Source organism: Dermochelys coriacea, chromosome 24, assembly GCF_009764565.3.
Source record: "Dermochelys coriacea isolate rDerCor1 chromosome 24, rDerCor1.pri.v4, whole genome shotgun sequence".
NCBI lineage: Eukaryota > Metazoa > Chordata > Testudines > Dermochelyidae > Dermochelys > Dermochelys coriacea.
Window position 1 is genome coordinate 12,955,858 of NC_050091.1, and position 120,815 is coordinate 13,076,672.

Here is a 120,815-nt window from a genome sequence, read left to right on the forward strand (position 1 = left end):
CGGTCCAGATGCCACCGATGGAACGAGCGTCACCCTATCATTCTCTAGGGAGACGTCGGCGGCGGTGGCCAAATCAACTCCGGCACTGCCGGAAGTTGCCCCGCGGAGGCCGTCCAAGCAGCCGGCGTATTGTTTGTCCTCACGCCCTGCCGGCTGGAGCTCCGCAGGGCGTTTCCCGGCCCCGACAAAGGGGGTCCCATCTTTTTTAAACCGGGAGTGACACTCAGTAGCTTTATGACCGAATTTTTCACATCGATTACATGTCCCGGGAAATGGGGAGGGAAGTGCATTGTTTTGTGGCTGACCTCTTTTCTTGGGGCAATCCCGTTTTAAATGACCCATCTTTCCACACTGATAACACGCCCCCTCCCTTCCTCTACGCTAATTCGACTTGGAGGTATTCAAGGCTACCGCCAAGGCGCGTGCATGAATCTTTGCCTTATCCTCCTCCTCCACCAAGGGGGCACGAGTGTAGGCTTCAATCATGTCGACTAGAGAGGCCGATTTTGGTAAAGTCACCAAAATCTTCTTACACGTGGGGTTAGCATTTTGAAGGGCTAAATCTACCCCCAATGCTGATCTGGCGTCTGGTGTTAAATTAGGGGCCCTATCCAATGCCGTCCTCAGGCGGTCCAAAAAAAGGGCAAAAGATTCGCCCGCTCCCTGCGTGACCTTTAAATAAGGGGGTGAAGGGGTGCCCAAATCAGGGAGCTCTTTGAATGCCTCCAATGCTAGAAGCTGAGACTGTTGTAATATCTGGGGTATCAACCGTGCCTGTAGCTGAGGCTCTTCAAATCGCCCCTGTCCCAACAACATGTCTATTGATGCTACCTGGAGAGGGTCATCCCGGGGTCTATCTAAATTAAGCACTGCCGCGTGGTCAGCCTTTTTTCTCCATGAATCCTTCCATAATAATCTCTGTGTGGGTGTTAACAACATATCTGCAAATTTCTGGGCGTCAAAGGGGCACATCGCTTGCCCCGAGAATATCTGTTCTAATAACGCTTGTACATACGGATTTTTCAAGCCGTACGCCACAATAGCTTTCTGAGCCTCCCTCATCAATTTCCAGTCTAACGGCACCCAAGATTTAACCCCCTCCCTTGATACCGATACCGGGAAAGTAGCCGGCATGGCATCCAAAAATTCCCCTTCAATTATAGCATCCTTTATCAATCCATGCCAGCACTTAATTGGGTCAGGAGATCCCGCTCCTCCCCCCCATCCCTCCAAATCACCCCCGTCCCCCGTTCTTCTTGCCCTCATCCAATTGAAGAACATGTAGGTGACGGAGGTTTCACTTTTGGTCGAACCGGTTGCGTAGCGGGGTCATAAATTTTGCGATATTCTTCCTCTGCTGTCGGTCGCAACTCTCCCTCGGGAGTGAGGTGCTCCGTACAATCATAATACCCACACAACCTACAAATATGGGGCAAACATGAGGGGTCAGGTATGCCGTGCTCTTGAAGCTGTTGCAGCAAATGCGATCGTGACGATCCTTGCGGTCTGTTTTCCTTTCTATCCAGCTCATCCATCATCTGTTGAGTTGCAATACCTTCCTTATATAACCACCGAATTATCTGGTCCTGCGTCAAGTTATCAAACTCTCCAGTTTTAGGTAAGTCAGTAATCCGAACTTGTCGGGGAGGGGCTGATGGCACAACCGCGGGCGGCAATCCTGACCCCCCTTGTAACGGGTTCTCTGGATTGCCCGATGACAATTCCCCCGACACCAGCTGATCCACGGCCATCGGTTCGCCCCGATCTGAGTCGTCATCCTCCAAGGGCAACGGTACCTCACTGGGGTCCAACGGCGCCAAAGGAATCATAGGCGTTGTTTTACCAAAAAAGTCTTTCGCTCCTACCGTGAAGGCCCCTTTCGCTGATGATTCTAATGCCTCGCGTAATGCAATATGCGCCCCTGCCTGAGCCGCTGCGGTGGTAACGGCTCGATGAACAGTCCGCCAGATAGGGCTCAAGGCAGCAGCTTCTTTATTTCCGACCCCCACAGAGTCCCACATGTCTTCCCCCAATGTTTTCCACACCGAAGAGTCAAACGCATTCTTTGCATTAACCAGGAAACCCCATCGCTTTCCCCACCGAAGCAATTTTTGCAGAGCTTCTGGGGAAAATTTTTCTCCCTGGTTATTAAGCAGATTGCTTAAGACCTTAAACACGGCCTGCTCATCTGCCGATGCTGCCGCTCCCATTATGAGAGATATTCCCCGCCGTTCACCTTTCAGTGGGAGCTCCCCCGCCTCAGTTGGGCGTCCCGGTTCCTCACCCGAACGGAGGACACCGGCAGCGGTGGTCCCTGCTATTTCTTCCTCCGTCCATGGTACCAAATTCACAGAATTCTATCACGTCGGGGTCACCATTTGTTGCTGCTAGCAGGCTGGCTTACAGGACAACTGAAACAGTTGCTGGTAAAAAGCACTTTATTTCCCTTCCCACAGCCATATATATACAGCACTTGTTTATTCCTTTTCTGTTGTTTATCACCCAATGTTCTCATCATTCTTATCTTTGGGTTCCATTATCTTGTGGTGGTAAAGACTCTCAGGTGCTGCTTATCTCATTAGTCCTCAGTTCAGCCAAAATATTCTGGCCTTGTCCTTCAACTTGTTACCCGCAGCCCCGCCTCTTGTTCTGTTCTTTTCCATTACTTGGTACACATTTCTAAAACATCTGATACTCAGCATTTCCCACAACCCCCCAAACCCCACTACGCGGGCTGCGACTGGACGCCCGGAGCCGCTGGGTGACAGGACATGGGGCCTCTCCCCGTGAGCCGGAACCGGCCCAGCCCAGACAGCGCATGGATGGGTCTAATCCTGGCAGGTGCGGGGTGGGCAGCAGGTCGGGAGTGAAGGGCACTGGCAGAGCTGGGGAGGGGGGAGCCCAGGGTTGGGCTAGCAGGGGGCTGTGGGTCGGGAGTGAGGGGCACCGGTTAATATCACCCTCTCCCATCCCCCAACAGCCTCCGTCCTGAGCTCCTGCCTCCAACCGGCACGAACCGGGGACGGACTCTCCATCAGGCGGGAGCCGGCGTCCCTTGATGTGGGGGGGACATGACCCTGGTCGTGCTGGGCGTCCCCGAGACCCTCCTGGTCTGCAGCTGGTACCGAGGGGCAGAAGCCGGCAATGCCACAAACTGGATCCTCAGCTACGCCCCGTCCGCCACCCCCCAGAAGTTCTACAGACCGGTCCTCCCAGGGCGGGAGACGGTGGGGCCCGGCTGCTCCCTGCACATCACAGGGCTCAGGGGCACCGACGCCAGCAGCTACTCTCTGACTGTACAGGGTCCTGGGTACAACCAGGCCTTCTCCATGAGCGTCTCCTTCTCCGGTCAGTGTCATCCGCCTGCGGGCATGAGAGAGGCTGACATGCAGCCATTTCTGGGGTGGGACGTGGGGGCTGGTTATACAGGGACCCCGCACCTGGCAGAGAGATGCAGCAACCTCTGGGGTGGGGCGTGGGCTGGTTATTATATGTTCCCTCTCTCTCCCCAGCCTGACCGTTCCCCGGGTTCCTGGCTGTCACCGTGTGTGTGCCATTGGCAGTTCTGGTGTGTGTGGCCCTGCTGGTGACTTTTACCGTGTGTAAGAGACGTCACAGCTCAGGTACAGCTGGGAGCTTCCCCGTGAGGGCAGCCAGGACTCCTGGGGTCTAGCTCTGGGAGGGGAGTGTGGTGTAGTGGTTAGAGCACGGGGAACTGGGGGACAGGACTCCTGGGTTCTATCCCCAGCACTGGGAACAGAGGTGGGGTCTGCTGGATTAGAGCAGACCTGGGAGTTAGGACCCCAAACCCAGCATCTCTCACATCTACCCAGGTGCCAGCAACTGGAGCGAACCCCCTGGGGAGAGAACAGAGATCGTTCCAAAGTAGAAGAACCTGCCCCTTGGGCAGGGCCGGCTGCGAGTGCCAGGAACTCAACCTGCCTGAGCTCTGCCGGTGCCCCTCACTCCTGACCCACAGCCCCTGGTTTCCCCAGCGCCAGGCTCCCCCTTTCCAGCTCTGCCAGTGCCCCTCACTCCCGACCCGCAGCCCCTGGCTACCCCAGCTCCAGGCTCCCCCTTTCCAGCTTTGCCAGTGCCCCTCACTCCCGGCCTGCAGCCCCTGGCTACCCCAGCGCCAGGCTGCCCCCTCTCAGCTTTGCCGGTGCCCCTCACTCCCGACCCGCAGCCCCTGGCTTCCCCAGTGCCAGGCTCCCCCCTCTCAGCTTTGCCGGTGCCCCTCACTCCTGACCCGCAGCCCCTGGCTACCCCAGAGCCAGGCTCCCCCCTCCCAGCTCTGCCAGTGCCCCTGACTCCCGACCCGCAGCTGTTTCGGAGAGGCGGGAAAAGCCACTTTTCACAAACAATAAATGTCCAGTGCAGATCTCTTTCGTGCCGTCCGAGGTTCACTGGGGCTCCCAAAGGGGAGGTCGGATGGTTTGGCCTTGTGCTGCTAATGTGCGGCTGGATTTCCTCTGCCCCAGCCATGGGGGGAATCATTCAGCATCTGCATCCCAGTTCCCCAGCCCAACGATGAGGCTAATACCATGGGGTTCATGAGCTAAGGAGGGCTCAGGCACCATGGCTGAAGGGGAAGCTCAGGAGGAAGAAACTGAGGCAGAGCCAGGGGTAAGAGTTGCTTCATGGCCCAATGGTCCTTCCTGGAGTGAGGGGAGGGCCAGATGCCGATGCCACTTTGGAGGGAACCCTTCCCCTCTGTTACCTGTGCATGCCATTTCTTTGTCTCAGTTTCCCTGTTCACCGGCTTCCCCGGAAGCATGGGGCCTTTAAAAGCATCTGACTAGAGGAAGAGACTGACCACCACAGAGCCAGGGTGACCATTGGCAGAGGGGCCCAAGGGGGGAGAGCTGCTATACCCCCCGCCCCTGCTCTCCATTCTGTGTAGGGAGTGACTGAGTCCCTCTGACCCACTGGGCACGGGGCCATGGGGTGTCTTTCCTGCCCTATCTCAGACCCAGGTACTTTGAAGCAGTGTAGGCTGAAGCTCTAGAGCATTGGGAGCTCTCTGCCCCCACCTAGTGGTGAATGGCGGGACAAGTCAGGCCTTATTTGCATTTTTATTACCCAGAATCCCCATGTGACCATTTCAGCCAATTTGGTTAAACATCCACGGAAATTGTGAGTGTAGAGGCACTGAAATGTCACTGTTCTTAGCGTGGGACTAAAGGGCAAGAGATCTGCAGAGACTATGCCCTGGGTCGAGGGTCACCCTAAACAGAAAGTTAGTCTTGCACCCTTGACTAGTGGCATATTCATCCCACCACAGCAGGTGAAGGAGGTTGTTTTCATGGCTTGAGGAGAAGACCATACATAGAGGTGACTGTGCTCAAGGGTCCTTTATACCACTGATTTCTCTCTAGTGATAACTTAGCAGGAGCAGTGGGGTGGTAAGAAATGCCCCCCCGGCAGGCTCTTGATTGATGCTGTAGGGGATAGTAATAGACCTGATTGGACTCTGGGCTTCAGCCATTGCCTTGTGCTAAGGGGCTCTGCCATGAAGAGGAGTAATCAAAGTTTAATGACCCTCCTCTGGCTGTGGGCTGGGAGATACTGGACACAGTCCTGACAGCACAGGGCCGATTCCATATCCACATCTACAGAGGCATTCCATGACACTGCGATTTCTCAGCATCACCCAGCTCAGACCAACAGGCCCATCTAGCCCAGTATCCCGCCTTTGCCCCTGCCCTGCTCTAGCCTACTAGATCACGTTTCTCCTTCCTCAAAGATTTCTTTTACCCCTCTGCTGCCATCTGTTTCTGGGTTAAAATTTGGGTTTCTCTTAAAAAGCCACTTTTAGTTGCTGGGAAGAAATTTCGACTGACCCAGACAGCCCCTCAATGGGCTCACCTGCTCCATTCTCCCCTCTTGCGTAGGTAGCACTCCATGTGTAACAGCCTCTAGTATTTACCCACAATACCCTTTGACTAAGGCTGCTAATCTGCGGATTGGAGGTAAGAGAGGACCCAGGGTGCGGGCTAAGCAGCATGGAAAGAGGAACTCTAGGAGCAGCTAGGTCTCAGGAGAAGGTGTGATCTGGACTTTATTAGGTTATCAATGAGTTTGGGGTTAAGAAAACCAATCCAAGGGTATCTTTCGATTCTATTTAGTGCGCGAAGTGTCTCCCATGACTGGCTGGTCCACAGCCGCTCCCACAGCTCCTAGCATGATCCAGCCCTTTAACGTCACTGGGAACTGCTCACGCTTTGAATTCTGAATGAGTGTGAGTGAGTGCATGTTTTATCTCCTGTGCATGGAGCTTTCACGGACGGTGAGAATGTGCCACTGCAAATAAATACGCAAGCAACCAGCAGGTGGGAAAGTTCATTTTGGGCACATGGTGAGAAGAAATGATGAGCGGTGTTGGGGCTGCGGTTACCCGGGATGCCACTAGGGAGATCCAGAGCCCAAGTGACACAGAGGGATGGAGCCTCAGGGGACAGAACTGGGCTCTGCCGGTGTCCCTCACTCCCAACCTGCAGCCCCCTGCTAGCCCAGCCCTGGGCTCCCCCCACTCCCGGGTCTACTGGTGCCCCTCGCTCCCAACCCGCAGCCCCCTGCCAGCCGAGCCCTGAGCTCCCCCAGCCCTGTCGGTGCCCCTCACTCCCAACCCGCAGCCCCCTGCCAGCCCATCCCTGCCCCCCAGCTCTGCCGGTGCCCCTCACTCCCAACCCGCAGCCCCCTGCCAGCCGAGCCCTGAGCTCCCCCAGCTCTGTCGGCGTCCCTCACTCCCGACCTGCAGCCCCCTGCTAGCCCACCCAAGGCACTTGGAGGGGGGAGCCTCACTGGCGGGGGGAGGGGGGCAGTTACAGACAGGGAAGTGTCTTGGTTGCTGTGCCCCCACTCCAGAGCGGCTGGGCTGGGCCACGAGGACTCCGGGGCAGGGAAGCCGGGGAGTGAGGACACGCTGCTCACAGGACATACGTGTGTGTGCGTGTGTGTGGGGCGGTGTCAGGAAAGGGTAGCAGCTCAGACAGACAGATACATGGAGCAAGCAGGGGCAGCACACACACATGCGCGCACACACACACACACACACAGAGCAGTTGTCATCCGCTTCAGCAGGGGGCAGCAGGGACACACACCCACACACTCACCCACACACACACACACACACACACAGTCACACTCAGGCTGTGGGCCTCACTAGGCAGTACAACTTGAAACACAGATTCTCTTGCTCAAACTCACCTGCCATGTGTGCAGCCTCCCCCACCCCCCCAGTAGAATGCACCCCCCCGACCCCACCTCAGCGTGCAGCTTCCCCATCTCCCCCCAGACCCACCTGTGGCGTGTGCAGGGAGTGATTCCTGAAGCGTAACCACGCCAGTCCCCAAACAAGCCATGCAACGTGCAGGAAACGCACATCAAGGATGCGGTTTGCTGTGTCACTTTGGGTGTGTGCTGTGCCCTGCACCCCCACCCAATGCCTGACTCAGAGCGACTCAGCCTCGCGTCACCGTCGGCCAAACAGCAGCACCCGGGGACACGAAATCCGGAGTCGAACCAAGGGGGGTTGTTAGACCCCAGAGAACTGGACGAAGTTTCCTCCTGGAACAGGACCATGTGCTCCGGAAAGGTGAGCGGAAGCAAGTCCCAGAGGAGATCCCACCCTCTGGAACCAAAGTCGCTAGCGAAAATTTACAGTGACTGAAAACCAAACCACGTTTTTCCGACTGGAAATATGGTGACCGCATAGGTGCTGACTCAGTGGGTGCTCCAGGGCTGGAAAAAGAGTGGGTGCTCAGCACCCAGTGGCAGCCCCGCCGATCGGCTTCTCCCCCTCCCACCAGCGTCTCCCACCCACCAAGATCGCCCATTCCGTGCCCTGCAGGAGGCGCTGGCAGAGGGGGGCGGAGCAAGGGTGGGAAGAGGTGGGGTGGGGGCGGGAAGAGGCAGGGCAGGGGCAGGAAGAGGAAGGGTGGGGCCTTGGGGGAAGGGGTGGAGTGGTGGCAGGGCCTGGGTTGGAGGGGCATCTAGCACCCTCCAGGAAACTAGAACGTCGGCACCTATGGGTGACGGAAAGCTGTCATGGTGATTTTGTCTGCAGCGTAGCCACAGCCGCGGTGATCCCCAGATGTTAGCGAGATAAGGTGGGGGAAGGAATAGCTTTGATTGGTCCAGCTCTCTTGCCAACAGAAGTTGGGCCAATAAGACATGATGTTGCGCAGAATTTTAGGGGGGAATTTTGCAGGAAATGTCCATTGGAAAAGATTGTCCCAAGCCTGCAATTTTCATCGATGTTATGGCCAGGGGAGACAGCTGCACTCACCTGACCTGACCTGCCTAACACGGGCCGTAGGATTTCCCCAAAATAATTTCCATGTGGACAAGAGCAGATCTTCTAGAGAAACAGCCAGTCTTGCTTTTAAAATCGCTAGGGATGGAGAATCCACCAGAGGGTTGGACAGCTGTTCCACTGGTTAATTACTCTCACTGTTAAAAATTTGTGCCTTAATCCTCATCTGGATTTGTCTGGCTTCAATTTGCAGCCATTGGATTGTGTCAGACCTTTGCTGGATTGAAGAGCCCACGATCAAATTTCTTTCCCCTGTTGAAGACTGTGATCATGTCACCCCTTCACCTTCTCTTTGTTACACAAAATGCATTGAACTCCTGGAGTCTGTCACGCTAAGGCAGGTTTTCCAACCCTTTAATCATTCTCGTGGCTCTTCTCTGACCCCTCCTCCATTTACTAACAGCCAGAATGGGACACTGGATTCTCAGTTTTGAACTGTTCTTCGTGATCACAAGAGCTAGAAACTAATATTTTTTTATTTGACAAATGTGGAGATTTTCACATATTCACCTGACTCCAGGAACTGGGGCTTGAAGAAAATAATCAAACATTGAAAGAATTGGCTGTGCCTGAATGGTGAAATCTTTCACCAGACTGTTATCCTGTTTTTTTGACTATTGTAAATGAAATGATCCATAAAGCTACACCCCATTGGGTGTTGGCTTCTGGTCTGTTGTCACTGCTGTAGCTTCCCTTAGTGTCACGTTGAGGTGCATGGTATTTTTAATAAACCACATCCTGCTACTTCCCACTTTCTGTATGAATCAGTCGATGTAAAGAACAGATGTGCTAGGAAGGGAGCTGGAGAGTTCATATATTCCATGGGCTAATATACCGCTTCACTGAAACCACAACAGCTCTGTGTGAAGCGATTTTCCTCTAGTCTGTGCATACTATCTCACCTAGAGCTGGTTTATGGTCATTCATAGCTCCCCCACAGCGCCAAACACTTCCCATTTAGATTGGTGGTGGAGTGGGATCCTCGGTCTTCCCCCAGATATCCGGTCTCGTGCCTCTATCTGGCTTATAGTGGAATCTTGCAATTCTCCAACTCTTAGACCAAGTGTGGGCACACCACTCATGTGTACCGACCATTTATTTCTGGCCTGGTCCAACTAGGCATCTCTTTAGAGCTGGCGGGAATGTTCTTCCTCTGGAAAACACCATTTCAGCAACACTGAAATTCCCCATGGGACTGTCGATTTTGATGAAATTTCATTTGGGGGGGAAGAAGGAAAACAAATGCAATATGGTCACAGCTTTGACTTTTTGGGGAGGGAGCGTTTTGATTTTTCATTTCTTTGTGAAACATTCTGATCTCTTTTGTTTTAAAATCATGTAAAAAACATTTTAAAACATCAAAATCAAAACCAAATGCTTTGATTGACCCACAACAAATGTTTTTCCCCCAAATACCCATCTAGCAGGAAGTGTTGACATTAATGGTTTGCATTCAGATTTGTAAAGAAACACAAACATCACAATTTCCCCACAAATTGGCAGTCCCCGTTCCCACACAGCCCTGCGTCTCTCTCTTCCAGGAAGCTGTGATCACTGCTATCCCGTAACGAGCCTTCTTAAAACAAGGAGGTTTATTAGCAAATAGAACAAAGCAGCAGATAAACTGATTTCCAAACAACAAACAGCCAACACGGATGCTTCCATGCATCTGAAATACACTTCGCTCCAAACTAAGGGCTGGTCTATGTGGACACGAATACCTGCTTTGCAATGGGAGGAGATCAAAGTGCAGGAGGAAACTTTTAGTGCATGTTAGCAAGGTCAATGCGACAGCTAGTGTACTAAATGTACCTAAGCTAGATGGGCTTCCCAGCCGAGTCATGGGACAAGAACACACCCAACTCCCTGTCCCTTGACAAACTCAAGAGCTCTTGGTCTCAATTTCCTTTCTGGGGAGTGCGTGTTCCAACCTGTGCATTTCTGTCAGAGAAACTCCATTTATTAAAGCCCCACCTGTCTGCGTCTGGGCCCAGTTTCCACCCTGCTCACTAGCTTTTGTTACAGGCCCGAGGTGTGACATCTTCCATTTGCCCAGTCTTGGCACAATGAGCGCTTTGATCTTGGTCAAGGAGTCTGTCCCACCTGGCACAAGGGGGGCCCCTAAATCGGTTGGGGTCTGTGCAGCTCCCAGCGTGATGGGGGTCCCAAGGACGATCTTTCCTCTGGACTCTCCAGTTTGTCCCCATCTTTCCTACAGCACAATGCCCAGGATGGACCCAGTTCTCCAGCTGGAGCCTCTCCTGTGCCGAGCAGAGTGGGACAATGACCTCCCATGTCTGACCTACGACACACCTGTGAATGCACCCCAGAATGCTACTGCAGCATGGCTTTGTGACTCAGGTTCAATTTGTGACCCTCTTTGACCCCCAGATTCTTCCCAGCTGTTCAGTGATTCTCCAGTTTGTAGCTGTGCATTGGGTTCTCCCTTTCTAAGTGACGTTCTTCGCTCTTGTCTCAATGGAATTTCTTCCTGTTGATTTCAGACCAATTCTCCAACTTGTCCAGGCTGTTTCAAACTGTCAGCCTGCCCTCCAAAGTGCTTGCAACCCCTCCCGGCGTGGGGTCAGTTGCAGATCTTAGAGACGTGCTCCCCACTCCGATATCCGAGTCACTGATAAACATATGGAAGAGTACCGGCTCCGGGACCCCACTAGACACCCTCCCAGTTTGACCACTTATAGCTACTTTTGGAGGAGGATCTTTCAACCAGTTGTGCACCCATCTAGTGCTGATTTCTTTGAGTCCTCATTTCCCTGGCCTGCTTATGGGAATGTCAAAAACCGAATGAAAATCAAGCTCTATCTCGCCTTCGGCCTCTCCCCTGTGTGTTAGGCCCAGAATGTTGTCCATCTTCAGAACCACCCAGGGCCACACCTCCCACGGGGCTGCCCAGGGCATCAGCTGCTCCCCACACATTTCAGTCATTATTTTGATTCCCTTAGTTACGCTGCCAGCACCGAGCAGTAACCAGGATCCTGAGGTTTTGTTGCTGTGTGTTCTTTCTCTCACCACTTCCGTTCTCTATCTGAACCAGCCTTTGGTTCTGCTCTAAAGGAAGCAAGGGTGAGGGCTGTGGCCACAGCTGGTGACTGAGACTTCAGAGCGGGACGCGCGGGCGTCTGCTGAAGCGTATGATCACCAAAGGTATGTTTATTATTCTTAATTCTGCGGTAGCAGCCGGTGGCTGGGGTTAGCGATGGGCTTCCAGGAACAGCAGGTGCTGTATGCGCACACTGAAAAGGTGCTGTCTTCCCCAAAGATGTTGCAGTGGAAGATCAGGGTTCCTGTTGTTCTGGGCAATGCACAGACCCCGATATTATCTCTGTTGTGCTGGGTGCTGCACAGATCCCAGCCAAGATCAGGGCCCCTTTGTAAAAGGCCCTGTGCAGACCCTGACTGAGATCAGCAGCTGCATAAGCGCCTCATGACAGACAGTCCCTGCCTTCAAAATGCTTCCACTCTAGGTAGACTCAGGAAGGATCAGTCTCCCCACTTAACAGATGGGGGAAACTGAGGCATGGAGCAATGAAATGACCTAACCGGGTGTCTGAGCCGGGAATAGAATGTGGGTATTCTGAGTCCCACTGGGAATGGTGCTGCTCAACATGGCCATACATGGCTAGATCATCGGGCTCAACGGGTAGTGATCAATGGCTCCATGTCTAGTTGGCAGCCGGTATCAAGTGGAGTGCCCCAAGGGTCAGTCCTCGGTCCAGTTTTGTTCAATATCTTCATAAATTATATGGAGGATGGTGTGGATTGCACCCTCAGCAAGTTTGCAGATAACACTAAACTGGGAGGAGAGGTAGATACGCTGGAGGGTAGGGATAGGAGACAGAGGGACCTAGACAAATTAGAGAATTGGGCCAAAAGAAATCTGATGAGGTTCAATAAGGACAAGTGCAGAGTCCTGCACTTAGGACGGAAGAATCCCATGCACCACTACAGACTAGGGAGCGAATGGCTCGGCAGCAGTTCTGCAGAAAAGGACCTAGGGGTTACAGTGGACGAGAAGCTGGATATGAGTCAACAGTGTGCCCTTGTTGCCAAGAAGGCTAATGGCATTTTGGGCTGTATAAGTAAGGGCATTGCCAGCAGATCGAGGGACGTGATCATTCCCCTCTCTTCGACATTGGTGAGGTCTCATCTGGAGTATTATGTCCAGTTTTGGGCCCCACACTACAAGAAGGATGTGGAAAAATTGGAAAGAGTCCAGTGGAAATGAATAGCGGACTGGAACACATGACTTATGAGGAGAGGCTGAGGGAACTGGGATTGTTTAGTCTGTGGAAGAGAAGAATGAGGGGGAATTTGATAGCTGCTTTCAACTACCTGAAAGGGGGTTCCAAAGAGGATGGATCTAGATTGTTCTCAGTGGTAGCAGATGACAGAACGAGGAGTAATGGTCTCAAGTTGCAGTGGGGGAGGTCTAGGTTGGATATTAGGAAACACTATTTCATGCGGAGGATGGTGAAGCCCTGGAATGGGTTTCGTAGGGAGGTGGTGGAATCTCCATCCTTAGAGGTTTTTAAGGTCAGGCTTGACAAAGCCCTGGCTGGGATGATTTAGTTGGGGATTGGTCCTGCTTGGAGCCTGGGGTTGGACTAGAACCTCCTGAGGTCCCTTCCAACCTTGATTTTCTATGATTCTCTGATCTGGAAAAACCTGTGAGGTGACCAAGTTTGCAAATGATACAAAATTACTCAAGTGAGTTAAGCCCAAAGCTGTGTGCGAAGAGCTATAGAGGGATCTCACCAAACTGGGCAACAAAATGGCAGAGGAAATTTAAGGTTGATAAACGCAAAGTAATGCACATTGGAAAACATAATCCCAACTCTACATATACAGTGATGGGGACTAAATTAGCTGTTACCACTCAAGAAAGAGAGCTTGGAGTCACTGTGGATGGTTCTCTGAAAACATCCACTCAATGGGCAGCAGCAGCCAAAAAAGCAAACAGAATGCTGGGAATCATTAAGAAAGGGACAGATAATGAGACTGAAAATATCACGTTGCCTCTATATAAACCCATGGTACTCCTACATCTTGAATACTGTGTGCGGATGTGGTCGCCCCATCTCAAAAAGATCTATTGGAATTGGAAAAAGTGCAGAGAAGGGCAACAAAAATGATGAGGGGGATGGAACGGCTGCCGTATGAGGAGAGATTAATAAGAGTGGGACTTTTCAGCTTGGAAAAGAGACGAACGAGGGGGGACAGGAGAGAGGTCTGTAAAATCCTGACTGGTGCTGAGAAAGTGACTAGGAAGTGTTATTTACTCCTTCTCATCACACATGAACCAGGGGTCACCCGATGAAATGACGAGGCAGCAGGTTTCAAAGAAACATAAGGACGTGCTACTTCCCCCAGCGCGCAGCTAGCCTGTGGCATTCGCTGCCAGGGCCAGAGACACCTTTTCAGATTGGGGGTGGGGGAAACCTTGAACCGTCATTCCAGGAGCTATGTAGGCAGCTGAAAACTCTAGTTTTTTGGCAGATAATAACTTAGAAGTAGGTGGCGGGAGCACTGTATCTAATTCCTGTATGAAGAAAGAGAAATAGAGCTACAAACCCCAGTGAAAGCCCCATTTTACAAGTTTGGGAAATTTAGAACAATCAGGAGATAATACAGCAAGATATTCCCTTCCCCAAGCCTTGAGGGATCATAAGAGAATAATAACGGCCAGACTGGGTCAGACCAATGGTCCATTTAGCCCAGTATCCTGGCTACTACCAGAAGACAATGCCAGGTGCATCAGAGGGAATGAACAGAACAGGGATTCATCGAGTGACCCATCCCGTCATCCACTCCCAGCTTCTAGCAAACAGGCTAGGGACACTCAGAGCAGGGGTTGCATCCCTGCCCATCCTGGCTAACAGCCATTGATGGACCTATCCTCCAGGAACTGATCTAGTTCTTTTTTGAACCCTGTTCTAGTCTTGGCCTTCACAGCATCATCTGGCAACAAGTTCTACAGGCTGACTGTGTGCTGTGTGAAGCTATACTTCCTTTTGTTTAGTAATTTCACGGAGTGACCCCTAGTTCTTCTGTTATGAGAAGGAGTAAATAACACTGCCTTATTCACTATCACCACTATCTCCGAAAACATTTTACAGCCCTCTCTCATGTCCCCTCTCAGTCGTCTCTTCTCCAAGCTGAACGGTCCCCGTCTTTTAATCTCTCCTCATACGGCAGCCGTTCCATCCGCCTCATCATGTTTGTTGCCCTTTTTGGTACCTTTTCCAATTCCAGTAGATCTTTTTTGCGATGGGGTGACCAGATCTGCACACGGTATTCAACATGTGGGCATACTATGCATTTATATAGATCTAATATGTTATTTTCTGTCCTGTTATCGATCCCTTTCCTAATCATTCCCAACATTCTGTTCCCTTTTTGACAGTTACTGCCCATTGGGTGGATGTTTTCAGAGAACTATCCACAGTGACTCCCAGATCTCTTTCTTTGGTGGTAACAGCTAATTTAGACCCCATTATTTTATATGTGCAGTTGGGATTATGTTTTCTGATATGCATTACTTTGCATTTACTTTGCTATATCAGTTTTGGAGCCTTAATACAAAAACTAACAACTTTAACTGGCAAGTAAAATCCTTGCAGCATATTTGCTCAGTATCATTGTCCTTACCACGTTGCACCAATCACTCTAAAACACCCACATACTTTTAAAATTTAATTTATATTGCCTTTTGGAAAATTATAAGCAAGCAAATATACGCCCTTTTAATTTGTGTATCTCATTTCTCATGAAAAAGTTGAGTCTAAAGTACTTGAGTTTTCCCTCAAACATTCTTCTAAAAGGTGGAATAACTAATAAATTAGAGAAGTTTGTTTTGGCACTAGCTTAAAAAAAAGGAAGAACAAAAAGCTTTTCAGGTGATAATTGGAAAGAAAATATTACAATATATTAGAATAGAAAAATATTACAACCCAACATGGGTTTACCATCAGCTCTAAGAAACCTGTAGGTGTATTTCCAGTAGATAAAAATGTTATCATAAAATCATAGAATATCAGGGTTGGAAGGGACCTTAGGAGGTCATCTGTCCAACCCCCTGCTCAAAGCAGGACCAACCCCAACTAAATCATCCCAGCCAGGGCTTTGTCAAGCCTGACCTTAAAAACTTCTAAGGAAGGAGATTGCACCACCTCCCTAGGTAACCCATTCCAGTGCTTCACCACCCTTCTAGTGAAAAAGTTTGTCCTAATATCCAACCTAAACCTCCCCCACTGCAACTTGAGACCATTACTCCTCATTCTGTCATCTGCTACCACTGAGAACAGTCTAGATCCATCCTCTTTGGAACCCCTTTCAGGTAGTTGAAAGCAGCTATCAAATCCCCCCTCCCATTCTTCTCTTCCGCAGACTAAACAATCCCAGTTCCCTCAACCTCTCCTCATAAGTCCTGTGTTCTCTGTGTGTGTATATCAATCTCCCCTCTGTTTTTTCCACCAAATGCATCCGATGAAGTGAGCTGTAGCTCACGAAAGCTTATGCTCTAATAAATTTGTTAGTCTCTAAGGTGCCACTAGTACGCCTTTTCTTTTTGCGAATACAGACTAACATGGCTGCTACTCTGAAACCTGTCATAAGTCCTGTGGTTCCAGCCCCCTAATCTTTTTTGTTGCCCTCCGCTGGACGTTTTCCAATTTTTCCACATCCTTCTTGTAGTGTGGGGCCCAAAACTGGACACAGTACTCCAGATGAGGCTCACCAATATCGAATAAAGGGGAACGATCACGTCCCTCGATCTGCTGGCAATGCCCCTACTTATACAGCCCAAAATGCCATTGGCCTTCTTAGCAACAAGGGCACACTGTTGACTCATATCCAGCTTCTCGTCCACTGTAACCCCTAGGTCCTTTTCTGCAGAACTGCTGCCGAGCCATTCGCTCCCTAGTCTGTAGCGGTGCATGGGATTCTTCCGTCCTAAGTGCAGGACTCTGCACTTGTCCTTGTTGAACCTCATCAGATTTCTTTTGGCCCAATCCTCTAATTTGTCTAGGTCCCTCTGTCTCCTATCCCTACCCTCCAGCATATCTACCTCTCCTCCCAGTTTAGTGTCATCTGCAAACTTGCTGAGGGTGCAATCCACACCATCCTCCAGATCATTAATGAACATATTGAACAAAACCGACCCGAGGACCAACCCTTGGGGCACTCCACTTGATACTGGCTGCCAACTAGACATGGAGCTATTGATCACTGCCCGCTGAGCCCGACAATCTAACCAACTTTCTATCCACCTTATAGTCCATTCATCCAGCTCACACTTCTTTAACTTGCTGGCAAGAATACTGTGGGAGACCATGTCAAAAGCTTTGCTAAAGTCAAGGAACAACATGTCCACTGCTTTCCCCTCATCCACAGAGCCAGTTATCTCGTCATAGAAGGCAATTAGATTAGTCAGGCATGACTTGCCCTTGGTGAATCCATGCTGACTGTTCCTGATCACTTTCCTCTCCTCTAAGTGCTTCAGAATTGATTCCTTGAGGACCTGCTCCATGAGTTTTCCACGGACTGAGGTGAGGCTGACTGGCCTGTAGTTCCCTGGATCCTCCTTCTTCCCTTTTTTAAAGATGGGCACGACATTAGCCTTTTTCCAGTCATCCGGGACCTCCTCTGATCGCCATGAGTTTTCAGAGATAATGGCCAATGGCTCTGCAATCACATCCGTCAACTCCTTTAGCACTCTCGGATGCAGCGCTTCCAGCCCCATGGACTTGTGCTCGTCCAGCTTTTCTAAATAGTCCCGAACCACTTCTTTCTCCACAGAGGGCTGGTCACCTCGTCCCCATACTGTGCTGCCCAATGAAGTGTCTGGGAGCTGACTTTGTTTGTGAAGACAGAGGCAAAAAAAGCATTGAGTACATTATCTTTTTCCACATCCTCTGTCACTAGGTTGCCCCCCTCATTCAGTCAGGGACCCACACTTTCCTTGGCTTTCTTCATGTTGCTAACATACTTGAAGAAACCCTTCTTGTTACTCTTAACATCCCTTGCTAGCTGCACCTCCAATTGTGATTTGGCCTTCCTGATTTCACTCCTGCATTCCTGAGCATTATCTCCTCCCTGGTCATTTGTCCAATTTTCCACCTCTTGTAAGCTTCTTTTTTGTTTTTAAGATCAGCAAGGATTTCACTGTTAAGCCAAGCTGGTCGCCTGCCATATTTACTATTCTTTCTACACATCAGGATGGTTTGTCCCTGTAAGCTCAATAAGGATTCTTTAAAATACAGCCAGCTCTCCTGGACTCCTTTCTCCCTCCTATTATTTTCCCAGGGAATCCTGCCCATCAGTTCCCTGAGGGAATCAAAGTCTGCTTTTCTGAAGTCCATCGCTTTTTACAATGGCAATGCATTTTCTTTTCTTATTAAGTTACTCAGTAACTAGAAGTAATGTCTTAAACGTTGTAATATTTTTATACAATGCATTCTCCAGCACAAATGAAACATGAAATGAACCTCCAGTTCAAGGAACTCAAGGTGTAAAGATTCAAAACATAAAAACAAAGGTATAAATTGAACTTGTATTTACAAAGGACTGATTTAAAAGCCTGTTTTAGCCTCTGGAAACTGTTCAGTTTTATAATGTACTATAAGCATCCTGAGTATGTACCTACAGTGACCCAACTAGATGATTCTCAATGTGCCATAATGAAAATACAATCTGACAAGAGACATGTTAAATGTTATCAAGAAAATTTGCCCTCTAAGCATTGTCGTTTCTAGGACGTACTCAGATATTAAGGAAGTTAGGAAAGAGACCTGTCCCAGGCTGTAACACACTGGTATGATTAAGAGCCCGCCAGGAACTGTGAAAAAGTCCCAGTTGTCCGTAGAATAATTGAAGAAAGAAACCATTTGTATTTGCTGATGGAGATGCCGAGGTACGGGTCAATAAAGTCCTCTGGTTTCCATCATAAGCGATTGAACATCTCAGGGCAGCACCGACGGTGACACTAGAAATAAAACTGCCCGGCTTTGTGGGGGAGACTTATGGAGATCAGCACTCACCAGGTCCCTTCTCTGGGCCAAGGCTGACCAGGACTTGCCCTTCCCTGGCTCCCATCCCAACAGCAGGGGAACAAGGAGCTATTTTCCCAAAGGAAGGGCTTTGAGTGCCCTCTGGTGCCAGGGCTGCTAGCGCAGCTGCTGGCTGCGGGGGCTGGCGGGGGGGGGGGCTGATGGGCGCCCAGGGTCTCAGCTGCCCAGCTGGAGGGGGCTCTGCTCAGGGTGGGAGTGAACAGAGCCATACAGACAGCTCCACTCAGACACAGCTAAGGGCTGCGGCTTCCTCTGGCGAGAGCATGGAGCAGCAGTTCGTTTTCCTGTTTGCACCCCGCTGTGGTAGGAAACTCAGGGGCGTGGGGGTACGGAAGCCTGCCCTGGGTGTCCCTGAGCCTCTGACTCCATAAGCTGGGACCGGACACTAGGGGCTGGATCACTTGATAATTGCCCTGCTCATTCCTTCTGAAGCACCTGGCACCGGCCACGGCCAGACACAGGACTCTGGGCTGGATGAATCTTTGCTCTGACCCACTCCGGCCATGCTGATATATCTTCTAGGGGTCTTAACTCGTTTCATTTCCTTTCTAGTCCCAGCCACAATCTAACTCTCAGGTTCAGACCCCCAAGGCTCAGAGACCTGATCGGTCCTAGCTCCCACGCAACAGATCCGTGGCTGAGATGGGGCTAGAACCCAGGAGTCCTGGCTCCCAGCCCTGGCCCCTGCCTGCTAACCGCCTGGCCTGTCGGCGCTTGCTGTCCTGCAGGCCCCACTCAGCGCCGATCACGATCCTGTGCTCTCCTCCGTCATGACGAAAGCGCTCCTCACCTTCTGCGTCCTCGCCGCTCTCCAAGCGACCGCGGCCGCTCAGAACCAAACGGGTGAGTCGGCCGGTGAGGGGGAGGGCAGCAGCCTGGGATGTGGCCACCCCATAGCGTGCAGGAGGGGGGTGGTCCCATTTTAAAGAGCCTGTGAGCCCTCTAGCAGAGCTCACTGTGTTCTGCGGTTGAGACACCCCCGAACCCCAGGCCGGTTGGAAAATGGGCTGGGGGGAAGGGGGTTCCCCCAGCAAACATTTCAAGCTGTCCACGGAAAATCGAAACATACAAAATTTCAATCCAGAAATGCTGCCAGGGTGCCTCGTGGGAGCTGTAGTTCAGGGACCTTGTGCTCCTTCTAGGAGGGGAGGTGGGTCTATTGGTTAGAGCAGGGTGGGGCTGGGAGCCAGGGCTCCTGGGTTCTCTCCCCAGCTCTTTCAGAGGAGTGGGGGTTAGAAGTTAGAGCAGGGTTGGGCTGGAAGCCAGGACTCCTGGGTTCTCTCCCCAACTCTTTCAGAGGAGTGGGGGCTAGTGGTTAGAGCAGGGTGGGGCTGGGAGCCAGGATTCCTGGGTTCTCTCCCCAGCTCTGGGAGGGGAGTGGGGGCCAGGATTTCTGGGTTCTAGTCCCGGCTCTGGGTGGGAAGTAGGGTCTAGTGGTTAGAGAAGGGCCAGTTGGGAGACAGGACTCCTGCGTTCTCCCCCCCCGCCCCACTGTAGGACAGGAATGGGGTTTAGTGGGTTAGAGAAGGGGGTCTAGGAGCCAGGACTCCTGGGTTCTCTCTTTGGCTCTGGGAGGGGAATGGGGTCTAGTAGTTAGGGCAGGGCAGGACTCCTGGGTTCTATCCTCAGATCTCAGAGGAGAATGGGGTCTAGTGGTTAGGGCAGGGGGGCTGGGAGCCAGGTGCATCATAAGACACGTAGTCCAGACAGGAGAATGGGAGCAGGAGACAACTGAATTTCACCTCCCATGATGCACTGGGTGCCATTTCTGGCTTCAAATATGACAGTTTTTGGCCCCCAAAATCAATTCAGTTTCTGGCCGTTCAGCGTTTCAGCTGTGGGTGGGGTGTGGCAGAGTGCACTGTCATGTGGGTGGGGAAAAACAAAGACAAAATAACGCCCCCAGCTACCCAATGGGCTGTGGGTGGGGAACAAGCCCAGCCAATCAGCAGGAGGTGAGGCCCAGCTGACTCTGATCAACCACCAATTGCTGCCGAGGCTGCGGGCAGTGGGCGGAGCCTGACGGCTATATGAGTCGGACCCTGCGCACTCCAGGAGGGCTGGGGGGCAAGAGGTGACACACAGCAGAAGGGGTCACTTAGCCGCAAGCCCTAGAGACAGCGCCAGAGCTGGGTCTGACCCACGGCTCCTGGGGCAAGACGGTGCCACATGCGGGCAACGGTCAGAGCCTCTGTGAAGAGACCGGTGCACGGAGAACTCACGGGGAAATGGGCCCGAAGCAAACGGCTGCAGATGATGGTGAAAGCTACATCGATGCACCCCTGTTTTGTAAGAACTGCTCCGTCCTCTGCTTTCCTGTCTGCCCCTGGCCTCGGTTTCTGGGGAGGCTGGGTCATCTGGGCCCCCAGGCAATCAGGGGGGTGACATCAGAATATTCAGCCCTTTGCCAAGGTCCATTTGCCATCCACGAATAGCCGGGATGGGAAATTTTCCGCCATCATTGGGACCTGTTGGGGTAACATTTGCGGGTTATTATCAGGGGAACACAGAAGACGTTGCAGCCCCTTGGTGGTTTGTTCCACTCCTCAGCCCTGGCATGGAATAGCGCCCCCTTGAGCGAGGGTGGCTGTAGGTGAGCGGGGCTATTGCACACTTACAAGGGCTTTTGCACACTCAGCCCTTTCCCCCGGGCCACTGGGTAGCAGTGCCAAGTCTGGGAGAAACTGAGGCACGCATCGGCTTCATAAAAACATGGCGGAACATGCCCACTTTGTCACAGCCCCTTCTTCCAATGTAGGAAGCATCTACGCTGCAGTGGCATGCCATGGCACAGTTAGCCATGCTCCTAATGGTCCCTGGGCTATAGTGTGGACAGGGCCCAGGAAGGATAAGAGTCTCTCCAAAATTGGGAAGCCAGACGTTGGTTGGGTACAAAGATGAGTTTCTTCCCTCACCCCCCACACCCCATCTCTCTTTTCAGGGATGCCTCTGGCCTGTTTCTATTGCAAAACTGGACAAAGCTGCCACCCGGCCCCCCAGATCTGCTCCCCACCCCAGGATGCCTGCATCATTGTTCGAGAGCACAATACGCTCGGTGAGTTCCTTCACAGTGGCTGCGGGATGCGCCATGCGGTAGAAACCCTGCTCTTGGGCGCATTTGCCACACAGCTTCCTAGCTGGCGTGTGTCTGAATGCAGCCAGGAGAATCCAACTTCCTACCTCTCCGGGAAAGAGGGGGGGTGGGTGGGCTGGAATCGGCTCCCAAGGGCAGTTGTGGGGTCCCCATCAGTGGACGTTTTCCGACCAGGTTGGATGAACGCCCACCAGGGCTGGTCTCGGTTGCCTTGGTCTGCCCTCAGCGCTGGGTGCTAGACTGGATGCCCTCTCGAGGTCTCTTCCAACTAGTGGTGGCACGGGGCACTCGCCAGGTGATTGCAGGGGGCCCCCCAGCAGCGAGGGGCCCCCCAGACCTGGGGACTCAGTTTCTTGTCCCCGGAGACAATATGACAGCCAAAGGGAAATGCCCACCCCGCTCAGTGTGATGGCCCAGGGACGGCAGCCCCACCTGGTGGGATGATGCCACCCCCCCACCGTGGTTTGGGGGAGGCAATGCCAGTCTGGGCCCTGGAATTGAGTCTAGCAAGGAGGGCACCACGGGATGAACCCCCCACTGTTTCCAGCCCTGTGTTCCTACAGAGACAGCTGGTGATAGTTATAAGGTGGCAAGGGGTGCATCCTGGAATGAGCCGCAGCTCAGTGGCCATCCTGCTGAGTGAGGAGCCAAGGAAAAAAATACAGAGGGAAAGGCTGGGGTTCATGGACCAATCTGCTGGGGTGCCCAACTCTCCTAGGTTGGGGCCTTGGGCGGGAGGCCCCTCTCTCTGCCTGGGATGATCTCTCCCCTGGAGGTGCGATCCCAAGTCAGGCCAGGCATTTCCCGGTTGGAAAGAAACAACGGAGACCCCCAGGCCCGTCTAATCTCTGCTCTTGGAGCTGCTCTGACTGGGGCAGCTAGCGGAATGGTCTCTGGGCTGGGGAGAAATTGGCTGTGTTGCTCGGTGGTTAGTGCCCTCACCTGGCTGTGGGAGACCCGCCTCTGAAGATCTGCTCATGCCAATATTTAGAGGGGACCGTGTGGGCGCGGTGGCTCCGTCGGTGTAACTGGCACGTGACGTCCCCTTCTCACTTTGCTGCCTTTCCAACAGGTGCGGAGAACTCGGGCATGTACCAGTCCTGCGCCAACTCCCGCCAGAACCTCACAGGCTTCCTGGCTTTTTACTTCGGGGCCACGGTGGCCATGGAGATCCAGTCAGAAATTTGCAAGACTGACGACTGCAACGCCGAGTCCACGCCCTCCAGTACGTACCGCTGGCGGCGGGTCGGATTTGCAGGCTCAGGGAAGCACCTGGGTCAAACCCCAAACCTCTGAGGGGCTGCATTCCCGGCCTCGGGGAAAAGCCAGGAGATTTCTGAAGACCCTGGGGCAAGCGTGCGGTTTGGGGGGAAGTCATGGGAAGCTAGTGGGGATGAGACATGTCCAGGAGAGAGAGGGAAGTTTTAATGCCTTTGTCCTGGTAAGACCTTTCCTTGCATACTGTCGTCCCCCACTTTCAAGGCAGATGAATTCAAAGTGGGCCAAGTGCAGAGCAGGGCTTCTGGGCTGATCAGAGACATGGGGACCCGATCTTATGAGAGACAGCTTGGTTTGTTTAGCCTGGGATAATGCAGGCTGAGAGGAGACCTGATTGTTTTCAGGGGGTGTCTTCTGGGGTGGAAACTGGACCAGTAAGGGGTCACTGCCTGCCCTGTAACCATGGGTGCCTTAAAATGCTCTACGTCAGCCCAGATGCCTGCAGCCTGCAGTCCCCCAAGTGCCTGTAGGCTGGGAAGCTCTGCCCCTGTCCCCTCCCCTCCGTGGCTGCTGCTTGCACAGGTGACCCCAACCCACACCTCCCAGTCCCGGATTTCCCCAGCGCTGCAACGTCCGGCCCTTTTCCGGACCAGTCAGAGGCACAATCCGCTTTGTTTGCTCCTTTAAAGAGACCCAGCAGCTCGCCACTGTACCGGCAGTTAATCATCGCTTCTGTTCAAACACAGCCCCGCGTGGGCTGAGATCAGTGGTTTTCAACCTGTGGTCCATGGATGCCTGTGGGGGCCACAGACGATGTCTGAGATTTCCAAAGGAGTCCGCACCTCCATTCAGAATTCTTTAGGGGCCCGCAAATGAAGAGGTTGCAAACCTCGGATTTAGGTGAAAAAGTCAAACCGGCTTCTTAACAAGAGGACCTAGGGGACGCGGACAAGGATCAGAACTGGAGTTAGGAAGGGTGACAAAGAAATAGACTTAAAAAGATGCTTTTGAATGGCTCAGACTCAACCAGACACTGCTTTGGTTTGAGGTCCATTTCTTACCGACCCTTTTCTTCAATCCCTTTGGTTGAAGAACCCATCTCGGCCTCCATCGCTGGACAGGCCCCAGTGGACTGGAGCTCCTGCAAGCGGAGAAAGATGGGTCCTTCCACCGAGGCGGGTTGAAGTCCCTGGGAACTGCTGGGTTTTGTCTCTCGAAAGGAGCAAGGCGGACGCCAGCCCTGACTGGTCCGGCGTGTACCCCAGGACACGATGTAGGGAAGCAGCCCCGAGGGACAAGAGTGATCGAAGTTGGTGGAGGAGACGGGCGCGGGACACACAGGCCAGGAAGTGAGCAAGGCTGGAAGTCAGGATGTTTCTAGCTGCCAGAGGAGAGGGGTGGCGGGACAGCTGCCCGGTGGAGGAGTGGGGGAGCTAGCTGGCTGAGCGGGACGATGTGCCGGGTTGATGGCTTGGGAGGCTCCTGCCCATCCTACGTTCTCCTGCCACGGTTTCTTCCCAGAGCAAAACCTTCTTTCTCCTGCTGCCTTTCAGGGATGGCTATCAGCAGCGTCCGCAACGGGCTGCAGTGCCCGGCCTGCTACGCCCCGGGCTTCGAGAGCTGCGAGAGCGACGGGAACCTGCACTGCACGGGAGGCGCCACCCAATGTGCTGCCGTCGTCGGGACGCTGGCGCAAGGTGCGGCTTCCGTTGCTCTGGGGTGGGTTAAACCCCCGGGGAGCCGGAGCGGGGGGTTCTGGGGCTCTTCTGCGCCAGCTGAGCTGGGGAGCCGGGAAACGCCCCTTTGCTTAGCAACAGCTGAAACCAAAGAAGCCGTCAGTCAAAAGAAAAAGCTGCATCATCAGGCTCTGTCCTGGCTCCCAGCCCCTCCACTCTAACCACTAGGCCCCACACCCTTCCCAGAGCCAGGGATAGAACCCAGGAGTCTTGGCTCCCAGCCCCCCCCACTCTAACCACTAGGCCCCACACCCTTCTCAGAGCCAGGGATAGAACCCAGGAGTCTTGGCTCCCAGCCCCCCCACTCTAACCACTAGGCCCCGCATCCTTTCCAGAGAAAGGGATAGAACCCAGGAGTCCTGGCTCCCAGCCCCCCCCACTCTAACCACTAGGCCCCACACCCTTCTCAGAGCCAGGGATAGAACCCAGGAGTCTTGGCTCCCAGCCCCCCCACTCTAACCACTAGGCCCCGCATCCTTTCCAGAGAAAGGGATAGAACCCAGGAGTCCTGGCTCCCAGCCCCCCCCCACACTCTAACCACTAGGCCCCGCATCCTTCCCAGAGCCAGGGATAGAACCCAGGAGTCCTGGCTTCCAGCTCCATCTACTCTAACCACTATACTCCCCTACCCGAGCCAGGGATAGAACCCAGGTGTCCTGGCTCCCAGCCCTCTCTAACCACTAGTCCCCATGTCCTTCCCAGAGCTAGGGATAGAACCCAAATGTCCTGGCTCCCAGCCCCCACTCTAACCACTAGATCCTATTCCCCATCTAGAGCCAGGGATAGAACCCAGGAGTCCTGGCTCCCTGCTCCCCTGTTCTAACCACTAGACCCCACTCCCCTCCAGAGCCAGGGAAAGAATCCAGGAGTCCTGGCTCCCAGCCCCCCTGCACATTCCAGCAAGACTTGGAGTCCCTTTGCATATTTTTGGTGAACTGCTCTGGTCAAAAGGGGTAAAAATATTTTACCCCTTTTGCTGAGCAGCAGCAGAATTCTGTGGCCTTGTAGGTCAGTTTCCCATTGGAGGAGAAATCCGTGGGGCAAAGTCTAGTATTTCTTTAGGGCAGTTTGCTTGTTTACACTGTCTCCGCCAGTCCTGGAACAGAAGTGGATGCAAACAGCATGCAGGCTGTCCCCTTAATCTCTGTTCAAACTCCAAGGAATCTCAGGGAATATTTTTGAAGTCAGAGATTCATGCAGAGAGCAATTTCTCCTGCTGCCTACCACAGCTGCCCTAGAAAGATACTGCATGAAAAAAACAGACCGCAAGCTTGTCCGACTAGGTGAAACATCTGCCCGGAGGGTCAGTCGCTTCATTGCCTCTGTAGGATGATCACACTGCATCCCCTAAGAACCCCCTGTGCCCCAGGAACTCCCTGCAACTCCCGCTAACTCCATGTGCCCCCCATACCCGGGTACTCCAGGCCAGGGGCTCTGCATGGCCCTCTTTGCCATAGCAGAGATGCCGTCACGTGGCGTTCAGGACCTCCCTTTGCTGGGCCAGTGATAATGATTCAGAGGCCAGGGCACCTTGCAAAGAAACGTGGGTGCATCTTGAGGACCGCGCAGGAAGAACAGCGGGGTTCCCCCAACCCCCCGAGGTTTATTTTACCTCCATGCTTGATACTGATTACATCGCTGCTGGAATCCTGTGTCTGGTGCTGGTGTCGGGGAACAGAGTGGTCAATTGCAGTGTGTGTGTGTGTGTTGGGGTGGTGGTGGTGGGGGGGGGGTCAGAGAAGAGCCATGAGAATGATCCAAGGTGTGGAAAACCTGGCTTTAAAGTCCAGTGGCCTACGCTACCCAGGACGCCACTTTCGCTGATCACAGGGGTCCCTCCTAGCCTGAGAATTTATGAACCGGGTTGGGAGCTACTCTGAGGCCACTTGGGCTTGGAGACGAGGTCCCTTGGGAACCAGCTGGGGCCCGATCACGGCGCCAGAGAAGGGGGTTAGGCCGTGACATGTCTGATCTGCTCTGGTTCCCCCACACAGGTGGAGTCGCGATCCCGTTTGCAGCCCGGGGCTGCGCTACCCAGGCAGCCTGCGGCATCAAGACGCTGGAATCGGGGGTGTTCACCTACGAACTGACCAAGGCCCAGTGCAGCCCAGCGCCCAAAGCTCAGCCCAGCATCGCCACCCGGACTCTGGCCTGGGGCCCCTTCACCCTGGGCAGCATCGTCCCCCGGGGCCCCCTTTTCCTCCCTGCCCTTCTGGGGCTATTCCTCTGCTGATGCTCCATCTGCGTGACTGGCTGCCCCACAGGCCATTAGTGCCTCAGTAGAACTGGCGTGCTCTGCCCTTCCCTGCTCCCGATTGTGCCTCAGTTTCCCCCTCTCTGTAAGGGGGATAACAATGGTCACCTGCCCTTGCCAAGGTCTTTGGGATCCCTGGATGGGCAGGGGCTTGAGACAGAGTCCGATGCTGCCAGGAGGGGACTCTCTGCTAATTCCCCTGGAGTTTGGAGCAAAGTGCTGTGTATTATTAATATCCCTTCACAGCTTCTACCCCAGCCTTTCAAAGATCCCTGTGAGGGAACAGAACCCTGGACTCCTGACTCGCAGCCCCCCCCCCCGTTCTAATCACTAGACCCCACTCAACTCCCAGAGCTGGGGATAGAACCCAGGAGTCCTGGCTCCCAGCTCCCCAGAGATTCCAGAAAAGGTTGGAGTCCCCCTGTGCATTTCAAACTGCTCTGAATAAAGCATGACCAGAGATGCAATCGCCCAAGAGCGTCCGTGCATGCGCGTGTGTTTGTGTGTACCAGCTCTGACCACGTCTCCTCCACTTTCATGTGTCTCTGACAAACACCAGTGCTTCAGGGAGCAACTCTGCCTCCAGAACTGACTCCAGTCATAGGCTGCAGGGCACAGCAAACACACTTGCTGTTTGCACACCTCCCTCCACACAAAAACCTTGCACAATCCCCCCCCCACCCGCCCCCTGAACTAGCAAAACCCCAGCACATCTCCCCATGCATCAAAACTTGCTTCACAATCAGAAAAAGTCTTGCACAGGCTAAGTGTAACAGCACCACCCGGTGACGCCTCGCCTGCCCTAATGATATTCTGGAGTACCCCCTATTCACTGTTTACGTGTTGTTATGCTGAAGGTTGCTAGGGGCTGCCAACGGGTGACTCTTGGGTGCAAAGACAGCCACGGATCTCATGAAAGCCAATGGCTGTGGCAAGCACCTGCATTCAGGCTCAGTGCAAGGAGTAATTAAGCTCCTCTAAATAGCAGAGAAAGCTAGGAAAATGGAGGTGACCACCCAAGGCACATGACTGCTCAGAGCTGATCCCCGTGGGCTGAGGGGAACCGAGGCACTAGGACGTCAACTGCTGCTGCCGTGCAGAGGCGGCAGGAAGCCAGGAAGAGCAGCAAGCAGGACTCTGGAAGAGAGCGAGCTGCAGATTAATATCAGCAGACTGGTTTGTAGTTTCCTCCATCGCCTTTCATTGCAGAGAGGAAGAGCAATGGCCAAGAGACGACTGCAAAGATTCCAGTGTTGCCAGCACTACTGATATTTGGTGCTGTGTTAGAGACCCTGCTCCAGGAGTCACGGGATTAGGTGAAAATTTCAGCTTTCATTAAAAAAATAAATAAATTTCGAATAGAGCTGCTTGAAAATTTTCCAGTGGCTAATTCCTCAGCCAGAGGCTGCTCTACATGGAGTGTCTGCAAGACTAATCAAGTCTTCGGAGGCTCCCAGGGGGTCTCTGTGTTCATATGGCCCAATATGAGTGAATCCCAACCAGCTACCGCTACCGGCAAGTGGATCTACGCACATGTCTCCTTGACTGTGACCGGGGTCCCAGTGGGGGCCAGCTGTGGTCACTCAGTTAGGGTGAACTGCAAAGAATGGGGCAGACAATCCCCATAAAGCTGGTGGATAGTCCAACCAAGCCAGCATAAACCAGCTTCTTTATTACCTTCCTGGTTATTCAGAAGCTCAAATAACACAGTCCCTTAAAGTGATCCAGCCTCAGGCCTCCATCCAGGTACTCACATAAAATATGATGATTTCTGAAAATCTTATTTCATCATATAAAAGAACGGGTTCTACCAAGCCCAAAGGATCGGACACATCACCTCCCAGGTTATTGAATGTTCCAAATCTTACCCAGATACACGCTACAGCCAATTCTTATTAACTAAACTAAACTTTATTAAAAAAGAAAAGAGAGAGAGTATGGTTAAAAGATCAATATACAGACAGACACGAGTTCAATCCATTGAGGTGCAGATTCACAGCAGAGATGGTGAGCTTTGTAGTTGCAAAGAGTTCTTTCAGAAATAGTTCATAGCTTATAGGCCAAGGTCCAAATCTCATATTCAGGGCGTTCCAGCATAACTCCTCCACACCTCCTCGCTACAGGCTGGGTTTCACCCTTAGGAAATGGTAGCTGTTTGCTTAGAGTTGATGTGATTTGTTTGCTGGACCACCCATCGGCTCATCGGAAGCTGCCACTCCCTCATCCAGCCCCACATTTGCTTTTCCACCATTGCTTGGGCCCAGGGCATCTCTGCATCTCACCCTGCTGCTCCCCTCCGGACGGACAGATGTCTTGTAATTTGCAACATAAACGTCACCCACCTCGCGGCATCTCCCCGCCCCAGGACAGTAGCGAAAGGGCAGTGTAGATTTCACTGGGACACAGCAGGGGTCATGAATTAACTCTTCAAGCCCACTGCTTCCCAGAGCTCAGGACAGAACCCAGGAGACCTGACTCCCAGATCCCCTACTCTAACCCACTAGATCCCACTTCACTCCCAGAGCTCGGGACAGAACCCAGGAGTTCTGACTTCATTTCCCCAACTGCTAGACCCCACTCCCTTCTTGGTGCCATGAATAGAAACCAGGCCTCCTGGCTCCATTTCCTTTAACTCATTACCCACCACACCCCTCCTGGAAGCAGGAGAAGAACTCAGGAGCCCTGACTGCACAGCTGATTTAGACATTCTCTTTCACACCCTACATTTGGTGGTTTTAATCTAAGGCGTAGCTGTATTAATATCAAAGGCTGTTTGTCACGGTCTTTCCTACTTTGGCTGGCAGCTTCAACCAAGAAGAGATACCCCTTCAGAACAATCCCATAGCAGCTCCACAGATGCATGGTGGTCACCGGGTGTGGTCCAGTTTCCCTACCCAGAATTTCCCCTGAGTGCATTCCCATGGCCGCCCCATGCGCCCACCCTGTGGGTTGCGATCTGATGCCTTATGACAGTGGTTCCACCCCCCCCCCCCACATACTCTAACCCTGCTCTTCCCCTACTTGGAAGGACAATGAGGCAGTGACAATGCTCCCCAGGAGAAGCATTGGTGTCAGAAGTGTGATCCCCAAATATTTATTCTGCCAGCAAAGGTTTGGGCCTAAAGTCTCACATGGGGATGGATTATGACAATTCAGTGCTCACCCAGGCTGAAATAGTCCCCTTCCCCCTGCAGCTTCCCACCAAAAGTTTTATGACTCTCAGATTTTTGAGCTTTTCATTTTTTTTTAAATAAAATCTGACGTTTCCTCTGGGTTGGGGGGTGGGGATGGGAATCCAATTCTACTCTTGTGGAACATTTATGACACAGTGAGAGAGTTTGGGTGACCGATAGAAGGAAGAGAAATAGAGGCTACACCCAATTTACAGACAGCTTGAAACCAGAGCTTTTGTCAAGGTCATTAGGAAGGTGATAGAAACCTCTGGAATGATTTTGCCAGGTGCCAGCTGGTAGAATCTCGACTGCTTTGCAGGGTCCTGGTTCTTCTTCATGCCCAGGTTCCTCTGTTCCGATCTGCATTTAAACAAGGATTAACATGAGTGTCAATGGAATGAATGTGGGAAAGGACCAAAAACAGTCTCAGAGCTTTAGCTGTCCCTGTGCCCAGCCCTTCAATGTACCAAGAACTTTGCAAAGGTTATTACGAGATCTGGTGGAGGTTGGCAATATTGTTATAACGAAAAGGAGAGACAGGCCCTGTGTCTTTCCCAAGGACACAGAGTGATTGATGGAGCTGGGAAGAGAACCCAGGAGACCTGATTTCCAGTCCTCCTGCACTAACCTACCAGAACCCACTCTCCTCCCAGAGCTGGGGAGAGAACCCAGGAGTCCTGACAACCAGTTTTAACTAATAGCCCCTCCATCACTTCTCAATGGAAGACAGGAGTCCTGACCTGCAGGCCCTCTTCCTCCTGCGTTAACCCACTAGATCCCACCTCCTTATGAAACCCAGATTTCCAAGGCCCATCCAAACCTACTTGACTGTGCCCCACTGTCCACTCTATAGAACCCAGACGTCCTGGTTCCAAGCCTCACTCCTCTCACCACTAAATCCCACTTCCCCAAGGACAGGAGTAGGACCCAAGGGCCCTGCCCTTGATCGACATGGCTCAAGGAACAGAACTCAGGAGTCCTGCCTCCTTGTCCCATGTTTGACCTGTTACCCCACATTACCACCCCAAGTCTTCGAAGGGGAGCTGGTTTCACTCATTCCTCTAATTCAGCGGGTTTCCAACTTTTCCGGCTGTGTACCCATTTCCAGATAACGTAGTCTACCATGTACGCCCGTCTGAGGAGCGCCGAACTTCAGAGCTGGGCGGCTGGAGAGCAGCAACTGCTGGCCGGCGGGTTCATGTTTGTGTCGTGGGGGGAATAATTTCCCTAATCCTGCTCCCATCCCTCCCCGTAATGCCCATGGCCATTTTTGCTGACAAGAGTTTGTGTTTTCATAGTATGGGGTCAAAAGATTTTGGGGTTTTGGTGGAAAATGATTCATTTTTAGGCCAATAATTGTTCACTTAGTAGCAGTTTGTAGCCAAAACTGAGCCAGTTTTAAGACCCTTTTCAACTCTTATTTTTTATTTTCATCTGAACAATTTTCATTTTTTAGCTGAAATCCATCCCCCCCCGCAATTTCCCACCAAAAAATTTATAACTCTAAGATTTTTGAGGTTTTCAGAGTTTTATTTATTAAATCTGATGTGATCTCTAGGTTGGGGGCAGGAATCCAGCAGTGTGTTTGTATAACATTTATGACACAGGGTGTGGGAGTTGGGGATGACTGAGAGAAGGAAGAGGCGCAGAGGTTACACCCGGTTCACAATCAGCTTGAAACCACAGCTGTGGTCACGGTCATTAAAAAGGCAATGGAAAGCCCTGGCATGATTTTCTCAGCATAGTAGGATCAGTTCCCTTCTTCGCTCATTGCGTTGTGTCTCCACTGCATTGCAGGGCCCTGGTTCTTCTCCAGATCCAGGTCCTTCTTTTCCGCTCTGCGTTTTTATACAGGGATTAACATGAGTGTCAATGGAATGAACAAAACCACCCTCAGAGCTTTATCCTTCCCTTTGCCCAGCACTTCAATGTACCAAGAACTTTGCCAAGGGCGAGGTTTCTAGTCGCTTTGTGTGGGGAAGTGGAGACGCATAAGAACGGCCAGACTGGGTCAGACCAAAGGTCCATCTAGCCCAGGATCCTGTCTTCTGACAGTGGCCAGTGCCCGGTGCCCCAAAGGGAATGAACAGAACCGGGATTCATCAAGTGATCCATCCCCTGTCACCCATTCCCAGCTGCTGGCAAACAGAGGCTAGGGACACCATCCCTGCCCATCCCGGCTAACAGCCATCGATGGATCTATCCTCCATGAACTTATCTAATTCTTTTTGTAACCCTGTTATAGTCTTGGCCCAGCTCTTAAGTTTTGCACTGCTGTGGGCGGTGGCTCTGCCTTCAGAGCCGGGCAGCCAAAGAACGGCGGCTGCTGGCCAGGGGCCCTGCCCCTCCAAAGAGAGAGAGGTCAAACTACTCCTATGGTTATCCGCCATTACAGGATTCTCACATGTACCCCCGATGAGAGTTCATGTACACCCTAGGGGTACGCGTTCCCCAATTTGGCAATAATTGCTCTCATAGGATTTCCCGGCCAGAAGGGAGGAGAAATTGGTAGTGTGCACAAGTGCACAGGTGGGCAGGGTTGGCACGGGGAACAGGAATGTATAGGCATGACCAGAAGAATCATGCTAATCCATTTGTTTCTTTATTACATCATAGCATCTACCCAAGCCGGTCTATAAAAAGAGAGAGACAGGTGCACCGTTCTATTTTGCAGAATTAGCCACCTACTTCACCAAGGCAAACTTCTCTCTAAGCAGTGTTTGGTAAGTGATACCGCTCTCGGCTGTTGGTGCTCTAAGCACTAGACCCTACTCCCCTCCCAGAGCTGGGGAGAGAACCCAGGAGTCCTGGCTCCCAGGCCCCCCCACCGCTCTAACCACTAGACTCCCCTCCTCTCTCCTCCCCAAGCTGGGGAGAGAACCCAGGAGTCCTGGCTCCCAGGCCCCCTGCTCTAACCACTAGACTCCCCTCCCCTCCCAAAGCTGGGGAGAGAACCCAGGAGTCCTGGCTCCCAGTCGTGTCCTGTCCTTCCCCCCCCCACCCCCCGAGCCCTAACCAGTAGACACCACTTCCCTCTCAGAGCCAGTCTAGAATCCAGGAGTCCTAGCACCCACCCCCACTCCTCCACCGTATGAATGCTGATGAAGGCAAGATCCAGCATGCAAACAGCACAGCTGATGGGTGCGGCGGGTTTGCATCAAAGGAGAAGCACCATTGTGCTCCCGTTCTTTACCCAGCGAGTGCAAACAGCTACCTGAGACTGAGGGGTGGGGTGAGGTGAGAGAGCCGCCTGCTGCCGCACCGGAGAGGGGACTCTCTGACTCCCGCGTAGACTCTTGGACTCCTTCAGCCGGCCCAGAAAATCAGCTCTGTCCCCCCTTTACCAGGGAGCATGGGGCAGAACAGAGCATGAGGGTGGCTGAGCCCCCAGCTAAATGTGGGGAAACTGAGACAGCTGCAGACCCCTGGCTATGCCGTGACACCCTCCAAGGGTGGGAAGCCCCCAAGCGCAGTGCACAGGGGGTGGGCGAGGGTGACGACAGAGGTCCTTGCCCCCAGGAGGGAGGGGGAATGTCTCCCCCCAGTCTATGGCTGCCGGATGGTCTGTGACAACATGAATGACCCCGACTGGGTGGGGGAGGTGTCACAGCTGTTTGGTGTGGGGAGCAAAACCCCAATTCCGCATGGGGGAGGGGGCCAGTAAAATTCTTCCTCCCCCTGGGTAACATGGGATGATGGTGCAGGGCCCCAGGCCCTGATCTGTGCGGACGGGGCCCAGAGGGAATTTGGCTCTGGAAGAGGGATACGGATTTGTCTTAGCCCAGGCCCTGGGATCCCTCCGCTGTTAAAAGTAGTGCATGGCTGAGAGCGGCTTTGCAGGGAGCTGGACGTTGTGTATTGAGGCCTGTTTGTAATGGCCAGCTCTCACTTTAAGAGTGCATGGGTTAGGGGAGTAGTTTCCTGGTCCTGCTGGCGGGCTGGAGGCTCTGTGGGGAAGTGTGGGACCAGAGGCAGCCTCCAAAGAACCAGCCTAGAACAAGGTGGGTGAGTGGTCTCTCACCGCCATAGGGAGCAGCCTGCTTTGTCTCCCTCTGTTTAGGGAGCAGCCTGCTTTGTCTCCCTTTTGTTTTTGGTTCTTGTGTGTGATCATTCTGGATTCTCAGAAACAGAGTCCCCTTACGCTGCTACCTTCCAACAGGAGAATTTCAGGTTTATCTCTGACTTCTCCGGATGGGTGCCACGAACATACCAGCCACGAAGGGGTCAGAGGTGCGGTTATTCCAGAGGTGTGGCAAACGGCTCAGTGGTTCCACCCACCTTATCGACAGGCTCATGCATGTGCAATCCCTCATCTGATCTCATTTCAGCCCATCTGGGATAAATCCCCTGGCCAGAGATTTGGCTGCATCCGAGACCTCCAGCGCTGATCTCCTGCTTCCCGATCACCATGAGGGCTTCTTTCGCTGTCTGCATCCTCACTGCTCTCCTGGCTATGGGTGAGTGGGGTTGACAGTTGGCGTGCGTGCCTGGTCTTTCCGTGTGCCATCCCAGCTCTGCGGGCACAGCAGACCTGAATGGTATTACCCACAAAGACCACAGGCTCAGTTTGGCGGCAAAGGGGCTCGAGAAAACACTGTCCTAGCGGCCCGGCTGCGTAGCTACAGTATCCTAATAGCTCAGTCAACAGCAAGACTTTCTGCTGTCCCCTAGGCCGGACAAAGGTGCCCCCCTATGATTTCTCTTTTATACCTTATTACAAACAAGTTCGTATCACATTCCCGACGGGGTTAGCCACCACCCTGCACCTTCTCCTGTTGATTCCAACACACCATGTCCATCCATTACTCTGTCCTCCTACCTTTGGCTTTACTGGGGCGTCGGTGTGGCCCTGACCAGCTCCCAGGGCAGTATTTATACGATAGTTTTATGTTGGGGTGGATCTGTCCTTGCCTTCTGGAATGTGTTTATATGAATACCCGGTGCCTGGTACTTCTCAGGAGAACCCATGTTTTAGCAATACTAGCAACCCTGCTTCCAAGTTCTTGTGCCAGACCCTGACCTAGTAACTCTCTGCTTTGACTTTGGTTCCAACCGCCAGTCTTACACCAGACCCTGTGCTCCTGGCTTTCTCTTTACTGCAAGTGGGGTCTGTTCCTACAAGGGCTGATTTCCTAACTTCTCCAACGTACCAACAGCTCAGAGCCGCCAGCTGGGTGAAACTGTTCCTGAACGTAACCAAAAAGCAGCCAGAGAATAACGGGGGTTGAGCTGGGGGCATCCAAGTGACAGTGTCCAAAGAGGAGGGGGCTGGAAGTCACAGTCCCCGTGACAGCGAGTGAAACAATTATGGACATGGGAGGAAATATTTACATTTTAAATCACTAGAACTGTGTCATGACAGGGCACATTTCAGAGCTGGACGGAGGCCAAGGGCATTTCGAATGGGGATTGTCTGATGTGTGACAGGGAGTGGATCTGAATTTCAGTAGCAGAAGCTCAAGGCAGTATGAAGGCCAGGTCGATGTGAGCCCCAGCTGGTGTCAATGGAGCCAGGGCCCAGCCGGTGTCAGGGGGGCGCAGCTGCACTGGACTCAATGGCAGGTGTCAATCGGCCCTTGTGTAAGGGGACTGTTGCCCCCTTACTAACATTCAGTGGGGGCGTTTTAGTTGCTAGCTCCCAGTACTAAAGGAGGGAAGGGTCGATGGGGAATCTGGGCCCTGAGACTGACAGCCCCCAGGAACAATGGGGAGAGGCCAATGCTCCAGGTCAGCCTGAATGACCGGGCGGGCAGGCTAATGAGGGAGTCAGGAGGCCAGGGGGTCCTCCGGGTGAGCTGGAATGGACTGGGTCAGACAGAGTGGGGCCGAGCTAAGGAGAAAGCAGGGGCCCGAGCTGAGCTGGGGGGCAGAGCTGGGCCAGATGCAGAGAGAGCAGCCCCCGTGCTGGGAGCAGAGCTGCAGCCCCGAAGCCAGAGGCACACCCCAGAGAGAGCAGACTTGCCCTGGGAGCAGAGCTGCAGCAACCAGAGCCAGAGGGGCCAGAGACGCAGCCCAGGGAGCTGGAGGCAGAGCAGCAGCAGCCGTGCAGAGACCGAGCGGTGGAGCTGGGGCTGGAGCAGTCTGGAGCTGGGTGCGGTGAGCAGCTGGGGGGACCAAGGGGGACCTGGGCAGCAGGCCCAGCACAGGGAGACCCCTCAGCCAAGAGGCTCTGCAGACCAGGCTTGGATCGTAACCCCGACAGGGCGGGGGTGACGCTGGGAAGAAGGGTCCTGCCACCTAGAGCCTGTGGCCACCCCCAGAGCGAGTGTCCAGCCCACAGCATCCCTGCAGCCCAGCCAGGGCCGGAGCAGGAGGCCTGGGGCTTACAAGGAGCAGACTGTGAACTGCCCTGACCTTCCAGAGACACGGTTTGTGATGTTCCCTGCCACCGAGCGGGGTGATGGGTTTCCTTTAACCTTCCCATTTCCCTTGACTCTTTTTAACATTAATTGTCGATTAAATAACTTGCATTTGCTTTAACTTGTATGTAATGGTCAGTGGGTGAGAAGTGCCCAGTGCAGAGAGAGCCCCTCGGAGTGTGGACACCCTAGCCCCTGTCCTAGGTGACCACAGCTGGGTTGGGGGACGAGCCCCCCAGGAATCCTGGGCCCTGCCTTGTCGGGGTTACGAGGACTCTGCCAGGCGGGAGAGGGGAAGGGGAGTCCTCGAGGGCAGGGAGGCCATTGGGTAAAGGAATTGGGAGCGAGGACTCAGATCCTTTCGCTAGCCCACTTCACCGGGGTCGTGCAGAAGCCAGGAAAGTTCCCCACAAGAGCGGGACTATTCCCCTGCTTACACTTGCTCGGAGCGAGACCATCTCACACCCACTGGGGATCTCTCTGGAGTTTGTGATGTGGGAAAATTGCCCGGTGAACTAAAATCTGCAGCGAACCCAGGGAGACGCGTGAAATGTCTGTAGCCAGCTGGGACCAGGGACCAAACTGGGGCAGCGCGGTGGAAGAGGGACCCCCAGGGCGCTGCACCCGGTGCTTCCCCGCAGAGCCCTGGGGAAGGCGAGGGAGGGACAAATCCGGGTGGCTCATGTTCTCGCTTCATCTCCAGGGGCCTGTCTGCAGTGTGAGGTTTGCGATGGACCAGGAACCAGCTGCACGGGTGACCTACGGACCTGCCTTGATGGGGAAGACACTTGTGGCATCGCTCTGACAAAAGTGACATGGGGTAGGTGAGAGGGGCCGTACTCAACCTGGGTCAGTAAACAGGCTGGGGAGCCAGGACGCCTGAGTCCTATCCTAGTCCCAGCTCTGGGAAGGGCATGGGGTGGATAGGTCTGAGCAGCCATTAAGCAGCCAGGACGCCTGGGTTCTGTGCCAGACCCTGTGGGCTCGCTCCCCAACGGGGCCTTCGGCTCAGCATGACGATGCCGAACCCCCAGGCGACTCGCCAGCCAGTGGGTCGGGGCCCGGCTCCCCGTACGGTGCATGGAGAGAGGGAGACACCTGAGGATGGGATCCACCGGAGCCAGCATTCAGAGCAGGCACCCACCTAAACCAGCCAATAGGAAATGCCAAGGAGAGGGGTTTGGCTTAAGCCCCTAAATCCGGGCTGTACAGAGGCACCAGGCTCTGCTTGGGATCCACGGCTGGGAACCCCTCACCAGGAGTTGGGTGTCTGAACCGGGTCAGCGCTTCCTTGCTAATGACGGCTGTGGAGGAGGGGCTGCCAGGAGACCCCAGTGGTTGGACGCTCAGCTGGAACCTGGGGGAACCAAGTTCAAATCCCCACTCGGCTCAAATCAGGCTGGGGTCTTCAGCCAGGTCTCTCCCTTGCTATGGTCGTGCCTGGCCCCCTGGATCCAGGTGGGTCTCTCTGTCTCCCCTGTTGAAGCTGCCCCATGTTGTATGAAATAGTTAAACATTCCCTGGAACCTGATTCCCCCATGGCAGGAGAGTGGGAAGCTGGAGGATGTAAATGCTGGATTTAGATGCCAAAATTGCTTTATCTAGTCCTGCCGGACCTCAGGTGAGTCACTTCCCCTCCCTGTGCCTCAGTTTCCCCATGGGTAGAGGAAGGCTAATGGCACAGGGCCGTTGATGGGGTGTGAGTGGAAGGGGAATAAATCTCTGTCTTCTCCTCCTGTGCAGTGGGAATTAAGACCCAGAGCATTCTCAAGGGCTGTGTGACATCCAGCCAATGTAGATCCAGCTCCGTCTCTGTGAATTTCGGGAATGGAACGGAAATAAGGATGTACCTCTCCTGCTGCATGGGAGACTCCTGCAGAACAAGCACCGTTACAGGTACCTCTCCCCATCTCTGCCTCTCCTGCCCCATCCCTCTGCACCTCCGGCTGCCTGGAACCTACCTCGTGTTAACTTCCTGAGCCTGGTGGGGGGCGCCCCATGGAATAACACTAATCACCTGCAAATAGTCCTCCTGCCCTGCAGGGGGTGCCCCATGGAACAACACTCAGCCCCTGGGTAGACGGAGTTTAGTGGTTGGGGCTCAGGGTTCCCGCCAGGTGTGAACCCAGCTGGCCCCACCCTGGGCAGGATCCAGGGCTCTCTATTGCTAGGGTTGCCATATTTCCAGTTCCCAAATAGAGGACGCTGCCAGGGGAGAGGGGACCTGGGGGGTACAACTGGGGGTGCTTTAGGGGTAATTTGGGGCTGCAGGAGGGGTATATGTGTACTGGGTGGGGGTAACCGGGGGATGCTGGAGGGGGGTGTGTGTGCTGGGTGGGGGTACCTGGGGGATGCTGGAGGGGAGGGTGTGTACTGGGTGGGGGTACCTGGGGGATGCTTGGGGTACCTGCTGCCTCACTCTCAGGTGCGGGGCACTGTTGCTCACTGTCACTATGCAGGGTGGATGGTGCAGGCCCGGGATGCAGCACCAGCCCGTCCGTCAGCGCCTCCCTATGGGCCTCTCCCCCTCTCCAGGTCACCCCTCCACAGGCTCTGTGGCCCCCAACACGACGGACGCGCCGCCAGGGCCCTGGGCCCCCAACACAACGGACGTGCCGCTGGAAACCGGGGCCCCCAACACGACGGACGCGCCGCCAGGGCCCTGGGCCCCCAACACAACGGATGTGCCGCTGGAAACCGGGGCCCCCAACACGACGGACGCGCCACCGGGAACCGGGGCCCCCAATGCGACGGACGTGACCCCGGAGCCCTGGGCCCCCAACGCGACGGACGTGACGCTGGGGCCCTGGGCCCCCAACGCGACGGACGCGCTGCCGGGAACCGGGGCCCCCAACGCGACGGACGTGACGCCGGAGCCCTGGGCCCCCAACGCGACGGACGTGACGCTGGGGCCCTGGGCCCCCAATGCGACGGATGCGCTGCCGGGAACCGGGGCCCCCAACGCAACGGACGCGACGCCGGGAACCGGGTCCCCCGACACGACGGACACAGCTCCGGGAATCGAAGCTTCCAGTGTGACGAGCTTGGCTCCAGCAGCCCCGACCTCCCGTGCGGCGGGGGTGACTTCAATGACCACAACCTCTGGCACGGCAGGCGCGGCTCCAAGACCAGCTGGGTTCCTCCTCCCAGCCTTTGCTGGCTTCCTCCTGCTGAAGCTTCTCTCTTAATTCCCCACTGGGTGCAACGGCCACACCGCACTGAAATACACCCTGCAGCCTGCATTAGCCCCTCTCCCCTCCAGGCGTTCTCGGCTCCTGCATGGACTCACGTCCCCTTGATATTGTTGCACTGAATAAAACACACTGGAGACCAAACGCTCTGGAACTTTATTTATTTATTTCAATGGAGGGAAAATGTGATACTCGTGGATGGGACCATCAAGAAGCCCGGTAAGAACATAAGAGCGGCCACAGCTAGTCTGGTGCCCTGTCCCCAACACTGGCACAACCACAACTTCAGGTGCAATGCACAGAACACAGTAATTTAGGACAGATCCACCCTGTCTTTCCCTCCTGGCTTCTGGCAGTCAGAGGTTTAGAGACACCCAGAGCGGGGGGTTGTGTCCCTGACAATCTTGGCTAGTTGCCATGGGTGATCCTATCCTCCAGGAACAGTTCTAGTTCTTTTTTGAACCCTGCTGTATTTTTGACCACCCTCACATCCCCTGGCAATGAGTTCCACAGGTTACTTGTAAACTGTGGGGAAAAGTACATCCTCTTGTTTGTATGAAACCTGCTGCCTGTCCATTTCATTGGGTGACCCCTGGTTCTGGTGCTGTGGGACAGGGGAAATAGCAGTTCTCTAGTCACTTTCCCCATGCCATGGCATGATTTTCTAGCCCTCTGTCACATCCCCCCTTAGTCGTCTCTTTGCCAAGTTGAATGGCCCTAATCGTTTTAGTCTCACCTCGTATGGAAGCTGCTCCATGCCCTGAGATTAGGTGAGAAATTTCCCTAGTGGGGAAGTTAGGCATCAGAGCCCGGGAGCTACACAGCCCCAGAGAACGTCAGTTCAGCCTCCAACGGGGGTGCAAACTCTTTGGGACCTGCCAAAGGAGCCACGGTAGGAAACAGACATGCTGGACCCAGGGACCCAGTCTTGAAGTAGCAGAGCTGTGGGGGTCTCCCATGGCAGCCGGGGGCCTGGCTATATGAAGGGGATGTTCCCAGAGAGCCTGCATCACGGTCAGACGCACGGGTCAGCCCCACTTCTCCATTTCAGTCTGCTGTGTAGCAACTCTGCGGTTAATCAGATCCTTCTGTGTGCCGTCCAGCCATATCATCATCATTTTAAACCATGATTTGAGGACTTCAATAGCTCAGACATAGGTGAGGTTTTTCGTAGGAGTGGGTGGGTGAGATTCTGTGGCCTGCGCTGTGCAGGAGGTCGGACTAGATGATCAGAATGGTCCCTTCTGACCTTAGTATCTATGAATCTATGAATCTCACATTGGGTCTTCCAGCTGCCTCTGACCGAAGGGTGTTAAAACACCCTGTTTTCTGGATAGTCTTCTGATGTCCCCTGGCCAAACCGGCTAAGCCTGGACTCCTTCCGCTTCATTGGTGCCAGCTTCCTACTTCCCACATTCATTTCCAACACGGCCCTTCCTTGGCTCTCCAAGCAACCATCTGTGTTCTGATTTCCACTCTGTTCAGATCTGCTCTGTCTTTTCCTCAATCCCCAGCAGCCAGAGCCGGACAAAGGATGGCCTCATTACCGGCTTGTTGGCTTTTATGTTCAGTTTGCTGAGCGGGCATTCTCCTTGCACGGAAACATACGTGTGTATAAGCCAGCGGGTGCCTTCAGCCCGCTCTTGTGGGTGCATCGTGGCAGAGGTTTATGAATCTGGGGCTGCATTATTGCTCTGGAGCCAGACTATTTAGCTCAGGTTTGGGTTTATTGATCCCAGGTTTTGTGAGGGCTTTCCAGTCTCTTCCATGGGAGCTTCCTCTTCTGACCGTGTCATGGCAGCTTGCATGAGTTCATGGAACTTCTGACCGGGCTCTTCTTTTAAGCCTCCTGTTTATGTCACAGCAGAGGGAATCACCCGTGCGCCTGGACAGTTTCCCCGGGGCTCCTGCTTTCTTTCAGAGAAATCCTTTAGTCTGGGCCCAATAGGTACCTTGTCTCCACACACTTCTAGGAGGAGTTCAAATACCTTTTCCACATCTTTTTTTGCCGTTGTGATGACCTTCACTGTGGCCTTGGCCTGGCCCTGGAGATGTTCCTCTACAAAGTCAACATGATCATCTTCAGGTCCTCTTAGCAGGTGCATCGCCGCTGTCAAGGTTCCTTCCCCACTCTGAACTCTAGGGTACAGATGTGGGGACCTGCATGAAAACCTCCTAAGCTTACTTTTACCAGCTTAGGTTAAAACTTCCCCAAGGTACAAACAATTTTACCTTTTGCTCTTGGACTTTCGCTGCCACCACCAAGCGTCTAACACCAGTTACTGGGAAAGAGCTCGTTTGGAAACGTCTTCCCCCCGCAAAATCCTCCCAAATCTTAACTCCCCTTTCCTGGGGAAGGTTTGGTAAAAAATTCTCACCAATTTGCATAGGTGACCACAGACCCAAACCCTTGGATCTTAAGAACAATGAAAAAACAATCAGATTCTTAAAAGAAGAATTTTAATAGAAGAAAATATAAGAGAATCACCTCTGTAAAATCAGGATGGTAAATACCTTCCAGGGTAATCAGATTCAAAACATAGAGAATCCCTCTAGGCAAAACCTTAAGTTACAAAAAGACACAAAAACAGGAATCTCCATTCCATTCAGCACAGCTTATTTTCTCAGCCATTTAAAGAAACAGAATCTAACGCGTCTCTAGCTAGATACTTACTACGTTCTAAGATTCCATCCCTGTTCTGTCCCCGGCAAAAGCGTCACCCAGACAGACAGAGAGAGAGTTTTTTTTCTCCCTCCCTCTAGCTTTTGAAAGTATCTTGTCTCCTCATTGGTCATTTTGGTCAAGTGCCAGCGAGGTTATCCTAGCTTCCTTACCCTTTACAAGTGAAAAGGTTTTTCCTCTGGCCAGGAGGGATTTTAAAGGTGTTTACCCTTCCCTTTATATTTATGACAGCCGCTTTCACAGACTGGATCCACTCCTCCACTATAACACCTGGTCTAATCAGGAACCCACTGAATTCTTTGACCATCTGCTGCTGTGGGACATAAATAGCAGAAGCTTTCATAGCTTCTCCTGTCTGTGGGTGTCTTATTCTCTTAGCTAGTGACAAATCTTCTCTCTGCTCAGTTCTAGCTTTTCATAATGCCTCAGCCTGGTCTGATAATTTACGCTGAAATTCAGCAAATTGGGCCCGTGGTTCTTCAAGTCCAGCCATGACAGGGCTCCTGACCAGATCCAACCAGTAAAGCAATGGGGTGGATCCTACAGATAGGATCCTGTTTGTGATGCAAATTATACAAGCGGGGGAATGGTCCCACTCTTATGGGGGACTTTCCTGGCTTCTGCAGCACCTCAGTGGAATTGGACAGTGACAGGATCTAAATCCTCGCTCCCACTCCCTTCAGCTGGAGCCTGGCCTAGGAGAGCGGCCGAACGTGCAGTGGGGAGAGGTGCAGGGAGAGAAGGAGAGAGTCCCTCTCCGCAGGCCACTCTGGGGTGCCACTTGACCCTCCATGTCTCCTCTATGCATCGGCTCTGAGCCGTCTCTGGGATGCAAGGAAAGTTCACCGCGTGTCCCTCACCCGTCCCAAGCTCAGCTACGCTGCGGTGACACCGCGGGTCGGACACTTGCTCTGGCGGTGCCCACACGCCCTCAGGCACTAGGGGGCAGGACCCTTCTCTGCAGTGTCACCTCCCCATCAGGGTCATGACCCCCCTACGATCCAGGCCTGCTTGGCCTCGTCGCCCTGCCCAGGGCCCTCTGGTGTAGCTCAGCCCTGGCTCCCCTTTGGCCCGACTGCTCTCCGCTACTCCAGCTGCTGGCTTTGACCTGCTCCAGCTCCCAGCTGTGGGCCCTCTGGTTCTGGCTGCTGCTCTGCCCCCAGCCCAGCTCGGGCTGCTGCTGCTGTCCCCTTAACTCTGCCCTGCCTCAGCCCCAGGTCACACGGAGGACGGGCCCCCGGGCTCCTGATTCACTCATTGGCCTGATGCCCTGTCAATTGGGCTGACCTGGAGTGCTGGCCTCTCCCCATTGGCCTGGGGCCTGTCAGTCTCAGGATTCTGTTTTCTCTTTAGCCCGTCCCCTTTCTTTTAGTATTGGTCAATGGTCAGTCAACCCCCCCCCCACCACCCTGCTCAGTTTCAATGAGGGGCCAGCAGCTCCCTGGCACTTCCATGAGAATCTGTGAGGAAACTTTCCAGCACAACGTATTTTAAACGGAAAATCAGGTTTTTTCAACTCAAACTTTTTCACAGCAAGGGCCCCTGCATTGCTCTTAAATTTCAAGTTTTGTAACCACCTTCCCCACAAAAAAACAAAACTATTTTATTTTTTTCTGTTTTCAGCAGTTTTGGGCCACGTTTTTTTCATTTCTTGGCTGAAAATTGTCATGTTTTATAAGATCTGGATGAAAAATTGCCCAGGTTTGAGTCCAAAGATTTTGGCAGGTTTGGGCTAAAGATTGCTTGATTTTTGTCCAAACTCATTTGGTTTTCAGCTGAAAATTGCTCAGCTTCCAGAACATTTTGGTTGAAAATAGTTGGGAACGCAAACGTTTCTCAGGTTTTGACTTTTTTCAGCTTCAAGGTGGTTTGCTTTTGGCAGTTTCTGGGCCAAAAATTGTTCAGGTTTCAGCCGGAAACATTACATTTTTCACCTTTTTTTTGCTGAAAATTGTTTGGGTTTTGATAGTTTGGCCTCAAAACATTGTTGGGTTTAGGCTGAAAATGATTCACTTTTAGGTCAATCATTGTTCCCTTTGTAGCAGTTTGTAGCCAAACCGTATCCAGGTTTTAGCGCTTTTCAACTAACATTATTGTGTCTTTTCAGCTGAACAATTTTCATTTTCTGGCTGAATTTTTTTTAACCTGCAATTTTCTGCCAACGGTTTTATGATTTTCAAATTTTTGAGGTTTTCGGCAGGGCTGGGTGTGTGTGTTTCTGATATAATCTGACATTTACTCTGGGACTGGGAGCGGTAATCCAGTTCTACTCTTGCATAACATTGGTGACACAGTGTGAGGAAGCTGTGGGTGGGCTGATGGACAGAAGGAAGAAACACAAAGGCAATGCTCAAATTACAACCAGCTTGAAACCAGAGCTGCTGTCAAGATCATTAGGAAGGTGATGGAAACCCCTGGAATGAGTTTGCCAGCCTGGTAGAAACTCAACTGCATTGCAGGGCCCTGGCTGTTCTTCATGCCCAGGTTCCTCTGTTCCGTTCTGCATTTAAATGGGGCTTAAATTGAGTGTCAGGGAGATGAAAGAGGAAAAGGAACAAAAACACCCTCAGAGCTTTGGCCCTTATGCCCAAATGTACCAAGAACTTTGCAAAGGTTATTACGAGATCTGGTGGAGGGGGGCAATATTGTTATAACGTATGCAATGAAAAGGCGAGATAGGTCCTGTGACTTTCCCAAGGACACTGAGTGATTGGTGGAGCTGAAAAGGGAATCCAGGCTCCTAGCCCTGCTGTAACCCATGAGATCCTGCTTCCACCTAAGAGCTCGGCTTAGAACCCAGGAGTCCTGCCTCGCAGGCCTTTGCTTTAATCCACCAGACCGCACAGCTGGCGGCAGAATATGGAAGTCCAGCCACCCAGGCCCCCTGATTTACCTTACTAGCCACCACTCTTCTCCCAGAGCTGGAGAGAGAACCCAGGAATCCTGGCAACCAGTTTTAACTACTAGCCTCCCCCGCACCCCCTTATGGAACCCAGGAGTCCTGACTGGCTGGCCTCCTTCCTCCTGCATTAACTAGACCCCACGTTCTTATGGAACCCAGATTTCCAAGGCCCACCCAACCCTACTCCACTGTGCCCTGCTTCCACTCTATAGAACCCAGGCGTCCTCCTTTTCCCAAGGACAGGACCCAGAAGTCTGGCTGCTCTGTACCTTGTGTGATGCGCTGCCCATGTTGCCACCCCAAGCCTCTTAAGGGGAGTTGAATCATAGAATCATAGAATATCATGATTGGAAGGGACTTTAGGAGGTCATCTAGTCCCACCCCCTGCTCAAAGCAGGACCAATCCCCAACTAAATCATCCCAGCCAGGGCTTTGTCAAGCCTGACCTTAAAAACCTCTAAGGAAGGAGATTCCACCACCTCCCTAGGGAACCCATTCCAGCGCTTCACCACCCTCCCAGTGAAATAGTGTTTCCTAATATCCAGCCTAGACCTCCCCCACTGCAACTTGAGACCATTGCTCCTTGTTCTGTCATCTGCTACCACTGAGAACAGTCTAGATCCATCCTCTTTGGAGCCCCCTTTCAGGTAGTTGAAAGCAGCTATCAAATCCCCCCTCATTCTTCTCTTCCGCAGAATTGGTTTCACTCATTCCTGTAATTCATTTCCTAACAGGAAGAGAGGAGAATTTTTCCTTGTGCACAAATGTTTAAAGGGTGGGCAGGGTGCCACGGAGTATGGGGGAGTCCGGGGCCTGCACTCCTCTTCCTGGGATTCACCGTAACTCTCAGCCAGCCAGTAAAACAGAAGGTTTATTGGACAATAGGAACACAGTCTAAAACAGAGCTTGGGGGTACAACCAGGACCCCTCAGTCAAGTCCTTCTGGGGGGCAGGGAGCTTAGACCCCTGCTCTGGGGTTCCCTGGGTTCGACACCTAGCCCAAAACTGAAACCAAACCCCCCCCAGCAGGCTCCTTCCTGCAGCTTTTGTCCAGTTTCCTGGGCAGAGGTGTTACCTCCCCCTCCTGGCTCAGGTGACAGGCTCTCAGGTCTGCATCCCCAATGAAACCCCCCTGCCACATTCCCAGGTCAACACTCCCCCCTCCCTGCTGCGTCACACAGGGCCAGTGAGAAGAATAGAAATGTATATACTCTACCTGATGAAGTGTGCAAATTGTACAGGTTTCTATATTGCATCACAGCAGGTACCTGAGCCCTTCTATAAAAAGAGAAAGAGAGACGGATACAGCCCAGAGCGAGAGACAGACACACCCCAGAGCGAGAGATGGGTACAGCTTTCCCACTCTGCAGAGTTAGCCACCAGCTTCACCCCACAAAAACTTTTTTCTAAGGAGCGTTTGGGTAAGTGATACACCTCCAGTCTGTTGATGCTGTAACCACTAGACCCCCTCCCCTCCCCAAGCCAGGATAGAACACGGGAGACCTGGCTGCTAGCCCCACTCCTCCACCCTATGAATGCTGATGAAGGCGAGAGCCAACGCGCAGACGAGGTAACTGACAGCTGCAGCGGGGTCATATCAAGGGAGAAGAACTGTTCAGCTCCAGTTCTCTACCCAGCGAGTGCAAACAGCTGCTTGAGACTGAGGGGATGTGGCAGGAGAGAGCCGCCCATGGCCGAGTCGGAGAGGGGACTCTCTGACTCCCGTGTAAACTTTTGGACTCCTTCGGCTGGGATCAGGGAAATCAGCTCTGCCCTGGCACAACAGAACATGAGGGTGGCTGAGAGTGGGGAAACTGAGGCAGCTGCAGATCACTGGCAATGCTGTGACACCTCGCAAGAGTGGGAAGCCCCCAGCACAGTGCAGGGGAGCAGGGGGACAGAGGTAGCTGCCACTAGGAGGGAGGGGGAATGTCTCCCCCCAGCCTATGGCTGCCTGATGGCCTGTGGCAAAGTGAGGGACCCCAACTGGGTAGGGGAGATGTCACAGCTGTGTGTTGTGTTCCTCCTCCCCCAAGGGAACCTCAGGCCCTGATTGGTGGGGAGGGGGAACAGAGGTAATTTGGCTCTGGAGGAGGGATAAGAGTTTGCCTTTTTCTGGGCCCAGGGATCCCTCCACTGTTCAAAATAGTGTGTGGCTGAGAGCCACTTTGCAGAGACCGGGACATTGTGTATCAAGCACTGTTTGCAGTGGCAAGCTATTGCTTTAAGAGTGGGGGGGGGATGGCTTCCTGGTCCTGTTGGCAGCCGTGGGTGCTCTGCAGGGAGACGTGGGACCAGGGGCAGTCTGCAAAAAAACAGCCTAAAACAAGGTTTGAGTTATTTATCACTGCAGTATGGAGCAGCCTGTTTTGTCTCCCTCTCCTCTGTGGTTCTTGGGTGATTGTTTTGAATCTCCAGAAACAGAGTCACTTTATGCTGCAGCCTTCTGGCAGTACTATGCGCCCTGCAGCATGTTGGGCTGCTTTCCCTGGCAACCAGGCCTGGGTGGAGAGAACCCAGGAGTCCTGGCTCTCAATCTGCCAGCTCTAACCCACTAGACCCCACTCCCCTCACCAGGGATAGAACCCAGGAGTCCTGACAATTGGATTTAATTACTAGGCCCCACTCACCCATCAGTGGAACCCAGGAGTCCTGACCTGCAGAACCTCTTCCTCCTACATTTATTAGACCCAACATCCTTATGAAAACAAGAAATCTAAATTTCAAAGGCCCACTCAATCTTACTCTACTCTACCCTGCTTTCCACTCTATAGAACCCAGGCATCCTGACTCCCACCCCCACTTCTCTAACCACAGGATCCCGCTTCTCATAGAATTATAGAACTGGAAGGGGTCTTGCAAAGTCATCTGTTCCAGGCCCCTTCACTCATGGCAGGACTAAGTATTACCTAGACCATCCCTGACAAGCATTTGTCTGACCTGCTCATAAAAATCTCCAATGATGGAGTTTCCACTGTGACGGGTTCAGTCACAGATATCCCCTTGGGACTGCCACCTGATGTGCTGAAGTTACCTCTGAGGCCATTTTCCCTGCCAGCCTGGGACTCCAGAACCCTGCCTTGTTGAGCAAGACATGCTAGCCTGGGGTCTGAACCACGTCCCCCCAAAACTGCAGACTTAACTGAAAAACAGCTTAGAAAGTGCTCCTGTCTCTAGCACCCAGATACCCAGTTCCCAATGGGATCCAAACCCCAAATAAATCCGTTTTCCTCTGTATAAAGCTTATACAGGGTAAACTCATAAATTGACCACCCTCTATAACACTGATAGAGAGATATGCACAGCTGTTTGCTCCCTCAGGTATTAATCACTTACTCTGGGTTTACTAATAAACAAAAGTGATTTTATTAAGTATAAAAGGTACGATTTGAGTGGTTTCAAGTAATAACAGACAGAACAAAGTAAGTCACCAAGCAAAATAAAGCAAAAAACACGCAAGTCTAAGTCTAATACATTAAGAAACTGTTTACAGGTAAAAACTTCACCCTCAGAGATGTTCCAATAAGAGAAGAGGTGGGGCGCAGGGGTGGAGGGAGCTTGGCTGCCAGTGGGTGCAGAGGACCCGCTAATTTTTCCCCATGGGTGCTCCAGCCCTGGAGCACTCATGCAGACAGTGCCTATGAATGATTTTTCTCCCTCCTCCTTGTAACATCCTTTTATGTGCTTGAAAACTGTTCTCATGTCCCCCCTCAGGCTTCACTTCCCCAGACTAAACAAACCCAGTTTTTATAATCTTCCCTCATAGGTCACGTTTTCTAGACCTTTCACCATTTATATTACTCTTCTCTGAAGCGGGGGCGGGGGAAGAGGCAGTGGGGAAGGAAGGGGGGGCTGGGGATGGGATGGAGCGGTGGGGAAGAGACATGGGATGGGGAAGAGAAGGGGAGTGGGAAGTGGAGGCAAGGGAAAGAGGCAGTGGGGAAGGAAGAGGGTGAGGTGGGGAGGAGATGGGGCAGTGGGGAAGAGGCAGGGGATGGGGAAGAGAAGGGGATGTGGGGGGAAGAGGGGGAAGGAAGAGCAGTGGTAGGAAGGGGGTGGGATTGGATGGGGCAGTGGGGAAGAGGCAGGGATGGGAAGAGAAGGGGAGGTGGAAGCGGAGGCAAGGGAAAAAGTCCGTGGGTAAGGAAGAGGGTGGGATGGGGGAATTGGCAGTGAGAAGAGGCAGGGGATGGACGATAAGGGATGGGAAGAGGGGCAGTGTGGAAGAGGCAGTGAGGAAGGAAGGGGGTGAGGTGGGGAGGAGATGGGGCAGTGGAGAAGAGGCAGGGGATGGGGAAGAGAAGGGGATGGGGAAGAGGGGGCAGGGGGGAAGAGGTAGTGAGGAAGGAAGGGGTGAGGTGGGGAGGAGATGGGGCAGTGGAGACGAGGCGGGGGATGGGGAAGAGGGGGAAGGGGGAAGAGGCAGTGGGGAAGGAAGGGGGTGGGATGGGGAGGGTATGGGGCAGTGGGGAAGGGGCAGGGGATGGGGAAGAGAAGGGGAGGGGGAAAGCTGGAGCCCAGCCTGCCCACCTCCATGAAACCAGTGGCCTGTGCTCCCCACTGCCATGTTGGAGCCTCCACATTTATTTATTGACAAATACAATTTGCAGAATTTTAAAATATTTTAAAAAATTTTATTTTTTTGCTGCAGACTCCCCTCAGGAATATGGGGTGCTATGCAGCTGTGATGGTGGGCTGTGAGGAAATAGGTGGGCAGTGGGAAGATCTATGGGCAGGGGCCGCTGGGCATAAGGGTGGGGCACTGGGCAGGGGGGCTGCGTGATGCGGGCCCACCCTCAAGGGGAAGGGTCATGCTGGCAGCACAGGGCTGGGCAGCCAGTGTGTGTCTGGCAGCTGCAGATTTGTAAACAGTGCCCTCCTGCTGGGCTGTGTGGAGTGGGGCCTCATTGCCCCCAGCCCGCCCTTCACTCTCAAGATTGACCATCCCACCCCCCCTGAACCTTGCCCCATGGGGGCCCACAAATATGTGTGGTGCCAGGCCCACAAAAAATTAATCCAGCCCTGCCTGTGAATGATACTGAACATTGTGTATGGAGCACTGTTTGCAATAGCAAGATATTACTTTAAGAGTGGGTGAATCAGGGGAGTAGGGTTTCCTGGTCCTGCTGGCAGTCTTGGAGGCTCTGCAGGGAAGTGTGGGACTGGAGGCAGACTGGAAAGAACCAGCCGAGAACAAGGTGGGCAAGTTGTCTCTTGGTGCCGTAGGGAGCAGCCTGCTTTGTCTCACTCAGATTAAGGAGCAGCCTGCTTTGTGTCCCTCGTTTGTGTTCATATGTGTGATTGTTCTGGATTCCAAGAAAAAGAGTCACCTTAAAGCACAACCTTCCAGCAGGAGCATTTCAGGTTTGTCTCTGACTTCTCCTGGTGGCTGCCACAAACATACCAGCCGCCAAGGGCTCAGTGCTGCGGCTACCCCAGAGCTGTGGCAAATGGCTCTGTGGTTCCACCCACCCTGTCAGCTGGATTGTGCATGTGGAATCCTTCGTCTGATCTCATTTCAGCCTGTCTGTGATAAATCCCCCAACTTGAGTTTTGGTTGCATCAGAGACCGCAGCGCCGATCTCCTGCTTCCCCATCACCATGGAGGCTTCTCTTGCCGTCTACATCCTCGCTGCTCTCCTGGCGGTGGGTGAGTGGGGTCTGTTCCTACAGGGGCTGATTTCCTAACTTCTCCAATGTGCCAACAGCTCAGAGCCGCCTGTCAGATAAATCTGTTCCTGAACATAACCGAAAAGCAGTCGGAGGATAACGAGGGCTGAGCTGGGAGCGTCTGAGTGACAACGTCTGAGGAGGAGGGGGCTGGAAGTCACAAAGTCGCTGTGACAGAGAGTGAAACAATTCTGGAAATGGGAGGAAACATTTACACTTTAAATCACTAGAACTGAATCGTGACTGGGCACATTTCAGAGCTGGCCAGAAACAAGGGGCATTCCTGACAGGGGATTTGCACCATGAGTTTGTCTGAAAGGAAACAGATCTGAATTTCACGCACATGAGCTCAAGAGAATATAAAAGGCATTTCTACATCATGATCCCCAGTTGGTGTCAATGGGGCCAGAACTGCAGCTGGGGTCAGTTAAATTCAGGGGAAAGTGAGGGGGCAAGGAAGGGACAAATCTAGACCTGTCATGTTCTCTCTCCTTCTCCAGGGGCCTGTCTGCAGTGTGAGGTTTGCGCTGGAGTTGGAAACAGCTGTATGCAGTATGCAGACCTGCGCCCCTGGACAAGACTCTTGTGGCATCTTTCTTACTGAAGTCATACTGGGTAGGTGAAATGGACCCTTATCTACATGGGTCAGGGAACAGGCTGGGGAGCCAGGACTCCTGGATTCTATTCTACACCTTCCTCTGGGACGGGAGTGGGGTGGCTGGGTTCAAACAGGAAATGACTGGGAGTCAGGACTCCTGGGCTTTGTGCTGCATCCTGCGGGCTCATACACCAAAGGCATTTGAGAGAGGGTCTCAGATGAAAGGCCCAGCAAATTCACAGTGGCGGCAGTTTTTACAGTTCAAACACTGTCCTGGCGACAGTTTTGATGTTCCGCGTCGGTAAAGGATGGCGCCCTTACCGTGTAGAGAAGAAGAGGTGCTAGGAAGAATGACGCGGTTGTGATGAGCTGTATGAACGGAACAGAACAAGTTTGATGTAAGAAAGCGTCTCAGGGCAGGTGTCGGTGCCGGGAGCTTGGGGAAGGGGCTCTGGGACCCCCAAAGTCACGATGGCTGCAACTGAAGCCTCTGATGGCCCCAGGTGTCCAATGTAGCTGCGCTTGGGAATCCATCCAGGTGACTAGCCAGCCAGGGGGTCAGGGGCCCACTGAGGATGGGATCCGCAAAAGCCAGCACGCTGAGTGGGAGCCACCTAAGCCAGCCAGTAGGAAATGCCGAGGAGAGGGGTGTGGCCTAAGCCCGGCCCCCACGAGGAATTTGGCCCTACATCTTGGCTTCACAGAGGCGCCTGGCTCTGGTTGGGATCCACAGCCAGGAACCCCTCGCCGGGAGTCGGGCGTCTGAACCGGGTCAGCCTTTCCTTGCAGAAGACAGCGGTGGAGGAGGGGCTGCCAGGAGACCCCAGTGGCTGGGCGCTCAGCTGGGCCCTGGGGAAGCCAAGTTCAAATCCCCACTTGGCCAAAATCGGGTTGGAGCTTCAGCCCAGATCCCTCCCCTCCGACGGTTGTGCCTGGCCCTCTGGATCCGGGTGGGTCTCTCTGTCTCCCCGTTGAAGCCACCCCACATTGTATGAAATAGTTAAACATTCCCTGGAACCTGATTCCCCCACGTCCACAGGGAGCGTCCGACCCACTGGGCTCCTGGATATCCAGGGGGAGCAATCCAGCATCTCCTCCCCTGGCTTGCTTTGTGCAGGGCCGGATCCAGTGGGCATGCTCCGAGGGCATCCCCTGGATCAGGCCCTGCAGGTGATATTGGAAGGAGAATGCCTAGTCTGTGAATCCCGCCATGGCTATGCGGTGGCTGGATGCCCAGTGTCGGGATATCAGCAGCCTGGCACATACCCCCTGGTGGGAACTTTGGCAGCGAAGGGACTTTCTCGGTAGGAGATTTGGGGCCCCCAGGTTTAGGTGGCAGCTGAGTGTGGAGCTGGAGGATCTAAGTGCTGGGTTTAGGTGCTGAAATGGCTTTCTCTAGCCCTGTAGGACCTCGGGTGAGTCACTTCCCCTCTCTGTGCCTCAGTTTCCCCATGGTTAGAGGAAGACTAATGGCACAGGGTGTTGTTGTGAAGGTGGGGTGGGAGTGGAAGGGGAATCTCAGACTTCTTCTCTTGTGCAGCGGGAGTGATGACACAGAGCTTTCTCAAGGGCTGTATCCCATCCGGCGAATGTAAAGCTGGCCCCGTCTCTATGAATTTTGGGAACGGAATGACAACAAGGATGAGCATCGCCTGCTGCGTGGGAGACACCTGCAGAACAACCACCGTTACAGGTACCTCTCCTGCCCCATCCCTCTGCACCTCCTGCTGCCTGGAACCTGCCCCACGTTAACATCCTGAGTCTGGTCCTCCCGCCCTGCAGGAGGCGCCCCATGGAATAACACTGAGCCCCTGGCTGGGCGGAGTTTAGTGGGCGGGGCTCTAGGCTGCGCCCAGGTGTGAACCCAGCTGGCCCCACCTGGGGCGGGGTCCAGGACTCCCTGCTGCAAACCCCTCCCCCGCTGCCCCCAGCGTCCCCGGAGCTACAGCTCCCCCTGCAGGGGGCACCCAGGGCTCGTCCCCCGAACTGACTGCGTTTGCTCCAGTTCTTCCCAGTGTCCCCGGCTGCCACCAAACCGAATGGCCAGAGCTGCCAGGGCTATTATGTGTTGAATGCTGGTCAATGCAACGAGCAGACCACAGAGTGTGCTGGATCCGAGACCCAGTGTCTTGACGCCCGCTGGGACAGTAACGATTGGTAACTTCAGTTCATTTATTCTGGCGTTTTTTTCATAGATTCATAGATACTAAGGTCAGAAGGGACCATTCTGATCATCGAGTCCGACCTCCTGCACACCGCAGGCCACAGAATCTCACCCACCCGCTCCTACAAAAAACCTCACCTATGTCTGAGCTATTGAAGTCCTCAAATCGTGGTTTAAAGACTTCAAGGAGCAGAGAAGCCTCCCTCAAGTGACCCGTGCCCCATGCTACAGAGGAAGGCGAAAAACCTCCAGGGCCTCTTCCAATTTGCCCTGGAGGAAAATTCCTTCCCGACCCCAAATATGGTGATCAGCTAAACCCTGAGCATATGGGCAAGATTCACCAGCCAGATACTACAGAAAATTCTTTCCTGGGTAACTCAGATCCCATCCATCTAATATCCCATCTCAGGGGATTAGGCCTATTTACCCTGAATATTTAAAGATCAATTAATTACCAAAATCACATTATCCCATCATACCATCTCCTCCATAAATTTATTGAGTATAATCTTAAAGCCAGATAGGTCTTTTGCCCCCACTGCTTCCCTTGGAAGGCTATTCCAAAACTTCACTCCTCTGGTGGTTAGAAACCTTCACCTAATTTCAAATCTAAATTTCCTGGTGGCCAGTTTATACCCATTTGTTCTTGTGTCCACATTGGTGCTGAGCTTAAATAATTCCTCTCCCTCTCCTGTATTTATCCCTCTGATGTATTTATAAAAAGAAAAGGAGTACCGGTGGCACCTTAGAGACTAACAAATTTATTAGAGCATAAGCTTTCGTGAGCTACAGCTCACTTCATCGGATGCATTTGGTGGAAAAAACAGAGGAGAGATTTATATACACACACACAGAGAACATGAAACAATGGGTTTATCAACATGTTTCATGTTCTCTGTGTGTGTGTATATAAATCTCTCCTCTGTTTTTTCCACCAAATGCATCCGATGAAGTGAGCTGTAGCTCACGAAAGCTTATGCTCTAATAAATTTGTTAGTCTCTAAGGTGCCACCGGTACTCCTTTTCTTTTTGGGAATACAGACTAACACGGCTGCTACTCTGAAACCTGTGATGTATTTATAGAGAGCAATCATATCTCCCCTCATCCTTCTTTTAGTTAGGTTAAACAAGCCAAGCTCCTTAAGTCTCCTTTCATAAGACAAGTTTTCCATTCCTCGGATCATCCTAGTAGCCCTTCTCTGTACCTGCTCCAGTTTGAATTCATCCTTTTTAAACATGGGAGACCAGAACTGCACACAGTATTCTAGGTGAGGTCTCACCAGTGCCTTGTATAACGGTACTAAAACCTCCTTATCCCTACTAGAAATGCCTCTCCTGATGCATCCCAAAACCGCATTAGCTTTTTTCACAGCCATATCACATTGGCAGCTCATAGTCATCCTATGATCAACCAATACTCCAAGGTCTTTTTCCTCTTCCGTTACTTCTAATTGATGCGTCCCCAGCTTATAACTAAAATTCTTGTTATTAATCCCTAAATGCATAACCTTACACTTCTCACTATTAAATTTCATCCTATTACTATTACTCCAGTTTACAAGGTCATCCAGATTCTCCTGTATAATATCCCGATCCTTCTCTGAATTGGAAATACCTCCCAGCTTTGTATCATCTGCAAACTTTATTAGCACACTCCCACTTTTTGTGCCAAGGTCAGTAATAAAAAGATTAAATAAGATTGGTCCCAAAACTAATCCCTGAAGAACTCCACTGGTAACCTCCCTCCAACCTGACAGTTCACCTTTCAGTAGGACCCGTTGCAGTCTCCCCTTTAACCAATTCCTTATCCACCTTTTGATGTTCATATTGATCCCCATCTTCTCCAATTTAAATAATAATTCCCCATGTGGCACGGTATCAAACGCCTTACTGAAATCTAGGTAAATTAGATCCACTGCGTTTCCTTTATCTAAAAAATCTGTTACTTTCTCAAAAAAGGAGATCAGGTTGGTTTGGCACGATCTACCTTTTGTAAAACCATGTTGTATTTTGTCCCATTTACCATTGACTTCAATGTCCTTAACTAATTTCTCCTTCAAAATTTTTTCTAGAACCTTGCATACTACAGATGTCAAACTAACTGGCCTGTAGTTACCCAGATCACTTTTTTTCCTTTCTTAAAAATAGGAACTATATTAGCAATTCTCCAATCATTCGGTACAACTCCTGAGTTTACATATTCATTAGAAATTCTTGCTAATGGGCTTGCAATTTCAGGTGCCAATTCCTTTAATATTCTTGGATGAAGATTATCTGGGCCCCCCGATTTAGTCCCATTAAGCTGTTTGAGTTTTGCTTCTACCTCAGATATGGTAATATCTACCTCCATATCCTCATTCCCATTTGTCATGCTACCATTATCCCCAAGATCCTCTTTAGCCTTATTAAAGACTGAGGCAAAATATTTGTTTAGATATTGGGCCATGCCTAGATTATCTTTAACCTCCGCTCCATCCTCAGTGTTTAGCGGCCCCACTTCTTCTTTCTTAGTTTTCTTCTTATTTATATGGCTATAGAACCTTTTACTATTGGTTTTAATTCCCTTTGCAAGGTCCAACTCTACTTGACTTTTAGCCTGTCTCACTTTATCCCTACATGTTCTGACCTCAATTAGGTAGCTTTCCTTGCTGATCCCTCCCATCTTCCACTCCCTGTATGCTTTCTGCTTCTTCTTAAACACCTCTCTAAGATGCTTGCTCATCCAGCTTGGTCTACAACTCCTGCCTATGAATTTTTTCCCCTTTCTTGGGATACAGGCTTCCGATAGCTTCTGCAGCTTTGATTTAAAGTAATCCCAGGCCTCCTCTACCTTTAGATCCATAAACACTTCAGTCCAATCCACTTCCCTAACTAATTTCCTTAATTTTTGAAAGTCAGTCCTTTTGAAATCAAAAACTCTAGTTGCAGATTTATTTTTGTTAATTCTTCTGTTCAGTTTGAACTGAATTAGCTCATGATCACTTGAGCCAAGATTGTCCCCTACAACCATTTCTTCTATGAGGTCCTCGCTACTCACCAAAATTAAATCTAAAATGGCATCCCCTCTAGTCGGTTCAGCAACTACTTGATGAAGGAATCCATCAGCTATCGCATCTAGGAAAAGCTGAGCCCTATTATTATTACTAGCATTGGTTTTTCAGTCTATATCTGGGAAGTTAAAGTCTCCCATGATCACGCAGTTTCCATTAGTATTTACTTTATTAAAAACATTAAAAAGGGCTCTATCCATATCCAAATTAGATCCCGGCGGTCTATAGCACACCCCAAGCCCTATCGTAGGAGAGGCTCTACTAGTTATCTTCCCCAATGTAATTTTTGCCCAGACGGACTCTGTCTTATCCATTGCATCGCTTCTTATTTCTTTACATTCTACCTCATCATTGATATACAATGCTACTCCACCACCTTTACCTTTGTTTCTGTCTTTCCTAAACAGCACACACCCTTCAATACCTGTAGTCCAGTCATGACTACTATTCCACCATCTTTCTGTTATCCCTATAATATCTGGTTTCACTTCCTGCACCAGTAGCTCTAGTTCCTCCATTTTGTTACCTAGGCTCCTCGCATTGGTGTATAAACATCTTAATTTTTGCTGTTTGGCCTCGCTCACATTTTGTACCCTATTAGGCACAGTCATTTTACAGCCAGTATAACCTATTAGACTAGTATCCACACCGCCCTCGCTCCTTATATACATTCTCCTACCCACGGCTGTATCCTTTCTTACTTCGTCTTCTTCCCTCTCAATGCTAAAATCTGGCGTGGAGATTACCTGGACATCTCCCAACCATCTCCCCCAAATTCCTAGTTTAAAGCTCTCTTCATCAGTTGTGCCAGCCTCCATCCTAGAAGTCTATTTCCTTCCCTACTCAGATGAAGTCCATCCTGAGAGAACTGTCCTCTGTCTGTGAATGCCTCCCGGTGGCCATACATCCCAAAGCCCTCCTTATAGCACCACTGCCTAAGCCATCTGTTGACAGTCATAATCTTGTCAGATCTTTGTTGCCCTTCTCTAGGAACAGGCAGGATCCCACTAAAGATCACCTGAGCCTCGATTTCCTTAAGCGTCTTCCCCAGCCTAGCATAGACTCCCTTAATACTTTCCAGCGAGAATCTAGCCGTATCATTTGTTCCCACATGAAGGATAATTAGGGGATTCTTTCCCGCTCCCTTTAGGATCCTTTTCAACCTCAGGTCTACATCCCGTATCTTAGCACCCGGAAGACAGCACACCCTTTTATTCTCTGGATCAGCTCTAGTTACAGGCCTGTCTATTCTTCTCAATAAAGAGTCCCCGATCACATAGACCTGCCTTTTCCTGGTGACGGTGCTATTCTCCAGTCTCTCCCCTGTTCCCTCTGGCTGCAAGTTCTTTCCATTCCTATTTTCCCTTATAATCCTCTTCAACCCATCCTGTATCCTCCTGGGGCTCATATTTGGTGTAGTCTCCCTTGACTCTTCCGCTTTTCCTATAGGACTAGCCTCTCTTCTCTTCTTCCTTACCCTTCCACCTTCAGCGACTATGTGCTGAGCCCCTTCTTCATTTTCCAACTCTGCAAACCTGTTCCTAAGCTCTATTTCTCCTTCACTAGCCCGTCTTTTCCTCTGCCTGGTTCTTTTAGTCACATGCTTCCACTGACCACTTTCCTCACCCAGTCTCCCCTCAAAATTCCCCAGCCCTGCTTCCATCCATGAGTCTGAGCTTTTCCCTTCAGATACCTCATGTCTTTGCTCCATCATCTGCTCAAACCCCTTCCTAAACTCAACCAGACTTTCCACCTGCATCTCCAGACCTCGGATCTTTTCCTCCATCAGCTCTATCAGACGGCATTTCATGCAGACAAAACTCTTACCAGGTCCCCCTCCAGGATCATGTACATACCACAGCTTCCACATCCAGTCATCCTCAATGTGTCTTCCACTACAGGAGTCACTCCCACAGCTGCCTCCGTATCCATCATAGCCTTCCCACCTAAGTCCTGTTCATCTGGGAAACACAAGCCACACCAAAAGACCACCCTGCCCAGCAAACACAAACCCCAAACAAGCACCACAACACAAACTCCCCTTTCAAACTCCCACTCAAACGCCCCTGTTGACAGCTCTGTTTGCTAGCGTCTGTGCCGCTGCAGCTGTCTGTTATTTTTCCTTTGCTGTATCTTTCCCTCCCCCGCCCCCCTCTTGGAGCAGAAGCGAGATGCTGGGTACGGGCTGCTAGGGAAAGGTATCGGCTGCAGATCAGGACTCCTGGGTTCTGTTCCCAGTGCTGGCCTCCAGTGTGACCTTGGACCAGTGTCTCCCGCTCCCGGTGCCTCTGGTTCTCTTTCTCTCCATTGCCTGTATAAAGTTTAATCTGCAAACTCTTTGTGGTAGGGCCTGGCTTAGTCCTGGGAACCCCTGTTGTTTTAGGCACTGGACAGACCCCTGACCAAGATTTGGGTCCCCTCTTGTGCCAGGTGCTGCGCAGACCTTTGACTGATATTGGGGTCCCCTATTCTGCCAGATGCTGAAGGAATCCCAGTGAGATACAGTCCCTGCCCCCAAAGATCCTGCAATCTAAACAGGAAAAAGAAGGATGGTTCTCCTTATTTTAAAGATGGGGAAACTGAGGCACAAAACAGTGCCATGACTTGTCCCATGTCACATAGGAAGGCTATGGCAGAGCTGGGATCTGAACCTAGTTTTGTGGAGTCCAATCATGGTGCCTTAATTCACTACAAGCCACCCTTCTTGGAGATCCCCAAGCCACCAGCACTGATCTGCTGCTTTGTAGATGAGCCCTGGGGCTAATACAGCCCTGATCCAACCCAGGTGCTGTCAGTGGGCTCTAGATCAGGGTTGCAAGTGACTTGTTTACACTCACACAATGAGTCTGTGTCAGAGTAGAGGAGAAGGGGGAGGCCATCCAGGCCCAGACAGGCTGGGGGGAGCAGAGCAGATGGGGAGATGGAGACTGGGGGGGAGTTTGGTGGGGCCCTGAGGAGGGGAAGACCATTGTGTCCTAGTCCAGCTGGAGGAGTGAAGCTGCTCCCCTGAGAATCGCCTGCTTTCCTCCAAACACGCAGATGGAAGTCTCATGCCAACGGCCATGAAGGGCTGCGTTTCCGAGTCCATCTGTGCCCAGTTTGAAGTGGGTTCAAGAACCATCGGAGGGATCTGTGTAAATCTAACCATGGCCAACGGCACAGCGGCCTCTGGCATGGCAGGCGTGCCTCCAGTGGCCATGACCCCCTGTCATAAATATAAAGGGAAGAGTAAACTCCTTTAAAATACCTCCTGGCCAGAGGAAAAACCCTTTCACCTGTAAAGGGTTAAGAAGCTAGGATAACCTCGCTGGTACCTGACCAAAATGACCAATGAGGAGACAAGATACTTTCAAAGCTGGAGGGGGAGGAACGAAGGGTCTGTGTCTCTCTGTGTGATGCTTTTGCCGGGGACAGAACAGGGATGGAGTCTTAGAACGTAGTAAGTATCTAGCTAGAGACGCGTTAGATTCTGTTTCTTTAAATGGCTGAGAAAATAAGCTGTGCTGAATGGAATGGAGATTCCTGTTTTTGTGTCTTTTTGTAACTTAAGGTTTTGCCTAGAGGGATTCTCTATGTTTTGAATCTGATTACCCTGGAAGGTATTTACCATCCTGATTTTACAGAGGTGATTCTTTTATTTTTTCTTCTATTAAAATTCTTCTTTTAAGAATCTGATTGTTTTTTCATTGTTCTTAAGATCCAAGGGTTTGGGTCTGTGTTCACCTATGCAAATTGGTGAGGATTTTTATCAAACCTTCCCCAGGAAAGGGGGTGTAAGGTTTGGGAGGATTTTGGGGGGAAAGACGTTTCCAAACGGGCTCTTTCCTAGTTATATACCTGTTAGATGTTTGGTGGTGGCAGCGATAAAGTCCAAGGGCAAAAGGTAAAATAGTTTGTACCTTGGGGAAGTTTTAACCTAAGCTGGTAAAAATAAGTGTAGTGGGTTTTCATGCAGGTCCCCACATCTGTACCCTAGAGTTCAGAGTAGGGAAGGAACCTCCCACGCTGCAGGCATGGCACCAGGAGCAGCCGGGCTTCTCCTTCCAGCCCTCTCTGGGCTCCTCCTGCTGATGCTTCTCTCCTGATTCCCCACCCAGTGCAACGGCGCCACCGCACTGAAATCCACCCTGCAGCCTGCGTTAGCCCCTTGCCCCCTCCCCCCACAGCGGTTCTCGGCTTCTGTGAATTTTTGTTCTCCAGCTCCTCCGGCTGCTTTGTATAGAGGATGGGCCCCGGCCATCAGTTGCCAGGGAGGGGCTGGCTGAATGGGGGTGCAGGGATACATAGGGATGGGGGCGGGGGTTGAGGGACACATGTGGACATTGGAAAATGTGCCTGACTGAAAGGGAGAGGCTAGGGGTGAGTCAGGGTCTGCATGAGGCAGGCTCCCCAACTCCCTAACAGTTACCCCCCCCCGAAAAAACCTGTTCCATACTTCTCCCACCTGCACCCAACAACACTCCACGTTCTCTCCCAGGCTCCTTCCCTCTCCCTCAGCTCCTCTGTTACCCCAGACTCCCCCCAGCCTTTGCACTGCTTCTGAGGGATGCAGGAAATATGGTTCTGTATTGTAGTTTAAATGAATTATTACTCAGATTGCTGTATTAATATGACTAGTAAGGAATCTATTTGTCAAAAAACATTTCCTGAATCTTTTTCATTGTCTGTACTGTTACAGACATACTTGCTGACAGGTATTTTGGTAATTCATTTCAAAATAATTGAAACTGGTGGGATTATACTGTGTTATTTTGACACACAACCTATGCAGAATTTTGAAGAATTTTACAATATTGTGTGCAGAATTTTTCATTTTTTGGTGCAGAATTCCCCCAGGAGTAAATTTAAATGGCCATTAACAGAAAAGGAGTACTTGTGGCACCGTAGAGACTAACAAATTTATTTGAGCATAAGCTTTTGTGAGGTACAGCTCACTTCATCGGATGCATTCAGTGGAAAAGACAGTGGGGAGATTTATATACACAGAGAACATGAAACAATGTGTGTTACCATACACACTGTAACAAGAGTGATCACTTAAGGTGAGCTATTACCAGCAGGAGAGCAGGGGGGAAAAAACCTTTTGTAGTGATAATCAAGGTGGGCCATTTCCAGCAGTTGACAAGAATGTCTCAGGAACAGTAATGGGGGGGCGAGGGGAAGGAATAAACATGGGGAAATAGTTTTACTTTGTGTAATGATCCATCCACTCCCAGTCTCTATTCAAGCCTAAGTTAATTGTATCCAGTTTGCAAATTAATTCCAATTCAGCAGTCTCTCCTTGGAGTCTGTTTTTGAAGTTTTTTTGTTGAAGGATAGCCACTCTCAGGTCTGTAATCGAGTGACCATAGAGATTGAAGTGTTCTCCGACTGGTTTTTGAATGTTATAATTCTTGATGTCTGATTTGTGTCCATTTATTCTTTTACGTAGAGACTGTCCAGTTTGACCAATGTACATGGCAGAGGGGCATTGCTGGCACATGATGGCATATATCACATTGGTAGATGCGCAGGTGAACGAGCCTCTGATAGTGTGGCTGATGTGATTAGGCCCTATGATGGTATCCCCTGAATAGATACGTGGACAGAGTTGGCAACGGGCTTTGTTGCAAGGATAGGTTCCTGGGTTAGTGGTTCTGTTGTGTGGTGTGTGGTTGCTGGTGAGTATTTGCTTCAGGTTTGGGGGGCTGTCTGTAAGCAAGGACTGGCCTGTCTCCCAAGATCTGTGAGAGTGATGGGTCGTCCTTCAGGATAGGTTGTAGATCCTTGATGATGCGTTGGAGAGGTTTTAGTTGGGGGCTGAAGGTGATGGCTAGTGACGTTCTGTTATTTTCTTTGTTGGGCCTGTCCTGTAGTAGGTGACTTCTGGGTACTCTTCTGGCTCTGTCAATCTGTTTCTTCACTTCAACAGGTGGGTACTCTAGTTGTAAGAATGCTTGATAGAGATATTGTAGGTGTTTGTCTCTGTCTGAGGGGTTGTAACAAATGCGGTTGTATCGTAGAGCTTGGCTGTAGACAATGGATCGTGTGGTGTGATCTAGATGAAAGCTGGAGGCATGTAGGTAGGAATAGCGGTCAGTAGGTTTCCGGTATAGGGTGGTGTTTATGTGACCATCTCTTATTAGCACCGTAGTGTCCAGGAAGCTATCTTCGAGACACCACTGACTTCCTGAGGAAACTACAATCCATCGGTGATCTTCCTGAAAACACCATCCTGGCCACTATAGATGTAGAAGCCCTCTACACCAACATTCCACACAAAGATGGACTACAAGCCGTCAGGAACAGTATCCCCGATAATGTCATGGCAAACCTGGTGGCTGAACTTTGTGACTTTGTCCTCACCCATAACTATTTCACATTTGGGGACAATGTATACCTTCAAATCAGCGGCACTGTGATGGGTACCCGCATGGCCCCACAGGATGCCAACATTTTTATGGCTGACTTAGAGCAACGCTTCCTCAGCTCTCGTCCCCTAATGCCCCTACTCTACTTGCGCTACATTGATGACATCTTCATCATCTGGACCCATGGAAAAGAAGCCCTTGAGGAATTCCACCATAATTTCAACAATTTCCATCCCACCATCAACCTCAGCCTGGACCAGTCCACACAAGAGATCCACTTCCTGGACACTACGATGCTAATAAGGGATGGTCACATAAACACCACCCTATACCGGAAACCTACTGACCACTATGCCTACCTACATGCCTCCAGCTTTCATCCAGATCACACCACACGATCCATTGTCTACAGCCAAGCTCTACGATACAACTGCATTGGCCAGAAATGAGGGATTTGGGATGCAGGAGGGGGCTCCAGGCGAGGGGGGACAGAGGGGTTCAGGGTGTGGGAGGGGGCTCTGGGTTGGGGTGCAGGGGGGTGAGGGCTCCATCTGGAGGTGCAGGCTCTGGAACAGGGATTGGGATGAGGGTTTGGGGGTTCAGGAGTGGGCTCCGGGTTTGGGGGGGCTCAGGGCTGGCACAGGGGGTTGGGGCTTGGGGTGGGGGCAGCGTGAAGAGCTCTGTGTCCCCCCAACCTAAGCGCCGGACCTGCTGTCTGTTTCCAGGGTGCAGCACAGAGCCGGACAGGCAGGGACTAGCCTGCCTTAGCCCTGCAGGACTTTTAATGGCCCCGGTCGGCGATGCTGACCGGAGCTGCCAGGGTCCCTTTTCGACCCGGTGATCCAGTCGAAGACCATACTCAGGGCGGCTGGGGCCGGTCTTCAGGCCACCCAGTGCTCCAGGCCTGGGGCTGGCCAGCCTGGGGTTGGGGTGGGCTGGTTGGGGTAGTTTGAGGTTGGGGCTGGCCAGGGCAGGGTGGCCTGTGGCCTGAGCTGGTTGGTGGGCCAGCACTCGGGGCAGCTGGGGCAGGGTCCTCCGGCTGCAGTGTGGGGCCCAGGGCTCTGGAGAGTGAGGGGGCAGAAGGGGCAGGGTAGGGGCAGGCCTTGGGTGGAAGGGGCGGGGCTGGGTGATAATGTCCTCGAACGAGGGGTTCACACGCTGCCCATGGCAGGAAATGTAAATCCCCCAGCTGTGTGGGCAGCTGCTGCTCCGTGGCTGGGACGGGGGAGCTGTCTATATGGTTCTGTCTGCCCCCACCCTGAGCAGAGCCCTCTCTGGCTGGGCGGCTGAGAGCCTGGGCGCGCATCAGCCCCCCCACCAGCCCCCACAGCCCGCTAGCAGCCCCGGCACCAGAGGGCACTCAAAGCCCTTCCTGTGGGGAAATAGCTCCTTGTTCCCCCGCTGGTGGGATGGGAGCCAGGGGAGGGCAAATCCTGGCCAGCCTTGGCCCAGAGAAGGGACCTGGGGAGTGCTGATCTCCATGAGTCTCCCCACAAAACCGGGCAGTTTTATTTCCCGTGTCACCGTCGGTGCTGCCCTGAGACATTCAGTCGCTTATGATGGAAACCAGAGGACGTTATTGACCGTACCTCGGTGTCTCAACCAGCAAATACAAATGGTTTCTTTCTTCAATTATTCTATGGACACAGGGACTTTTTCACAGTTCCTGGCGGGCTCTTAATCGTACCAGGTTGTAACAGCCTGGGAACAGGTCTCTTTCCTAACTTCCTTAATATCTGAGTACGCCCTAGATATGACATTGTTTAGAGGGCAAATTTTCTTGATAATATTTAACACGTCTCTTGTCAGATCGTATTTTCATTATGGCACATTGAGAATCATCCAGTTGAGTCACTGTAGGTACATACTCAGGATTCCTATAAAAAGAAAAGGAGGACTTGTGGCACCTTAGAGACTAACAAATTTATTAGAGCATAAGCTTTCGTGAGCTACGAAAAAGGATTCCTATAGTACATTATAAAACTGAACAGTTTCCAGAGGCTAAAACAGGCTTTTAGATCAGTCCTTTGTAAATACAAGTTCAATTTATACATTTGTTTTTATGTTTTGAATCTTTACACCTTGAGTTCCTTGAACTGGAGGGTGTTTCATTTGTGCTGGAGAATGCATTGTATAAATATATTACAATGTTTAAGAATTTATTTCTAGTTACTGAGTAACTTAATAAGAAAAAAAACATATCGCCATTGGAAAAAGGTGATAACATTGTTATCTACTAGAAATACACCTTCAGTTGTCTTAGAGCTGATGGAAAACCCTTGTTGGCCAATCTATTGTAATATTTTCTTTCCAATGATCACCTGAAAAGCTTTTTGTTTTTTCCTTTCTCTCTTTAAACTAGTGCCAAAACTAATTTATTAGTTATTCCATGTTTTAGAAGAATGTTTGCAGGAAAACTCAACTGCTTTACTTCGTAACTTTTTAATGAGAAATGAAATACACAAATTAAAAGTGCGTATATTTGCTTGCTTATAATTTTCCAAAAGGTAATATAAATTAAAATTTAAAAGTATGTAGGTGCTTGAGGGGGATTGGTGTGACATGGTGCAAATATTCTGCAAATATTGAGCAAATATTCTGCATGGATTTTATTTACCAGTTAAAGTTATTAGTTCTTGTATTAAGGCTCCAAAACTGACAAAGGAAAGTAAATGCAAAGTAATGCCTATTTTAAAACATTATCACAACTATACATACAAAATGATGGGGTCTAAACTAGAAAGAGATCTTGGAGTCATTGTGGATAGTTCTCTGAAAACATCCACTCAATGTGCAGTGGCATCAAAACGGTGAACAGAATGTTAGGAACCATTAGGAAAGTGAAAACTAACAAGACAGAAAATATCATATTGCCTCTAAATCCATGGTACGCCCACACCTTGAAAAATCTATATTGGAATTGGAAAATGTACAGAGAAGGGCAACAAAAATGATGAGGGGGATGGGACGGCTGCCATATGAGGAGAGATTAATAAGAGTCGGACTTTTCAGCATGGAAAAGAGACGACGAAGGGGGGATATGGTAGAGGTCTATAAAATGTTGAAGGGTGTGGAGAAAGTGAGTAAGGAAGTGTTATGTACTCCTTCACATTACACGAGAACTAGGGATCACTCAGTGAAATTAATAGGCAGCAGGTTTAAAACAAACAAAAGGAAGTATTTTTTCACACAATGCACAGTCAACTTGTGGAACTCCTTGCCTGAGGATGTTGTGAAGGCCAAGAGTGTAACAGGGTTCAAAAATTGGTTCAAAGATTGGTTGATTTTGGCCAAACTTGTTTCATTTCCAGCTGACAATTGTTCAGTTTCCAGGACATTTTCGCTAAAAATGTTTCACTTGTGAACTCAAACGTTTTTAAGTTTTTGACCTTTTTTTGGTTTAAAATTGATTTGTTTTTGGCAGTTTCTGGTCAAAAATTGTTCTGTTTTCAGCCAAAAACATTACAAATTACAACCAGCTTGAAACCAGAGCTGTTGTCAAGGTCATTAGGAAGGTGATGGGAATCCCCGTCATGACTTTGCCAGCCTGGTAGAATCTCGACTGCATTGCAGGGCCCTGGCTGTTCTCCTTGCCCAGGTCCCTCTGTTCTGCTCTGCGTTTAAATGGGGCTGAACGTGAGTGTCAATGGAACAAACGTGGGGAAAGGACCAAAAGCACCCTCAGAGCTTTAGCCCTCCCCATGCCCAGTACTTCAATGTATCAGGAACTTTGCAAAGGTTATTACGAGATCTGGTGGAGGGGGGCAATATTGTTATAATGTTTACAATGAAAAGGAGAGACAGGTCCTGTGACTATCCCAAGGACATAGAGTGTTTGGTGGAGCTGGGAAGAGAAGCCAGGAGTCCTGGGTCGAAGCCCTGATCTAACCCAGTAGCTCTCAACCTTTCCAGACAACTGTACCCCTTTTCAGAGTCTGATTTGTGTTGCGTACCCCAAGTTTCTCCTCACTTAAAATGACTTGCTGACAAAAGAAGAAATTAAAAAAAACAAAAATCATAGCACACTGTTACTGAAAAATTGCTGACTTTTCTCTAATCCAATGATTCTCAGCCAAGGGTCTGTGTACCCCTGGGGGTACGCAAAGGTCTTCCAGGGGGTACATCAACTCATCTAGACATTTGCCTAGTTTTACAACAGGCCACATAAAAAGCACAAGCGAAGTCAGTGCAAACTAAAATTTCATACAGACAATGACATGTTTATACTGCTCTTTAGACTACTCATTGAAATGCAGCTGCAATATTTATATCCCAGTTGATTTATTTTATAATTTAATGGCAAAAATGAGAACGTCAGCAATTTGTCAGTAATAGTGTGGCTGTGACACTTTGGTATTTTTATGTCTGATTTTGTCAGCAAGTCATTTTTAAGCGAGGGGAAACTTGGGGGTATGCAAAACAAATCAGATTCCAAAAAGGGGTACAGTCGTCTGGAAAGATTGAAAGTCTAACCCACAAAATCCTGCTTTCCGCTGAGAACAGAACCCTAGTGTTCTTGCTCCTATCCCCCTGCTCTAACCCACTAGCCCCCAGTCTCTCCCCAGAGCTGGGGAGAGAACCCAGGAGTCCTGACAATGAGATTTAACTACTTGACACCCCCCTCACTTCTCTATGGAATCCAGGAGTCCTGACCTGCAGGCCCCCTTCCTCCTGCATTAACTCACTAGACCCACATCCTTATGGAACCCAGAATTCCAAGGCCCACCCGACCCTACTCCACAGTGCCCTGTTTTCCACTCTACAGAACCCAGGCGTCCTGGCTCCCACCCCCAGTTCTCTCACCATGGGATCCTGCCTCTCCCAAGGACAGGAGTAGGATGCAAGAGTCCGATTCTTAATCTAGATGTCATCAGGAACAGAACCCAGGAGTCCTGCTGCCCCTCGTCGCCACCCCAAGGCTTCCAAGGGGAGTTGCTTTCACTCATTCCCCAATTCGATTTCCCGGGAGGAAGGGAGGCGAATTTGTCAGCGTGCACAGAAGTCCACATACAGGGCTGGCGAGGGGAACAGGAACATACAGACTTTAAAGGGTGCAGATCCGTTAAAGTTTCTATATTGCATCACAGCAGGTACCTGAGCCCTTCTATAAAAAGAGAAAGAGAGGCAGGGACAGCCCCGGTGTAACAGGAAACAGGGAGACACGGTACAGCTTTTCCATGCTGCAGACTTAGCCACCGACTTCACCCAAGCAAACTTTACTCTAAGGAGCATTTGGTAAGTGATACCCCTCTGGTTTGCTTGTGCTCTAACCACAAGACCCCCCTCCCCTTCTGGAGCCAGGGATAAACCCTGGGTGTCCTGGCTCCCAGCCACTCTGCTTTAACCCACTAGACTCTCCTCTCCTCCTGGAACTGCAGGCACAACCCAGGAGTTCTGGCTCCCTGTCCCTCCTGCTCTAACCACTAGACCCTGCTCCCCTTCCAGAGCTAAGGATAGAACTCGGGACTCATGGCTCCTAGCCCCACTCCTCCACCATATGACTGTTAATGGATGTTTTGTGTTGAAGACTGTTTGCAATGGCACGATATCACTTTAAGGGGGGTGAGGGGGAGAGAGTGTGGCTTCCTGGTCCTGCTGGCAGTCTTGGGGGCTCTGCAGGGAAGCATGGGACCAGAGGCAGCCTGCAAAGAACTAACCTAGAACAAAGTGGCTGAGTTATCTCTCGCTGCCATGGGCAGCTGCCTGCTTTGTCTCCCACTGTTTAGTGAGCAGCCTGCTTTGTCTCTCTCTTGTTTGTGTTCTTGTGGGTGATTGTCCTGGATGCCTAGAAACAGAGACACCTTACGCTGCAACCTTCCAGCAGGGACATTTCAGGTTTCTCTGACTTATCTGTGTGGGTGCCACAAACATACCAGCCATGAAGGGGTCAGAAGTGGGGATACCTCAGAACTGTGGCAAATGGCTCGGTGGTTCCACACCCCATCGACCGGATCATGCATGTCCAATCTCTCTTCTGATCTCATTTCAGCCCACCTGTGATCAATCCCCCAGCCAGAGATTTGGCTGCATCAGAGAGACCAGCGCCGATCTCCTGCTTCCCCATCACCATGGAGGCTTCTCTTGCTGCCTGCATCCTTGCTGCTCTCCTGGCTATGGGTGAGTGGGGTCTGTTCCTACAGGAGCTGATTTCCTAACATCTCCAATGTACCAACAGCTCAGAGCTCCCTGTTGTGTAAAACTGTTAATGAACGTAACCGAAAAGCAGCCACAGAATAACGGGGGCTGAGCCAGGAACGTCTGAGTGACAACGTCTGAGGAGGAGATGACTGGAAATGGGAGGAATATTTATTCTTTAAATCACTAGAAATGTGTCCTGACTGGACACGTTTCAGAGCTGGCCAGAGACCAAGGATATTCCTGAAAGAGGATTCCCCCCCCCAGGTTTGTCTGAAAGGCAGCAGATCTGAATTTCACTAACATGAGCTCAAGACAATATGAAAGGCATTTCTGCACGATTCCCAGCTGGGGTCAAAGGACCATAACTCCATTGGTGTCAATGGGGCGAGATCCCCAATAAAATTCAAGAGAAAGTGAGGGGGCAAGGAAGCGACAAATCTAGACCTGTCATGTTCTCTCTCCTTCTCCAGGGGCCTGTCTGCAGTGTGAGGTTTGTGCTGGAGTTGGAAACAACTGCACGGGCAGTATGCAGACCTGCGCCCCTGGACAAGACTCTTGTGGCATCTTTCTTACTGAAGTCATACTGGGTAGGTGAAATGGACCCTTATCTACATGGGTCAGGGAATAGGCTGGGGAGCCAGGACTCCTGGGTTCTATTCTACACCTTCCTCTGGGACGGGAGTGGGGTGGCTGGGTTTGAACAGGCAATGACTGGGAGCCAGGACTCCTGGGTTTCTATGCCAGACCCTGTGGTCTACCTCCCAATGTGGCTTAGACTCAGCATTGCAAGCAGTGGTTCTCAAACGAAAGGCCCAGGCAGTCACAGAAAATTTGCGGGGTTTGCGGTTTGGACAGTTCAAATACTATCCTGGCAACAGTTTGACGTGCCGCGTCAGTAAAGGAAGACCCCATACTGTGTAAAGAAGAGGTGCTAGGTAGAATACCACCAACGGGACATGGTTGTGACTATCTGTATGAATTGAACAGAACGAGTTTGCTGTAAGAAAGTGTCTCGGACATTTTTACTAGCGAAGCCGTTGTAAATATCAGGGAACGATTTTCTATTTCAATCACGGCAAAGGGGGAGAGGAGAGAAAGCCAGGTCCTCCCTCCAATGGACAGAGCCAGCCGCCCTATGGCACTCTAAGGAAACACCACCGGGCCCACAGTGCTGCTCCAGGGGGCAGAGCCAGGTGCCAGGGCAGGGGCCTCCGGGACCCCAAAAATCACAGTGGCTGCAACTGAAGCCTCTGGTGGCCACATGGGTCCACAGTAGCTGCGCTTGGGAATCATTCTAGGTGACTAACCAGCCCGTGGGCCAGAGGCCCACTCTGGATGGGATCCGCCAAATCCAGCACGCTTAGTGGGAGCCACCTAAGCCAGCCAATAGGAAATGCTGAGGAGAGGGGTGTGGCCTAAGCCCTGCCCCTCACCCAGAGTTTGGTTGTAAATCCGCGCCCAGCTCTGGTTGGGCTCCACAGCTGGGAACCCCTTGCCGGGAGTTGGGTGTTTGGACCGGGTCAGCCCTTCCTTGCAAATGAGAGTGGTGGAGGAGGGGCTGCCCTGAGACCCCAGTGGCTAGGCACTCAGCTGGGCCATGGGGGAGCCAAGTTCAAATCCCCACTTGGCCCAAATCAGGCTGGGGACTTCAGCCCAGATCCGTCCCCTCCTACGGTTGTGCCTGGCCCCCTGGATCCGGGTGGGTCTCTCTGTCTCCCCTGTTGAAGCCGCCCCACATTGTATGAAATAGTTAAACATTCCCTGGAACCTGATTCCCCCACATCCACTGGTCTCTTGGGTATATGGAAGACAACCCCCACCCCCCTCCCTGGCTGGGCTTTGTGTAGGGCCCAATCCGGAGGGCATGCTCTGAAGGCATCTCCTGGATCAGGCCCTGCAGGTTATATCGGCAGGGGAACATTTAGTTTGTGAATCCCACCATGGGCTAACTAAGGGGTGAGCGGGATGCCCGGTTTCGGGATTTCGGCGGCCCGGCATGTACCCCCTGTTGGAAACTTTGGCAACGAAAGGGCTTTATGGGCAGGAGATTCGGGATCCCCAGAGTTACGTGGCAGCTGAGTGGGGAGCTGGAGCAGAAACAATTGGTGCCTGCTGATAGTGGGGTGGAGACACAATTTAAATTTTCACCCCTACTATGGCTTGAGTCTTGGCCCCTCCAAACACCCCCGTCTTACCCTCTGTAGCTCCCCCCATTTCTGCTCCCAGCTGTTTGCGTCTGCTGTTCCCCCCCCCCCCCACAGCAGCTACCGGCTCACTGGCTCCAGCAGCTGCTGCTGTGTAGGGAGTGGACCTGGCCACACCATGTGACCAAGCGGGGCCAGCAAACCTGGTCCTACCGCACCCCATCCCATGTGTTGCCTCTGAACTGGAGGTTATAAATGCTGGATTTAGGTGCTGAAATCACTTTGTCTAGCCCTGTGGGACCGCGGCTGACTCACTTTCCCCTCTTCGTGCCTCAGTTTCCCCTTGGGTAGAAGAAGGCTAATGGCACAGGGCCGTCATTGTGAAGAGGGCGTTGATGGGGTGGGAGTGGAAGGGGAATAAATCTCTGTCTTCTCCTCCTGTGCAGTGGGAATTAAGACCCAGAGCATTCTCAAGGGCTGTGTGACATCCAGCCAATGTAAAGCCGGTCCCGTCTCTATGAATTTTGGGAATGAAGTGACATCAACAATGAGCATCGCTTGCTGCATGGGAGATGCCTGCAAAACAGTCAATGTTACACGTAAATCTCCCCATCTCCGCCTCTCATCCTCGATCCCCCTGCACCTCCTGATGCCTGGAACCTACCCCATTTTAACTTCCTGAGACTGATCCTCCCTCCTGGCAGGGGGTGCCCCATTGAATAACACTGAGACCCTGGGTGTGTGGAGGTTGGTGGGTCGAGCTCACCAGGTGTGAAGCCAGCTGGCCCCACCCGGGGCGGGGTCCAGGGCTCCCTGCTGCAAACCCCTCCCCCGCCCCTGCTGCCCCCGGCGTCCCCGGAGCTACAGCTCCCCCTGCAGGGGGCACCCGGGGCTGAGCTTTGCAGCCCCCAGCTGCTTTCCCGGCCCCGACCCCTCCTGGGGCTCGTCCCCCGAGCTGACTGCGTTTGCTCCGCTTCTTCCCAGTGCCCCTGGCCGACCCCAGATCCAATGGCCGGAGCTGCCCTGGCTGCTTTGCTTTGTCCACTGAGCAATGCCATGAAGAGACAGTCAAGTGTACAGGAGGCGAGACCCGATGTATTGACTCCATTGGGATTGTAACGATTGGTAACATCTCTTCATTTATTCTGGGGTTATTTTTCCTTTGCTGTTTCCCCCCCGCCTGTGGGGCAGAAGTGAGATGCTGGGTGGAGGCCACTAGGTAAAGGGATCGGGTGCAGATCAGGACACCTGGGTTCTGTTCCCAGCGCTGGCTTCTGGTGTGACCTTGGGCCAGTGTCTCCCCCTCTCTGTGCCTCTGGTTCTCCTCCCAGCTGTTGCCTGTCTGTAGTTTAGTCTGTAAACTCTTCGTGGTAGGGACTGGTTTAGTCCTGGGAGCCCTTGTCGTGCCAGGCACTGTGCAGACCCACAATGAAGATAAGGGACCCATGCTGTGCTGGGCACTAAAAACTCATAGGGAGATATAGTCTGTGCCCCAGAGAGCCTGCAATCTCTGTAGGCATAGTGGGGATCATTCTCCCCATTTAAGGGTGGGGAAACTGAGGCGCTGAGCAATGCCATGACTTGCCCGAGGTCACACAGGAAGGCTGTGACAGGGCTGGGAACTGACCCTAGTTTTATGCAGTCCCATCATGTTGCCTTAACTCACTACAAAACCACCCGTTTTAGAGATCCCACTTCTTCCACCAGCACTGAGTTGCTGCTTTGTAGATGAACTGTTGGGCTAATACAGGCTTCATCTAATCCAGGTGTTGTCAGTGGGCTCCAGATTGGGGTTGCAAGTGACTTGGTCAAGGACACACAGTGAGTCTGTGTCAGAGGGGGTGGCCATCCAGGGCCAGACAGGCTGTGGGGGAGCAGAGCAAATGGGTAGATAGAGGCTGGAGTGCACGGGGAAGTTTGGATGGGGCCCTGAGGAGGGGGAGTCTGTTGTGTCTCGCTCCAGTTTGAGGAATGGAGCTGCTCCCCTGACAATCGCCTGCTTCCCCTCCCACCCCCACGTAGGTGGAAGCCCAATACAGATGGTCATGAAGGGCTGCGTTTCCGAGTCCATGTGCCTCCACTTAAAAGTGGGTTCGTCAGCCTTCGCAGGGATCAGTTCGAATCTAACCACAGACAAATGCACAGTGGCCTCCGGCACGGCGGGCGCGGCTCCAGGAGCAACCGGACTTTTCCTCCCGGCCCTCGCTGGGCTCCTCCTGTTGAAGCTACTCTCCTGAATCCCCACCCAGTGCAACGAGTGACACTGCACTCAAATACACCCTGCAACCTGCGTTAGCCCCTTTCCCCACCACGGGTTCTTGGCTCCTGGATGGACTCTGATCCCCTTGATGTTGTTGCACTGAATAAAACAAACTGGAGACCAAACTCTTTGTATTTTTAAAAATTTATTTAAATGGGGAAAAATGTAATTCTCGTGGGTGGTGCCATCAAGAAGCCAGTTAAGTACATCAGAGTGGCCACAGCTAGTCCAGAGTCCTGTCTCTGACAGTGGCACACCCAGAACTTCAGGGGCAATGCATAGCACATGGCAATTTAGGAGAGACCCACCCCTGACTTCTCCTCCTCCAGTAATTTGTCTAGTACTTTTTTGAACCCGCTATTCCGTTGCCCATCCCCACATCCCCTGACAATGAGTTCCACAGGTTAATTGTGTGTTGTGGGGAAAAAGCACGGCCTCTTCTTTGTATGAAACCTGCTGCCTGTTCATTTCATTGGGTGACCCCTGGTTCTGGTGCTGTGGGACAGGGGAAATAGCATTTCTCTAGTGACTTTCCCCAAGCATGGCATGATTTTCTAGCCCTCTGTCGCATCCCCCCTGAGTCGTCTCTTTGCCAGGCTGAACGGCCCTAATCGTTTTAGTCTCGCCTCGTATGGAAGCAGTTCCGTGCCCTAAGATAAGACTTAGAAAGATCCTAGTCGGGAAATTAGGCAGTACAGTGTCCCAGGCACCCAGGCTCTTTGCTCAGGAACAAGCTCGGAATGAAGTTCAGACAAGACCCTCCTGCAGTGACTCCCCTCGGGCCAGATTCTCACCAGGGCCAGCCTCTGACCTCGGAGCATTCAGCCCTCTGTTCACACTGTGAACTCCCCGCAGGGAGTGCTCCTGAATGAGACACCTGGGGAAGGCTTACCTGCCCCCCAAAAGGGGCCATGCACCCCAACTTCGCAGTCGGCAGTGACCCTCAGCCAGTGTGTGACACAAACAGGTTATTAGTTGTCGGGAACACAGCGTAGAACACAGACTGTTAGTACAGTAAGCAGGGAGGTTCAGGAAAGTCCATCTTGGGGGGACCCAGAGCCCTGGGCTCCCCCACCCCCCAATTCCCAAACCAGTAGACCACTCAGCTTCAAGCAGCCCACCCTCCGTCACACCCAGTGCCCCTCTTCCGCCCTTTGTGTTGCTTCCTGGGCAAATGGGTCACCTGGCCTCCACTTTTCGCTGTTCCCCAGCTCCTCCAGCTGGCACTTGCCCAAGATGGGCCCCAGCCGTTTGTTGCCAGGATACAGAGTGTCCAGCCATTGCCTGGGCCCAGGCAGCTAGAGGACATGGCAGTCACACCTGCCCTCTCGGCGTCTCTGCACGATCACACACCCTTGTCCCACCACCTAGATTCTTGTGCAACACACAGGGGAAACTGAGGCACACACAGGCTTCAGACAAAACACTAAGAAAATTCCCACTTTGGCACACACAGGCTGGGAGCTACACAGGAGAATGTCAGTTCAGCCTCCAACGGGGGTGCAAACGCTTTGGGACCTGCTGAAGGAGCCACGGTACGAAACAGATGTGCGGGACCCAATCTTGAAGTAGCAGAGCTGTGGGGCTGGCCCGTGGGAGTCTGGGGCCTGGCAATAAGAAGGGGATGTTCCCAGACAGCCTGAATCACAGTCAGACGCACGGGACACTTTGGGGTGCTGCAACACGTTCGTCTCGCTTTAGCCCCACATCCCAGGTCCCCCGTTCCGTTTCAGTCCGCCTTGTAGCAGGTCCGCCATTAATCAGAGCCTTTTGTGTGCCATCCATCCATCTCGGTTTGGGTCTTCCAAGCCGCCTCTGACCCTCCACTGTGAAGTTTAACACTCTGGTTCCTAGATATTCTTCGGATTTACCCTTGAACAAACCAGCTAAGCCTGGACCTTAAGTCTTTTACTGAGTGGCCGAGAGATTGAAGTGTTCTCCTATCGGTTTTTGAATGTTATGATTCCTGATGTCAGATTTGTGTCCATTTATTCTTTTGCATAGAGACTGTCCGGTTTGGCCAATGTACATGGCAGAGGGGCATTGCCCTGGCCACTCAGTAAAAGATTTAATGGTGGCAATTTTGCAACACAAAAGCTTCAAAAACAGACTCCAATGAGAAACTACTGAGCTTGAATTAATATGCAAACTAGATATCATTAACTTGGGTTTGAATAGAGACTGGGAGTGGCTGGGTCATGACACATATTGAATCTATTTCCCCATGTTAAGTATCCTGACACCTTCTTGTCAACTGTCTAAATGGGCCATCTTGATTATCACTACAAAAGTTTTTTTCTCCTGCTGATAATAGTTGGGATCACACATTCCTCTAATTCCGTTTTTCTCCTCCTGTGCAGCGGGAATGAAGACCCAGAGCATTCTCAAGGGCCGTGTGACATCCAGCCAATGTAAAGCGGGTCCCGTCTCTGTGAATTTCGGGGCGGGAATGAGAACACAGACAAGCTTTGCCTGCTGCGTGGGAGATGCCTGCAGAACAAGCACCGTTACAGGTACCTCTCCCCAGCTCCGCCTCTCCTGCCTCATCCCCTGCACCTCCTGCCCTACATTAACTTCCTGGGCCTGGTCCTCCTGCGGGGGTGCCCCTTGGAATAACACTCAGCCTCTGGGTGGGTGGAGTTTAGTGGGCGGGGCTCTAGGCTCCCACCAGGTGTGAACCCAGCTGGCCCCACCCGGGGCGGGGTCCAGGGATCCCCGGAGCTACAGCTCCCCTTCCGGGGGCACCTGGGTCTGAGCTGTGCAGCCCCCATCTGCTCTCCCGGCCCCAACCCGTCCTGGGGCTCGTCCCCTGAGCTGACTGCATTTGCTCCGCTTCTTCCCAGTGCCCCTGGCCGACCCCAGATCCAATGGCCGGAGCTGCCCAACCTGCTTCGCTGTGTTTACTGATCAGTGCAGTGAGAAGACCATACAGTGCACTGGAGACGAGACCCGATGTGTCAACATGGTCGAGACCCTAACAACTGGTAACCTGAGTTCATTTCTTCTGGGGTTATTTTTCCTTTGTTGGTTTATTCCCCGTCGGGCAGAAGCGAGACACTGTGTGGGGGCCGCTAGGGAAAGGTATCGGCTGCAGGTCCGGACACCTGGGTCCTATTCCTAGCTCTGGCCTCCGGTGTGACCTTGGGCCAGTGTCTTTCCCTCCCTTTATGTCTCGTTCTTCTTCCATCCATTACCTGTGTATAGTTTAGTCACTAAGTTCTTCGTGGTAGGACTGACTTACTCTTTGGACCCCCTGTTGTGCCAGATGCTTCACAGAGCCCCGACCCAGATGCGGGTCCCCTCTTCTGCCAGATGCTGAAGGACTCCCGGCAGCATACAGTTCCTGCTCCACAAAGAGGCTGCAATCGGAACAGGCAAAATAAGGATCGTTCTCCCCATTTTAAAGATGGGGGAAACTGAGGAACAGAGCGGTGCCGTGACCTGCCCAAGGTCACACAGGAAGGCTGTGTCAGGGCTGGGAATTGAATCTAGTTTTGCAGAGTCCTATCATGAGGCCTTAAATCACTGTGAAGTCACCCTTATTAGAGATCCCACCACTGCCACCAGCACTGAGCTGGTGCTTTGCTAGATGAGTGGTGCAGCTAATACTGGCTAGATCCAATACGGGTTTCATTGGTAGGCTCTAGATCTGGGCTGCAAGTGACTTGTTCAAGGACACACAGCGAGTCTGCGTCAGAGTGGAGGAGAAGGGGGAGGCCATCCCGGGCCAGACAGGCTGCGGGGCAGGTAGGGGGAGAGCAGACAGCGAGATAGAGAGCTGTGGGGGAGTCTGAAGGGGCCCTGAGGATGGGGGGACCATTGTGTCCTGGTCCAGCTCAAGGAGTGGAGCTGCTCCCCTGACAACTGCCTGTCCCCTGCCCCCGCAGGTAGAAATCCAGTGCAGATGGTGATGAAGGGCTGCGCTTCCGAGTCCATCTGCGGCCAGCTAAAAGTGGGCTCGTCAACCTTCGCAGGCATCAGTGCAAGTCTAACCAGGGCCAAATGCACAGCGGCCTCCGGCGCGGCGGATGGGGCACCAGGGCCAGGCGGGATCCTGCTGCTGCAGCTTCTCTCCTGATTCCCTGCCCGGTGCAATGGCGACACTGCATGGAAATACATCCCTGCAGCATGAGTTAGCCGCTGTCCCACCCAAGGATTCTCGGTTCCCCGGATGGAGTCAAGCCCCTTAATATTGCTGCAAACTAGAGACCAAATTCTTTGGAATTTCTTTATTTATTTCAATGGAGAAAAATTTAATTCTCCTGGGTGGTGCCGTCAAGAAGCCATTTAAGGACAGAAGCACGGCCGCACCGGGTCAGGTGAATGGTGCAGCTAGTCCAGTGTCCTGTGTCCGACAGTGGCCACTACCAAAGCTTCAGGGACAGTGCCCAGCACATGGCAATTTAGGACATAGCCACCCCTGACTTCCCCTCCCGACTTCTGGCAGTCAGAGGTTTAGGACACTCTGAGCATGGGGTTGTGTCCCTGATGATCTTGGGTAATAGCCTTTGATGGACCCATCCTCCATGAACTCATCTAATTCTCTTTTCAACCCACTTATACTCTTGCCCATCACCACATCCCCTGGCAATGAGTTCCACAGGTTAATTGTGCATTGTGGGTAAAAGTGTGACCTCTGTTCATATTAAAACTTCTGCCTGTTTATTTCATTGGGTGCATCCTGGTTTTGGTACTGTGGGACAGGGGAAATAGCAGTTCTCGAGTCACTTTCTCCACGCCATTGCATGATTTTTTAGCCTTTCCTTGCATCCCCCCTAAGTCGTCTCTTTGCCAAGCTGAATGGCCCTAATCTTTTTAGTCTCGCCTTGTATGAAAGCCATTCTGTGCCCTAAGATTAGGCTCAGAAAGACCCCAGTGGGGAAATCAGGCAACACAGGTTGGGGGTTACTCAGCCCAGGAGAACGTCAGTTCAGCCTCCAGCGGGGACTGGGAGCCAGGACCCCTGAGTTCTCTCCCTGGCTCTGGAAGGGGAGTGGGGTCTAGTGGTTAGAGCAGGAATAGCTGGGAGCCAGGATGCCTGAGTTCTATCCCCAGCTCTGGGAGAAAAGTGGGGGCGGAGTGAGTTGGAGTGGGGCTGTGTCTTGGAATCAGGACTCCTGGGTTCCATACAGAAAGGTCTGGGGATCTGGTGACTGTCACCCCCTCTCACCCCTCCCCCCCCGCAGCACACAGCCCTCCTGCTGCATCCGACCACAGTGAGGCCCAGCCCAGGGTGTGAGCTGGTCTCACTTCCATTTCCCCACAGTCACCGTAATGACACTGGTTTGAAAGTGCAGTGGAGTGGGTGTGAGGCTGCGTCTACACTTCAAACGGGGCTGCTGGGTTCTCTCCTGGGGGCGGGGAGGGGAGTGGGGGGCCAATGGCTGTGACGGGGGACCCCTGTGGAGCAGCACAGTGCCCACCGCCCTCACACAGGCGCTGCTCAGGAACAAGCCCTCACCTCCAGGGCTTTGGGCATCTGCTAACAACTGCTGACCCACTGCTGGGGTGGGGCAGGGAAACGCCTTTCGTGGGAACAGGGCTGGACAGACGCCAGTGGCTCCGAGAACACCAATGCCAGCATCTCCAAATGAACCAGGGGGCCCTCCAGCCAACGCTGCTGCAGAGCAGCGAGATCAGGGGCTTTGCTGAGGCAGTTCCCCCTTTCTCACCCGAGTGGCTGGTCAAAGGTCAGGCGCGGTTAATGTTGGGCTGGAATTGCAAAGCCCCCTGCTCCCGCGCTGGAGACGTGAGTCTCCCTGGCTCCCGTGGATTTTCTTGGATGTCTTCAGCCGTGACCCAGGAGGTCAGCTCTCTGCCCCACCCGTAGCAGGGACCCGGGGGGGGGGGGCAGGGCAGAGCATGGCAGGGGATGAGCTCCCGGCCCAACGAGGAGTGAATCACAAGCTAAGAGAAAAGGAGTACTTGTGGCACCTTAGAGACTAACAAATTTATTAGAGCGTAAGCTTTCGTGAGCTACAGCTCACTTCATCAGATACAATTTGTTAGTCTCTAAGGTGCCACAAGTCCTCCTTTTCTTTTTGCGAATACAGACTAACACGGCTGCTACTCTGAAACAAGCTAAGAGGTACATGAGTGTGAACCTGACCTGGAGTTTTGGGAGTAGGGCCGGAGACGTTTTTGCTGAGTGTTGTTTGAGGATGACCTGGTAATAAGGCAGCATGGTTCCAATGTGCAGGTTTGGTCACTTCAGCCAGTGTGAGGAGTGGCTCCTTCCCGCCCCCCGCCCAGGCCCGGCCTCCAAGGAGAGCAGTTGAGCGACCCAGATATGTCCCGGAGGGGGCGGCACAGCGGGAGAAGGACAGAGCCTCCTCACAGCAAGGTAATTCTGGTGGGGCAGGGTGTGACATCCTATACCTTGGGGGAACATCATGGAGCCCCCATATTCCTCGTTTTTATATAATTGTGATATGATATATAACACAGGCCTTGTAAGGTATCAGCAGAAAAGTTATGATCTGCTGCAAGTCATTTCTCTATCCATAGATGTGTATCATTAACGCATATGGAGTTGTGAGATTGTGTTGTATGGTGGTCACTAAAACATGCTATAAACTGGGGAATCAGCCAGATGTTAGCTCTCCAGGGTCAACAGCAAGGAAAGTGACCAATGCCTGGGTGGGGTGTGAAACAACCATCAACAGCCATTGTCCAGCAAGGGAGCTACAATGCAATGACTCACCTGCATGAGGCCACACCAGGGGACTTGCTCAGCCTTGCCCGGGGACTCAGCAATGCCCCCCAGACGTGCCTGGATTTGTGCTCCCCAAACACATGGGACTGAGGTTATAAAACAGACATAGTGGCCACATGCTGGTCATTTCTCCTGCCCCCGCCTATGCTGCAATCAACAAAGACACTGAGAAGAATACAGAAGACTCCAACCAAGGAGATTGGCCCAGATTTAATGGAAAAATCTGTATATTAAGGACTGCGATATCCAGTGGTGTGAGAAAAGCTGCTTATCTAGATGTTGCCCAGTCTAATAGGGTTGAGAGTTTAGACTGCGTGCTAATATTTTATTTCTTTTGGTAACTAACTCTGACTTTTTGCCTATCACATCTAATCACTTAACATATGTCTTCTGTAATCAAAAAACTTCTTTAATTGTTTATCTTTACCAATGAATTTGCCTGAAGCGTGTGGTAAATCTGCTCAGGTTTTGCAAAGGCTGGTGTATGTCCACTTTCCATTGATGAAGTGGGGGAGTGCAATATGATATATTTCGGAGGTGCAAGGCTGGGAGCTGGGGGGATTTAGCTGGTGTCTTTCTCTGTGTGATTCATGAGTGGCTCTGGGAGCATTCATGCAACCTAGCTGAGTGTGGGGCTCCATATGCAGTTGTGCTGAGTGAGCACAGCACCTGGAGGGGTTTGCTGCTGGTCACTAGCCAGGCATTGTGAGAGACAGCCCAGGCTGGAGAGAGTTCAGGGAGCATAGCGGTCCTACGGCCCCAGGCTGCACATCGCAGGGGATCCTGTCACACAGGAAAAGCGTAGTGGGAGGTGCTGGCACTGCTGCTGTAGTGTCCCTTGGGGGCCCACAAATATGTTTGGCAGTGGGCCCACAAAAGGTTTACCTGGCCCTGCCTGTACGCTTTGTTCAATGGTGTGGGGATAAAGGCGCACGTACACACACACGCACACACACACAGACTTTTTTTAAGATAACCTGCGAAAAGAGGGCATAAGGGTAAGAGATTTGTTCTGCATTTCAGGGGAAACTTTGACAACGGTTTGAAATCTGTATGTAGTGAAATGGGTTCATATCCGTTCGTTGTGAGTTGGCAAGGTTTAAGCCTGGGCAAGACAAAATCTCTCCCCAAACTCATGAAGCATCAGGTTCCACCTCGGGGTTTTACCCCCCCAGTGTCAGGCACAGCGAACGAAAACCTCTTACAAAGCTGTGGCGAGACCTGGATGCACGCAGGAGGGGTGAAACTGCAAGACTGGGCATTTCTAACAGAGATGAGGAACACTCACCTAACCAAAACACTTCTTTGCCTTTATGTGCTCCGTGATATTTTCTAGAAGAGTCTCAAAATCAACAACATATCATCAGGTACGTGATCCTCCCAGGCTCTTTGTTAGTGATTTACAATTCGACAGCCTAGTGAAAAGAGTGATTCGAAAGACTGGCAAAATTGGGTGTGGGAGAGGGGAATATTACCTCGTGACGTTGGGGGTTGCTTCTCTAAGAAAAGCACTTACTAACGAGAAAACATGGCAATTATTAAAGAACAGATACACGCTGTTTCACTAAGAAAAAAACCAACTGAACAAACCCAAACCAGATTTCAGACCATTGTCAAAGATTTCCCTGAAATCCAGATTAGTGCTTTTATCCCCAGGCCCTGGTTGTTGTTTTTTTTTTCAGGTTTAACGTTCACAAACGTAAGACTGGTTTAAAACGTTACTTGATGGTCTTTTTTGAATGGCACTGGACCTTTGATTTAAAACTTTCTGTTCAGCCGAAGGATCTGGAGAAGGTGGCAGTTTTAAACTAAACATGCAACCTAAAAGCAGGAGGAGGTACACAGCCACTAGCAGCCCTGCGCAAAACTCCAAGCCCAGCCGTGGCTTGACTGGTAAAAAAGTCTATGCCATTATGAACATTCATCAAGGCGTCTACATTTGTCGTGATATTTTATAGAGCTACCTGCAAAACAATTCCCCTGCCCCCCAGCACACACCCATTTTACTCATCATGACATTAAAACAGCTCCAAAGAATTAATTTTCTGGCATTTATCTAAAACTTCTCATAAATGGTCCCAAGCTTTTCACACTAGCATTCACTTGCATGCAAACCCAACCCCCCCTCCCCCCAAAAAACCTTCAACCAAACACTTCGCCAAATGCAGTAAAAGTCTATTGTAGGGTCAGTATTCATAAATTGTGAAGAAAATTTTAGGTTACAGGGTAAAAAACCCTCATTTACACAGGGCTTTCTACAGTTACAAAAATAAAATTTGAAAAGAGCATTCATAGCTTCCTAATTGCTGGCAGAGCCGAGATAATGGCACCATCTGACACCTCCACCAGCACCTACCTGTTTTCTTGACTTTTGAGCTACTATCTTAAAAAAACCATCTCTTTCAAACCTCCTCTCTTTTCCTGATTTTTCCAGATGGTTCCTGTAGGGGCAAGGTTGCAGAAGATTGGCGAGGAGCTAAGTGGTGAACTGAGTATGTGACTGGATGTAAGTGGAGGGTGCAGGCAGTTTCAATGAACTTTGTCCGACAGACCCTGCCAAAAGACATTGTAGCCTAGCTCAGCATATTTTTGCCTGTAAACAAGTCAGTTTATGTAACAAGCATAAATCATACATATGCATCCGGTGAAGTGAGCTGTAGCTCACGAAAGCTTATGCTCAAATAAAGTTGTTAGTCTCTAAGGTGCCACAAGTGCTCCTTTTCTTTTTACATATAAGAATGTAGCCAGCTGTTGACTCCATGTAACCCTGAAATAAGTGCGGAGAATATAGCACCGCAGAGGACTCTCCCTGGTGGAGTCCTGCCTGGGCAGCTGTCCCAAACGGCCAGAATCCCCCGCAGCCCCTCCGCGCGTCCTACGGTCTCCCCGCGCAGATTGGAGCGTAAGTTCTTCCTTCCTTCCTTCCTTCCTTCCTTCCTTCCTTCATCCAATAAAGCATAGTTTACTATTCTTAGGTCTGAGTGTTCTCCTTTCGCTGGTATCTTCCCCCTTGTCCCTTGCAGGCATAGTTCCTAAAACTGCATCTTCTCCAGCTAAACATACAGTTGCTAATCAAAGGCCTAATGCAATAGAAATGACATGAAAAAAAGTTGTACGATATGAATTATCTTAAACTTTTCAATAATAAATGCAAAGATTGGAGGAGTGAAGAAGATCAAAAGATACACAAACACATCCCAAAAGCATGCAAAGAGACAAATGAAAAATGGCTAGAATAAAGAGGCCTTGAAATCGAAGAATATGAAGTCAGACACAACCACAAAAAGATTCATTGCACCATAGAAAGACCATGAGTCAAATAAGTTAAGGAAAGGAAGTTAAGAAGAGGAACAAACTCTATCAAAATTAATGAGTCAGAGTATGCTACAAAGCCAACAGCGTCCTGGAAAGAAGGATGGAATATGTGAAGGAGCATTTGATTCTGAAAAACTGGAAAATATAGAGATTGAAATTGGAGAAGAAAAAACAGCGGCTATTACAATGTGGAAACTAGGCAGAGCGCTAAAAAATATAAAGCGAGGGAAAGTAGCTGGGGAGGATTGTATTGCGGTTGAAATGCTACAATCCCTGAAGGACGATTTGAATTCTTACCTGCTAAAACTTCTCAATCAGATGTATACACCAGGAGAAATTCTGGAGGACTCCAAGAGGTCAATCTCTATTCCTCACCAAAGGTTGATAATGCTAGAGACTGAGAAGAACAGTGAACTATAAACCCAAGAAGCCGCACACTCACAGATCTGTGGAAAACTGTTGGCACATGGACACATCTTGAGACAAGAATGAGCAAAAGTCAGATGGGTTTCGACCAGGAGTGAGTACAGGGAGGCAGCTTTTGCCCCGAGGGTCTTATGTTAGGATGGGAAAGAAGTATTTTGTAAATAGACTACTGAAAGCGATTTGGCAACATCCAACATAAGAAGATGATACATATCCTTGAAGAATGTAGGATTGATTTCCAAGATCTGTAATTAGTAACAAGCTTGTTCTGGGGACAGAAAGCAGCAATCCGAATGAAGTATGAACTGCGTATTGCAGCATTAAAGAGGTAAATGCCATGGTTGCGTTGTATAATTCCAACTATTTAGCATATACATAGAAGTTAGAATAAGGGAACATTTAGAAGACACCGAGCATGGCGTGCAGGTCAATAGCGCAGACATCAACAACGTAAGACACGCCAAGGAACCAATTCATATCACTTTGAGGAACTTCAGAACATACTTACTTTTGGGAGCAATGGCAGCAAGAAATATGGAAAGACAATTAACGATAGGAAGACAAAAAATATGGTGATACGTAAAGGCCATAATGCACATGGAAGGCAACACCTGTATCTCGACAGTCAAATGGGGAAACAAATGAATAGTTTCCCCTATTTAGGGAGTTTAATAACGTCTGATAGAGGAGGTGAGAAAGAAATCAGGAGAAGGAAATCAGGAGAAGTTTGCAAAAACTGCATCCAACAACTTCCCACAACTTCTGTGTTGTCAAAAGTTAAAATGATGCATCTGCACTAGATTGCTGCAGTGCGGCATGTGGTCAGGCCTGTTGTACCAACGAGAATAACATCTTTCTGTAGACATGAAGCTCGGTGATCGCAGATTAGCTCAATTCAAGGACACAGACAGTCGGGCAAGATGTCAGGCAAAGCAGGAAGAGGTGGAAGGAGAGCCAGCTAGGTTGGAGCCATCACCCAATGGGCTGGTCTCCAAGGCAGAGGGGAAGTTTTACACCTCTGTCCCAACGGTAGAAGAGACCACACCATGCTAGCAGGCTGCTGCGCTGGCTTTATCCTGCCTCCATGTGGTACCTAGCAGAATGTGAGAAGATTCGTCCCTCTGATCCCACAGCTATCATCAGGTTTGTTACGTCCCCCAAAGCAAAACATACAAAGGGATAAGGTGCAAACCGTTAAAGGATTTATTGAATCAAGGTAAGTGTGGCTCAGTGATGCGGTTACCCCAGAACTGTGGTAACAGCTTTGAGGATCCACCCACCCTATCAACTGGATGTGGCATGTGCAACGTCTCTTCTTATCTCATTTCAGCACATCTGTGATAAATCCCCCGGCCGCAGATTTGGCTGCATCACAGAACCCAGCACCGATCTACTGCTTCCCCCTCACCATGGAGGCTTTTCTTGCCGTCTGCATCCTCCCTGCTCTCCTGGCTACGGCTGAGTGGGGTCTGTTCCAACATGGGCTGATTTCCTAAATTCTCCAATGTACCAACAGCTCAGAGCCGCCTGCCAGGTGAGACTGTTAATGGATGTAACTGAAAAGTAGCCACAGAATAACAGGGGCTGAGCTGGGGGCGTCAGAGTGACAATGTCCGAGGAGGAGAGGGCTGGAAGTCACAAAGTCCCTGAGACAGCGAGTGAAACAATTCTGGAAATGGGAGGAAATATTTATTTTTTATATCACTAGAACCATGTTGTGATTGGGCATGTTTCAGAGCTGGCGAGGACAAGGACATTTTCGAATGGGGACAAGGACATCCCCGTCTGTTGTGTGACAGGAAGCAGATCTGAATTTCTGTAAAAAGAGCTCAAGGCTATTTGAAGGGCAGTCTTATGAGATCCCCAGCTGGTGTCAGGGGGGCGCAGCTGCTCTGGAGTCAAAGGGGCCAGGGCCCAGCCGGTGTCAAGGGGGTGCAGCTGCACTGGAATCAGTGGGGCCAGGGCCCAGCCGGTGTCAGGGGGGCGCAGCTGCTCTGGAGTCAATGGGGCCAGGGCCCAGCCGGTGTCAGGGGGGACGTAGCTGCACTGGAGTCAGTGGGGCCAGGGCCCAGCCGGTGTCACGGGGGCGCAGCTGCACTGGAGTCAGTGGGGCCAGGGCCCAGCCGGTGTCAGGGGGACGCAGCTGCTCTGGAGTCAATGGGGCCAGGGCCCAGCCGGTGTCAGGGGGGCGCAGCTGCACTGGAGTCAGTGGGGCCAGGGCCCAGCCGGTGTCAGGGGGGCACAGCTGCACTGGAGTCAGTGGGGCCAGGGCCCAGCCGGTGTCAGGGGGACGCAGCTGCTCTGGAGTCAATGGGGCCAGGGCCCAGCCGGGGTCAGGGGGGCGCAGCTGCACTGGAGTCAGTGGGCCAGGGCCCAGACGGTGTCAGGGGGACGCAGCTGCTCTGGAGTCAATGGGGCCAGGGCCCAGCTGGTGTCAGGGGGGCGCAGCTGCACTGGACTCGATGGCAGGTGTGACTCAGCCCTTGCTGCACCACACTGGAGAGCAAGACCAGCTCACACCTGCTGGGGATCTCTCTGGGGTTTGTGAGTTGGGAAAAAACATTGGGGAACTAAAATCTGCAGCGAATCCGGGAAGATGCAGCCACAGAGCAGCATAAAATGCCTGTAGCCAGCTGGGACTGTTGACAACGCTGGGGCAGCACGTTGATGAGGCATGAGGGACTCCAGGGCGCTGTACCCGGAGCTTCCCCACAGAGTAGGGTGACGAGATAGCAAAGGTGAGAAATCAGGACAGGGGGTGGGGGGTAATTGGCACCTATATAAGACAAAGCCCCAACTATCGGGACTGTCCCTATAAAATCGGGACATCTGGTCACCCTACCACAGAGCCCAGGGGAAAGCGAGGGAGGGACAAATCCAAGTGACTCATGTTCCCTCTCCATTGCCAGGGGCCTGTCTGCAGTGTGAGGTTTGCGATGGACCAGGAACCAGCTGCATGGGTGACCTACAGACCTGCGGGGCAAGATACTTGTGGCATCGCTTGGATAGACTCCACATTGGGTAGGTGAGAGGGACCCTAACCAACATGGGTCAGGGAACAGGCTGGGGAGCCAGCATGCCTGGGTCCTATTCCAGTCCCAACTCTGGGAAGGGAGTGGGGTGGATGGGTCTGAGCAGCGTTTAAGGAGCCAGGATGCCTGGGTTCTATGTTAGACCCTGTGGGCTAGCTCCACAAGGGGGCCTTTCCCCTCTCCCCTCCTACAGTTGTGCCTGACCCCCTGGCTCCTGGTGTGTCCCTCTCAGTTTCCCACGTCCATGAGATGCGTCTAACCCATTGAGCTCTTGGGTATACGGGGGGTTCCCTTTCATCTCCTCCCATGACTGGGTTTTGTGCAAGGCTGGGTTTTGTGCACGGGTGCTCTGAGGGCGTCCCCTGAATCAGGTCCCACAGGTGATATCAGCAGGGGAATGACAAGTCTGTGAATCCCACTGTGTCTAAGGGGTGAGCGGAATGCACGGCATCGGGATTTTGGTGGCCCTGCATGTACTCATTGGTGGAAACTTTGGCAATGAAAGAACTTTATGGGCAGGAGATTCGGGGCCCCCAGGGTTAGGCAGCAGCCAAGTGGGGAGCTGGAGGATCTAAATGCTGGATTTAGGTGCTGGAATCACTTTATCTAGCCCTGCGGGACCTTGGGTAAATTGCTTCTTCGCCATGGGCCTCAGTTTCCCCATGGGTAGAGGAAAGCTAATGGAACCTGGGCATCGTTGTGAAGAGGGCGTCAATGAGGTGGGAGTGGAATTGGAATAAATTTCTGTCTTCTCCTCCTATGCAGTGGGAAGGAAGACTCGGACAATTATCAAAAAGCGTGTGTCCTCCGACGTGTGTAAAGTCAGCCCCTTCTCCGCAAATTTTGGCAATGCAATGACAAGGACGAGCTTCAAATGCTGCGTGGGAGATGCCTGCAGAACCACCAGTATTACAGGTACCTCTCCCCATCCCGGCATCTCCTCCTCCATCCCCCCGCACCTCTTGCTGCCTGGAATCCACCCCAGGTTAACTTCCTGAGACTGGTCCTCCCGCCCTGCAGGGGGCGCCCCATGGAATAACACTGAGCCCCTGGGCAGGTGAAGTTTATTGGGTGGGGCACTAGGGTGCCTCCAGGTGTGAACCCAACTCTGACTCCACCCGGGGCGGGGTCCAGGGCTCCCTGCTGCAAACCCCTCCCCCGCCCCTGCTGCCCCCGGCGTCCCCGGAGCTACAGCTCCCCCTGCAGGGGGCACCCGGGGCTGAGCCGTGCAGCCCCCAGCTGCTCTCCCGGCCCCGGCCCGTCCTGGGGCTCATCCCCCGAGCTGACTGCCTTTGCTCCGCTTCTTCCCAGTGCCCCCGGCTGACCCCGACCCAGTGGCTCGCGCTGCCGGCTCTGCTACGCGTCAAATGCTGGTCAATGCAACGAGCAGACCATAAATTGTTCTGGATCCGAGACCCAGTGTATTGATGCCACCGGGACCATAACAACTGGTAACTTCTGTTCATTTATTCTGGGGTTATATTTCCTTTCTTGTTTCTCGCCCACCCCCTGGAGGTCCACAGTGAGTCACTCTTTGGGGTCCACTAAGTGAAGGGTATTGGCTGCAGATCGGGACACCTGGATCCTGTTCTCAACATTGGTCTCAGGTGTGACCTTGGGCCAGTGTCTTCCCTTTCCTGTGCATCTGGTTCTCCCCCATCCATTTCCTGTGTCTAGTTTAATCTCTAAGCTGCTTGTGATAGGGACTGGTTTAGTCTTGGTGGCCCCTGTTGTGCCAGGCGCTGCACAGACCTTTGATGGAGCTTGGGGTCCCCTCTTGTGCCTGATGCTAAAGAACTCCCAGTGAGATACAGTCTTTGCCCCCAAAAGCCTAAACAGGCAAAAGAAGGATCATTCTCCGCATTGAAAATATGGGGAAACTGAGGCACAAATTGTGCCTTGACTTGCCTAAATTCTCACAGAGAGGCTGTGGCAGTCCCATAATGGTGCCTTAAGTCACTACAAAGCTACCCTTCTTAGAGAGCTGACCTCTCCCACCAGCACTGATCTGCTGCTTTGCTAGATGAGCGAGGGGACTAATACTGGCCTGACCCAATCCAGGTACTGTCAGTGGGCTCTAGATCAGGGCTGTGAATGACTTGTTCATGGACACACAGCGAGCCTGCGTCAGAGTGCAGGAGAAAGGAAGTCCATGTAGGCCCAGACAGGCTTGGGGGAAGCAGAGCAGATGGGGAGATGTAGGCTGTGGGGCACCTTGGTGGGGCACTGAGGCGGGGAGGGCGGGCACTGTGTCTTAATCCAGCTCAAATAGCCTGACAAAAATTGCCTCCTTTCCCCTGCCCCCACAGATGGATGTGACATGCAGGCTGTCAGGAAGGGCTGCGCTTCCGAGTCCATCTGCATCATGGCACAAGTGGCTTCAAACATGTTCACAGATATCGGTGCAGATCTAACCACGGCTAAATGCACAGTGGCCTCCGGCGCGGCGGGCATGGCTCCGGGACCAGCTGGGCTCCTCCTCCCGGCCCTCGCTGGGCTCCTCTTGCTGACGCTTCTCTCCTGATTCCCTACCCGATGCAATGGCCACTCTGCACTGAAATACACCCTGCAGCCTGCGTTAGCTGCTCTCCCGCCCAGGAGTTCTCAGCTCCCGGATGGACTCACATCCACTTGACGTTGTTGCACTGAATAAAACACACTGGAGTGTGTTTGGATTTGTTATTTCTCTGTTTATTTCAATGAGGAAAAGTTTAATTCTTGTGAAAAGCCAGTTAAGAACAGAAGCGCGGCCGCATCAGTTCAGGTGAATGGTGCAGCTAGTCCAGTGTCCTGTCTCCGACAGTGGCACAACCAGAATTTGAGGGGCAGTGTACAGAACACGGCCATATTGGAGAAACCTAGCCCTGTCTTTCCCTCCCGGCTTCTGGCAGTCAGAGATTTAGGGCACCCAGAACATGGCGTTGTGTCCCTGCCCATCTTGGCTAATTGCCTCTGATGGCCTTATTCCAGGAATTTACCTAATTCTCTTTTGAACCCACTTATACTTTTGCCCATCCCCTGGCCATAAGTTCCATGGGTTAATCGTGCAATGTGCAGAAAGGTACAGCCACTTGTATGTATGAAACCTGCCACCTGTTCGTTTCATTGGGTGACCCCTGGTTTTGGTGCTGTGGGACAGGGAAAATAACAGTTCTCTACTCACTTTCTCCACGCCATTGTATGATTTTCTAGCCCTCTGTCCCTTCCCCCTGTGGTGGGGCAGTGTGGCCTCCCTCCGACTCAGAGTGGGAGGGACGACCACAACACCCCCCTGAGTCATCTCTTTGCCAAGCTGAACGACCCTAATCTTTTTAGTCTTCCCTCATACGGAAGCCACTCCATGCCCTAAGATTAGGCTGAGAAAGACCCCAGTGGGGAAGTCAGGCACCACAGGCTCGGGGTTACACAGCCCCGGAGAACATCAGTTCAGCCTCCAACAGGCACAGGGATCCAGGACTCCTGGGTTCTATCCCTGGCTCTGGGAGGGCAGTGGGGTATATTGGGTTAGGGGAGAGGGGGGTTGGGAGTCAGGACTCCTGGGTTCCATACAGAAAGATCTGGGGGTCTGGTGGCTGTTGCCCTGCTGCTGCATCTGACCACAGCGAGGCCCAGCCCAGGGTGTGAGCCGGTCTCACTTCCATTGCCCCAACAGCACCACAGGTGACAGCGGTTTGAAAGTGAAGTGGAGTGGGTGGAGGGCTGCGTCTACATTTCAAATGGGGAACGGGGTTGCTGGGTGGGTTCCCTCCCTGATGCGGGGAGGGGAGTGCAGGCCAATGGCTGTGACGGGAGACCCCTGTGGAGCAGCACGGTGCCCACTGCCCTCATTTAGGTGCTGCTCAGGAACAAGCCCTCACCTCCCCTTCCCTGTCTGCACGATCCAGGGCTTTGGGCATCTGCTAACAACTGCTGACCCACTGCTGGGATGGGGCAGGGAAATGCCTTTCATGGGAACAGGGCTGGACAGACGCCAGCGGCTCCGAGAACACCAATGCTGGCATCTCCAAATGAACCAGGGGGCCCTCCAGCCAACGCTGCTGCAGAGCAGTGAGATCAGGGGTTTTGCTGATGCAGTTCCCCCTTTCTCACCCGAGTGGCTGGTCAAAGGTCAGGCGCGGTTAATGTTGGACCAGGCTGGAATTGCAAAGCCCTCTGCTCCTGCGCTAGAGACGTGACTCTCCCTGGCTCCAATGGATGTTCTTGGATGTCTTTGGCCTTGACCCGGGAGATCATCTCTCTGCCCCACCCATAGCAGGGAACCCGGGGCAGGGCAGAACATGGTGGGGGATGAGCTCCCGGCCAAATGAGGAGTGAATCGCAAGCTAAGACGTATGTGGGTGTGAACCTGCCTTGGAGTTTTCTGATGAGGACCGGAGGTGTTTTTGCTGAGCATTGTTTGAGGAATCATTTTTGAGGGGTGTGGGGAGAGGTAGAACAGACACAGGGTCACTTGGAGTCAGGGATAAAGCCAACTCAGCAGCCTGCCAGCATGGTATGGTCTTTTCCACTGTCAGGACAGAGATGTAAAACTTCCCCTCTACTTTGGAGACCAGCCCATTGGGTGATAGTTCCGACCTAGCTGGCTCTCCTTCCACCTCTTTCTGGTTTGCCTGCTGTCCTGCCGGACCGTGTGTGTCCTTGAATGGAGTTGCTCTGCGACGTGTGAACAGAAAACTGTTATTCTCTCACCAAGCATCTCAACTGATTGTGCTGTTGTAGAATTCATCCTTCTCGTCACAACGTCAGTTGTAGTTTTGGTTATCCAGCTAATTTTTATCCTTCTTCTGTAATGCCAAAGGTCAAACGCTGGAGTCGTCTCTCAGTGTTCTTTCTAAGGACATCTGGACAGGAGGGCCAACCACATGCAGCACTGCAGCAATCTAGTGCAGATGTGGCCCTTTTAACTTTTGACGACACAGAAGTTGTGGGAAGTTGTTGGATGCAGTTTTTGCAAGCTCTGTCCTTCTCCTGATTTCTTCCTCCCCACTTCAGTTGGATGTTATTAAATTCCCTAAACAGGGGAAAAGATTCATTTTTTTCATCACTTGAGCATCAAGACACAGGTGTTGCCTTCCATGTGCATTTTATGTATTTACTTTTTGTCTTCCTATCATAGAATCATAGAAGATTAGGGTTGGAAGAGAACTCAGGAGGTCATCTAGTCCAACCCCCTCCTCAAAGCAGAACCAACCCTAATTAAATAATCCCAGTCAGGGCTTTGTCAAGCCGGGCCTTAAAAACCTCTAAGGATGGAGATTCCACCACCTCCCTAGGGAACCCGTTCCAGCGCTTCACCATCCTCCTAGTGAAATAGTGTTTCCTAATATCCAACCTCGACCTCCCCCACTGCAACTTGAGACCATTGCTCCTTGTTCTGTCATCTGCCACCACTGAGAACAGCCAAGCTCCATCCTCTTTGGAACCCCCCTTCAGGTAGTTGAAGGCTGCTATCAAATCCCCCCTCACTCTTCTCTTCTGTAGACTAAATAATCCCAGTTCCCTCAGCCTCCCCTCATAAGTCATGTGCTCCAGTCCCCTAATCATTTTTTTTGCCCTCCGCTGACTCTCTCCAATTTGTCAACATCCATTCTGTAGTGGGGGGCCGAAAACTGGACACAATACTCCAGATGTGGCCTCACCAGAGCCGAATAGAGGGGAATAATCACTTCCCTCAATCTGCTGGCAATGCTCCTACTAATGCAGCCCAATATGCGGTTAGCCTTCTTGGCAACAAGGGCACACTGTTGACTCATATCCAGCGTCTCGTCCATTGTAATCCCCAGGTTCTTTTCTGCAGAACTGCTGCCGAGCCATTCGGTCTCTTCTCTGTAGCGATGCATGGGATTCTTCTTTCCTAAGTGAAGGACACTGCACTTGTCCTTGGTGAACCTCATCAGATTTCTTTTGGCCGAATCCTCTAATTTGTCTAGGTCCCCCTGTATCCTGTCCCTACCCTCCAGCGTATCTATCTTTTCCCCCAGCTTAGTGTCATCTGCAAACTTGCTGAGGGTGCAATCCATCCCATCATCCAGATATTAATAAAGATATTGAACAAAACCGGCCCCAGGACTGACCCCTGGGGCACTCCACTTGATACCAGGTGCCAACTAGACATTGAGACGTTGATCACTACCCATTGAGCCCGACAATCTAGCTAGCTTTCTATCCACTGTGACAAAGTTCCTCCTCTACCTTGGTGGGTCTTGTGCTTATTGGCGGATTTGCTCGCATAGGAGATTCACAGCAGCCCTCGGTTTGGCCATTTTTGTGAACCCACAGTCCAGGTCAACTCCTCCTGTGTCTGACCAGGAGTTGGGAGGTTTGGGGGGAACCTGGGCCCATCCTCTACTCCGGGTTCCAGCCCAGGGCCCTGTGGAATGCAGCTGTCTAGAGAGCCTCCTGGAACAGCTGTGCGACAGCTACAACTCCCTGGGCAACTTCCCCATGGCCTCCTCCCAACACTTTCTTTATCCTCACCATAGGACCTTCCTCCTGGTGTCTGATAATGCTTGTACTCAGTCCTCCAACAGTCCATGTTCTAACTCTCAGGTCCTAGCACCTCTTGCTCCCAGCTCCTTACATGAGCACCACAAACTGAAGTGAGCTCCTTTTTAAACCCAGGTGCCCTGATTAGCCTGCTTTAATTGATTCTAGCAGCTTCTTGATTGGCTGCAGGTGTTCTAATCAGCTTGTCTGTCTTAATTGTCTCCAGAAGGTTCCTGATTGTTCTGAAAACTTTCCTGTTATCTTACCCAGGGCAAAGGGACCTACTTAACCTGGGGCTAATATATCTGCCTTCTGTTGCTTTCCTGTAGCCATCTGGCCCGACCCTGTCACACCACCTTATAGTCCATTAATCCAATCCATACTTTTTTAATTTGCTGGCAAGAATACTGTGGGAGACCATAACAAAAGCTTTGCTAAAGTCAATTTATATCACGTCCACTGCTTTCCTCATATCCACAGAGCCAGTTATCATCATAGAGATCATCATATCATTAATCCTCATTCCATATTTCTTGCTGCCTTCACTCAAAAGGAAGCAGTGCCGTGAACTGATTCCTTGGCGTGTCTTACATTGTTGATGTCTGTGCTATTGACCTGCACGCCCTGGTCGGTGTCTTCTAAACATTCCCTCATTCTAACTTCTACGTATATGCTAAATAGTTTCAATGATACAATGCAACCATGGGGTTCACCTCTTTGATGCTGCAGTACGCAGTTCACACTTCGTTTGGATTGCTGCTTTCTGTCCCCAGAACGAGCTTGTTATTAATTACAGCTCTTGGAAGTCAATCCTACATGCTTCAAAAATATGTATCAACTTGTTGTGTTAGAGCTTATGAAATCCCTTCCCATACTATACAAAGCACTTCTTTCCCACGCTTCCATAAGATCCTCAGGCAAAAATTGCCTCTCTCAAAGCCACTCCTCGGCGATACCCTTAATTCTTGTATCAAGATGTGTCCACGTGCCAACAACTTTCCACAGATCTGTGAGTGTGCGTCTTCTTGAGTTTATAGTTTGATGTTCTTCACAGTCTCTAGCATTATCAACCTTCGGTACAGGAATACAGATTGACCTCTTGGAGTCCTCCAGAAGTTCTCCTGGTGTATATATCTGATTGAGAAGTTCTAGCACGTAAGTTTCTGAATTGTCCTTCAGGGATTGTAGCATTTCAACCATGATCCATTCCTCCCCCGCTACTTTCCCTTGCTTTATACTTTTTAGCGCTCTTTCTAGTTTCCACATTGTAATAACCGGTGTTTTTTCTTCTCCAATTTCAATGTCTCTATCTTCCAGTTTTTCAGGATCATCAAACATTCCTTCACGTATTCCATCCATCTTCCTAGGATGCTGTTGGCTTTGTGGCATCCTCTGACTCATTAGTTTTGATAGAGTTTGTTCCTTTTCTTAGATTCTCTATTTGTCTCATGGTTCTTTTTGTGGTTCAATTAATCTCTTCGTGGTTGTGTCTAATATTCTTTGATTTCTAGGCTTCCTTGTTCTAACCATTTTTCATTTGCCTCTTCGCATGCTTTTGGGATGTGTTTGTGTATCTTTCGATCTCCCTCACTCCTCTGATCATTGCAATCTGTTCTTGCATTTATTACTGGATTGTTTAGGATAAATAATTTTTGTAAAGCTTCTTTTTGTGTCATTTTTTTATTGCATGAGACCTTCGATTAGAAACCTTATGTTTAGCAGAAGGCACTGGAGAAGATGCAGTTTTAGGAACCATCTAAAAAGGTCAGGAAACGAGAGGAGGTTTGGCAGACATGGTTTTTGAAGACAGTAGCTCAAAAGTCAAGGAAACAGGTAGGTGCTGGTGGAGGTGTCAGATGGTGCCGTTATCTTGGCCCTGCTAGCAATTAGGAAGCTATGACTGCTCTTTTCAAATTTTATTTTTGTAATTGTAAAAAAAAAAAATTGTAAATGAGGGGGTTTTACCCTATAATCTAAAATTTTCTTTACAATTTACAAATACTGAGCCGAGAATGTGCCTAAACTGCATTTGGTGAAGTGTTTGGTTGAGCATTTTGGTTGGTTGGTTGGTTGGTTGGTTTTTGCACCCTGTTCGATTTATTTCAGGAAACTTTTCAAGACAAAACACTATTGTGAAAGGATTGGAATCATAAATCTTCTATACAGCATTTTGTAATTCTTATTCCAGTAGATCTCTTCTTCTTTGGCTAAGGCAAAGCCGAATGGTTGAGTTGAGAGGTGTGTGCCAGATGTTACAATTTGTTCAAAAGGCGTTATTCTAGTCTATATAGGTTTTTATACCACATCTATCACTGTACTGTCTGAGTGTCTTCCAGAAGTCCTGCTACCCTGTCCCTGGTGTGACTGGCTACCCCATGTTGCCATCCCAAGCCTTTCAAGGGGAGTTGGTTTCACTCATCCCTCTAACTCGATTTTCCAGCAGGAAGGGAGGAGAATTTGACAGTGTGCTCAGACACCCAAAGGGTGGGCAGGGCCGGCAAGGGGAATAGAATCTTATAGACTCTCCCAGGAGAAGTGTGCAAATCTAAGGTCTCATATTGCATCACAGCACATAACTGAGCCCTTCTATAAAAAGAGAGAGACAGAGACAGCACAGAGCGAGAGACGGGTACAGCTTTTCCGCTCTGCAGAATTAGCCACCAACTTCACCCAAAACCCACTTTACTCCAAGGAACTTTTGATAAGTGATACCCCTCTGGTCTGTTGATGCTCTAACCACTGGACATCACTCCCCTGTTGTAGCCAGTGATAGAACCCAGGAGCCCTGGCTCCCAGCCTCCCCTCCCCACTCTATCCTCTAGCCCCCACTCTCCACTTGGATAGAACCAAGGAGTCCTGCCTCCCAGCCCTCCCACCACTAACCACTAGACCCCACTCCCCTCCCAGAGCCAGGGAGACAACCCAGGAGTCCTGGCTCCCAGCCCCCCTGCTCTAACCACTAGACACCACTCCCCTGCTGGAGCCAGGGATAGAACCCAGAAGTCCTGGCTTGGAGCCCTGCCCCTCTCTATCACACTAAACCCCACTTCCTCCCATAGCCAGGGAGAGAACACAGGAGTCCTGGCTCCCAGCCTCCCCTCCCCACTCTATCCACTAGCCTTCACTCCCTTTCCAGAGCTGGGGATAGAACCCAGGAATCCTGGTTCTCAGGACTCCTGGCTCACAGCCCCACTCCTCCACCACACACATTGTGCTGAAGGCAAAAGCCGGCATGCAATCCCAGCATCTGATGGGTGTGGTGGGGTTGTCTCAAAGCAGAAGCACCAGCTAGTGCAAACAGCTGCCTAAACCTGAGGGGTGGGGTGGGGTGAGAGAGCCGCCCGCTGCCACATGGGGTAAATTTACTCCTGGGTCAATTCTTGGACTCTTTCAACCAGGGAGATCTGCTCTGTCCCCCCATCACGGGGTTCAGTCCCCGCTAGTGGTGTCTCCTGCTGGCCGTCCCAGGGATTAGCTCCTCCAGGCACGGCGTTCTTCTCCAGCATCTCTCTCTCCAGCAGCCTCCTCTTCATGACTCAGCCCTCCAGCTGGGTCACCGTGCATCTGCCCCCGCCCCTTCCAGGGTATCCAATTCCCTCTTGACCAATGCACTCAGCATCAGCAGCCGGGAGGGGGACCTGGGCCCACCCTCTAATCCAGCTCCTGGCTCAGGGACCGTGTAGTCAGCAGCCAAGTTTGGCACTATCCCATTCACCGCTGCTTTCCCCCGGAGCCTTCTCCTAACTTTACCCACGCCTCGGGGTTTGCCGGTCCTAAACTCCCTCCAGTGGGCAACCTGCCTTTAGCCCCCACCACACCCGCTCACACACACAAGCCCCGCCCTTGCCAGGGAGCCTGAGGCAGAACAAAGCATGAGGGCGGCTGAGTGCCCAGCCACATGGGGGAAACTGAGGCAGCTGCAGAGCACTGGCAATGCCATGACACCCTCCAAGGGTGGGAAGTGCCCAAGCGCAGTGCACAGAGGTGGGGGGCAGAGGCAGCTGCTGCCAGGCAGGAGGGAGACTGTCTGCCCCCAGTCTGCCTGATGGTCTGTGATGAGTGACCCCGAGGCACCACTGCTGGTTGGTGTGGGGAACAAAACCCCATCTCCTTGGGGGGAGGGGTCAGTAGATTTCCCCTCCCCCTTTAGAATCTGGGGTGATGCTGTGGGGGGCCCCCAGGCCCTGTTCTCTGGAGAGGGGGGCTGTGGCAGGGTGGACGAGTTCTAGAGGCTCCCTGCTGGAGGCCTCATGGCCCTGCCTCACCCTGTCCCAGAATAGAGCAGAGAGAAGTCCTCCAGGCAGCCTAGAGTGGCTGCAGAGGAGCGGCTAATCAGAGGGGCTGATGGAGCAGCCAATCCGGGTCCAGAAGGGCCCTATATAAGACAAGTAGCAGAGCAGAGAAGGTCAGTTCCTGCCTGGAGTGTGATGAGGGAGAACTGGGAGCCTGGCTGGCCAGATGAGCAGCAGGCCATGGGCAGCTCACCGGGCAGAACCAGGCCCAGTGAAGGCTGCCAAAGTCCGGCTGGCTGGCTAGAGCAGCAGCAGGACCATGAAAATGTCAGTGCGGGCAGGCTGAGCCCCGGGGATTGAGCCCAGGACCAGGCTGGACCAGGCGGGGTACCGAGATGGGCCCTGCTGATCTGGTTGCAGACTGAGCCCGGGGAGGGGTGCTGAAAAGGACACCAGCTGCGGGTGCTGAGATGGGCCCCAGCTGGGTGGTTGAAGAAGGCAGTGCTTCGGGGAAGAAGCCTCTGAGCTACAGCCCCATACCAGGGCCGTGATAAGAACTCGGGACTGTATACCCCGGAATGGGGAACACCGTGTGTGGCTCAGCCGGAGGGCTGAGCGGCCGAAGACCAGCTGAGAGAACTAGCGGCTGGGGGGTGATCGCGAAAGGTAGACGCCACCCTAATGTAAGACCAAAAAGAAAAGCAGGTCACGCCTAACCGAGAGCAAGGGAGCCAGCCATGAGAGGTGGGTTGCCCCCCTCCCGCCCAGGAAGAACTGTGTTTGCAGGCTCTATTGGCCAGAGAAAAGGGGCACACGTGGGAAGCGGGTGCTGACCCCATTGCAGGGGCACATAAAGGAATTTGGCTCTGGAGGACGGATAAGGGATCCCTCTGCTGTCAAAAGTCATGCGTGGCTGAGAGCTGCTTTACGGGGAGTTAGACATTGTGTATCGAGGACCAATGGAAAGCTATTGTTTTAAGAGTGGGGGCGGGGAGTGGAGTTTCCTTGTCCCTGCTGACAGTCTTGGGGGCTCCATGGGGAAGCATGAGACCAGAAGCAATCTTGGGGGGGAGGGGGGAAGCCTAGAACAAGGTGGGCTGAGTTCTCTCTCACTATGGTAGGGAGAAGCCTGCTGTGTGTGTCTCTTGTATGTGGTTGCTGTGTAAGATTGTTCTGGATCCCCAGAAACAGTCACCTTACGCTACAACTGTCCAGCAGGAGTATTTGAGGTTTGTCTCTGATTGCTCCAGGTGGGTGTTGCGAATGTACCAGCCACAAAGCGGGTCAGAGGTGCGGTTACTCCAGAGCTGTGGCAAACGGCTCTGATTCCACCCACCCTGTCGATCGGCTTATGCATGATCTCATTTCAGCCCCTCTGTGATCAATCCCCTGGCTGGAGATTTGGCTGCATCAGACTCCAGTGCTGATCTCCTGCTTCCCCATCACCATGGAGGCTTCTCTTGCCATCTGCATCCTTGCTGCTCTCCTGGTGACAGGTGAGTGGGGCCTACTCCTACAGGGGCTGATTTCCTAACTTCTCCAATGTACCAACAGCTCAGTCACCTGTTGGGTGAAACTGTTGCTGAATGTAACCGAAAAGCAGCCACAGAATAACGGGGGCTGAGCTGGGGGCGTCTGAGTGACAACATCCGAGGAGGAGAGGGCTATAAGTCACAAAGTCCCTGTGACAACGAGTGAAACAATGGGAGGAAATATTTATACTTTAAATCACTAAAATGTTCCCACTGGGCACATTTCAGAGCTGGCCAGAGGCCAAGGGCTTTCCTGACAGGGGATTGTCTCTGCTCTGAAAGGCAGATCTGAATTCTAACATGAGCTCAAGACGATATAAAAGGCATTTCTGCAGGATTCCCATGGCCATAGCTCCGTTCGTATCAATGGGGCCAGATCCCAGCTGGGGTCAGTTAAATTCAAGGGAAGGGACAAATCTAGATGCGTCATGTTCTCTCTGCTTCCCCAGGGTCTTGCTTGCAATGTGAGGTTTGTGCAGGCCAAGGAACCAGCTGCACGGGCGCCATGCAGACCTGCCCAGCTGGGCAGGACTCTTGTGCCATCGCTCGGACACTAACCACATTGGGTAAGTGAGAGGAACCCTAACCAACCTAGGTCAGGCTGGGGAGCCAGGACACCTGGGTTCTAGTCCCTTCTCTGGGGCTGGGACTTCAGCCCAGATCCCTCCCCTCCTACAGTCATGCCTGGCTCCCTGGCCTCCGGGGTGTGTGTCTCTGCTTCCCCTGTTGAAGCTATCCCATATTGTATGAAATAGTTAAACATGCCCTGGAACCTGATCACTGACGTCCATAGGCAGCATCCAACCCACTGGGCTCCTGAGTGTTTGGGGCCACCCTGCCCCATCTCCTCCTAGGGCTGGGTTTTGTGCAGGGCCTGATCCAGTGGGCGTGCTCCAAGGGCGTCTCCTGGATCAGGCCCCGCAGGTGATAGCGGCAGGGGAATGCCTAGTTTGGGAATCCCACCGTGGCTAAGGGGTGAGCTGAATGCCCAGTGTCAGGATCTAGGCAGCCTGGCACGTACCCACTGATGGGAACTTTGGTAACAAAAGGACTTAATGGGCAGTAGATTCGGGGCCCCCAGGGTTACACGGCAGCTGAGTGGGGAGCAGGAGAATCTAAATGCTGGATTTAGGTGCTGAAATGGCTTTCTCTAGGCCTGCGGGACCGCAGTTTCCCCATGGGTAGAGGAAGGCTAATGGCACCTGGGCATTGTTGTGAAGTGGGCGTTGATGGGGTGGGAGTGGAAGGGGAATAAATCTGCCCTCTCCTGTTCAGCGGGAGTGAACATCCAGAGCATTCACAAGCACTGTGTAACATCCAGCCAATGTAAAGCCGGCCACGTCTCTATGAATTTTGGGCTGGGAATGATGACGAGGACGAGCATCGCCTGCTGCATGGGAGACACCTGCAAAGCAACCATTGTTATAGGTACCTCTCCCCAGCTCCATCTCTCCTACCCCACATTACCTTCCCGGGCCTGGTCCTTCTGTCCTGCAGGGGGTGCCCCATGGAATAACACTGGACCCCTGGCTGGGTGGAGTTTAGTGGGCGGGGCTCTAGCTGCCCCCAGGTGTGAACCCAGCTGGCTCCACCTGGGGCGGGGTCCAGGGCTCCCTGCTGCAAACCCCTCCCCCGCCCCTGCTGGCCCCCGGCGTCCCCGGAGCTCCAGCTCCCCCTGCAGGGGGCACCAGGGGCTGAGCCGTGCAGCCTCCAGCTGCTCTCCTGGCCCCGACCCATTTGCTCCACTTCTTCCCAGTGCCCCCAGCTGACACCAAACCCAATGGCCGGAGCTGCCGGGGCTGCTACTCTCTGTCCTCTGAGCAATGCCGCGAAGAGACCATGCAGTGCACTGGATCCGAGACCCAGTGTCTTGACCCTGCTGGGACCATAACATTTGGTAACTTCAGTTAATTTATTCTGGGGTTATTTTTCCTTTGGCTTCCCCCCGCCATAGGGCAGAAGCGAGACACTGTCAGTTCCACAAGGTCACGGGTTCACAAACTATGGGTCAGGACCCCAAAGTGGGTCGCAACCCTGTTTTAATGGGGTCATCGGAACCCGAGGGCTTCAGCCCTGGGTAGCGGGGCTCAGTTTACAGTCCCTCCTCCCCTGTGCCGGGGATGAAGCACTTGGGCTTCGGCTTTGCCCCCCTCCACGCCCTCCCCACTAGGGCAGTGGGGCTTGGGCGGGCTCAGGTTTTAGTTCCCCTTCCTGGGGTTGTGTAGTAACTTTTCTTATCAGAAGGGGGTTGCGGTGCAATGAAGTTTGAGAACCGCTGTGCTAGCTAAAGGTATCGGCTGCAGATCAGGACACCTGGGTTCTGTTCCCAGCGCTGGTTCCCAGTGTGACCTTGGGCCAGTGTCTTCCCCTCCCTGTGCCCCTGGTTCTCCTCCATCCATTGCCTGTCTAGAGTTTAGTCTCTAACTTTTTCATGGTAGGGCCTGGCTTAGTCCTGGGATGCCCTGATGTGCCAGGTACTGGACTGACCCCTGAGATCGGAGTCCTCTCTTCTTTGGCATCTGGCAGACTCCTCATAAGAAACAGGTTTCAGAGTAGCAGCCGTGTTAGTCTGTATTCGCAAAAAGAAAAGGACTTGTGGCACCTTAGAGACTAACAAATGTATTTGGGCATCAGCTTTCATGAGCTACAGCTCCCTTCATCGGATGCTCACGAAAGCATATGCTCAGATAAATTTGTTAGTCTCTAAAGTGCCACAAGTCCTCCTGTTATTCATAAGAAACAGTCCCTGCTGCCAAAGAACTGGCAATCTGAGGAGGCAGAAAAGAATCGTTCTCCCTGTTTTTAAAGATGGGCAAAACTGAGGCACAGAGTCGTGCCGTGACTTGCCCAGTGTCACATAGGAAGGCTGTGGCAGGAAATTGAACCTAGTTTTGTGGAGTCCCACTGGTGCCATAACTCACTCCAAAGCCACCCTGCTTACAGATCCCAGCTCCGCCACCAGCACTGAGCTGCTGCTTTGTAGATGAGCCGTGTGGCTAATACAGGCCTGATCCATTATGAAGGCTGGTAGGCTCTAAGTGACATGCTCCAGGACAGTGTCTGCCACAGAGCAGAGGAGAAGGGGGAGGCCATCCAGGCTCAGACAGGCCGGGGGGAGCAGAGCAGACAGGGAGATGGAGGCTGTTGGGGAGCTTGGCAAGGCCCGGGGCAGGGGGAGGCAGTTGTGTCCTAGTCCCGCTCAAGGAATGGAGCTGCTCCCCTGACCACAATTGCCTGCTTCCCTTCCACACCCCCCCCCTCCCCCAGCAGGTGGAAACCCAACCCAGATGGTGATGAAGGGCTGCGTTTCCCAGTCCATCTGCGACCACCTACAAGTGGGTTCGGGGACTGTTGCAGGGATCCATGCAAATCTAACCATGGCCAAATGCACAATGGTCACCGGCATGGCGGGCGCGGCTCCGAGACCAGTCGGGCTCCTCCTCCCGGCCCTAGCTGGGCTTCTCCCGCTGATGCTTCTCTCCTGATTCCCCACCTGGTGCAATAGCACCACTGCACTGAAATCCACCCTGCAGCCTGCGTTAGCTGCTCTCTTCCCCCCCCCCCCCCCCCCCCCCCCCGCAGGGCTTCCCAGCTGGACTCGCATCCCCTTGATATTGTTGCACTGAATAAAACCCAGTGGAGAGCAAACTCTGGATTTGTTATTTCTCTGATTATTTCAGTGAGGAAAATTTAATTCTCACGAGTGGGGCCGTCAAGAAGCCAGGTAAGAACAGAAGCGTGGCCGCACCGCATTAGGTGAATGGTGCAGTTAGTCCTGTGTCCGACAAGGTTACAACCAGAACTTCACAGGCAGTGCACAGAACGCTGCAATTGTGGAGAGACCCCCCCCCCATCTTCCTAAACCTCCCACTGCCACAAGCTGGGAGGGGAACACCCAGGGTATGGCATGTTCTCTCTGACCATTTTGGGTAATAGCCATTGATGGCACTATCCCCCAGGAACTTATCTCGTTCGTTTTTTTTTTTTTTTTTGGACCCTCTTATAGTTTTTGCCCAGCCCCTGGCAATGAGTTCCACAGGTTACTTGTTCGGTGTAGGGAAAAGTGTGGCCTCTTGTTCGTATGAAACCTGCTGCCTGTTCATTTCATGGGGTGACCCCTGGTTTTGGTGCTGTAGGACAGAGGAATTAGCAGTTCTTTAGTCACTTCTCCACAGCAGTGCATGATTTTCTCCCCGTCTGTCATATCCCCCTGTCTTTCAGTGGGTCAAGGCTGAGACTACTACATTCAGGACCCACTGCTGACAAATAGGACAGCCGTACTCCACATAGCTCCACAAAAAAATTTGTTAGTCTCTAAGGTGCCACAAGTACTCCTTTTCTTTTTGCAAATACAGACTAACATGGCTGCTACTCTGAAATCCGCATAGCTGGTGATTCTATCATTCGCGTTTACCAAGCCAGTAACAGAGATGAGCTTGTGTATCCTCATACAGGTTAACAAGAAGCCACAAACACACGCCTCTGATAGTCCAGCCCTTGGCTCACTGCCCAGACACTGTTTAGACTTTATGATGAATTGTTCCCGAAAACCAGTTTTGCCAGAATTAGTGTTTTTCCCATCCCAATGGATTAGCTACTTCACCAGGTCAGTGTATGAGTCAGATCTTACCTAGTAAGCATGCAGCTGCCAATCCTTTTAGTAACTAGAAACTAAAGGTTTATTAATAGAGTTATAAGTGGTTAGTGGATCATATACAAACAAGTAGCAGAGGGGCAGCCATGTCAGTCTGTATCCACAAAAACAACGAGGAGTCCGGTGGCATCTTAAAGACTAACAGATTGATTTGGGCATAAGCTTTTGTGGGTTTAAAAACCCCACTACCCACAAAAGCTTATGCTCAGATCAATCTGTCACTCTTTAAGATGCCACCGGACTCCTCAGGTGTTTCTTTTTAATACCCACAAGTGATTTTCAATGTCCATACATCAGGATCATAGCAGGGATGGAATAAACTACTAGCGGTCAGGAGTCTCTTTGGACTCACCCAAACAGCTTGGGGGTTGTCAGCCCTTGTTAAGAGCTTCCGTGTTAGGAAGCCAGCCCAGAGAAATGAGGTAGGGAAATCAAGACGCTCTGGAGCTGTCTCAAGTGCCTTTTTATATCCTGTGCACAGAAATGTACTGTCCCAAACACAGGCCATGGCCCCTGTTTGTGGAAAGTTACTGGCCCAAGATGGAGTCCAGGGTCATGTGAGCATATCACAAGCCTTCACGTGGTTTGCTGAATTGCAGGGGTTGGCCATTGGCTCCTCAGGGGAGGAGGAGTTTCTTTAATGGCCCATTGTTAGAGGGAAGTGTCCTCAGTGGGCCATCAACCAGCCTTGCTGTAAATCCATTTGCGGGGGGGTCCCAGGAACACAGTACACGTGTATACGATATCAGTACGCAGCCAATAGTCATAATTTCCACCACAACGATGAGCCAGACATGTCAACGGGATAATCGTGGGTAGCAAATTGTACCATTTCCAGTGGCACTGGCCCGGATGTCCTTTGTACAAGTTTTGTTGCAATTGTATAACTGTGGCAGCAACAGTGACACAAACGGTCATCTTTCCTATACACAGCATCGCACACCCACCCGCCCACCAAGTCGTCTCTTTGCCAAACTGAACGGCCCTAATCTTTTGAGTCTCGTCTCATATAGAAGCCACTCCATGCCCTGAGATTAGGCTCAGAAAGACCCTAGTGCAGAAAGCCGGCAACACAGGCTGGGGGTTACACAGCCCAGGAGAATGTCAGATCAGCCTCCAATGGGGGCTGGGAGCCAGGACTCCTGGGTTCTATCCCTGGCTCTAGTGCTGCATTACTGCTCTCGAACCAAACCCTCTAGCTCAGGCCTGGGTTTATGGACCCAGCAGGTGTAGGCTCAGTTTTCCCCCATAAATGATGCACACAGGAGGGCGGCTCCCCTGAAAGAGACAGCAGCAGCTGCCTGATAAAAGAGAGAGAGTTCAACTATCTGATTGTTATTGTCGGGGCTAGGACCCCCTAGTGCTAGGTGCTGTACATTGTGATTCTATTTATTAGGTGTATTACGGCAACACCCAGGCGCCCAGTGATGGCTGTGGACCCCACTGCACTAGGTGCTGTACATGTGATTGCTATTTATTAGGTGTTTTACGGTAGCACCCAGGGGTCCTAGTCATGGCTGTGGACCCCACTGCACCTAGGCATGGTACAGCCACAGAACAAAGAGACAGTCCCGGCCGCGCACGCGCTTCCAGTCAAATAAAATCTGGGACAACAGACAAATAAATCAGACCCCAGGAAGCTCTGTTGATTCTTACATTTTGAACCGGCGGATGTGGTGGCCAGAGCCAGCTGGAAAAAACAGGTCACTGTGGGATTTTTTGTGAAGCATTTTGCTGTAATTTGCAAAAAAAATTAAATGCACCCCTACCCAATGGGGCATCACTGGCTAGGGGGTCGTACCGTTGACAAGGATCCGTGGGTGATAGTGGCTCACAAATTGAACAGGAGCCAACAGTGTGACGCAGTTGCAAAAAAGGCAAGTCTCCTTCGGGGGTGTAGTAATGGGTGTGTCGGATAGGACAGGGGTTCTCAACCTCTTTCCTTCTGAGCCCCCCGCAACGCGCTATAAAAACTCCATGGCCCAGCTGGGCCACAACAACTGGTGTTCTGCATAGGAAAGCCAGGGCCGCCGTTAAGGGGTAGCAAGCCGGGCAGGGCCCCATGCTAGAGGTGGCATCGCAAAGCTCAGGCTTCAGCTTCAGCCCCAGGGATTGTAGCTCCTGGCCTGCACTGCCTCATTTCACCCCTAGAGGCCACTCTAAGACTAATTGACTTCTTGACGGCCCCGCCCGCTCCAGTTGAAATTTCCCTCCCACAAAATCAATTAAAAATGTCCAAAGACTTTGGTCTCCAGTTTGTTTTATTAAATGGAACAATATAAAGGGAAGGGAACCCAGGCGGGAGCCCAGAGCCGCTGGGCGGGGAGAGAGGGGCAGACACAGGCAGCCGGGGTGTTATTGAGCGGCCGTTGCGCCGGGTGGGGAGTCAGGAAAGAAGCGTCAGCTGGAGGGCGGGAAGGAGGAGCCCGGCAGGTCCCGGACAACCTGTCCCTTCTCCGCTCAGCCCCTGTGAGCCCCGCCTAGGCCCCCCACAGCCTCCATCTCCCCTTCGGCTCCGCTCCGCCCAGCATGTGTGGCCCTGAACAGCTTCCCCCTTCTCCTTTACTGTGACACAGACTCACTGTATGTCCTTGAACAAGTCACTTGCAGCCCGGATCTAGAGCCCGCCGATGACACCCAGATTGGATCAGGCCTGTGTGAGACCCCTGTTCATCTAGCAGAGCAGCAGCTCCCGGTTGGTGGCAGTGGTGGGATCTCAAAGAAGGGTGGCTTCGTAGTGCGTTAAGGCACCAAGATGGGATGCCCCCAAACTGGGGTCAGTTCCCAGCCCTGCCGCAGCCTTCCTGTGTGACCTTTGGCAAGTCACGGCAGTGCTCTGTGCCTCAGTTTCCCCATTTTAAAAATGGGGAGAAGGTTCCCCACCACATCTATTGAAATTGCAGGCTCTTTGGGGGCTGGACTATATCTCCCTATGAGACTTTTAGTGCCCAGCTCAACATGGATCCCTGATCTTCGCTGGGGTTCTGCACAGTGCCACACATGACAGGGGCTCCCAGGACTAAACCAGTCCCTACCACGAAGAGTTTACAGGCTAAACTATACACAGGCAACAGCTGGGAGGAGAACCAGAGGCACAGGGAGGGGAAGACACTGGCCCAAGGTCACACCAGAGGCCAGCGCTAGGAACAGAACCCAGGTGTCCAGATCTGCAGCCGATACCTTTACCTAGCAGTCCCCACAGTGTCTCGCTTCTCCCCTATGGAGGTGGGGGCACAACAAAGGAAAATAACCCCAGAACAAATGAACGGAAGTGACGTGATTTTAGGGTCCCGGTGATCTCAACACACCGGGTCTTGACTTCAGTACAATTTATGGTCTCTTCACGGCATTGCTCAGAGGGCAGAGCGTTGCAGCCACGGCAGATCCGGCCATTGGGATCAGTTTTAGCTGGGGGCACTGGTAAGAAGCGGAGCAAACGCAGTCAGCCCTGCCTTTGAGTGCAGAAGTGGGGCACGCAAGAATTTTAAAAATTCATACTGGCCACTCCAGGCTTGTATTAAACTCCCAAGGTCACCCAAGTGCAACCCACCCCCTTTTGAGAACCCAGAAGGAACACTTGGGAATTCCTTCCTGTGGGGTACCCTCAAGCCCTTTCACCCTCCTTGCCGGGAAGAGCTGAGAAAAAACAAAGGAAATCAGCTGTTGCCACCAGCTAATTAAATGACATACACAAACCTCTTAGGACACAAAAATCCAATCCTGTTCTTAAAAAAGGTAAATTTTATTAAACCCAACAAGAAAGAAAATACATCTGGAATTTAGGATTTTGCTGGATTTAAAAAAACTACTTACAAAAATTAAACATCAAGAATAACCTTACTGAGGTCCAGCTTAAAGGTTAAAAGCAAAACAAAAGCATTTGGGGGTTAGCACGGAGGAGTCCACGAGCCTTACAGAAAATAAAAGATATAAACCTAATTGTGTCTTTCTAGACATTTCCTAATCTACTGACATATTTGGGTAGTTCTAGGTATAATCTGATGATTTCCATACCTGGCAAAAAGCCTTTTACAGCATAGCCATAGCCCTGGTTTTGCTCTGTCCCCTTCTTTCCAGAGAACAACCCCAGAACACACAGGGGAACCTTTTTTCCCCAATTTTAAAAAGTTCTCGCCTTCCCATTGGCTCTTTTGGTCAGGTGCCCTCTCCCTTTACCTGGGGGACTTTTTAACCCTTTACAGGTAAAGCAAGTAGCCACCAAGAGGGACTTTATAGCTAACTGGCTGGGTGGGTGTCCATAAAAGGGAGCTACCCCCCCCCTTCATTTGTCACTGTGGAGGTGAGCAAGCCGCCCGCCACCGCACCGGGGAGGTGACTCTCTGACTCCCCTTAAGCCCCTGTGTTCCATCAGCCAGGCCCAGGAAATCAGCTCTGTTCCCCTCCGCGCCTTGCCAGGGAGCATGGGGCAGAACCGAGAATGGGGGTGGCTGAGCCTCTAGCCAAATGTGGGGAAACTGAGGCAGCTGCAGAGCACTAGCAATGCTGTGAAACCCCCAAGGATGGGAAATGCCCCAGCACAGTTACAGTGGTGGGAGCAAGAGGGCAGAGAACAGAGGTAGCTGCCACCAGGAGGGAGGGGGAATGTCTCCACCCAGTCTATGGCTGCCTGATGATCTGTGCTGAAGTCAGAGACCCCGAGCGGGTCGGGGAGATACCAGCCTGTGTGGTGTGGGGAGCAAAACTCCACCTCCTTGGGGGGGAGGCAGGGTCAGCACAGTTCCTCCTTCTCCCCAGGGAATCAGGAGTGATGATGCCAGGCCCCAGGCTCTGATCTCTAGGGAGGGGGACATAGAGGGAATTTGGCTCTGGAGGAGAGATACGGCTTTGACCTAGGCTAGACCCTGGTATCCCTCCGCTGTTAAAAGTAGTGCATGGCTGAGAGCCTCTTTGCAGGGAGCTGGATGTTGTGTATCAAGGACGGTTTGCAGAGGCAAGCTCTATCTTCAAGGGGGGAGGAGTGGGGTTTCCTGGTCCTGCTGGCAGTCTTGGGGGCTCTGCGGGGAAGTGTGGGACCAGAGGTAGCCTGCAAAGAACCATTCTAGAACAAGGTGGGCTGAGTTGTCTCTCGCAGTCATAGGGAGCAGCCTGCTTTGTCTCCCTCTGGTTTGTGTTCTTGTGGGTGATCTTCCTGGATTCCCAGAGACAGTCACCTCACACTGCAGCCTACCACCAGGAGCATTTCAGGTTTGTCTCTGACTTCACTCGGTGAGTGCCATGAACGTACCAGCCGCAAAGGGTTCAGAGGTGCGGCTATCCCAGAGCTCTGGCAAATGGCTCTGTGGTTCCACCCACCCTGTTGATGGCTCATGCATATGCAATCCCTCATCGGATCTAATTTCAGTTCATCTGTGATAAATCCCCCGGCCGGAAATTTGGCAGCATCAGAGACCCCAGCGCCGATCTCCTGTTTTCCCATCACCAGTGAGGCTTCTCTTGCCGTCTGCATCCTCGCTGCTCTCCTGGCTACGGGTGAGTGGGGCTGTGTTGCTACAGGGGCTGATTTCCTTAGGTGGCCAATGTAATAAAAACTCAGAGCAACATGTTGCATGCAATTGTTTGTTAAAGTAGCCAAAAAGCAGAAAGAGAATGACAAGTGGAAGCAAGGAGGAAGAGGTGACTGGAAACCATAAGTTCCTATGACAATGAGTGAACCAAGTCTGGAAATGGGAGGAAACGTTTATGGTCGAAATCACTGAAAACTGGTGAAATTTCAGATCCGGCCAAAGGAGAAGGAAATTTTGGAAGGAGGATCTTCCCCCACGATGAGTGTGACTGAAAGGGAACAGAGCTGAATGTCAGTGCTCTAGACACAATAAAAAGGCATTTCTGTAGGGTCCCCAGCTGGAGTGAATTGGCCCCAGTTCTTCAGCAGCTATCGATCAACCCCCTGGAAAAGCAAGGGGGCGAGGGAGGGACAAACTAGACACATCATGTTCTCTCTCCCTCTCTAGGGGCCTGTCTGCAATGTGAGGTTTGCCTTGGACCAGGAACCAGCTGCACGGGCGACCTACAGACCACAAGACTCCTGTGCCATCACTGTGTTAGAAAACACAGTGTGTAGGTGAGATGGACCCTAACCATCATGGGTCAGGGAACAGGCTGGGGAGCTAGGACGCCTAGCTGTGGGAAAGGAGTGGGGTGAATGGATCTGAGCAGTGGTTGACTGGGTTCTATGCCAGGCCCTGTGGACTAGGTCCCCAAAGGGGGATTTAGGCCCAGCATTGCAATGCCTGGCTTCTAGGACACTAGCCAGCCAGTGGTCTCCATGGAGCCTGGGTCAGGGGCCCAGGCTGCCCATACAGCACTTAGGGAGAGAGAAGCACCTTTGAAAGGGATCCACAAAAGCCAGCACGCTGAGCAGGGAGCTAAGCCTGCCCCTCTCCTGGAGTTTGGCACCTAAGTCCTGGCTGCATGGAGATGCCCAGCACTGTTTGGGGTCCAGAACTCAGAATCCCTTGCTAAGAGTCAGGCATCTGAACTGGGTCAGCTCTTCCTTACAAAAGGCAGTGGTGGAGGATTAAATAGGTAATCTTGGCTGAATTCAGTTTGGATCTGGTTTATCATTCTGACAATGGTTAGTTTTAAGGATTTTTTCTCAGTTTTTCTCTACTGAAGTTTTCAAAGTTTCAGGAAATGATTGAGCATGGCGGGGGTGGGGTTTTTCAGACAATAATTGGGGAATAACAGCAGATGTTGTGATTCAAAAAATTAAAGCTTTATAACCTTAAAACACAAACTGTCAACGTCAGCTATAAACGTACACAGCATAAATCGCCGTAAATCAAACTCCAGCGTGTTCTCAAGCAGCGTTGTTCTTACTTTGCTGACGTGTACGTTTTAAGGCTGTCAGTGCTTCTGAGGGAATGAACAGATCAAGCAATTCTGAGTGATCCCTGTCATCCCATCCCAGCTTCTGGCAATCAGAGGTTTAGGCTCACCCAGATCATGAGGTTGTATCCCTAACCATCTTGGCCAATAGCCATTGATGGACCTACTCTCGAAGAATGTATCTAGCTCCTTTTGGAACCCAGTTATACTTTGACCTTCACAACATCCCCTGGCAGTGAGTTCCACAGGTTGACTCTATGTTGTGTGAAGAAATACTTCCTTTTGTTTGTTTAAAACCTGCTGCCTATGAGTTTCATTGGGCGACCCCTGGATCTTGTGTTATATAAGGGATAAATAACACTTCCCTCTTCACTTTCTCTACACCGGTTATGGGTTTATAGACCTCGATCATATCCCCCCTTAGGCATCTCTTTTGCCAGCTGAAAAGTCCCACTCTTATTAGTCTTTCCTCGTGTGGAACCTGTTCTATCCCCCTATCATTTTGGTTGCCTTTCTCTGTTCTTTTTCCAATTCTAACATTGCACTGGGGTGACCAGAACTGCAGGCACTATTCAATGAATGGGCATCTCATGGATTTATCTAGTGGCATTATAATATTTTCTGTCATATTATTGATCCCTTTCCTCATGGTTCCTAGCATTCTGTTCGCTCTTTTGACTGCCACTGCACATGGAGCGCCTGGCCAGAGAACTATCCATGATGACTCCAACATCTCTTTCTAGAGTGGTAACAGCTAATTTAGACCCTTCATTTTGTATGTAGAGTTGGGATGTGTATTAGTTTTCATTTCTCAATATTGAATTTCATCTGCCATTCTGTCACCCAGTTTTGCGAGATCCCTTTGTGGCTCGTTGCAGTCTACTTTGGGCATAACTCTCAGGACTAATTTTGTATTGTCTGCAAACTTCACCACATCTCTGTTTTGCAGATCATTAATGACTCAGTTGAAGTGCTCTGGTCTCAGTACAGATCCCTGGGGGACCTTGCTGTGAAAACTGATCATTTATTCTTACCCTGTCTTTTTTCTGTTTCCTGTCTTTTAACAAGTTACTTATCCATGAGAGGATCTTCCCACTTCTCCCGTGACAGCTTAGCTTCCAGAAGATGAGGGACCTTCTCAGAGGCTTTCTGAAAGTCCAAGTAAACTATGTTTGTTGCTCCCCTCAAAGAATTCTAATAGATTGGTGAGGCATGATTTCCCCTTACAAAAGCCGAATTGACTCTTCCCCAAAAATCATGTTAACCTATGTGTCTGATAATTCTATTCTTTACTGTAGTTTCAACCTATTTGCCTGGCACTGAAGTTAGGCTTACCAGCCTGCAATTGCCAGGATCGCCTCTCGAGCCTTTTTAAAAAATTGCCATTACATTAACGACCCACCAGTCATGTGGTGCAGAGGCTGGTTTAAGTGATAGGTTATAAACCGCAGGTAGGGTGGTGCGATTTCATAATTGAACTTCCTTCCCACTCCCTGTGGCTTAGTTTCCCAATGGGCAGAGTGAGGATTATGGCCGTCGTTGTGCAGTGGGTGTCGACGGTGTCGGAGTGGAAGGGGAATAAATCTCTGTCTCGCCTTCTGCGCAGCGGGAGTGAAGTCTCAGAACATTACCAAGACCTGTGCGACACCCATCCAGGGTAAAGCTGACCTCATCTCTGTCACATCCTGGAATGGAGAGACAGTAAGGATGAACATCTCCTGCTGCGTGGGAGACGCCTGCAGAGCAACCACGGTTCCACGTACATCTCTCCACCTCTGCCTCTCCTCCCCCATCCCCTGCACCTCCTGTTCCCTGGAACCTGCCCCACGTTAGCTTCCTGAGCCTGGTCCTCCCGCCCTGCAGGAGGCGCCCCATGGAATAACACTGAGCCCCTGGCTGGGCGGAGTTTAGTGGGCGGGGCTCTAGGCTGCCCCCAGATGTGAACCCACCTGGCCCCACCCGGGGCAGGGTCCAGGGCTCCCTGCTGCAAACCCCTCCCCCGCCCCTGCTGCCCCCGGCGTCCCCGGAGCTAGAGCTCCCCCTGCAGGGGGCACCCGGGGCTGAACCGTGCAGCCCCCAGCTGCTCTCCTGGCCCCGACCCGTCCTGGGGCTCGTCCCCCGAGCTGACTGCGTTTGCTCCGCTTCTTCCCAGTGCCCCCGGCCGACACCAAGCCCAATAGCCGGAGCTGCCCTGGTTGCATCATCTCAAACTCAAGTTATTGCCAGCAAGGGACCATAGAGTGTACTGGAGCCGAGACCCAATCTTTCTACTCAATCAAAAGAATAGGCACGTGGTAACTTCCATTAATTTATTCTGGGTTTTCCTTGTTGTTACAAGTTCATAACCATCCCTGAGTCAGCCCCAGAGCTCCGATGAATAGCTCATTCGTTCCTTCCCATGGCTTGGACCTTTGTTCTTGGCCTCATGTTTCAGGGGAGAAGAGCAAGGTGCCCCCTTCCCAGTTTAGCTTCGCAAGGTTGGTTTTGGAGTAACTGGATGTGGGGAATTTGCATTAATGTTGCCCTAGAGATTCCCTGGGAAAACCACTTACCACTTGTAGTTGCCAGAGTCCATCCCTGGCTGGCACATGGTTCAGTACAGGCCTTTGGACCCAGGTCTCACATCTGTCCCAAACTCCTACTCTAGGACAAGATGCTGTGGGGTCTGCTGGGTAAAGATATCAGCTGGAGATCAGGACACCTGGGTCCTATTCCCAGTGCTGGCTCCTGTGTGACCTTGAGCCAGTGGCGTCCCCTTCCTTTGCCTCCGTTGCCCCTCCCATATTTTGCCTAGATAGAGTTTAATCTGTAAGCTCTTTGTGGTAGGGCCTGGCTTAGTATTGGGAGCTCCTGGTGTGCCAGGCGCTGCACAGACCCCGACCGAGATGGGAGACCCTCTGGTGCCAGGCACTGCATAAGATCATAGTGACAGTCCTTGCGCCAAAGAGCTTGTGATCTACACAGGCAAAGGAAGGAGCATTCTCCCTGTTTTACAGCTGGGAAAACTGAGGCACAGAGCAATGTGGTGACTTGTCCAAGGTCACACGGGAAGGCTGGGGCAGAGCTGGGAATTGAGCATAATTTTCCTGAGTCCCATCATGTTGCCTTAATTCCCCACTAAACCTCTCAGAGCTCCTACTCCTGCCACCTGAACTGAGCTGCTGCTTTGCTGGATGAGTGGTGGGGCTAATTCAAGCCCAGTCCGGGTGTTGTCGGTGGGCTCTGGACTGGGGCTGCAAGTGACTTGCTCAAGGAGATACAGTGTGTCTGCCACAGCAGAGGAGTAGGGTTAGGACATCTAGGGCCAGACGGGCTCGGGGGAGCAGAGCCAGTGGGGAAATTAAGGCTGTGGGGGCCTAGATGGGGCTCTGAGGAGCAGAGGAGGGGGTGGTTGTTGTGCCCCACATCAGCCTGTGCAGTGGAAATGCTCCCCTGACGCCAATCGCCTGCTTTCTCCCCACACACACGCAGGTGGAGATGACGCATTCGACATCCTTCACGGTTGCACTACCAAGTCCTACTGTGCCATGCTAATGGAGGCATTTGATGTTGTCCCAGGGGACAGTGTAGTTCCAGTCATGGACGTGTGCACCACAACCTGCGAGACGGCTGACACAGGATTAGCCGGGCTCTTCCTCTCAGCCCTCGCTGGGATCCTCCTGCTGACGCTTCTCTCGTGTCTGTGTGGATGAGCACTCCACGCTTTCTTATCGACTTGCATCTAGACTTGCCGGTAGGCTTTTCACCCCTGCCCCATCTCCTGCCAAAGGCCTTATCTACGCTACAGAGGTTTGTCGACAAAAGTTGTGCGACTGCAATGAAGTCCGTGTGCCGGTGGCGTGCAGCCACGCTAGCAGCTCTTGCACGGCCACAGAGAGCAGGGCACGGTGGGTAGCCAGCCCGCTGTGCAACTGGCTGCAGGGCGCTTTCGGAAGGGTTTGCAGCGCCTTGTGGGGCTGGGACAGCGTCACCAGATGCCGGTGTCTCAATTCCAACCTTCCGTGGGCAGACTGCCAGCCACTTTTCAGTGTGGGGGGAGAGAGTAACAGAAACAGCATGTGTGTTGGTGTAGAGTGTGTCCTCACGCCAGGGCCCTCCTTAGGCATACGCAGTATACATGGCTGTATCGGGCACCCAAAAATTTGGGACACCCCTGGGTCTTATTGTCCACCCTTCTGCCTCTTCCTATCCCTGGTCTGACCCTTCCTGCAGGCTCCCACAGCTGGCTGCTGCAGCCTGGCGAGTCTTCCTCCAGAGGTTTCAGAGTAGCAGCTGTGTTAGTCTGTATTTGCAAAAAGAAAAGGAGTACTTGTGGCACCTTAGAGACTAAAAAATTTATTTGAGCATAAGCTTTCGCGAGCTACAGCTCACTTCATCGGATGCATCCGATGAAGTGAACTGTAGCTCACGAAAGCTTATGCTCAAATAAATTTGTTAGTCTCTAAGGTGTCACAAGTCCTCCTTTTCTTTTTCTTCCAGAGGGGATCTAGTAACTTACAAGTGAAAAAGCCTCCAGCCTGCCAGCCCTATTAGCACAACACCGACACTGCCAAAGAGCCATTCAAGGGGGAAGGAAGCCATTTGCCAAACCCCAGGTATATACGGTTAGCATCTGAATTTACTGGCAAAACCAGTTGGGCATCACTGTCATATTTACTCCAAAGATGTTAGTCTACAGGACCTTAGTTAAAAATTTGCTTTCATTGTCAGAAGTTCCTGAAGCTTTGATAGGAGAGGGATCATAAGAACATAAGAATGGCCAGACCGGGTCAGCCCAAAGGTCCATCCAGCTCAGTGTCCTGTCTGCCGACCATGGCCAGTGCCAGGTTGCGCAGGGCTGCTGACAGGGGGGAGGGCAAAAGGGGCAGCTGCCCCGGGACCAGGAGATTTAAAAGGGCCCAGGGCTCCTGGCTGCCACTGCCAGTACTGCGGTAGTGGCAGCGGCCGGAGCCTGCACCCCTTAAATCGACGCTGGAGCTCCGGGCGGTGCAGGTCGGGCAGCACTGACGCGCTTAGCCCAAGACCCCGCCTGTTCCGGGGAGCAGGAGCCACATCCCCCACACCTCGCTCAGGGGCATGGCAATTGTGTCGGCAGCCCTGGGAAGGGTGCATGCCTGCAGGGCAGCTGAGATCAAAACAGGGAACAGAGCGGTCACGGAGGGCGTTGTGGGATACTGGGGGAGGCCAGTTACGGTAACATAATGGACTGACACTTTGTCGCTTTAACTTGGCCACAAAAAGCTCTAGTCCTTTCGTCAAGGGGGACGGCAGTTTTACTGTCCAAACAGTGGCCTTGCAGTTGCATCTCTGCCACTTTGCTGCCAAAAGCTGCCTTTTGCCGACTAAATTTTGTAGGGTAGACAAGGCCAAAGAACGGCCACTTGGCAGATTATGGCCCATTGGCCGGGTTGACACGTGGCTGAGGCGTCAGCTTGCCCTTTGTCCCTAAGACAGGGGTGACAACAACCTCTTCCTGGTGGGTGGGGGGAGACAGAAAATTGGAGGGCTGCTTTATACATATTACCCCCCCCCGCCTTCTTCTTCCCCGGCACAGGCCGCTCCCGGGCCAGGTCAGACCCACCTCCAGGAAACCGCCCCAGCCGCAGGAAGCTCTGCACCACCCACCCCGCTCTTCCTGCCCCCATCACTCTTCAGCCAAGGGGGGAGGGGTCACCTCTGCCCTGTTCCCCCAGAGCACCATTGTCCCTAAAGACCAGCCCTAGACCTTGTCAATGTTCAGAGCTGGGTGGCCGGTAGCAGCCCCTGCTGTCCGGACCTCCAGCTCCGAAGGCAGCGCCACCGCCCGTAGCAGCGCAGAAGTAAGGGTGGGAACCATGCCGCTCTTTGTGCACGGCGACGTGGCTCTGGCAAATTTTGGAGTTGCTATAGCCCCTGCAACACCCCCCCCCCGTGCCACGCCTCTTTGCAGGAGGTTTGAACAGCCCACAGTTGTCAGCTACCCCACAGCGCTTCCTAAGTAAGCACCTTCATTCACCTAGTCTTGGGGGTTGACACCTAGGGTTTTCTTGTGGTTACACATTGATAGTGGTCATAGACTAAGCACCAGAGTCCCGATGACTAGCTCAGTCATTCCTTCCTCCAACAGGAGCCTTTGTCTTGGTCTCATGTCCCGGGGATCAGCAGACAAGGGCCCCATCCTCATGACATAGCTTCACAAGGCTGGTTCTGGAATAACCAGAGGTGGGGAATTTGCATTAATGTTGCCTTAGAGATTACCTGGGAAAACCACTTACCACTTGTAGTTGCCAGAGTCCATCCCTGGTTGGCACATGGTTCAGTACAGGCCTTTGGACCCCAGGTCTCACATCTGTCCCCAATTCCTACCATAGGACAGGATGCTGTGGGGTCTGCTGAGTAAAGATATTGGCTGGTGGTCAGGACACCTGGGTCCTATTCCCAGTGCCGGCTCCTGTGTGACCTAGGGCCAGTGACTTTCCCTCTCTGTTCCTCCTCCCATCTTTTGCCTAGATAGAGTTTAATCTGTAAACTTTTTGTGGTAAGGCCTGGATTAGTATTGGGAGCCCCTGGGATGCCAGGTGCTGCACAGACCCTGACTGAGTTTGGAGACGCTTGTTGTGCCAGGCATTGAACAAGTTCACTGGGCACAGGACTGTCACTAAGAGCTTGCAATCTAAGCAGACAAAAGAAGGAGTATTGTACCCATTTCATAGATGGGGGAACTAAGACACAGCCTTATGAGGAAACATGTCCAAGGCCACACAGGGAGGCTGGGGCAGAACTGGGAATTTAACCTAGTTTTCCTGAGTCCCATCATGGTGACTTGAGTCCCCACAAAACATCATAGAGATCCCACTTTGGACACCAACAGTGAGCTGCTGCTTTGCTAGGTGAGCAGGGTCGCGGCTAAAACTGGCTGGATCTAATCCAGATGTCATCAGTGGGATCTAAATCAGGGCTGCAAGTGACTTGCTCAAGGACCCACAGTGAGTTTGTGTCAGGGCAGAGGACAAGGGGGAGGCCAGTCTGGCCCAGAAAGGCCAGGGGGAGCAGAGCAGATGGGGAGATGGCAGGATTGCGGGGCCGAGGTGGGTCTCCCAAGAGCAGAGCTGAGACGGGGGAGGGCGTTGTGTCCTAGTCCAGCTTTGATGGCCTCCTTTCCCCCCACCCTCATGCAGGTGGAACTGCCACATCGACCACCATGAAGGGCTGTGCTACCGAATCCTTCTGTGCCCAGCAAAGCAGCCAGCACAGCTTGGGGACCAGCCGGGCTCCTCATCCCAGACCTGGCTGGGCTCCACCTCCTGCCGCTCCTCTCCTGATCCCCCACCCATGCAATGGCCACGCCACACTCAATAATGTCCCTGCCGCTTGCATCTGCCCCTCTCTGCAGCTGCTTTCCCCTCCCAGGGGCTCTGGGCTCCCGCCTGGATTTGCTTCCCCTTTATTTTGTTGCACTGAATAAAACAAACCAGAGACAATTCTCAATTAAGAATCTTTTTATATCTAGCCTTGGGCAAATTTTATTTTTTTAAAATTTCAGTGGATAATATTGATAGGTTTTTAAAGCTTTTTTTTTCTATTTTTATCCATTTAAATGTTCACAGTTGTGGGAAATAATGGAGGGCCATAATGATGTAATGACAGTAGATGCTGAGATTCAAAAAATTAAAGTTTTCTAACTGTTAAAGCACAAATTGTCAACATCACCTATCAGAATATGCAAAACAAAGAGCCTAAAAATCAAACTCTAATAAATTCTCAACAAACATTTTTCTTACTGTGCCTATTGGAAAATGTTGTGATTTTGTTGCAAATATCTATTTCTTGGGTTGGGTGTGTCTGGTGAAATCGATGTTGGTCAAGTTTACCAATGAAAATCTTAACCTTCCAAGCCATCACAACGAACACTTGCCTCTTCTGCCACTGGCAGCACCCCTAGAGAAGGGGAACATAAATCACAGGCCGCTTTGGAAACTGTCGGCCAAGGTCAGCAAGGGAGGTTTTGTAACAGAGCTGGGAACAGTGCCCTGAGTTTGGGAGATGCAGGTTTGAATTTCTACCTTAGGAAAAAAGAACAGGAGGACTTGTGGCACCTTAGAGACTAACAAATTTATTAGAGCATAAACGTTGGTGGGCTACAGCCCACTTCATCGGATGCATAGAATGGAACATATAGTAAGAAAATATTTATACATACAGAGAACATGAAAAGGTGGAAGTACCCATATCAATTATAAGAGGCTAATTAATTAAGAGGAGCTATTATCAGCAGGGGAAAAAAACCTTTTGAAGTATCTCAGGCCATCTGCAACCAGCTCCCGCTGACATGCAGCCACAGCTGGAACAGGCTCAAATTTTTCCATCAAAAACTTTTGATGTTGAAAATGAAAAACCCAATTCTTGGAGGGACATTTCCTTCTTTCTCCTTTGTTATCCTCCAGAAGGGGAGGAATTCTGCCAGGGTGTGACAGAACCCCGTTGAGTTAGACAGGAAAAGCAACTGCAGATGAGACGAGGTGAAGCGTTTCAGTGCGCACACCACAGCAGTGTCACGTACTGGGCTGAGTCGAGCGTACAATAGCTCTGTTTTGTTTGTAGTAACCTCCTGATGGAAAGGTTTGGCGGGACCAGAACCGCGGCAGAAGTTACAGGTTTTTTTCCAGAACAGCAACTGCCTTTGTGCGGTCCTCTGTCCAGCACCACTTTGACTGAGGCGGGTATAACATTTCTGCTGTAGCCCAGAAGGCCTAGAATAGATTTTAAGGCAGATACACAGACAGGCAAAGGTGAATGCAAATGTAGGTCTCCGTGCTGTTGAGCTGGTGTCTGTTTGTCTCTAGACAATGTAATTTCTCAAAGGAAACTGAGTGAGCAGACGCGCCTTGGCTGGGTGACATTTCAGATCAGCCTCTTGTGGTAACTTCACCAGCTTATTTACAGCTCCAAGCGCTCCTCTGAAGTACCCATGGCCAGGTACAAGTTATTATCATACAGGGGGTAGCTAGAAAATAACAGAGCCCGCTTCACTCACCCATGGAATTGGAAGAGTAATTGTGAAACAGGCTTACGGATGATATTGTCGCAAGAAGAAGCAGCAAAATAATTATGTGACACATACAAACATCTAACACGTGTATAGGACAAGACAAATGTTGCTCCACTTACAGGACAAAACATTCAAATGAATGAAAACAATGCATGCTAGAACACAAACAAAAACCAAACAATTGATGAGGCAGGTGACCCTTTATTTAAATCTTTCAATCAAAATCTCTCATTCATTTTATATTAATTCCTTTGCCCCTTTAATTGTACTAATTCAATTGATTTAAAGCAATTTACATTGCTCTTACCTTGTGAGTACAGCTATATCGACAAAGGGGCGAGCGTTTAATAGTTATGCGAGGATTTAAAAAACAAGAATTACCATTTTGTTGCTTGAAAGTCATAGTATATTTTGTTGCTTGAAAAGCATATTACATGCTTGACCTTAGGATTTAAAAAGAATTAAAATCATTAGTTTTACTGGACTTACTTAAGCCCTTTTATTTTTAGCATTTTGGTACTTTGTTAATTATTATTTTATTTTATTTTTATTTGCACCTAGGGTGACCAGATGTCCTGATTTTATAGGGACAGTCCCGATATTTGGGGCTTTTTTTTAATATGGGCTCCTATTACCCGCCACCCCCATCCCGATTTTTCACACTTGATATCTGCTCACACTATTTTCATCTGTTTCCTTAGTTTGGATGACACTGTATTTTTTACAAATGAAGCATTGTGGTTTTACAGGGCTGAGTGCCACACAGGTAAGTTTTACCATTCACATCAAACAATTTATTTTCTCCTTCCTCTCCTTTTTAACTCTTTGCAAAATCAGACCTGTGAGCTTTTCTTTAAAAACAGAGGGAATGGGGGGAAAGCCGGGGCTGAGATAAGAGAAACCTTTGCAAACAAAACACAGGGTCCCAAAATCTAAAAGTGAACCAAATTAACACAGGTGGGGTTGTTTTCTTTACTTATGGACTATAAGGTGGATAGAAAGCTAGCTAGATTGTTGGGCTTAACGGGTAGTGATCAATGTTCCATGTGTAGTTGGCAGCCGGTATCAAGTGGAGTGCCCCAAGGGTCAGTCCTCGGGCCGGTTTTGTTCAATATCTTCATAAATGATCTGGAGGATGGCATGGATTGCACCCTCAG

General features: G+C 51.7%; 3 protein-coding genes and 1 long non-coding RNA gene across 5 annotated transcripts; all 4 read left to right on the forward strand.

Annotated features, from left to right (window-relative positions):
- The first annotated feature begins 7,473 nt into the window (after positions 1 to 7,473).
- Positions 7,474 to 27,169, forward strand: LOC119847660 (phospholipase A2 inhibitor and Ly6/PLAUR domain-containing protein-like). 2 transcript variants are annotated; one of them, XM_038382605.2, is made up of 6 exons: positions 7,474 to 7,597; positions 19,134 to 19,248; positions 21,347 to 21,460; positions 22,572 to 22,724; positions 24,271 to 24,414; positions 26,448 to 27,169. In XM_038382605.2, exons 1-6 carry the CDS (start codon positions 7,583 to 7,585, stop codon positions 26,684 to 26,686), a joined length of 780 nt encoding a protein of 259 aa, XP_038238533.1. In that variant the 5' UTR covers positions 7,474 to 7,582; the 3' UTR covers positions 26,687 to 27,169. The 2 variants fall into 2 exon arrangements, with proteins under 2 accessions (XP_038238533.1, XP_038238535.1); XM_038382607.2 differs by lacking the exon at positions 7,474 to 7,597 and adding an exon at positions 11,299 to 11,482.
- Positions 27,170 to 32,462: 5,293 nt separating this feature from the next.
- Positions 32,463 to 102,689, forward strand: LOC119847669. The gene is given in 12 exon segments (XM_038382620.2): positions 32,463 to 32,603; positions 34,209 to 34,337; positions 36,943 to 37,059; positions 37,983 to 38,033; positions 52,875 to 52,976; positions 53,299 to 53,440; positions 98,966 to 99,004; positions 99,006 to 99,091; positions 99,577 to 99,693; positions 100,403 to 100,555; positions 100,884 to 101,024; positions 102,398 to 102,689. Coding segments are annotated over 11 exon segments (1,212 nt in total). The 5' UTR covers positions 32,463 to 32,603; positions 34,209 to 34,288; the 3' UTR covers positions 102,613 to 102,689.
- On the forward strand, positions 68,878 to 86,823 carry LOC119847670. The gene is made up of 3 exons (XR_006276910.1): positions 68,878 to 68,964; positions 69,456 to 69,475; positions 86,775 to 86,823. It is a non-coding gene; the product is annotated as an uncharacterized LOC119847670 (long non-coding RNA).
- Positions 102,690 to 104,287: 1,598 nt separating the features above from the next.
- On the forward strand, positions 104,288 to 114,322 carry LOC122457427 (phospholipase A2 inhibitor NAI-like). Its single transcript, XM_043502287.1, has 7 exons — positions 104,288 to 104,338; positions 105,263 to 105,285; positions 109,144 to 109,271; positions 109,754 to 109,855; positions 112,156 to 112,389; positions 112,783 to 112,917; positions 114,102 to 114,322. Exons 1-7 carry the CDS (start codon positions 104,288 to 104,290, stop codon positions 114,320 to 114,322), a joined length of 894 nt encoding a protein of 297 aa, XP_043358222.1.
- The last annotated feature ends 6,493 nt before the right edge of the window (positions 114,323 to 120,815 follow it).

Bases quoted from the DNA above. Each gene is read 5' to 3' on its own strand.
- LOC122457427 (XM_043502287.1), top strand. From the start codon at position 104,288: ATGGCCCCTGTTTGTGGAAAGTTACTGGCCCAAGATGGAGTCCAGGGT. The intron at 109,856-112,155 runs GTGTGTAGGTGA...GGGCAGAGTGAG, and splicing joins TCACTGTGTTAGAAAACACA to GATTATGGCCGTCGTTGTGC. The intron at 112,918-114,101 runs GCACGTGGTAAC...ACACACACGCAG, and splicing joins CTACTCAATCAAAAGAATAG to GTGGAGATGACGCATTCGAC.
- LOC119847660 (XM_038382605.2), top strand. The intron at 22,725-24,270 runs GTACGTACCGCT...GCTGCCTTTCAG, and splicing joins CGCCGAGTCCACGCCCTCCA to GGATGGCTATCAGCAGCGTC. The intron at 24,415-26,447 runs GTGCGGCTTCCG...TCCCCCACACAG, and splicing joins CGTCGGGACGCTGGCGCAAG to GTGGAGTCGCGATCCCGTTT.